Here is a 144179-nt window from a genome sequence, read left to right as displayed (position 1 = left end):
TGCATTCATGTGTGCCTGCGTGGAGATCTGAGGTTGGCTGGTAGGGTGGACCTCTGCGCATAATCACATGTGTGTGCAATCAGAGCCACGTCTGGATTTCTTGGAATGTGGATTGTTTGGGGTGAGTTTATCTCTGGATGTGTGCAAATGTATGTGCATTCATGTGTGCCTGCGTGGAGATCTGAGGTTGGCTGGTAGGGTGGACCTCTGCGCATAATCACATGTGTGTGCAATCAGAGCCACGTCTGGATTTCTTGGAATGTGGATTGTTTGGGGTGAGTTTATCTCTGGATGTGTGCAAATGTATGTGCATTCATGTGTGCCTGCGTGGAGATCTGAGGTTGGCTGGTAGGGTGGACCTCTGCGCATAATCACATGTGTGTGCAATCAGAGCCACGTCTGGATTTCTTGGAATGTGGATTGTTTGGGGTGAGTTTATCTCTGGATGTGTGCAAATGTATGTGCATTCATGTGTGCCTGCGTGGAGATCTGAGGTTGGCTGGTAGGGTGGACCTCTGCGCATAATCACATGTGTGTGCAATCAGAGCCACGTCTGGATTTCTTGGAATGTGGATTGTTTGGGGTGAGTTTATCTCTGGATGTGTGCAAATGTATGTGCATTCATGTGTGCCTGCGTGGAGATCTGAGGTTGGCTGGTAGGGTGGACCTCTGCGCATAATCACATGTGTGTGCAATCAGAGCCACGTCTGGATTTCTTGGAATGTGGATTGTTTGGGGTGAGTTTATCTCTGGATGTGTGCAAATGTATGTGCATTCATGTGTGCCTGCGTGGAGATCTGAGGTTGGCTGGTAGGGTGGACCTCTGCGCATAATCACATGTGTGTGCAATCAGAGCCACGTCTGGATTTCTTGGAATGTGGATTGTTTGGGGTGAGTTTATCTCTGGATGTGTGCAAATGTATGTGCATTCATGTGTGCCTGCGTGGAGATCTGAGGTTGGCTGGTAGGGTGGACCTCTGCGCATAATCACATGTGTGTGCAATCAGATTCACGTCTGGATTTCTTGGAATGTTGATTGTTTGGGGTGAGTTTATCTCTGGATGTGTGCAAATGTATGTGCATTCATGTGTGCCTGCGTGGAGATCTGAGGTTGGCTGGTAGGGTGGACCTCTGCGCATAATCACATGTGTGTGCAATCAGAGCCACGTCTGGATTTCTTGGAATGTGGATTGTTTGGGGTGAGTTTATCTCTGGATGTGTGCAAATGTATGTGCATTCATGTGTGCCTGCGTGGAGATCTGAGGTTGGCTGGTAGGGTGGACCTCTGCGCATAATCACATGTGTGTGCAGCCAGAGCCACGTCTGGATTTCTTGGAATGTGGATTGTTTGGGGTGAGTTTATCTCTGGATGTGTGCAAATGTATGTGCATTCATGTGTGCCTGCGTGGAGATCTGAGGTTGGCTGGTAGGGTGGACCTCTGCGCATAATCACATGTGTGTGCAATCAGAGCCACGTCTGGATTTCTTGGAATGTGGATTGTTTGGGGTGAGTTTATCTCTGGATGTGTGCAAATGTATGTGCATTCATGTGTGCCTGCGTGGAGATCTGAGGTTGGCTGGTAGGGTGGACCTCTGCGCATAATCACATGTGTGTGCAATCAGAGCCACGTCTGGATTTCTTGGAATGTGGATTGTTTGGGGTGAGTTTATCTCTGGATGTGTGCAAATGTATGTGCATTCATGTGTGCCTGCGTGGAGATCTGAGGTTGGCTGGTAGGGTGGACCTCTGCGCATAATCACATGTGTGTGCAATCAGAGCCATGTCTGGATTTCTTGGAATGTTGATTGTTTGGGGTGAGTTTATCTCTGGATGTGTGCAAATGTATGTGCATTCATGTGTGCCTGCGTGGAGATCTGAGGTTGGCTGGTAGGGTGGACCTCTGCGCATAATCACATGTGTGTGCAATCAGAGCCACGTCTGGATTTCTTGGAATGTGGATTGTTTGGGGTGAGTTTATCTCTGGATGTGTGCAAATGTATGTGCATTCATGTGTGCCTGCGTGGAGATCTGAGGTTGGCTGGTAGGGTGGACCTCTGCGCATAATCACATGTGTGTGCAATCAGAGCCACGTCTGGATTTCTTGGAATGTGGATTGTTTGGGGTGAGTTTATCTCTGGATGTGTGCAAATGTATGTGCATTCATGTGTGCCTGCGTGGAGATCTGAGGTTGGCTGGTAGGGTGGACCTCTGCGCATAATCACATGTGTGTGCAATCAGAGCCACGTCTGGATTTCTTGGAATGTGGATTGTTTGGGGTGAGTTTATCTCTGGATGTGTGCAAATGTATGTGCATTCATGTGTGCCTGCGTGGAGATCTGAGGTTGGCTGGTAGGGTGGACCTCTGCGCATAATCACATGTGTGTGCAATCAGAGCCACGTCTGGATTTCTTGGAATGTGGATTGTTTGGGGTGAGTTTATCTCTGGATGTGTGCAAATGTATGTGCATTCATGTGTGCCTGCGTGGAGATCTGAGGTTGGCTGGTAGGGTGGACCTCTGCGCATAATCACATGTGTGTGCAATCAGAGCCACGTCTGGATTTCTTGGAATGTGGATTGTTTGGGGTGAGTTTATCTCTGGATGTGTGCAAATGTATGTGCATTCATGTGTGCCTGCGTGGAGATCTGAGGTTGGCTGGTAGGGTGGACCTCTGCGCATAATCACATGTGTGTGCAATCAGAGCCACGTCTGGATTTCTTGGAATGTGGATTGTTTGGGGTGAGTTTATCTCTGGATGTGTGCAAATGTATGTGCATTCATGTGTGCCTGCGTGGAGATCTGAGGTTGGCTGGTAGGGTGGACCTCTGCGCATAATCACATGTGTGTGCAATCAGATTCACGTCTGGATTTCTTGGAATGTTGATTGTTTGGGGTGAGTTTATCTCTGGATGTGTGCAAATGTATGTGCATTCATGTGTGCCTGCGTGGAGATCTGAGGTTGGCTGGTAGGGTGGACCTCTGCGCATAATCACATGTGTGTGCAATCAGAGCCACGTCTGGATTTCTTGGAATGTGGATTGTTTGGGGTGAGTTTATCTCTGGATGTGTGCAAATGTATGTGCATTCATGTGTGCCTGCGTGGAGATCTGAGGTTGGCTGGTAGGGTGGACCTCTGCGCATAATCACATGTGTGTGCAATCAGAGCCACGTCTGGATTTCTTGGAATGTGGATTGTTTGGGGTGAGTTTATCTCTGGATGTGTGCAAATGTATGTGCATTCATGTGTGCCTGCGTGGAGATCTGAGGTTGGCTGGTAGGGTGGACCTCTGCGCATAATCACATGTGTGTGCAATCAGAGCCACGTCTGGATTTCTTGGAATGTGGATTGTTTGGGGTGAGTTTATCTCTGGATGTGTGCAAATGTATGTGCATTCATGTGTGCCTGCGTGGAGATCTGAGGTTGGCTGGTAGGGTGGACCTCTGCGCATAATCACATGTGTGTGCAATCAGAGCCACGTCTGGATTTCTTGGAATGTGGATTGTTTGGGGTGAGTTTATCTCTGGATGTGTGCAAATGTATGTGCATTCATGTGTGCCTGTGTGGAGATCTGAGGTTGGCTGGTAGGGTGGACCTCTGCGCATAATCACATGTGTGTGCAATCAGAGCCACGTCTGTATTTCTTGGAATGTGGATTGTTTGGGGTGAGTTTATCTCTGGATGTGTGCAAATGTATGTGCATTCATGTGTGCCTGCGTGGAGATCTGAGGTTGGCTGGTAGGGTGGACCTCTGCGCATAATCACGTGTGTGCAATCAGAGCCACGTCTGGATTTCTTGGAATGTGGATTGTTTGGGGTGAGTTTATCTCTGGATGTGTGCAAATGTATGTGCATTCATGTGTGCCTGCGTGGAGATCTGAGGTTGGCTGGTAGGGTGGACCTCTGCGCATAATCACATGTGTGTGCAATCAGAGCCACGTCTGGATTTCTTGGAATGTGGATTGTTTGGGGTGAGTTTATCTCTGGATGTGTGCAAATGTATGTGCATTCATGTGTGCCTGCGTGGAGATCTGAGGTTGGCTGGTAGGGTGGACCTCTGCGCATAATCACATGTGTGTGCAATCAGAGCCATGTCTGGATTTCTTGGAATGTTGATTGTTTGGGGTGAGTTTATCTCTGGATGTGTGCAAATGTATGTGCATTCATGTGTGCCTGTGTGGAGATCTGAGGTTGGCTGGTAGGGTGGACCTCTGCGCATAATCACATGTGTGTGCAATCAGAGCCACGTCTGTATTTCTTGGAATGTGGATTGTTTGGGGTGAGTTTATCTCTGGATGTGTGCAAATGTATGTGCATTCATGTGTGCCTGCGTGGAGATCTGAGGTTGGCTGGTAGGGTGGACCTCTGCGCATAATCACGTGTGTGCAATCAGAGCCACGTCTGGATTTCTTGGAATGTGGATTGTTTGGGGTGAGTTTATCTCTGGATGTGTGCAAATGTATGTGCATTCATGTGTGCCTGCGTGGAGATCTGAGGTTGGCTGGTAGGGTGGACCTCTGCGCATAATCACATGTGTGTGCAATCAGAGCCACGTCTGGATTTCTTGGAATGTGGATTGTTTGGGGTGAGTTTATCTCTGGATGTGTGCAAATGTATGTGCATTCATGTGTGCCTGCGTGGAGATCTGAGGTTGGCTGGTAGGGTGGACCTCTGCGCATAATCACATGTGTGTGCAATCAGATTCACGTCTGGATTTCTTGGAATGTTGATTGTTTGGGGTGAGTTTATCTCTGGATGTGTGCAAATGTATGTGCATTCATGTGTGCCTGCGTGGAGATCTGAGGTTGGCTGGTAGGGTGGACCTCTGCGCATAATCACATGTGTGTGCAATCAGAGCCACGTCTGGATTTCTTGGAATGTGGATTGTTTGGGGTGAGTTTATCTCTGGATGTGTGCAAATGTATGTGCATTCATGTGTGCCTGCGTGGAGATCTGAGGTTGGCTGGTAGGGTGGACCTCTGCGCATAATCACATGTGTGTGCAATCAGAGCCACGTCTGGATTTCTTGGAATGTGGATTGTTTGGGGTGAGTTTATCTCTGGATGTGTGCAAATGTATGTGCATTCATGTGTGCCTGCGTGGAGATCTGAGGTTGGCTGGTAGGGTGGACCTCTGCGCATAATCACATGTGTGTGCAATCAGAGCCACGTCTGGATTTCTTGGAATGTGGATTGTTTGGGGTGAGTTTATCTCTGGATGTGTGCAAATGTATGTGCATTCATGTGTGCCTGCGTGGAGATCTGAGGTTGGCTGGTAGGGTGGACCTCTGCGCATAATCACATGTGTGTGCAATCAGAGCCACGTCTGGATTTCTTGGAATGTGGATTGTTTGGGGTGAGTTTATCTCTGGATGTGTGCAAATGTATGTGCATTCATGTGTGCCTGCGTGGAGATCTGAGGTTGGCTGGTAGGGTGGACCTCTGCGCATAATCACATGTGTGTGCAATCAGAGCCACGTCTGGATTTCTTGGAATGTGGATTGTTTGGGGTGAGTTTATCTCTGGATGTGTGCAAATGTATGTGCATTCATGTGTGCCTGCGTGGAGATCTGAGGTTGGCTGGTAGGGTGGACCTCTGCGCATAATCACATGTGTGTGCAATCAGATTCACGTCTGGATTTCTTGGAATGTTGATTGTTTGGGGTGAGTTTATCTCTGGATGTGTGCAAATGTATGTGCATTCATGTGTGCCTGCGTGGAGATCTGAGGTTGGCTGGTAGGGTGGACCTCTGCGCATAATCACATGTGTGTGCAATCAGAGCCACGTCTGGATTTCTTGGAATGTGGATTGTTTGGGGTGAGTTTATCTCTGGATGTGTGCAAATGTATGTGCATTCATGTGTGCCTGCGTGGAGATCTGAGGTTGGCTGGTAGGGTGGACCTCTGCGCATAATCACATGTGTGTGCAATCAGAGCCACGTCTGGATTTCTTGGAATGTGGATTGTTTGGGGTGAGTTTATCTCTGGATGTGTGCAAATGTATGTGCATTCATGTGTGCCTGCGTGGAGATCTGAGGTTGGCTGGTAGGGTGGACCTCTGCGCATAATCACATGTGTGTGCAATCAGAGCCATGTCTGGATTTCTTGGAATGTTGATTGTTTGGGGTGAGTTTATCTCTGGATGTGTGCAAATGTATGTGCATTCATGTGTGCCTGTGTGGAGATCTGAGGTTGGCTGGTAGGGTGGACCTCTGCGCATAATCACATGTGTGTGCAATCAGAGCCACGTCTGGATTTCTTGGAATGTGGATTGTTTGGGGTGAGTTTATCTCTGGATGTGTGCAAATGTATGTGCATTCATGTGTGCCTGCGTGGAGATCTGAGGTTGGCTGGTAGGGTGGACCTCTGCGCATAATCACATGTGTGTGCAATCAGAGCCACGTCTGGATTTCTTGGAATGTGGATTGTTTGGGGTGAGTTTATCTCTGGATGTGTGCAAATGTATGTGCATTCATGTGTGCCTGCGTGGAGATCTGAGGTTGGCTGGTAGGGTGGACCTCTGCGCATAATCACATGTGTGTGCAATCAGATTCACGTCTGGATTTCTTGGAATGTTGATTGTTTGGGGTGAGTTTATCTCTGGATGTGTGCAAATGTATGTGCATTCATGTGTGCCTGCGTGGAGATCTGAGGTTGGCTGGTAGGGTGGACCTCTGCGCATAATCACATGTGTGTGCAATCAGAGCCACGTCTGGATTTCTTGGAATGTGGATTGTTTGGGGTGAGTTTATCTCTGGATGTGTGCAAATGTATGTGCATTCATGTGTGCCTGCGTGGAGATCTGAGGTTGGCTGGTAGGGTGGACCTCTGCGCATAATCACATGTGTGTGCAATCAGAGCCACGTCTGGATTTCTTGGAATGTGGATTGTTTGGGGTGAGTTTATCTCTGGATGTGTGCAAATGTATGTGCATTCATGTGTGCCTGCGTGGAGATCTGAGGTTGGCTGGTAGGGTGGACCTCTGCGCATAATCACATGTGTGTGCAATCAGAGCCACGTCTGGATTTCTTGGAATGTGGATTGTTTGGGGTGAGTTTATCTCTGGATGTGTGCAAATGTATGTGCATTCATGTGTGCCTGCGTGGAGGTCTGGGGTTGGGTGGTAGGGTGGACCTCTGCGCATAATCACATGTGTGTGCAATCAGAGCCACATCTGGATTTCTTGGAATGTGGATTGTTTGGGGTGAGTTTATCTCTGGATGTGTGCAAATGTATGTGCATTCATGTGTGCCTGCGTGGAGATCTGAGGTTGGCTGGTAGGGTGGACCTCTGCGCATAATCACATGTGTGTGCAATCAGAGCCACGTCTGGATTTCTTGGAATGTGGATTGTTTGGGGTGAGTTTATCTCTGGATGTGTGCAAATGTATGTGCATTCATGTGTGCCTGCGTGGAGATCTGAGGTTGGCTGGTAGGGTGGACCTCTGCGCATAATCACATGTGTGTGCAATCAGAGCCACGTCTGTATTTCTTGGAATGTGGATTGTTTGGGGTGAGTTTATCTCTGGATGTGTGCAAATGTATGTGCATTCATGTGTGCCTGCGTGGAGATCTGAGGTTGGCTGGTAGGGTGGACCTCTGCGCATAATCACATGTGTGTGCAATCAGAGCCACGTCTGGATTTCTTGGAATGTGGATTGTTTGGGGTGAGTTTATCTCTGGATGTGTGCAAATGTATGTGCATTCATGTGTGCCTGCGTGGAGATCTGAGGTTGGCTGGTAGGGTGGACCTCTGCGCATAATCACATGTGTGTGCAATCAGAGCCACGTCTGGATTTCTTGGAATGTGGATTGTTTGGGGTGAGTTTATCTCTGGATGTGTGCAAATGTATGTGCATTCATGTGTGCCTGCGTGGAGGTCTGGGGTTGGGTGGTAGGGTGGACCTCTGCGCATAATCACATGTGTGTGCAATCAGAGCCACGTCTGGATTTCTTGGAATGTGGATTGTTTGGGGTGAGTTTATCTCTGGATGTGTGCAAATGTATGTGCATTCATGTGTGCCTGCGTGGAGATCTGAGGTTGGCTGGTAGGGTGGACCTCTGCGCATAATCACGTGTGTGCAATCAGAGCCACGTCTGTATTTCTTGGAATGTGGATTGTTTGGGGTGAGTTTATCTCTGGATGTGTGCAAATGTATGTGCATTCATGTGTGCCTGCGTGGAGATCTGAGGTTGGCTGGTAGGGTGGACCTCTGCGCATAATCACATGTGTGTGCAATCAGAGCCACGTCTGTATTTCTTGGAATGTGGATTGTTTGGGGTGAGTTTATCTCTGGATGTGTGCAAATGTATGTGCATTCATGTGTGCCTGCGTGGAGATCTGAGGTTGGCTGGTAGGGTGGACCTCTGCGCATAATCACATGTGTGTGCAATCAGAGCCACGTCTGGATTTCTTGGAATGTGGATTGTTTGGGGTGAGTTTATCTCTGGATGTGTGCAAATGTATGTGCATTCATGTGTGCCTGCGTGGAGATCTGAGGTTGGCTGGTAGGGTGGACCTCTGCGCATAATCACATGTGTGTGCAATCAGAGCCACGTCTGGATTTCTTGGAATGTGGATTGTTTGGGGTGAGTTTATCTCTGGATGTGTGCAAATGTATGTGCATTCATGTGTGCCTGCGTGGAGGTCTGGGGTTGGGTGGTAGGGTGGACCTCTGCGCATAATCACATGTGTGTGCAATCAGAGCCACGTCTGGATTTCTTGGAATGTGGATTGTTTGGGGTGAGTTTATCTCTGGATGTGTGCAAATGTATGTGCATTCATGTGTGCCTGCGTGGAGATCTGAGGTTGGCTGGTAGGGTGGACCTCTGCGCATAATCACGTGTGTGCAATCAGAGCCACGTCTGTATTTCTTGGAATGTGGATTGTTTGGGGTGAGTTTATCTCTGGATGTGTGCAAATGTATGTGCATTCATGTGTGCCTGCGTGGAGATCTGAGGTTGGCTGGTAGGGTGGACCTCTGCGCATAATCACATGTGTGTGCAATCAGAGCCACGTCTGTATTTCTTGGAATGTGGATTGTTTGGGGTGAGTTTATCTCTGGATGTGTGCAAATGTATGTGCATTCATGTGTGCCTGCGTGGAGATCTGAGGTTGGCTGGTAGGGTGGACCTCTGCGCATAATCACATGTGTGTGCAATCAGAGCCACGTCTGGATTTCTTGGAATGTGGATTGTTTGGGGTGAGTTTATCTCTGGATGTGTGCAAATGTATGTGCATTCATGTGTGCCTGCGTGGAGATCTGAGGTTGGCTGGTAGGGTGGACCTCTGCGCATAATCACATGTGTGTGCAATCAGAGCCATGTCTGGATTTCTTGGAATGTTGATTGTTTGGGGTGAGTTTATCTCTGGATGTGTGCAAATGTATGTGCATTCATGTGTGCCTGCGTGGAGATCTGAGGTTGGCTGGTAGGGTGGACCTCTGCGCATAATCACATGTGTGTGCAATCAGAGCCACGTCTGGATTTCTTGGAATGTGGATTGTTTGGGGTGAGTTTATCTCTGGATGTGTGCAAATGTATGTGCATTCATGTGTGCCTGCGTGGAGATCTGAGGTTGGCTGGTAGGGTGGACCTCTGCGCATAATCACATGTGTGTGCAATCAGAGCCACGTCTGGATTTCTTGGAATGTGGATTGTTTGGGGTGAGTTTATCTCTGGATGTGTGCAAATGTATGTGCATTCATGTGTGCCTGCGTGGAGATCTGAGGTTGGCTGGTAGGGTGGACCTCTGCGCATAATCACATGTGTGTGCAATCAGAGCCACGTCTGGATTTCTTGGAATGTGGATTGTTTGGGGTGAGTTTATCTCTGGATGTGTGCAAATGTATGTGCATTCATGTGTGCCTGCGTGGAGATCTGAGGTTGGCTGGTAGGGTGGACCTCTGCGCATAATCACATGTGTGTGCAATCAGAGCCACGTCTGGATTTCTTGGAATGTGGATTGTTTGGGGTGAGTTTATCTCTGGATGTGTGCAAATGTATGTGCATTCATGTGTGCCTGCGTGGAGATCTGAGGTTGGCTGGTAGGGTGGACCTCTGCGCATAATCACATGTGTGTGCAATCAGAGCCACGTCTGGATTTCTTGGAATGTGGATTGTTTGGGGTGAGTTTATCTCTGGATGTGTGCAAATGTATGTGCATTCATGTGTGCCTGCGTGGAGATCTGAGGTTGGCTGGTAGGGTGGACCTCTGCGCATAATCACATGTGTGTGCAATCAGAGCCACGTCTGGATTTCTTGGAATGTGGATTGTTTGGGGTGAGTTTATCTCTGGATGTGTGCAAATGTATGTGCATTCATGTGTGCCTGCGTGGAGATCTGAGGTTGGCTGGTAGGGTGGACCTCTGCGCATAATCACATGTGTGTGCAATCAGATTCACGTCTGGATTTCTTGGAATGTTGATTGTTTGGGGTGAGTTTATCTCTGGATGTGTGCAAATGTATGTGCATTCATGTGTGCCTGCGTGGAGATCTGAGGTTGGCTGGTAGGGTGGACCTCTGCGCATAATCACATGTGTGTGCAATCAGAGCCACGTCTGGATTTCTTGGAATGTGGATTGTTTGGGGTGAGTTTATCTCTGGATGTGTGCAAATGTATGTGCATTCATGTGTGCCTGCGTGGAGATCTGAGGTTGGCTGGTAGGGTGGACCTCTGCGCATAATCACATGTGTGTGCAATCAGAGCCACGTCTGGATTTCTTGGAATGTGGATTGTTTGGGGTGAGTTTATCTCTGGATGTGTGCAAATGTATGTGCATTCATGTGTGCCTGCGTGGAGATCTGAGGTTGGCTGGTAGGGTGGACCTCTGCGCATAATCACATGTGTGTGCAATCAGAGCCACGTCTGGATTTCTTGGAATGTGGATTGTTTGGGGTGAGTTTATCTCTGGATGTGTGCAAATGTATGTGCATTCATGTGTGCCTGCGTGGAGATCTGAGGTTGGCTGGTAGGGTGGACCTCTGCGCATAATCACATGTGTGTGCAATCAGAGCCACGTCTGGATTTCTTGGAATGTGGATTGTTTGGGGTGAGTTTATCTCTGGATGTGTGCAAATGTATGTGCATTCATGTGTGCCTGCGTGGAGATCTGAGGTTGGCTGGTAGGGTGGACCTCTGCGCATAATCACATGTGTGTGCAATCAGAGCCACGTCTGGATTTCTTGGAATGTGGATTGTTTGGGGTGAGTTTATCTCTGGATGTGTGCAAATGTATGTGCATTCATGTGTGCCTGCGTGGAGATCTGAGGTTGGCTGGTAGGGTGGACCTCTGCGCATAATCACATGTGTGTGCAATCAGAGCCACGTCTGGATTTCTTGGAATGTGGATTGTTTGGGGTGAGTTTATCTCTGGATGTGTGCAAATGTATGTGCATTCATGTGTGCCTGTGTGGAGATCTGAGGTTGGCTGGTAGGGTGGACCTCTGCGCATAATCACATGTGTGTGCAATCAGAGCCACGTCTGTATTTCTTGGAATGTGGATTGTTTGGGGTGAGTTTATCTCTGGATGTGTGCAAATGTATGTGCATTCATGTGTGCCTGCGTGGAGATCTGAGGTTGGCTGGTAGGGTGGACCTCTGCGCATAATCACGTGTGTGCAATCAGAGCCACGTCTGGATTTCTTGGAATGTGGATTGTTTGGGGTGAGTTTATCTCTGGATGTGTGCAAATGTATGTGCATTCATGTGTGCCTGCGTGGAGATCTGAGGTTGGCTGGTAGGGTGGACCTCTGCGCATAATCACATGTGTGTGCAATCAGAGCCACGTCTGGATTTCTTGGAATGTGGATTGTTTGGGGTGAGTTTATCTCTGGATGTGTGCAAATGTATGTGCATTCATGTGTGCCTGCGTGGAGATCTGAGGTTGGCTGGTAGGGTGGACCTCTGCGCATAATCACATGTGTGTGCAATCAGAGCCATGTCTGGATTTCTTGGAATGTTGATTGTTTGGGGTGAGTTTATCTCTGGATGTGTGCAAATGTATGTGCATTCATGTGTGCCTGTGTGGAGATCTGAGGTTGGCTGGTAGGGTGGACCTCTGCGCATAATCACATGTGTGTGCAATCAGAGCCACGTCTGTATTTCTTGGAATGTGGATTGTTTGGGGTGAGTTTATCTCTGGATGTGTGCAAATGTATGTGCATTCATGTGTGCCTGCGTGGAGATCTGAGGTTGGCTGGTAGGGTGGACCTCTGCGCATAATCACGTGTGTGCAATCAGAGCCACGTCTGGATTTCTTGGAATGTGGATTGTTTGGGGTGAGTTTATCTCTGGATGTGTGCAAATGTATGTGCATTCATGTGTGCCTGCGTGGAGATCTGAGGTTGGCTGGTAGGGTGGACCTCTGCGCATAATCACATGTGTGTGCAATCAGAGCCACGTCTGGATTTCTTGGAATGTGGATTGTTTGGGGTGAGTTTATCTCTGGATGTGTGCAAATGTATGTGCATTCATGTGTGCCTGCGTGGAGATCTGAGGTTGGCTGGTAGGGTGGACCTCTGCGCATAATCACATGTGTGTGCAATCAGATTCACGTCTGGATTTCTTGGAATGTTGATTGTTTGGGGTGAGTTTATCTCTGGATGTGTGCAAATGTATGTGCATTCATGTGTGCCTGCGTGGAGATCTGAGGTTGGCTGGTAGGGTGGACCTCTGCGCATAATCACATGTGTGTGCAATCAGAGCCACGTCTGGATTTCTTGGAATGTGGATTGTTTGGGGTGAGTTTATCTCTGGATGTGTGCAAATGTATGTGCATTCATGTGTGCCTGCGTGGAGATCTGAGGTTGGCTGGTAGGGTGGACCTCTGCGCATAATCACATGTGTGTGCAATCAGAGCCACGTCTGGATTTCTTGGAATGTGGATTGTTTGGGGTGAGTTTATCTCTGGATGTGTGCAAATGTATGTGCATTCATGTGTGCCTGCGTGGAGATCTGAGGTTGGCTGGTAGGGTGGACCTCTGCGCATAATCACATGTGTGTGCAATCAGAGCCACGTCTGGATTTCTTGGAATGTGGATTGTTTGGGGTGAGTTTATCTCTGGATGTGTGCAAATGTATGTGCATTCATGTGTGCCTGCGTGGAGATCTGAGGTTGGCTGGTAGGGTGGACCTCTGCGCATAATCACATGTGTGTGCAATCAGAGCCACGTCTGGATTTCTTGGAATGTGGATTGTTTGGGGTGAGTTTATCTCTGGATGTGTGCAAATGTATGTGCATTCATGTGTGCCTGCGTGGAGATCTGAGGTTGGCTGGTAGGGTGGACCTCTGCGCATAATCACATGTGTGTGCAATCAGAGCCACGTCTGGATTTCTTGGAATGTGGATTGTTTGGGGTGAGTTTATCTCTGGATGTGTGCAAATGTATGTGCATTCATGTGTGCCTGCGTGGAGATCTGAGGTTGGCTGGTAGGGTGGACCTCTGCGCATAATCACATGTGTGTGCAATCAGATTCACGTCTGGATTTCTTGGAATGTTGATTGTTTGGGGTGAGTTTATCTCTGGATGTGTGCAAATGTATGTGCATTCATGTGTGCCTGCGTGGAGATCTGAGGTTGGCTGGTAGGGTGGACCTCTGCGCATAATCACATGTGTGTGCAATCAGAGCCACGTCTGGATTTCTTGGAATGTGGATTGTTTGGGGTGAGTTTATCTCTGGATGTGTGCAAATGTATGTGCATTCATGTGTGCCTGCGTGGAGATCTGAGGTTGGCTGGTAGGGTGGACCTCTGCGCATAATCACATGTGTGTGCAATCAGAGCCACGTCTGGATTTCTTGGAATGTGGATTGTTTGGGGTGAGTTTATCTCTGGATGTGTGCAAATGTATGTGCATTCATGTGTGCCTGCGTGGAGATCTGAGGTTGGCTGGTAGGGTGGACCTCTGCGCATAATCACATGTGTGTGCAATCAGAGCCATGTCTGGATTTCTTGGAATGTTGATTGTTTGGGGTGAGTTTATCTCTGGATGTGTGCAAATGTATGTGCATTCATGTGTGCCTGCGTGGAGATCTGAGGTTGGCTGGTAGGGTGGACCTCTGCGCATAATCACGTGTGTGCAATCAGAGCCACGTCTGGATTTCTTGGAATGTGGATTGTTTGGGGTGAGTTTATCTCTGGATGTGTGCAAATGTATGTGCATTCATGTGTGCCTGCGTGGAGATCTGAGGTTGGCTGGTAGGGTGGACCTCTGCGCATAATCACATGTGTGTGCAATCAGAGCCACGTCTGGATTTCTTGGAATGTGGATTGTTTGGGGTGAGTTTATCTCTGGATGTGTGCAAATGTATGTGCATTCATGTGTGCCTGCGTGGAGATCTGAGGTTGGCTGGTAGGGTGGACCTCTGCGCATAATCACATGTGTGTGCAATCAGATTCACGTCTGGATTTCTTGGAATGTTGATTGTTTGGGGTGAGTTTATCTCTGGATGTGTGCAAATGTATGTGCATTCATGTGTGCCTGCGTGGAGATCTGAGGTTGGCTGGTAGGGTGGACCTCTGCGCATAATCACATGTGTGTGCAATCAGAGCCACGTCTGGATTTCTTGGAATGTGGATTGTTTGGGGTGAGTTTATCTCTGGATGTGTGCAAATGTATGTGCATTCATGTGTGCCTGCGTGGAGATCTGAGGTTGGCTGGTAGGGTGGACCTCTGCGCATAATCACATGTGTGTGCAATCAGAGCCACGTCTGGATTTCTTGGAATGTGGATTGTTTGGGGTGAGTTTATCTCTGGATGTGTGCAAATGTATGTGCATTCATGTGTGCCTGCGTGGAGATCTGAGGTTGGCTGGTAGGGTGGACCTCTGCGCATAATCACATGTGTGTGCAATCAGAGCCACGTCTGGATTTCTTGGAATGTGGATTGTTTGGGGTGAGTTTATCTCTGGATGTGTGCAAATGTATGTGCATTCATGTGTGCCTGCGTGGAGGTCTGGGGTTGGGTGGTAGGGTGGACCTCTGCGCATAATCACATGTGTGTGCAATCAGAGCCACATCTGGATTTCTTGGAATGTGGATTGTTTGGGGTGAGTTTATCTCTGGATGTGTGCAAATGTATGTGCATTCATGTGTGCCTGCGTGGAGATCTGAGGTTGGCTGGTAGGGTGGACCTCTGCGCATAATCACATGTGTGTGCAATCAGAGCCACGTCTGGATTTCTTGGAATGTGGATTGTTTGGGGTGAGTTTATCTCTGGATGTGTGCAAATGTATGTGCATTCATGTGTGCCTGCGTGGAGATCTGAGGTTGGCTGGTAGGGTGGACCTCTGCGCATAATCACATGTGTGTGCAATCAGAGCCACGTCTGTATTTCTTGGAATGTGGATTGTTTGGGGTGAGTTTATCTCTGGATGTGTGCAAATGTATGTGCATTCATGTGTGCCTGCGTGGAGATCTGAGGTTGGCTGGTAGGGTGGACCTCTGCGCATAATCACATGTGTGTGCAATCAGAGCCACGTCTGGATTTCTTGGAATGTGGATTGTTTGGGGTGAGTTTATCTCTGGATGTGTGCAAATGTATGTGCATTCATGTGTGCCTGCGTGGAGATCTGAGGTTGGCTGGTAGGGTGGACCTCTGCGCATAATCACATGTGTGTGCAATCAGAGCCACGTCTGGATTTCTTGGAATGTGGATTGTTTGGGGTGAGTTTATCTCTGGATGTGTGCAAATGTATGTGCATTCATGTGTGCCTGCGTGGAGGTCTGGGGTTGGGTGGTAGGGTGGACCTCTGCGCATAATCACATGTGTGTGCAATCAGAGCCACGTCTGGATTTCTTGGAATGTGGATTGTTTGGGGTGAGTTTATCTCTGGATGTGTGCAAATGTATGTGCATTCATGTGTGCCTGCGTGGAGATCTGAGGTTGGCTGGTAGGGTGGACCTCTGCGCATAATCACGTGTGTGCAATCAGAGCCACGTCTGTATTTCTTGGAATGTGGATTGTTTGGGGTGAGTTTATCTCTGGATGTGTGCAAATGTATGTGCATTCATGTGTGCCTGCGTGGAGATCTGAGGTTGGCTGGTAGGGTGGACCTCTGCGCATAATCACATGTGTGTGCAATCAGAGCCACGTCTGTATTTCTTGGAATGTGGATTGTTTGGGGTGAGTTTATCTCTGGATGTGTGCAAATGTATGTGCATTCATGTGTGCCTGCGTGGAGATCTGAGGTTGGCTGGTAGGGTGGACCTCTGCGCATAATCACATGTGTGTGCAATCAGAGCCACGTCTGGATTTCTTGGAATGTGGATTGTTTGGGGTGAGTTTATCTCTGGATGTGTGCAAATGTATGTGCATTCATGTGTGCCTGCGTGGAGATCTGAGGTTGGCTGGTAGGGTGGACCTCTGCGCATAATCACATGTGTGTGCAATCAGAGCCACGTCTGGATTTCTTGGAATGTGGATTGTTTGGGGTGAGTTTATCTCTGGATGTGTGCAAATGTATGTGCATTCATGTGTGCCTGCGTGGAGGTCTGGGGTTGGGTGGTAGGGTGGACCTCTGCGCATAATCACATGTGTGTGCAATCAGAGCCACGTCTGGATTTCTTGGAATGTGGATTGTTTGGGGTGAGTTTATCTCTGGATGTGTGCAAATGTATGTGCATTCATGTGTGCCTGCGTGGAGATCTGAGGTTGGCTGGTAGGGTGGACCTCTGCGCATAATCACGTGTGTGCAATCAGAGCCACGTCTGTATTTCTTGGAATGTGGATTGTTTGGGGTGAGTTTATCTCTGGATGTGTGCAAATGTATGTGCATTCATGTGTGCCTGCGTGGAGATCTGAGGTTGGCTGGTAGGGTGGACCTCTGCGCATAATCACATGTGTGTGCAATCAGAGCCACGTCTGGATTTCTTGGAATGTGGATTGTTTGGGGTGAGTTTATCTCTGGATGTGTGCAAATGTATGTGCATTCATGTGTGCCTGCGTGGAGATCTGAGGTTGGCTGGTAGGGTGGACCTCTGCGCATAATCACATGTGTGTGCAATCAGAGCCACGTCTGTATTTCTTGGAATGTGGATTGTTTGGGGTGAGTTTATCTCTGGATGTGTGCAAATGTATGTGCATTCATGTGTGCCTGCGTGGAGATCTGAGGTTGGCTGGTAGGGTGGACCTCTGCGCATAATCACATGTGTGTGCAATCAGAGCCACGTCTGGATTTCTTGGAATGTGGATTGTTTGGGGTGAGTTTATCTCTGGATGTGTGCAAATGTATGTGCATTCATGTGTGCCTGCGTGGAGATCTGAGGTTGGCTGGTAGGGTGGACCTCTGCGCATAATCACATGTGTGTGCAGCCAGAGCCACGTCTGGATTTCTTGGAATGTGGATTGTTTGGGGTGAGTTTATCTCTGGATGTGTGCAAATGTATGTGCATTCATGTGTGCCTGCGTGGAGATCTGAGGTTGGCTGGTAGGGTGGACCTCTGCGCATAATCACATGTGTGTGCAATCAGAGCCACGTCTGGATTTCTTGGAATGTGGATTGTTTGGGGTGAGTTTATCTCTGGATGTGTGCAAATGTATGTGCATTCATGTGTGCCTGCGTGGAGATCTGAGGTTGGCTGGTAGGGTGGACCTCTGCGCATAATCACATGTGTGTGCAATCAGAGCCACGTCTGGATTTCTTGGAATGTGGATTGTTTGGGGTGAGTTTATCTCTGGATGTGTGCAAATGTATGTGCATTCATGTGTGCCTGCGTGGAGGTCTGGGGTTGGGTGGTAGGGTGGACCTCTGCGCATAATCACATGTGTGTGCAATCAGAGCCACGTCTGGATTTCTTGGAATGTGGATTGTTTGGGGTGAGTTTATCTCTGGATGTGTGCAAATGTATGTGCATTCATGTGTGCCTGCGTGGAGATCTGAGGTTGGCTGGTAGGGTGGACCTCTGCGCATAATCACATGTGTGTGCAATCAGAGCCACGTCTGGATTTCTTGGAATGTTGATTGTTTGGGGTGAGTTTATCTCTGGATGTGTGCAAATGTATGTGCATTCATGTGTGCCTGCGTGGAGATCTGAGGTTGGCTGGTAGGGTGGACCTCTGCGCATAATCACATGTGTGTGCAATCAGAGCCACGTCTGGATTTCTTGGAATGTGGATTGTTTGGGGTGAGTTTATCTCTGGATGTGTGCAAATGTATGTGCATTCATGTGTGCCTGCGTGGAGATCTGAGGTTGGCTGGTAGGGTGGACCTCTGCGCATAATCACATGTGTGTGCAATCAGAGCCACGTCTGGATTTCTTGGAATGTTGATTGTTTGGGGTGAGTTTATCTCTGGATGTGTGCAAATGTATGTGCATTCATGTGTGCCTGCGTGGAGATCTGAGGTTGGCTGGTAGGGTGGACCTCTGCGCATAATCACGTGTGTGCAATCAGAGCCACGTCTGGATTTCTTGGAATGTGGATTGTTTGGGGTGAGTTTATCTCTGGATGTGTGCAAATGTATGTGCATTCATGTGTGCCTGCGTGGAGATCTGAGGTTGGCTGGTAGGGTGGACCTCTGCGCATAATCACATGTGTGTGCAATCAGAGCCACGTCTGGATTTCTTGGAATGTGGATTGTTTGGGGTGAGTTTATCTCTGGATGTGTGCAAATGTATGTGCATTCATGTGTGCCTGCGTGGAGATCTGAGGTTGGCTGGTAGGGTGGACCTCTGCGCATAATCACATGTGTGTGCAATCAGAGCCACGTCTGGATTTCTTGGAATGTTGATTGTTTGGGGTGAGTTTATCTCTGGATGTGTGCAAATGTATGTGCATTCATGTGTGCCTGCGTGGAGATCTGAGGTTGGCTGGTAGGGTGGACCTCTGCGCATAATCACATGTGTGTGCAATCAGAGCCACGTCTGGATTTCTTGGAATGTGGATTGTTTGGGGTGAGTTTATCTCTGGATGTGTGCAAATGTATGTGCATTCATGTGTGCCTGCGTGGAGATCTGAGGTTGGCTGGTAGGGTGGACCTCTGCGCATAATCACGTGTGTGCAATCAGAGCCACGTCTGGATTTCTTGGAATGTGGATTGTTTGGGGTGAGTTTATCTCTGGATGTGTGCAAATGTATGTGCATTCATGTGTGCCTGCGTGGAGATCTGAGGTTGGCTGGTAGGGTGGACCTCTGCGCATAATCACATGTGTGTGCAATCAGAGCCACGTCTGGATTTCTTGGAATGTGGATTGTTTGGGGTGAGTTTATCTCTGGATGTGTGCAAATGTATGTGCATTCATGTGTGCCTGCGTGGAGGTCTGGGGTTGGGTGGTAGGGTGGACCTCTGCGCATAATCACATGTGTGTGCAATCAGAGCCACGTCTGGATTTCTTGGAATGTGGATTGTTTGGGGTGAGTTTATCTCTGGATGTGTGCAAATGTATGTGCATTCATGTGTGCCTGCGTGGAGATCTGAGGTTGGCTGGTAGGGTGGACCTCTGCGCATAATCACGTGTGTGCAATCAGAGCCACGTCTGTATTTCTTGGAATGTGGATTGTTTGGGGTGAGTTTATCTCTGGATGTGTGCAAATGTATGTGCATTCATGTGTGCCTGCGTGGAGATCTGAGGTTGGCTGGTAGGGTGGACCTCTGCGCATAATCACATGTGTGTGCAATCAGAGCCACGTCTGTATTTCTTGGAATGTGGATTGTTTGGGGTGAGTTTATCTCTGGATGTGTGCAAATGTATGTGCATTCATGTGTGCCTGCGTGGAGATCTGAGGTTGGCTGGTAGGGTGGACCTCTGCGCATAATCACATGTGTGTGCAATCAGAGCCACGTCTGGATTTCTTGGAATGTGGATTGTTTGGGGTGAGTTTATCTCTGGATGTGTGCAAATGTATGTGCATTCATGTGTGCCTGCGTGGAGATCTGAGGTTGGCTGGTAGGGTGGACCTCTGCGCATAATCACATGTGTGTGCAATCAGAGCCACGTCTGTATTTCTTGGAATGTGGATTGTTTGGGGTGAGTTTATCTCTGGATGTGTGCAAATGTATGTGCATTCATGTGTGCCTGCGTGGAGATCTGAGGTTGGCTGGTAGGGTGGACCTCTGCGCATAATCACATGTGTGTGCAATCAGAGCCACGTCTGGATTTCTTGGAATGTGGATTGTTTGGGGTGAGTTTATCTCTGGATGTGTGCAAATGTATGTGCATTCATGTGTGCCTGTGTGGAGATCTGAGGTTGGCTGGTAGGGTGGACCTCTGCGCATAATCACATGTGTGTGCAGCCAGAGCCACGTCTGGATTTCTTGGAATGTGGATTGTTTGGGGTGAGTTTATCTCTGGATGTGTGCAAATGTATGTGCATTCATGTGTGCCTGCGTGGAGATCTGAGGTTGGCTGGTAGGGTGGACCTCTGCGCATAATCACATGTGTGTGCAATCAGAGCCACGTCTGGATTTCTTGGAATGTGGATTGTTTGGGGTGAGTTTATCTCTGGATGTGTGCAAATGTATGTGCATTCATGTGTGCCTGCGTGGAGATCTGAGGTTGGCTGGTAGGGTGGACCTCTGCGCATAATCACATGTGTGTGCAATCAGAGCCACGTCTGGATTTCTTGGAATGTGGATTGTTTGGGGTGAGTTTATCTCTGGATGTGTGCAAATGTATGTGCATTCATGTGTGCCTGCGTGGAGGTCTGGGGTTGGGTGGTAGGGTGGACCTCTGCGCATAATCACATGTGTGTGCAATCAGAGCCACGTCTGGATTTCTTGGAATGTGGATTGTTTGGGGTGAGTTTATCTCTGGATGTGTGCAAATGTATGTGCATTCATGTGTGCCTGCGTGGAGATCTGAGGTTGGCTGGTAGGGTGGACCTCTGCGCATAATCACATGTGTGTGCAATCAGAGCCACGTCTGGATTTCTTGGAATGTTGATTGTTTGGGGTGAGTTTATCTCTGGATGTGTGCAAATGTATGTGCATTCATGTGTGCCTGCGTGGAGATCTGAGGTTGGCTGGTAGGGTGGACCTCTGCGCATAATCACATGTGTGTGCAATCAGAGCCACGTCTGGATTTCTTGGAATGTGGATTGTTTGGGGTGAGTTTATCTCTGGATGTGTGCAAATGTATGTGCATTCATGTGTGCCTGCGTGGAGATCTGAGGTTGGCTGGTAGGGTGGACCTCTGCGCATAATCACATGTGTGTGCAATCAGAGCCACGTCTGGATTTCTTGGAATGTTGATTGTTTGGGGTGAGTTTATCTCTGGATGTGTGCAAATGTATGTGCATTCATGTGTGCCTGCGTGGAGATCTGAGGTTGGCTGGTAGGGTGGACCTCTGCGCATAATCACGTGTGTGCAATCAGAGCCACGTCTGGATTTCTTGGAATGTGGATTGTTTGGGGTGAGTTTATCTCTGGATGTGTGCAAATGTATGTGCATTCATGTGTGCCTGCGTGGAGATCTGAGGTTGGCTGGTAGGGTGGACCTCTGCGCATAATCACATGTGTGTGCAATCAGAGCCACGTCTGGATTTCTTGGAATGTTGATTGTTTGGGGTGAGTTTATCTCTGGATGTGTGCAAATGTATGTGCATTCATGTGTGCCTGCGTGGAGATCTGAGGTTGGCTGGTAGGGTGGACCTCTGCGCATAATCACATGTGTGTGCAATCAGAGCCACGTCTGGATTTCTTGGAATGTGGATTGTTTGGGGTGAGTTTATCTCTGGATGTGTGCAAATGTATGTGCATTCATGTGTGCCTGCGTGGAGATCTGAGGTTGGCTGGTAGGGTGGACCTCTGCGCATAATCACGTGTGTGCAATCAGAGCCACGTCTGGATTTCTTGGAATGTGGATTGTTTGGGGTGAGTTTATCTCTGGATGTGTGCAAATGTATGTGCATTCATGTGTGCCTGCGTGGAGATCTGAGGTTGGCTGGTAGGGTGGACCTCTGCGCATAATCACGTGTGTGCAATCAGAGCCACGTCTGGATTTCTTGGAATGTGGATTGTTTGGGGTGAGTTTATCTCTGGATGTGTGCAAATGTATGTGCATTCATGTGTGCCTGCGTGGAGATCTGAGGTTGGCTGGTAGGGTGGACCTCTGCGCATAATCACATGTGTGTGCAATCAGAGCCACGTCTGGATTTCTTGGAATGTGGATTGTTTGGGGTGAGTTTATCTCTGGATGTGTGCAAATGTATGTGCATTCATGTGTGCCTGCGTGGAGATCTGAGGTTGGCTGGTAGGGTGGACCTCTGCGCATAATCACGTGTGTGCAATCAGAGCCACGTCTGGATTTCTTGGAATGTGGATTTTTTTGGGGTGAGTTTATCTCTGGATGTGTGCAAATGTATGTGCATTCATGTGTGCCTGCGTGGAGATCTGAGGTTGGCTGGTAGGGTGGACCTCTGCGCATAATCACATGTGTGTGCAATCAGAGCCACGTCTGGATTTCTTGGAATGTGGATTGTTTGGGGTGAGTTTATCTCTGGATGTGTGCAAATGTATGTGCATTCATGTGTGCCTGCGTGGAGATCTGAGGTTGGCTGGTAGGGTGGACCTCTGCGCATAATCACATGTGTGTGCAATCAGAGCCACGTCTGGATTTCTTGGAATGTGGATTGTTTGGGGTGAGTTTATCTCTGGATGTGTGCAAATGTATGTGCATTCATGTGTGCCTGCGTGGAGATCTGAGGTTGGCTGGTAGGGTGGACCTCTGCGCATAATCACATGTGTGTGCAATCAGAGCCACGTCTGGATTTCTTGGAATGTGGATTGTTTGGGGTGAGTTTATCTCTGGATGTGTGCAAATGTATGTGCATTCATGTGTGCCTGTGTGGAGATCTGAGGTTGGCTGGTAGGGTGGACCTCTGCGCATAATCACATGTGTGTGCAATCAGAGCCACGTCTGTATTTCTTGGAATGTGGATTGTTTGGGGTGAGTTTATCTCTGGATGTGTGCAAATGTATGTGCATTCATGTGTGCCTGCGTGGAGATCTGAGGTTGGCTGGTAGGGTGGACCTCTGCGCATAATCACGTGTGTGCAATCAGAGCCACGTCTGGATTTCTTGGAATGTGGATTGTTTGGGGTGAGTTTATCTCTGGATGTGTGCAAATGTATGTGCATTCATGTGTGCCTGCGTGGAGATCTGAGGTTGGCTGGTAGGGTGGACCTCTGCGCATAATCACATGTGTGTGCAATCAGAGCCACGTCTGGATTTCTTGGAATGTGGATTGTTTGGGGTGAGTTTATCTCTGGATGTGTGCAAATGTATGTGCATTCATGTGTGCCTGCGTGGAGATCTGAGGTTGGCTGGTAGGGTGGACCTCTGCGCATAATCACATGTGTGTGCAATCAGAGCCACGTCTGGATTTCTTGGAATGTTGATTGTTTGGGGTGAGTTTATCTCTGGATGTGTGCAAATGTATGTGCATTCATGTGTGCCTGCGTGGAGATCTGAGGTTGGCTGGTAGGGTGGACCTCTGCGCATAATCACATGTGTGTGCAATCAGAGCCACGTCTGGATTTCTTGGAATGTGGATTGTTTGGGGTGAGTTTATCTCTGGATGTGTGCAAATGTATGTGCATTCATGTGTGCCTGCGTGGAGATCTGAGGTTGGCTGGTAGGGTGGACCTCTGCGCATAATCACGTGTGTGCAATCAGAGCCACGTCTGGATTTCTTGGAATGTGGATTGTTTGGGGTGAGTTTATCTCTGGATGTGTGCAAATGTATGTGCATTCATGTGTGCCTGCGTGGAGATCTGAGGTTGGCTGGTAGGGTGGACCTCTGCGCATAATCACGTGTGTGCAATCAGAGCCACGTCTGGATTTCTTGGAATGTGGATTGTTTGGGGTGAGTTTATCTCTGGATGTGTGCAAATGTATGTGCATTCATGTGTGCCTGCGTGGAGATCTGAGGTTGGCTGGTAGGGTGGACCTCTGCGCATAATCACATGTGTGTGCAATCAGAGCCACGTCTGGATTTCTTGGAATGTGGATTGTTTGGGGTGAGTTTATCTCTGGATGTGTGCAAATGTATGTGCATTCATGTGTGCCTGCGTGGAGATCTGAGGTTGGCTGGTAGGGTGGACCTCTGCGCATAATCACGTGTGTGCAATCAGAGCCACGTCTGGATTTCTTGGAATGTGGATTTTTTTGGGGTGAGTTTATCTCTGGATGTGTGCAAATGTATGTGCATTCATGTGTGCCTGCGTGGAGATCTGAGGTTGGCTGGTAGGGTGGACCTCTGCGCATAATCACATGTGTGTGCAATCAGAGCCACGTCTGGATTTCTTGGAATGTGGATTGTTTGGGGTGAGTTTATCTCTGGATGTGTGCAAATGTATGTGCATTCATGTGTGCCTGCGTGGAGATCTGAGGTTGGCTGGTAGGGTGGACCTCTGCGCATAATCACATGTGTGTGCAATCAGAGCCACGTCTGGATTTCTTGGAATGTGGATTGTTTGGGGTGAGTTTATCTCTGGATGTGTGCAAATGTATGTGCATTCATGTGTGCCTGCGTGGAGATCTGAGGTTGGCTGGTAGGGTGGACCTCTGCGCATAATCACATGTGTGTGCAATCAGAGCCACGTCTGGATTTCTTGGAATGTGGATTGTTTGGGGTGAGTTTATCTCTGGATGTGTGCAAATGTATGTGCATTCATGTGTGCCTGCGTGGAGATCTGAGGTTGGCTGGTAGGGTGGACCTCTGCGCATAATCACATGTGTGTGCAATCAGAGCCACGTCTGGATTTCTTGGAATGTTGATTGTTTGGGGTGAGTTTATCTCTGGATGTGTGCAAATGTATGTGCATTCATGTGTGCCTGCGTGGAGATCTGAGGTTGGCTGGTAGGGTGGACCTCTGCGCATAATCACGTGTGTGCAATCAGAGCCACGTCTGGATTTCTTGGAATGTGGATTGTTTGGGGTGAGTTTATCTCTGGATGTGTGCAAATGTATGTGCATTCATGTGTGCCTGCGTGGAGATCTGAGGTTGGCTGGTAGGGTGGACCTCTGCGCATAATCACATGTGTGTGCAATCAGAGCCACGTCTGGATTTCTTGGAATGTGGATTGTTTGGGGTGAGTTTATCTCTGGATGTGTGCAAATGTATGTGCATTCATGTGTGCCTGCGTGGAGATCTGAGGTTGGCTGGTAGGGTGGACCTCTGCGCATAATCACATGTGTGTGCAATCAGAGCCACGTCTGGATTTCTTGGAATGTTGATTGTTTGGGGTGAGTTTATCTCTGGATGTGTGCAAATGTATGTGCATTCATGTGTGCCTGCGTGGAGATCTGAGGTTGGCTGGTAGGGTGGACCTCTGCGCATAATCACATGTGTGTGCAATCAGAGCCACGTCTGGATTTCTTGGAATGTGGATTGTTTGGGGTGAGTTTATCTCTGGATGTGTGCAAATGTATGTGCATTCATGTGTGCCTGCGTGGAGATCTGAGGTTGGCTGGTAGGGTGGACCTCTGCGCATAATCACATGTGTGTGCAATCAGAGCCACGTCTGGATTTCTTGGAATGTGGATTGTTTGGGGTGAGTTTATCTCTGGATGTGTGCAAATGTATGTGCATTCATGTGTGCCTGCGTGGAGATCTGAGGTTGGCTGGTAGGGTGGACCTCTGCGCATAATCACGTGTGTGCAATCAGAGCCACGTCTGGATTTCTTGGAATGTGGATTGTTTGGGGTGAGTTTATCTCTGGATGTGTGCAAATGTATGTGCATTCATGTGTGCCTGCGTGGAGATCTGAGGTTGGCTGGTAGGGTGGACCTCTGCGCATAATCACGTGTGTGCAATCAGAGCCACGTCTGGATTTCTTGGAATGTGGATTGTTTGGGGTGAGTTTATCTCTGGATGTGTGCAAATGTATGTGCATTCATGTGTGCCTGCGTGGAGATCTGAGGTTGGCTGGTAGGGTGGACCTCTGCGCATAATCACATGTGTGTGCAATCAGAGCCACGTCTGGATTTCTTGGAATGTGGATTGTTTGGGGTGAGTTTATCTCTGGATGTGTGCAAATGTATGTGCATTCATGTGTGCCTGCGTGGAGATCTGAGGTTGGCTGGTAGGGTGGACCTCTGCGCATAATCACGTGTGTGCAATCAGAGCCACGTCTGGATTTCTTGGAATGTGGATTTTTTTGGGGTGAGTTTATCTCTGGATGTGTGCAAATGTATGTGCATTCATGTGTGCCTGCGTGGAGATCTGAGGTTGGCTGGTAGGGTGGACCTCTGCGCATAATCACATGTGTGTGCAATCAGAGCCACGTCTGGATTTCTTGGAATGTGGATTGTTTGGGGTGAGTTTATCTCTGGATGTGTGCAAATGTATGTGCATTCATGTGTGCCTGCGTGGAGATCTGAGGTTGGCTGGTAGGGTGGACCTCTGCGCATAATCACATGTGTGTGCAATCAGAGCCACGTCTGGATTTCTTGGAATGTGGATTGTTTGGGGTGAGTTTATCTCTGGATGTGTGCAAATGTATGTGCATTCATGTGTGCCTGCGTGGAGATCTGAGGTTGGCTGGTAGGGTGGACCTCTGCGCATAATCACATGTGTGTGCAATCAGAGCCACGTCTGGATTTCTTGGAATGTGGATTGTTTGGGGTGAGTTTATCTCTGGATGTGTGCAAATGTATGTGCATTCATGTGTGCCTGCGTGGAGATCTGAGGTTGGCTGGTAGGGTGGACCTCTGCGCATAATCACATGTGTGTGCAATCAGAGCCACGTCTGGATTTCTTGGAATGTGGATTGTTTGGGGTGAGTTTATCTCTGGATGTGTGCAAATGTATGTGCATTCATGTGTGCCTGCGTGGAGGTCTGGGGTTGGGTGGTAGGGTGGACCTCTGCGCATAATCACATGTGTGTGCAATCAGAGCCACGTCTGGATTTCTTGGAATGTGGATTGTTTGGGGTGAGTTTATCTCTGGATGTGTGCAAATGTATGTGCATTCATGTGTGCCTGCGTGGAGATCTGAGGTTGGCTGGTAGGGTGGACCTCTGCGCATAATCACATGTGTGTGCAATCAGAGCCACGTCTGGATTTCTTGGAATGTGGATTGTTTGGGGTGAGTTTATCTCTGGATGTGTGCAAATGTATGTGCATTCATGTGTGCCTGCGTGGAGATCTGAGGTTGGCTGGTAGGGTGGACCTCTGCGCATAATCACATGTGTGTGCAATCAGAGCCACGTCTGGATTTCTTGGAATGTTGATTGTTTGGGGTGAGTTTATCTCTGGATGTGTGCAAATGTATGTGCATTCATGTGTGCCTGCGTGGAGATCTGAGGTTGGCTGGTAGGGTGGACCTCTGCGCATAATCACGTGTGTGCAATCAGAGCCACGTCTGGATTTCTTGGAATGTGGATTGTTTGGGGTGAGTTTATCTCTGGATGTGTGCAAATGTATGTGCATTCATGTGTGCCTGCGTGGAGATCTGAGGTTGGCTGGTAGGGTGGACCTCTGCGCATAATCACATGTGTGTGCAATCAGAGCCACGTCTGGATTTCTTGGAATGTGGATTGTTTGGGGTGAGTTTATCTCTGGATGTGTGCAAATGTATGTGCATTCATGTGTGCCTGCGTGGAGATCTGAGGTTGGCTGGTAGGGTGGACCTCTGCGCATAATCACATGTGTGTGCAATCAGAGCCACGTCTGGATTTCTTGGAATGTTGATTGTTTGGGGTGAGTTTATCTCTGGATGTGTGCAAATGTATGTGCATTCATGTGTGCCTGCGTGGAGATCTGAGGTTGGCTGGTAGGGTGGACCTCTGCGCATAATCACATGTGTGTGCAATCAGAGCCACGTCTGGATTTCTTGGAATGTTGATTGTTTGGGGTGAGTTTATCTCTGGATGTGTGCAAATGTATGTGCATTCATGTGTGCCTGCGTGGAGATCTGAGGTTGGCTGGTAGGGTGGACCTCTGCGCATAATCACATGTGTGTGCAATCAGAGCCACGTCTGGATTTCTTGGAATGTGGATTGTTTGGGGTGAGTTTATCTCTGGATGTGTGCAAATGTATGTGCATTCATGTGTGCCTGCGTGGAGATCTGAGGTTGGCTGGTAGGGTGGACCTCTGCGCATAATCACATGTGTGTGCAATCAGAGCCACGTCTGGATTTCTTGGAATGTGGATTGTTTGGGGTGAGTTTATCTCTGGATGTGTGCAAATGTATGTGCATTCATGTGTGCCTGCGTGGAGATCTGAGGTTGGCTGGTAGGGTGGACCTCTGCGCATAATCACGTGTGTGCAATCAGAGCCACGTCTGGATTTCTTGGAATGTGGATTGTTTGGGGTGAGTTTATCTCTGGATGTGTGCAAATGTATGTGCATTCATGTGTGCCTGCGTGGAGATCTGAGGTTGGCTGGTAGGGTGGACCTCTGCGCATAATCACGTGTGTGCAATCAGAGCCACGTCTGGATTTCTTGGAATGTGGATTGTTTGGGGTGAGTTTATCTCTGGATGTGTGCAAATGTATGTGCATTCATGTGTGCCTGCGTGGAGATCTGAGGTTGGCTGGTAGGGTGGACCTCTGCGCATAATCACATGTGTGTGCAATCAGAGCCACGTCTGGATTTCTTGGAATGTGGATTGTTTGGGGTGAGTTTATCTCTGGATGTGTGCAAATGTATGTGCATTCATGTGTGCCTGCGTGGAGATCTGAGGTTGGGTGGTAGGGTGGACCTCTGCGCATAATCACGTGTGTGCAATCAGAGCCACGTCTGGATTTCTTGGAATGTGGATTTTTTTGGGGTGAGTTTATCTCTGGATGTGTGCAAATGTATGTGCATTCATGTGTGCCTGCGTGGAGATCTGAGGTTGGCTGGTAGGGTGGACCTCTGCGCATAATCACATGTGTGTGCAATCAGAGCCACGTCTGGATTTCTTGGAATGTGGATTGTTTGGGGTGAGTTTATCTCTGGATGTGTGCAAATGTATGTGCATTCATGTGTGCCTGCGTGGAGATCTGAGGTTGGCTGGTAGGGTGGACCTCTGCGCATAATCACATGTGTGTGCAATCAGAGCCACGTCTGGATTTCTTGGAATGTGGATTGTTTGGGGTGAGTTTATCTCTGGATGTGTGCAAATGTATGTGCATTCATGTGTGCCTGCGTGGAGATCTGAGGTTGGCTGGTAGGGTGGACCTCTGCGCATAATCACATGTGTGTGCAATCAGAGCCACGTCTGGATTTCTTGGAATGTGGATTGTTTGGGGTGAGTTTATCTCTGGATGTGTGCAAATGTATGTGCATTCATGTGTGCCTGCGTGGAGATCTGAGGTTGGCTGGTAGGGTGGACCTCTGCGCATAATCACATGTGTGTGCAATCAGAGCCACGTCTGGATTTCTTGGAATGTGGATTGTTTGGGGTGAGTTTATCTCTGGATGTGTGCAAATGTATGTGCATTCATGTGTGCCTGCGTGGAGGTCTGGGGTTGGGTGGTAGGGTGGACCTCTGCGCATAATCACATGTGTGTGCAATCAGAGCCACGTCTGGATTTCTTGGAATGTGGATTGTTTGGGGTGAGTTTATCTCTGGATGTGTGCAAATGTATGTGCATTCATGTGTGCCTGCGTGGAGATCTGAGGTTGGCTGGTAGGGTGGACCTCTGCGCATAATCACATGTGTGTGCAATCAGAGCCACGTCTGGATTTCTTGGAATGTGGATTGTTTGGGGTGAGTTTATCTCTGGATGTGTGCAAATGTATGTGCATTCATGTGTGCCTGCGTGGAGATCTGAGGTTGGCTGGTAGGGTGGACCTCTGCGCATAATCACATGTGTGTGCAATCAGAGCCACGTCTGGATTTCTTGGAATGTTGATTGTTTGGGGTGAGTTTATCTCTGGATGTGTGCAAATGTATGTGCATTCATGTGTGCCTGCGTGGAGATCTGAGGTTGGCTGGTAGGGTGGACCTCTGCGCATAATCACGTGTGTGCAATCAGAGCCACGTCTGGATTTCTTGGAATGTGGATTGTTTGGGGTGAGTTTATCTCTGGATGTGTGCAAATGTATGTGCATTCATGTGTGCCTGCGTGGAGATCTGAGGTTGGCTGGTAGGGTGGACCTCTGCGCATAATCACATGTGTGTGCAATCAGAGCCACGTCTGGATTTCTTGGAATGTGGATTGTTTGGGGTGAGTTTATCTCTGGATGTGTGCAAATGTATGTGCATTCATGTGTGCCTGCGTGGAGATCTGAGGTTGGCTGGTAGGGTGGACCTCTGCGCATAATCACATGTGTGTGCAATCAGAGCCACGTCTGGATTTCTTGGAATGTTGATTGTTTGGGGTGAGTTTATCTCTGGATGTGTGCAAATGTATGTGCATTCATGTGTGCCTGCGTGGAGATCTGAGGTTGGCTGGTAGGGTGGACCTCTGCGCATAATCACGTGTGTGCAATCAGAGCCACGTCTGGATTTCTTGGAATGTGGATTGTTTGGGGTGAGTTTATCTCTGGATGTGTGCAAATGTATGTGCATTCATGTGTGCCTGCGTGGAGATCTGAGGTTGGCTGGTAGGGTGGACCTCTGCGCATAATCACGTGTGTGCAATCAGAGCCACGTCTGGATTTCTTGGAATGTGGATTGTTTGGGGTGAGTTTATCTCTGGATGTGTGCAAATGTATGTGCATTCATGTGTGCCTGCGTGGAGATCTGAGGTTGGCTGGTAGGGTGGACCTCTGCGCATAATCACATGTGTGTGCAATCAGAGCCACGTCTGGATTTCTTGGAATGTGGATTGTTTGGGGTGAGTTTATCTCTGGATGTGTGCAAATGTATGTGCATTCATGTGTGCCTGCGTGGAGATCTGAGGTTGGCTGGTAGGGTGGACCTCTGCGCATAATCACATGTGTGTGCAATCAGAGCCACGTCTGGATTTCTTGGAATGTGGATTGTTTGGGGTGAGTTTATCTCTGGATGTGTGCAAATGTATGTGCATTCATGTGTGCCTGCGTGGAGGTCTGGGGTTGGGTGGTAGGGTGGACCTCTGCGCATAATCACATGTGTGTGCAATCAGAGCCACGTCTGGATTTCTTGGAATGTGGATTGTTTGGGGTGAGTTTATCTCTGGATGTGTGCAAATGTATGTGCATTCATGTGTGCCTGCGTGGAGATCTGAGGTTGGCTGGTAGGGTGGACCTCTGCGCATAATCACATGTGTGTGCAATCAGAGCCACGTCTGGATTTCTTGGAATGTGGATTGTTTGGGGTGAGTTTATCTCTGGATGTGTGCAAATGTATGTGCATTCATGTGTGCCTGCGTGGAGATCTGAGGTTGGCTGGTAGGGTGGACCTCTGCGCATAATCACATGTGTGTGCAATCAGAGCCACGTCTGGATTTCTTGGAATGTGGATTGTTTGGGGTGAGTTTATCTCTGGATGTGTGCAAATGTATGTGCATTCATGTGTGCCTGCGTGGAGATCTGAGGTTGGCTGGTAGGGTGGACCTCTGCGCATAATCACATGTGTGTGCAATCAGAGCCACGTCTGGATTTCTTGGAATGTGGATTGTTTGGGGTGAGTTTATCTCTGGATGTGTGCAAATGTATGTGCATTCATGTGTGCCTGCGTGGAGATCTGAGGTTGGCTGGTAGGGTGGACCTCTGCGCATAATCACATGTGTGTGCAATCAGAGCCACGTCTGGATTTCTTGGAATGTGGATTGTTTGGGGTGAGTTTATCTCTGGATGTGTGCAAATGTATGTGCATTCATGTGTGCCTGCGTGGAGATCTGAGGTTGGCTGGTAGGGTGGACCTCTGCGCATAATCACATGTGTGTGCAATCAGAGCCACGTCTGGATTTCTTGGAATGTGGATTGTTTGGGGTGAGTTTATCTCTGGATGTGTGCAAATGTATGTGCATTCATGTGTGCCTGCGTGGAGATCTGAGGTTGGCTGGTAGGGTGGACCTCTGCGCATAATCACATGTGTGTGCAATCAGAGCCACGTCTGGATTTCTTGGAATGTTGATTGTTTGGGGTGAGTTTATCTCTGGATGTTTGCAAATGTATGTGCATTCATGTGTGCCTGCGTGGAGATCTGAGGTTGGCTGGTAGGGTGGACCTCTGCGCATAATCACGTGTGTGCAATCAGAGCCACGTCTGGATTTCTTGGAATGTGGATTGTTTGGGGTGAGTTTATCTCTGGATGTGTGCAAATGTATGTGCATTCATGTGTGCCTGCGTGGAGATCTGAGGTTGGCTGGTAGGGTGGACCTCTGCGCATAATCACGTGTGTGCAATCAGAGCCACGTCTGGATTTCTTGGAATGTGGATTGTTTGGGGTGAGTTTATCTCTGGATGTGTGCAAATGTATGTGCATTCATGTGTGCCTGCGTGGAGATCTGAGGTTGGCTGGTAGGGTGGACCTCTGCGCATAATCACATGTGTGTGCAATCAGAGCCACGTCTGGATTTCTTGGAATGTGGATTGTTTGGGGTGAGTTTATCTCTGGATGTGTGCAAATGTATGTGCATTCATGTGTGCTTGCGTGGAGATCTGAGGTTGGCTGGTAGGGTGGACCTCTGCGCATAATCACATGTGTGTGCAATCAGAGCCACGTCTGGATTTCTTGGAATGTGGATTGTTTGGGGTGAGTTTATCTCTGGATGTGTGCAAATGTATGTGCATTCATGTGTGCCTGCGTGGAGATCTGAGGTTGGCTGGTAGGGTGGACCTCTGCGCATAATCACATGTGTGTGCAATCAGAGCCACGTCTGGATTTCTTGGAATGTGGATTGTTTGGGGTGAGTTTATCTCTGGATGTGTGCAAATGTATGTGCATTCATGTGTGCCTGCGTGGAGATCTGAGGTTGGCTGGTAGGGTGGACCTCTGCGCATAATCACATGTGTGTGCAATCAGAGCCACGTCTGGATTTCTTGGAATGTGGATTGTTTGGGGTGAGTTTATCTCTGGATGTGTGCAAATGTATGTGCATTCATGTGTGCCTGCGTGGAGATCTGAGGTTGGCTGGTAGGGTGGACCTCTGCGCATAATCACATGTGTGTGCAATCAGAGCCACGTCTGGATTTCTTGGAATGTGGATTGTTTGGGGTGAGTTTATCTCTGGATGTGTGCAAATGTATGTGCATTCATGTGTGCCTGCGTGGAGATCTGAGGTTGGCTGGTAGGGTGGACCTCTGCGCATAATCACATGTGTGTGCAATCAGAGCCACGTCTGGATTTCTTGGAATGTGGATTGTTTGGGGTGAGTTTATCTCTGGATGTGTGCAAATGTATGTGCATTCATGTGTGCCTGCGTGGAGATCTGAGGTTGGCTGGTAGGGTGGACCTCTGCGCATAATCACATGTGTGTGCAATCAGAGCCACGTCTGGATTTCTTGGAATGTGGATTGTTTGGGGTGAGTTTATCTCTGGATGTGTGCAAATGTATGTGCATTCATGTGTGCCTGCGTGGAGATCTGAGGTTGGCTGGTAGGGTGGACCTCTGCGCATAATCACATGTGTGTGCAATCAGAGCCACGTCTGTATTTCTTGGAATGTGGATTGTTTGGGGTGAGTTTATCTCTGGATGTGTGCAAATGTATGTGCATTCATGTGTGCCTGCATGGAGATCTGAGGTTGGCTGGTAGGGTGGACCTCTGCGCATAATCACGTGTGTGCAATCAGAGCCACGTCTGGATTTCTTGGAATGTGGATTGTTTGGGGTGAGTTTATCTCTGGATGTGTGCAAATGTATGTGCATTCATGTGTGCCTGCGTGGAGATCTGAGGTTGGCTGGTAGGGTGGACCTCTGCGCATAATCACATGTGTGTGCAATCAGAGCCACGTCTGGATTTCTTGGAATGTGGATTGTTTGGGGTGAGTTTATCTCTGGATGTGTGCAAATGTATGTGCATTCATGTGTGCCTGCGTGGAGATCTGAGGTTGGCTGGTAGGGTGGACCTCTGCGCATAATCACATGTGTGTGCAATCAGAGCCATGTCTGGATTTCTTGGAATGTTGATTGTTTGGGGTGAGTTTATCTCTGGATGTGTGCAAATGTATGTGCATTCATGTGTGCCTGTGTGGAGATCTGAGGTTGGCTGGTAGGGTGGACCTCTGCGCATAATCACATGTGTGTGCAATCAGAGCCACGTCTGTATTTCTTGGAATGTGGATTGTTTGGGGTGAGTTTATCTCTGGATGTGTGCAAATGTATGTGCATTCATGTGTGCCTGCGTGGAGATCTGAGGTTGGCTGGTAGGGTGGACCTCTGCGCATAATCACGTGTGTGCAATCAGAGCCACGTCTGGATTTCTTGGAATGTGGATTGTTTGGGGTGAGTTTATCTCTGGATGTGTGCAAATGTATGTGCATTCATGTGTGCCTGCGTGGAGATCTGAGGTTGGCTGGTAGGGTGGACCTCTGCGCATAATCACATGTGTGTGCAATCAGAGCCACGTCTGGATTTCTTGGAATGTGGATTGTTTGGGGTGAGTTTATCTCTGGATGTGTGCAAATGTATGTGCATTCATGTGTGCCTGCGTGGAGATCTGAGGTTGGCTGGTAGGGTGGACCTCTGCGCATAATCACATGTGTGTGCAATCAGAGCCACGTCTGGATTTCTTGGAATGTGGATTGTTTGGGGTGAGTTTATCTCTGGATGTGTGCAAATGTATGTGCATTCATGTGTGCCTGCGTGGAGATCTGAGGTTGGCTGGTAGGGTGGACCAATGCGCATAATCACATGTGTGTGCAATCAGAGCCATGTCTGGATTTCTTGGAATGTTGATTGTTTGGGGTGAGTTTATCTCTGGATGTGTGCAAATGTATGTGCATTCATGTGTGCCTGCGTGGAGATCTGAGGTTGGCTGGTAGGGTGGACCTCTGCGCATAATCACGTGTGTGCAATCAGAGCCACGTCTGGATTTCTTGGAATGTGGATTGTTTGGGGTGAGTTTATCTCTGGATGTGTGCAAATGTATGTGCATTCATGTGTGCCTGCGTGGAGATCTGAGGTTGGCTGGTAGGGTGGACCTCTGCGCATAATCACATGTGTGTGCAATCAGAGCCACGTCTGGATTTCTTGGAATGTGGATTGTTTGGGGTGAGTTTATCTCTGGATGTGTGCAAATGTATGTGCATTCATGTGTGCCTGCGTGGAGATCTGAGGTTGGCTGGTAGGGTGGACCTCTGCGCATAATCACATGTGTGTGCAATCAGATTCACGTCTGGATTTCTTGGAATGTTGATTGTTTGGGGTGAGTTTATCTCTGGATGTGTGCAAATGTATGTGCATTCATGTGTGCCTGCGTGGAGATCTGAGGTTGGCTGGTAGGGTGGACCTCTGCGCATAATCACATGTGTGTGCAATCAGAGCCACGTCTGGATTTCTTGGAATGTGGATTGTTTGGGGTGAGTTTATCTCTGGATGTGTGCAAATGTATGTGCATTCATGTGTGCCTGCGTGGAGATCTGAGGTTGGCTGGTAGGGTGGACCTCTGCGCATAATCACATGTGTGTGCAATCAGAGCCACGTCTGGATTTCTTGGAATGTTGATTGTTTGGGGTGAGTTTATCTCTGGATGTGTGCAAATGTATGTGCATTCATGTGTGCCTGCGTGGAGATCTGAGGTTGGCTGGTAGGGTGGACCTCTGCGCATAATCACGTGTGTGCAATCAGAGCCACGTCTGGATTTCTTGGAATGTGGATTGTTTGGGGTGAGTTTATCTCTGGATGTGTGCAAATGTATGTGCATTCATGTGTGCCTGCGTGGAGATCTGAGGTTGGCTGGTAGGGTGGACCTCTGCGCATAATCACATGTGTGTGCAATCAGAGCCACGTCTGGATTTCTTGGAATGTGGATTGTTTGGGGTGAGTTTATCTCTGGATGTGTGCAAATGTATGTGCATTCATGTGTGCCTGCGTGGAGATCTGAGGTTGGCTGGTAGGGTGGACCTCTGCGCATAATCACATGTGTGTGCAATCAGAGCCACGTCTGGATTTCTTGGAATGTTGATTGTTTGGGGTGAGTTTATCTCTGGATGTGTGCAAATGGATGTGCATTCATGTGTGCCTGCGTGGAGATCTGAGGTTGGCTGGTAGGGTGGACCTCTGCGCATAATCACGTGTGTGCAATCAGAGCCACGTCTGGATTTCTTGGAATGTGGATTGTTTGGGGTGAGTTTATCTCTGGATGTGTGCAAATGTATGTGCATTCATGTGTGCCTGCGTGGAGATCTGAGGTTGGCTGGTAGGGTGGACCTCTGCGCATAATCACGTGTGTGCAATCAGAGCCACGTCTGGATTTCTTGGAATGTGGATTGTTTGGGGTGAGTTTATCTCTGGATGTGTGCAAATGTATGTGCATTCATGTGTGCCTGCGTGGAGATCTGAGGTTGGCTGGTAGGGTGGACCTCTGCGCATAATCACATGTGTGTGCAATCAGAGCCACGTCTGGATTTCTTGGAATGTGGATTGTTTGGGGTGAGTTTATCTCTGGATGTGTGCAAATGTATGTGCATTCATGTGTGCCTGCGTGGAGATCTGAGGTTGGCTGGTAGGGTGGACCTCTGCGCATAATCACATGTGTGTGCAATCAGAGCCACGTCTGGATTTCTTGGAATGTGGATTGTTTGGGGTGAGTTTATCTCTGGATGTGTGCAAATGTATGTGCATTCATGTGTGCCTGCGTGGAGGTCTGGGGTTGGGTGGTAGGGTGGACCTCTGCGCATAATCACATGTGTGTGCAATCAGAGCCACGTCTGGATTTCTTGGAATGTGGATTGTTTGGGGTGAGTTTATCTCTGGATGTGTGCAAATGTATGTGCATTCATGTGTGCCTGCGTGGAGATCTGAGGTTGGCTGGTAGGGTGGACCTCTGCGCATAATCACATGTGTGTGCAATCAGAGCCACGTCTGGATTTCTTGGAATGTGGATTGTTTGGGGTGAGTTTATCTCTGGATGTGTGCAAATGTATGTGCATTCATGTGTGCCTGCGTGGAGATCTGAGGTTGGCTGGTAGGGTGGACCTCTGCGCATAATCACATGTGTGTGCAATCAGAGCCACGTCTGGATTTCTTGGAATGTGGATTGTTTGGGGTGAGTTTATCTCTGGATGTGTGCAAATGTATGTGCATTCATGTGTGCCTGCGTGGAGATCTGAGGTTGGCTGGTAGGGTGGACCTCTGCGCATAATCACATGTGTGTGCAATCAGAGCCACGTCTGGATTTCTTGGAATGTGGATTGTTTGGGGTGAGTTTATCTCTGGATGTGTGCAAATGTATGTGCATTCATGTGTGCCTGCGTGGAGATCTGAGGTTGGCTGGTAGGGTGGACCTCTGCGCATAATCACATGTGTGTGCAATCAGAGCCACGTCTGGATTTCTTGGAATGTTGATTGTTTGGGGTGAGTTTATCTCTGGATGTGTGCAAATGTATGTGCATTCATGTGTGCCTGCGTGGAGATCTGAGGTTGGCTGGTAGGGTGGACCTCTGCGCATAATCACATGTGTGTGCAATCAGAGCCATGTCTGGATTTCTTGGAATGTGGATTGTTTGGGGTGAGTTTATCTCTGGATGTGTGCAAATGTATGTGCATTCATGTGTGCCTGCGTGGAGATCTGAGGTTGGCTGGTAGGGTGGACCTCTGCGCATAATCACGTGTGTGCAATCAGAGCCACGTCTGGATTTCTTGGAATGTGGATTGTTTGGGGTGAGTTTATCTCTGGATGTGTGCAAATGTATGTGCATTCATGTGTGCCTGCGTGGAGATCTGAGGTTGGCTGGTAGGGTGGACCTCTGCGCATAATCACATGTGTGTGCAATCAGAGCCACGTCTGGATTTCTTGGAATGTGGATTGTTTGGGGTGAGTTTATCTCTGGATGTGTGCAAATGTATGTGCATTCATGTGTGCCTGCGTGGAGATCTGAGGTTGGCTGGTAGGGTGGACCTCTGCGCATAATCACATGTGTGTGCAATCAGATTCACGTCTGGATTTCTTGGAATGTTGATTGTTTGGGGTGAGTTTATCTCTGGATGTGTGCAAATGTATGTGCATTCATGTGTGCCTGCGTGGAGATCTGAGGTTGGCTGGTAGGGTGGACCTCTGCGCATAATCACATGTGTGTGCAATCAGAGCCACGTCTGGATTTCTTGGAATGTGGATTGTTTGGGGTGAGTTTATCTCTGGATGTGTGCAAATGTATGTGCATTCATGTGTGCCTGCGTGGAGATCTGAGGTTGGCTGGTAGGGTGGACCTCTGCGCATAATCACATGTGTGTGCAATCAGAGCCACGTCTGGATTTCTTGGAATGTGGATTGTTTGGGGTGAGTTTATCTCTGGATGTGTGCAAATGTATGTGCATTCATGTGTGCCTGCGTGGAGATCTGAGGTTGGCTGGTAGGGTGGACCTCTGCGCATAATCACATGTGTGTGCAATCAGAGCCACGTCTGGATTTCTTGGAATGTGGATTGTTTGGGGTGAGTTTATCTCTGGATGTGTGCAAATGTATGTGCATTCATGTGTGCCTGCGTGGAGATCTGAGGTTGGCTGGTAGGGTGGACCTCTGCGCATAATCACATGTGTGTGCAATCAGAGCCACGTCTGGATTTCTTGGAATGTGGATTGTTTGGGGTGAGTTTATCTCTGGATGTGTGCAAATGTATGTGCATTCATGTGTGCCTGCGTGGAGATCTGAGGTTGGCTGGTAGGGTGGACCTCTGCGCATAATCACATGTGTGTGCAATCAGAGCCACGTCTGGATTTCTTGGAATGTGGATTGTTTGGGGTGAGTTTATCTCTGGATGTGTGCAAATGTATGTGCATTCATGTGTGCCTGCGTGGAGATCTGAGGTTGGCTGGTAGGGTGGACCTCTGCGCATAATCACATGTGTGTGCAATCAGAGCCACGTCTGGATTTCTTGGAATGTGGATTGTTTGGGGTGAGTTTATCTCTGGATGTGTGCAAATGTATGTGCATTCATGTGTGCCTGCGTGGAGATCTGAGGTTGGCTGGTAGGGTGGACCTCTGCGCATAATCACATGTGTGTGCAATCAGAGCCACGTCTGGATTTCTTGGAATGTTGATTGTTTGGGGTGAGTTTATCTCTGGATGTGTGCAAATGTATGTGCATTCATGTGTGCCTGCGTGGAGATCTGAGGTTGGCTGGTAGGGTGGACCTCTGCGCATAATCACGTGTGTGCAATCAGAGCCACGTCTGGATTTCTTGGAATGTGGATTGTTTGGGGTGAGTTTATCTCTGGATGTGTGCAAATGTATGTGCATTCATGTGTGCCTGCGTGGAGATCTGAGGTTGGCTGGTAGGGTGGACCTCTGCGCATAATCACGTGTGTGTGCAATCAGAGCCACGTCTGGATTTCTTGGAATGTGGATTGTTTGGGGTGAGTTTATCTCTGGATGTGTGCAAATGTATGTGCATTCATGTGTGCCTGCGTGGAGGTCTGGGGTTGGGTGGTAGGGTGGACCTCTGCGCATAATCACATGTGTGTGCAATCAGAGCCACGTCTGGATTTCTTGGAATGTGGATTGTTTGGGGTGAGTTTATCTCTGGATGTGTGCAAATGTATGTGCATTCATGTGTGCCTGCGTGGAGATCTGAGGTTGGCTGGTAGGGTGGACCTCTGCGCATAATCACATGTGTGTGCAATCAGAGCCACGTCTGGATTTCTTGGAATGTGGATTGTTTGGGGTGAGTTTATCTCTGGATGTGTGCAAATGTATGTGCATTCATGTGTGCCTGCGTGGAGATCTGAGGTTGGCTGGTAGGGTGGACCTCTGCGCATAATCACGTGTGTGCAATCAGAGCCACGTCTGGATTTCTTGGAATGTGGATTGTTTGGGGTGAGTTTATCTCTGGATGTGTGCAAATGTATGTGCATTCATGTGTGCCTGCGTGGAGATCTGAGGTTGGCTGGTAGGGTGGACCTCTGCGCATAATCACGTGTGTGCAATCAGAGCCACGTCTGGATTTCTTGGAATGTGGATTGTTTGGGGTGAGTTTATCTCTGGATGTGTGCAAATGTATGTGCATTCATGTGTGCCTGCGTGGAGATCTGAGGTTGGCTGGTAGGGTGGACCTCTGCGCATAATCACATGTGTGTGCAATCAGAGCCACGTCTGGATTTCTTGGAATGTGGATTGTTTGGGGTGAGTTTATCTCTGGATGTGTGCAAATGTATGTGCATTCATGTGTGCCTGCGTGGAGATCTGAGGTTGGCTGGTAGGGTGGACCTCTGCGCATAATCACATGTGTGTGCAATCAGAGCCACGTCTGGATTTCTTGGAATGTGGATTGTTTGGGGTGAGTTTATCTCTGGATGTGTGCAAATGTATGTGCATTCATGTGTGCCTGCGTGGAGGTCTGGGGTTGGGTGGTAGGGTGGACCTCTGCGCATAATCACATGTGTGTGCAATCAGAGCCACGTCTGGATTTCTTGGAATGTGGATTGTTTGGGGTGAGTTTATCTCTGGATGTGTGCAAATGTATGTGCATTCATGTGTGCCTGCGTGGAGATCTGAGGTTGGCTGGTAGGGTGGACCTCTGCGCATAATCACATGTGTGTGCAATCAGAGCCACGTCTGGATTTCTTGGAATGTGGATTGTTTGGGGTGAGTTTATCTCTGGATGTGTGCAAATGTATGTGCATTCATGTGTGCCTGCGTGGAGATCTGAGGTTGGCTGGTAGGGTGGACCTCTGCGCATAATCACATGTGTGTGCAATCAGAGCCACGTCTGGATTTCTTGGAATGTGGATTGTTTGGGGTGAGTTTATCTCTGGATGTGTGCAAATGTATGTGCATTCATGTGTGCCTGCGTGGAGATCTGAGGTTGGCTGGTAGGGTGGACCTCTGCGCATAATCACATGTGTGTGCAATCAGAGCCACGTCTGGATTTCTTGGAATGTGGATTGTTTGGGGTGAGTTTATCTCTGGATGTGTGCAAATGTATGTGCATTCATGTGTGCCTGCGTGGAGATCTGAGGTTGGCTGGTAGGGTGGACCTCTGCGCATAATCACATGTGTGTGCAATCAGAGCCACGTCTGGATTTCTTGGAATGTTGATTGTTTGGGGTGAGTTTATCTCTGGATGTGTGCAAATGTATGTGCATTCATGTGTGCCTGCGTGGAGATCTGAGGTTGGCTGGTAGGGTGGACCTCTGCGCATAATCACATGTGTGTGCAATCAGAGCCATGTCTGGATTTCTTGGAATGTGGATTGTTTGGGGTGAGTTTATCTCTGGATGTGTGCAAATGTATGTGCATTCATGTGTGCCTGCGTGGAGATCTGAGGTTGGCTGGTAGGGTGGACCTCTGCGCATAATCACGTGTGTGCAATCAGAGCCACGTCTGGATTTCTTGGAATGTGGATTGTTTGGGGTGAGTTTATCTCTGGATGTGTGCAAATGTATGTGCATTCATGTGTGCCTGCGTGGAGATCTGAGGTTGGCTGGTAGGGTGGACCTCTGCGCATAATCACATGTGTGTGCAATCAGAGCCACGTCTGGATTTCTTGGAATGTGGATTGTTTGGGGTGAGTTTATCTCTGGATGTGTGCAAATGTATGTGCATTCATGTGTGCCTGCGTGGAGATCTGAGGTTGGCTGGTAGGGTGGACCTCTGCGCATAATCACATGTGTGTGCAATCAGATTCACGTCTGGATTTCTTGGAATGTTGATTGTTTGGGGTGAGTTTATCTCTGGATGTGTGCAAATGTATGTGCATTCATGTGTGCCTGCGTGGAGATCTGAGGTTGGCTGGTAGGGTGGACCTCTGCGCATAATCACATGTGTGTGCAATCAGAGCCACGTCTGGATTTCTTGGAATGTGGATTGTTTGGGGTGAGTTTATCTCTGGATGTGTGCAAATGTATGTGCATTCATGTGTGCCTGCGTGGAGATCTGAGGTTGGCTGGTAGGGTGGACCTCTGCGCATAATCACATGTGTGTGCAATCAGAGCCACGTCTGGATTTCTTGGAATGTGGATTGTTTGGGGTGAGTTTATCTCTGGATGTGTGCAAATGTATGTGCATTCATGTGTGCCTGCGTGGAGATCTGAGGTTGGCTGGTAGGGTGGACCTCTGCGCATAATCACATGTGTGTGCAATCAGAGCCACGTCTGGATTTCTTGGAATGTGGATTGTTTGGGGTGAGTTTATCTCTGGATGTGTGCAAATGTATGTGCATTCATGTGTGCCTGCGTGGAGATCTGAGGTTGGCTGGTAGGGTGGACCTCTGCGCATAATCACATGTGTGTGCAATCAGAGCCACGTCTGGATTTCTTGGAATGTTGATTGTTTGGGGTGAGTTTATCTCTGGATGTGTGCAAATGTATGTGCATTCATGTGTGCCTGCGTGGAGATCTGAGGTTGGCTGGTAGGGTGGACCTCTGCGCATAATCACGTGTGTGCAATCAGAGCCACGTCTGGATTTCTTGGAATGTGGATTGTTTGGGGTGAGTTTATCTCTGGATGTGTGCAAATGTATGTGCATTCATGTGTGCCTGCGTGGAGATCTGAGGTTGGCTGGTAGGGTGGACCTCTGCGCATAATCACATGTGTGTGCAATCAGAGCCACGTCTGGATTTCTTGGAATGTGGATTGTTTGGGGTGAGTTTATCTCTGGATGTGTGCAAATGTATGTGCATTCATGTGTGCCTGCGTGGAGATCTGAGGTTGGCTGGTAGGGTGGACCTCTGCGCATAATCACATGTGTGTGCAATCAGAGCCACGTCTGGATTTCTTGGAATGTGGATTGTTTGGGGTGAGTTTATCTCTGGATGTGTGCAAATGTATGTGCATTCATGTGTGCCTGCGTGGAGATCTGAGGTTGGCTGGTAGGGTGGACCTCTGCGCATAATCACATGTGTGTGCAATCAGAGCCACGTCTGGATTTCTTGGAATGTGGATTGTTTGGGGTGAGTTTATCTCTGGATGTGTGCAAATGTATGTGCATTCATGTGTGCCTGCGTGGAGATCTGAGGTTGGCTGGTAGGGTGGACCTCTGCGCATAATCACATGTGTGTGCAATCAGAGCCACGTCTGGATTTCTTGGAATGTTGATTGTTTGGGGTGAGTTTATCTCTGGATGTGTGCAAATGTATGTGCATTCATGTGTGCCTGCGTGGAGATCTGAGGTTGGCTGGTAGGGTGGACCTCTGCGCATAATCACATGTGTGTGCAATCAGAGCCATGTCTGGATTTCTTGGAATGTGGATTGTTTGGGGTGAGTTTATCTCTGGATGTGTGCAAATGTATGTGCATTCATGTGTGCCTGCGTGGAGATCTGAGGTTGGCTGGTAGGGTGGACCTCTGCGCATAATCACGTGTGTGCAATCAGAGCCACGTCTGGATTTCTTGGAATGTGGATTGTTTGGGGTGAGTTTATCTCTGGATGTGTGCAAATGTATGTGCATTCATGTGTGCCTGCGTGGAGATCTGAGGTTGGCTGGTAGGGTGGACCTCTGCGCATAATCACATGTGTGTGCAATCAGAGCCACGTCTGGATTTCTTGGAATGTGGATTGTTTGGGGTGAGTTTATCTCTGGATGTGTGCAAATGTATGTGCATTCATGTGTGCCTGCGTGGAGATCTGAGGTTGGCTGGTAGGGTGGACCTCTGCGCATAATCACATGTGTGTGCAATCAGATTCACGTCTGGATTTCTTGGAATGTGGATTGTTTGGGGTGAGTTTATCTCTGGATGTGTGCAAATGTATGTGCATTCATGTGTGCCTGCGTGGAGATCTGAGGTTGGCTGGTAGGGTGGACCTCTGCGCATAATCACATGTGTGTGCAATCAGAGCCACGTCTGGATTTCTTGGAATGTGGATTGTTTGGGGTGAGTTTATCTCTGGATGTGTGCAAATGTATGTGCATTCATGTGTGCCTGCGTGGAGATCTGAGGTTGGCTGGTAGGGTGGACCTCTGCGCATAATCACATGTGTGTGCAATCAGAGCCACGTCTGGATTTCTTGGAATGTGGATTGTTTGGGGTGAGTTTATCTCTGGATGTGTGCAAATGTATGTGCATTCATGTGTGCCTGCGTGGAGATCTGAGGTTGGCTGGTAGGGTGGACCTCTGCGCATAATCACATGTGTGTGCAATCAGAGCCACGTCTGGATTTCTTGGAATGTGGATTGTTTGGGGTGAGTTTATCTCTGGATGTGTGCAAATGTATGTGCATTCATGTGTGCCTGCGTGGAGATCTGAGGTTGGCTGGTAGGGTGGACCTCTGCGCATAATCACATGTGTGTGCAATCAGAGCCACGTCTGGATTTCTTGGAATGTGGATTGTTTGGGGTGAGTTTATCTCTGGATGTGTGCAAATGTATGTGCATTCATGTGTGCCTGCGTGGAGATCTGAGGTTGGCTGGTAGGGTGGACCTCTGCGCATAATCACATGTGTGTGCAATCAGAGCCACGTCTGGATTTCTTGGAATGTGGATTGTTTGGGGTGAGTTTATCTCTGGATGTGTGCAAATGTATGTGCATTCATGTGTGCCTGCGTGGAGATCTGAGGTTGGCTGGTAGGGTGGACCTCTGCGCATAATCACATGTGTGTGCAATCAGAGCCACGTCTGGATTTCTTGGAATGTGGATTGTTTGGGGTGAGTTTATCTCTGGATGTGTGCAAATGTATGTGCATTCATGTGTGCCTGCGTGGAGATCTGAGGTTGGCTGGTAGGGTGGACCTCTGCGCATAATCACATGTGTGTGCAATCAGAGCCACGTCTGGATTTCTTGGAATGTTGATTGTTTGGGGTGAGTTTATCTCTGGATGTGTGCAAATGTATGTGCATTCATGTGTGCCTGCGTGGAGATCTGAGGTTGGCTGGTAGGGTGGACCTCTGCGCATAATCACGTGTGTGCAATCAGAGCCACGTCTGGATTTCTTGGAATGTGGATTGTTTGGGGTGAGTTTATCTCTGGATGTGTGCAAATGTATGTGCATTCATGTGTGCCTGCGTGGAGATCTGAGGTTGGCTGGTAGGGTGGACCTCTGCGCATAATCACGTGTGTGTGCAATCAGAGCCACGTCTGGATTTCTTGGAATGTGGATTGTTTGGGGTGAGTTTATCTCTGGATGTGTGCAAATGTATGTGCATTCATGTGTGCCTGCGTGGAGGTCTGGGGTTGGGTGGTAGGGTGGACCTCTGCGCATAATCACATGTGTGTGCAATCAGAGCCACGTCTGGATTTCTTGGAATGTGGATTGTTTGGGGTGAGTTTATCTCTGGATGTGTGCAAATGTATGTGCATTCATGTGTGCCTGCGTGGAGATCTGAGGTTGGCTGGTAGGGTGGACCTCTGCGCATAATCACATGTGTGTGCAATCAGAGCCACGTCTGGATTTCTTGGAATGTGGATTGTTTGGGGTGAGTTTATCTCTGGATGTGTGCAAATGTATGTGCATTCATGTGTGCCTGCGTGGAGATCTGAGGTTGGCTGGTAGGGTGGACCTCTGCGCATAATCACATGTGTGTGCAATCAGAGCCACGTCTGGATTTCTTGGAATGTTGATTGTTTGGGGTGAGTTTATCTCTGGATGTGTGCAAATGTATGTGCATTCATGTGTGCCTGCGTGGAGATCTGAGGTTGGCTGGTAGGGTGGACCTCTGCGCATAATCACGTGTGTGCAATCAGAGCCACGTCTGGATTTCTTGGAATGTGGATTGTTTGGGGTGAGTTTATCTCTGGATGTGTGCAAATGTATGTGCATTCATGTGTGCCTGCGTGGAGATCTGAGGTTGGCTGGTAGGGTGGACCTCTGCGCATAATCACATGTGTGTGCAATCAGAGCCACGTCTGGATTTCTTGGAATGTGGATTGTTTGGGGTGAGTTTATCTCTGGATGTGTGCAAATGTATGTGCATTCATGTGTGCCTGCGTGGAGATCTGAGGTTGGCTGGTAGGGTGGACCTCTGCGCATAATCACGTGTGTGCAATCAGAGCCACGTCTGGATTTCTTGGAATGTGGATTTTTTTGGGGTGAGTTTATCTCTGGATGTGTGCAAATGTATGTGCATTCATGTGTGCCTGCGTGGAGATCTGAGGTTGGCTGGTAGGGTGGACCTCTGCGCATAATCACATGTGTGTGCAATCAGAGCCACGTCTGGATTTCTTGGAATGTGGATTGTTTGGGGTGAGTTTATCTCTGGATGTGTGCAAATGTATGTGCATTCATGTGTGCCTGCGTGGAGATCTGAGGTTGGCTGGTAGGGTGGACCTCTGCGCATAATCACATGTGTGTGCAATCAGAGCCACGTCTGGATTTCTTGGAATGTGGATTGTTTGGGGTGAGTTTATCTCTGGATGTGTGCAAATGTATGTGCATTCATGTGTGCCTGCGTGGAGATCTGAGGTTGGCTGGTAGGGTGGACCTCTGCGCATAATCACATGTGTGTGCAATCAGAGCCACGTCTGGATTTCTTGGAATGTTGATTGTTTGGGGTGAGTTTATCTCTGGATGTGTGCAAATGTATGTGCATTCATGTGTGCCTGCGTGGAGATCTGAGGTTGGCTGGTAGGGTGGACCTCTGCGCATAATCACGTGTGTGCAATCAGAGCCACGTCTGGATTTCTTGGAATGTGGATTGTTTGGGGTGAGTTTATCTCTGGATGTGTGCAAATGTATGTGCATTCATGTGTGCCTGCGTGGAGATCTGAGGTTGGCTGGTAGGGTGGACCTCTGCGCATAATCACGTGTGTGTGCAATCAGAGCCACGTCTGGATTTCTTGGAATGTGGATTGTTTGGGGTGAGTTTATCTCTGGATGTGTGCAAATGTATGTGCATTCATGTGTGCCTGCGTGGAGGTCTGGGGTTGGGTGGTAGGGTGGACCTCTGCGCATAATCACATGTGTGTGCAATCAGAGCCACGTCTGGATTTCTTGGAATGTGGATTGTTTGGGGTGAGTTTATCTCTGGATGTGTGCAAATGTATGTGCATTCATGTGTGCCTGCGTGGAGATCTGAGGTTGGCTGGTAGGGTGGACCTCTGCGCATAATCACATGTGTGTGCAATCAGAGCCACGTCTGGATTTCTTGGAATGTGGATTGTTTGGGGTGAGTTTATCTCTGGATGTGTGCAAATGTATGTGCATTCATGTGTGCCTGCGTGGAGATCTGAGGTTGGCTGGTAGGGTGGACCTCTGCGCATAATCACATGTGTGTGCAATCAGAGCCACGTCTGGATTTCTTGGAATGTTGATTGTTTGGGGTGAGTTTATCTCTGGATGTGTGCAAATGTATGTGCATTCATGTGTGCCTGCGTGGAGATCTGAGGTTGGCTGGTAGGGTGGACCTCTGCGCATAATCACGTGTGTGCAATCAGAGCCACGTCTGGATTTCTTGGAATGTGGATTGTTTGGGGTGAGTTTATCTCTGGATGTGTGCAAATGTATGTGCATTCATGTGTGCCTGCGTGGAGATCTGAGGTTGGCTGGTAGGGTGGACCTCTGCGCATAATCACATGTGTGTGCAATCAGAGCCACGTCTGGATTTCTTGGAATGTGGATTGTTTGGGGTGAGTTTATCTCTGGATGTGTGCAAATGTATGTGCATTCATGTGTGCCTGCGTGGAGATCTGAGGTTGGCTGGTAGGGTGGACCTCTGCGCATAATCACATGTGTGTGCAATCAGAGCCACGTCTGGATTTCTTGGAATGTGGATTGTTTGGGGTGAGTTTATCTCTGGATGTGTGCAAATGTATGTGCATTCATGTGTGCCTGCGTGGAGATCTGAGGTTGGCTGGTAGGGTGGACCTCTGCGCATAATCACATGTGTGTGCAATCAGAGCCACGTCTGGATTTCTTGGAATGTTGATTGTTTGGGGTGAGTTTATCTCTGGATGTGTGCAAATGTATGTGCATTCATGTGTGCCTGCGTGGAGATCTGAGGTTGGCTGGTAGGGTGGACCTCTGCGCATAATCACATGTGTGTGCAATCAGAGCCATGTCTGGATTTCTTGGAATGTGGATTGTTTGGGGTGAGTTTATCTCTGGATGTGTGCAAATGTATGTGCATTCATGTGTGCCTGCGTGGAGATCTGAGGTTGGCTGGTAGGGTGGACCTCTGCGCATAATCACGTGTGTGCAATCAGAGCCACGTCTGGATTTCTTGGAATGTGGATTGTTTGGGGTGAGTTTATCTCTGGATGTGTGCAAATGTATGTGCATTCATGTGTGCCTGCGTGGAGATCTGAGGTTGGCTGGTAGGGTGGACCTCTGCGCATAATCACATGTGTGTGCAATCAGAGCCACGTCTGGATTTCTTGGAATGTGGATTGTTTGGGGTGAGTTTATCTCTGGATGTGTGCAAATGTATGTGCATTCATGTGTGCCTGCGTGGAGATCTGAGGTTGGCTGGTAGGGTGGACCTCTGCGCATAATCACATGTGTGTGCAATCAGATTCACGTCTGGATTTCTTGGAATGTTGATTGTTTGGGGTGAGTTTATCTCTGGATGTGTGCAAATGTATGTGCATTCATGTGTGCCTGCGTGGAGATCTGAGGTTGGCTGGTAGGGTGGACCTCTGCGCATAATCACATGTGTGTGCAATCAGAGCCACGTCTGGATTTCTTGGAATGTGGATTGTTTGGGGTGAGTTTATCTCTGGATGTGTGCAAATGTATGTGCATTCATGTGTGCCTGCGTGGAGATCTGAGGTTGGCTGGTAGGGTGGACCTCTGCGCATAATCACATGTGTGTGCAATCAGAGCCACGTCTGGATTTCTTGGAATGTGGATTGTTTGGGGTGAGTTTATCTCTGGATGTGTGCAAATGTATGTGCATTCATGTGTGCCTGCGTGGAGATCTGAGGTTGGCTGGTAGGGTGGACCTCTGCGCATAATCACATGTGTGTGCAATCAGAGCCACGTCTGGATTTCTTGGAATGTGGATTGTTTGGGGTGAGTTTATCTCTGGATGTGTGCAAATGTATGTGCATTCATGTGTGCCTGCGTGGAGATCTGAGGTTGGCTGGTAGGGTGGACCTCTGCGCATAATCACATGTGTGTGCAATCAGAGCCACGTCTGGATTTCTTGGAATGTGGATTGTTTGGGGTGAGTTTATCTCTGGATGTGTGCAAATGTATGTGCATTCATGTGTGCCTGCGTGGAGATCTGAGGTTGGCTGGTAGGGTGGACCTCTGCGCATAATCACATGTGTGTGCAATCAGAGCCACGTCTGGATTTCTTGGAATGTGGATTGTTTGGGGTGAGTTTATCTCTGGATGTGTGCAAATGTATGTGCATTCATGTGTGCCTGCGTGGAGATCTGAGGTTGGCTGGTAGGGTGGACCTCTGCGCATAATCACATGTGTGTGCAATCAGAGCCACGTCTGGATTTCTTGGAATGTGGATTGTTTGGGGTGAGTTTATCTCTGGATGTGTGCAAATGTATGTGCATTCATGTGTGCCTGCGTGGAGATCTGAGGTTGGCTGGTAGGGTGGACCTCTGCGCATAATCACGTGTGTGTGCAATCAGAGCCACGTCTGGATTTCTTGGAATGTGGATTGTTTGGGGTGAGTTTATCTCTGGATGTGTGCAAATGTATGTGCATTCATGTGTGCCTGCGTGGAGGTCTGGGGTTGGGTGGTAGGGTGGACCTCTGCGCATAATCACATGTGTGTGCAATCAGAGCCACGTCTGGATTTCTTGGAATGTGGATTGTTTGGGGTGAGTTTATCTCTGGATGTGTGCAAATGTATGTGCATTCATGTGTGCCTGCGTGGAGATCTGAGGTTGGCTGGTAGGGTGGACCTCTGCGCATAATCACATGTGTGTGCAATCAGAGCCACGTCTGGATTTCTTGGAATGTGGATTGTTTGGGGTGAGTTTATCTCTGGATGTGTGCAAATGTATGTGCATTCATGTGTGCCTGCGTGGAGATCTGAGGTTGGCTGGTAGGGTGGACCTCTGCGCATAATCACATGTGTGTGCAATCAGAGCCACGTCTGGATTTCTTGGAATGTTGATTGTTTGGGGTGAGTTTATCTCTGGATGTGTGCAAATGTATGTGCATTCATGTGTGCCTGCGTGGAGATCTGAGGTTGGCTGGTAGGGTGGACCTCTGCGCATAATCACGTGTGTGCAATCAGAGCCACGTCTGGATTTCTTGGAATGTGGATTGTTTGGGGTGAGTTTATCTCTGGATGTGTGCAAATGTATGTGCATTCATGTGTGCCTGCGTGGAGATCTGAGGTTGGCTGGTAGGGTGGACCTCTGCGCATAATCACATGTGTGTGCAATCAGAGCCACGTCTGGATTTCTTGGAATGTGGATTGTTTGGGGTGAGTTTATCTCTGGATGTGTGCAAATGTATGTGCATTCATGTGTGCCTGCGTGGAGATCTGAGGTTGGCTGGTAGGGTGGACCTCTGCGCATAATCACATGTGTGTGCAATCAGAGCCACGTCTGGATTTCTTGGAATGTGGATTGTTTGGGGTGAGTTTATCTCTGGATGTGTGCAAATGTATGTGCATTCATGTGTGCCTGCGTGGAGATCTGAGGTTGGCTGGTAGGGTGGACCTCTGCGCATAATCACATGTGTGTGCAATCAGAGCCACGTCTGGATTTCTTGGAATGTGGATTGTTTGGGGTGAGTTTATCTCTGGATGTGTGCAAATGTATGTGCATTCATGTGTGCCTGCGTGGAGATCTGAGGTTGGCTGGTAGGGTGGACCTCTGCGCATAATCACATGTGTGTGCAATCAGAGCCACGTCTGGATTTCTTGGAATGTTGATTGTTTGGGGTGAGTTTATCTCTGGATGTGTGCAAATGTATGTGCATTCATGTGTGCCTGCGTGGAGATCTGAGGTTGGCTGGTAGGGTGGACCTCTGCGCATAATCACGTGTGTGCAATCAGAGCCACGTCTGGATTTCTTGGAATGTGGATTGTTTGGGGTGAGTTTATCTCTGGATGTGTGCAAATGTATGTGCATTCATGTGTGCCTGCGTGGAGATCTGAGGTTGGCTGGTAGGGTGGACCTCTGCGCATAATCACATGTGTGTGCAATCAGAGCCACGTCTGGATTTCTTGGAATGTGGATTGTTTGGGGTGAGTTTATCTCTGGATGTGTGCAAATGTATGTGCATTCATGTGTGCCTGCGTGGAGATCTGAGGTTGGCTGGTAGGGTGGACCTCTGCGCATAATCACATGTGTGTGCAATCAGAGCCACGTCTGGATTTCTTGGAATGTGGATTGTTTGGGGTGAGTTTATCTCTGGATGTGTGCAAATGTATGTGCATTCATGTGTGCCTGCGTGGAGATCTGAGGTTGGCTGGTAGGGTGGACCTCTGCGCATAATCACGTGTGTGCAATCAGAGCCACGTCTGGATTTCTTGGAATGTGGATTGTTTGGGGTGAGTTTATCTCTGGATGTGTGCAAATGTATGTGCATTCATGTGTGCCTGCGTGGAGATCTGAGGTTGGCTGGTAGGGTGGACCTCTGCGCATAATCACATGTGTGTGCAATCAGAGCCACGTCTGGATTTCTTGGAATGTGGATTGTTTGGGGTGAGTTTATCTCTGGATGTGTGCAAATGTATGTGCATTCATGTGTGCCTGTGTGGAGATCTGAGGTTGGCTGGTAGGGTGGACCTCTGCGCATAATCACATGTGTGTGCAATCAGAGCCACGTCTGGATTTCTTGGAATGTGGATTGTTTGGGGTGAGTTTATCTCTGGATGTGTGCAAATGTATGTGCATTCATGTGTGCCTGCGTGGAGATCTGAGGTTGGCTGGTAGGGTGGACCTCTGCGCATAATCACATGTGTGTGCAATCAGAGCCACGTCTGGATTTCTTGGAATGTGGATTGTTTGGGGTGAGTTTATCTCTGGATGTGTGCAAATGTATGTGCATTCATGTGTGCCTGCGTGGAGATCTGAGGTTGGCTGGTAGGGTGGACCTCTGCGCATAATCACATGTGTGTGCAATCAGAGCCACGTCTGTATTTCTTGGAATGTGGATTGTTTGGGGTGAGTTTATCTCTGGATGTGTGCAAATGTATGTGCATTCATGTGTGCCTGCGTGGAGATCTGAGGTTGGCTGGTAGGGTGGACCTCTGCGCATAATCACATGTGTGTGCAATCAGAGCCACGTCTGGATTTCTTGGAATGTGGATTGTTTGGGGTGAGTTTATCTCTGGATGTGTGCAAATGTATGTGCATTCATGTGTGCCTGCGTGGAGATCTGAGGTTGGCTGGTAGGGTGGACCTCTGCGCATAATCACATGTGTGTGCAATCAGAGCCACGTCTGGATTTCTTGGAATGTGGATTGTTTGGGGTGAGTTTATCTCTGGATGTGTGCAAATGTATGTGCATTCATGTGTGCCTGCGTGGAGGTCTGGGGTTGGGTGGTAGGGTGGACCTCTGCGCATAATCACATGTGTGTGCAATCAGAGCCACGTCTGGATTTCTTGGAATGTGGATTGTTTGGGGTGAGTTTATCTCTGGATGTGTGCAAATGTATGTGCATTCATGTGTGCCTGCGTGGAGATCTGAGGTTGGCTGGTAGGGTGGACCTCTGCGCATAATCACATGTGTGTGCAATCAGAGCCACGTCTGGATTTCTTGGAATGTGGATTGTTTGGGGTGAGTTTATCTCTGGATGTGTGCAAATGTATGTGCATTCATGTGTGCCTGCGTGGAGATCTGAGGTTGGCTGGTAGGGTGGACCTCTGCGCATAATCACATGTGTGTGCAATCAGAGCCACGTCTGGATTTCTTGGAATGTTGATTGTTTGGGGTGAGTTTATCTCTGGATGTGTGCAAATGTATGTGCATTCATGTGTGCCTGCGTGGAGATCTGAGGTTGGCTGGTAGGGTGGACCTCTGCGCATAATCACGTGTGTGCAATCAGAGCCACGTCTGGATTTCTTGGAATGTGGATTGTTTGGGGTGAGTTTATCTCTGGATGTGTGCAAATGTATGTGCATTCATGTGTGCCTGCGTGGAGATCTGAGGTTGGCTGGTAGGGTGGACCTCTGCGCATAATCACATGTGTGTGCAATCAGAGCCACGTCTGGATTTCTTGGAATGTGGATTGTTTGGGGTGAGTTTATCTCTGGATGTGTGCAAATGTATGTGCATTCATGTGTGCCTGCGTGGAGATCTGAGGTTGGCTGGTAGGGTGGACCTCTGCGCATAATCACATGTGTGTGCAATCAGAGCCACGTCTGGATTTCTTGGAATGTGGATTGTTTGGGGTGAGTTTATCTCTGGATGTGTGCAAATGTATGTGCATTCATGTGTGCCTGCGTGGAGATCTGAGGTTGGCTGGTAGGGTGGACCTCTGCGCATAATCACGTGTGTGCAATCAGAGCCACGTCTGGATTTCTTGGAATGTGGATTGTTTGGGGTGAGTTTATCTCTGGATGTGTGCAAATGTATGTGCATTCATGTGTGCCTGCGTGGAGATCTGAGGTTGGCTGGTAGGGTGGACCTCTGCGCATAATCACATGTGTGTGCAATCAGAGCCACGTCTGGATTTCTTGGAATGTGGATTGTTTGGGGTGAGTTTATCTCTGGATGTGTGCAAATGTATGTGCATTCATGTGTGCCTGTGTGGAGATCTGAGGTTGGCTGGTAGGGTGGACCTCTGCGCATAATCACATGTGTGTGCAATCAGAGCCACGTCTGGATTTCTTGGAATGTGGATTGTTTGGGGTGAGTTTATCTCTGGATGTGTGCAAATGTATGTGCATTCATGTGTGCCTGCGTGGAGATCTGAGGTTGGCTGGTAGGGTGGACCTCTGCGCATAATCACATGTGTGTGCAATCAGAGCCACGTCTGGATTTCTTGGAATGTGGATTGTTTGGGGTGAGTTTATCTCTGGATGTGTGCAAATGTATGTGCATTCATGTGTGCCTGCGTGGAGATCTGAGGTTGGCTGGTAGGGTGGACCTCTGCGCATAATCACATGTGTGTGCAATCAGAGCCACGTCTGGATTTCTTGGAATGTGGATTGTTTGGGGTGAGTTTATCTCTGGATGTGTGCAAATGTATGTGCATTCATGTGTGCCTGCGTGGAGATCTGAGGTTGGCTGGTAGGGTGGACCTCTGCGCATAATCACATGTGTGTGCAATCAGAGCCACGTCTGGATTTCTTGGAATGTGGATTGTTTGGGGTGAGTTTATCTCTGGATGTGTGCAAATGTATGTGCATTCATGTGTGCCTGCGTGGAGATCTGAGGTTGGCTGGTAGGGTGGACCTCTGCGCATAATCACATGTGTGTGCAATCAGAGCCACGTCTGGATTTCTTGGAATGTTGATTGTTTGGGGTGAGTTTATCTCTGGATGTGTGCAAATGTATGTGCATTCATGTGTGCCTGCGTGGAGATCTGAGGTTGGCTGGTAGGGTGGACCTCTGCGCATAATCACATGTGTGTGCAATCAGAGCCACGTCTGGATTTCTTGGAATGTGGATTGTTTGGGGTGAGTTTATCTCTGGATGTGTGCAAATGTATGTGCATTCATGTGTGCCTGCGTGGAGATCTGAGGTTGGCTGGTAGGGTGGACCTCTGCGCATAATCACATGTGTGTGCAATCAGAGCCACGTCTGGATTTCTTGGAATGTGGATTGTTTGGGGTGAGTTTATCTCTGGATGTGTGCAAATGTATGTGCATTCATGTGTGCCTGCGTGGAGATCTGAGGTTGGCTGGTAGGGTGGACCTCTGCGCATAATCACATGTGTGTGCAATCAGAGCCACGTCTGTATTTCTTGGAATGTGGATTGTTTGGGGTGAGTTTATCTCTGGATGTGTGCAAATGTATGTGCATTCATGTGTGCCTGCGTGGAGATCTGAGGTTGGCTGGTAGGGTGGACCTCTGCGCATAATCACATGTGTGTGCAATCAGAGCCACGTCTGGATTTCTTGGAATGTGGATTGTTTGGGGTGAGTTTATCTCTGGATGTGTGCAAATGTATGTGCATTCATGTGTGCCTGCGTGGAGATCTGAGGTTGGCTGGTAGGGTGGACCTCTGCGCATAATCACATGTGTGTGCAATCAGAGCCACGTCTGGATTTCTTGGAATGTGGATTGTTTGGGGTGAGTTTATCTCTGGATGTGTGCAAATGTATGTGCATTCATGTGTGCCTGCGTGGAGGTCTGGGGTTGGGTGGTAGGGTGGACCTCTGCGCATAATCACATGTGTGTGCAATCAGAGCCACGTCTGGATTTCTTGGAATGTGGATTGTTTGGGGTGAGTTTATCTCTGGATGTGTGCAAATGTATGTGCATTCATGTGTGCCTGCGTGGAGATCTGAGGTTGGCTGGTAGGGTGGACCTCTGCGCATAATCACATGTGTGTGCAATCAGAGCCACGTCTGGATTTCTTGGAATGTGGATTGTTTGGGGTGAGTTTATCTCTGGATGTGTGCAAATGTATGTGCATTCATGTGTGCCTGCGTGGAGATCTGAGGTTGGCTGGTAGGGTGGACCTCTGCGCATAATCACATGTGTGTGCAATCAGAGCCACGTCTGGATTTCTTGGAATGTTGATTGTTTGGGGTGAGTTTATCTCTGGATGTGTGCAAATGTATGTGCATTCATGTGTGCCTGCGTGGAGATCTGAGGTTGGCTGGTAGGGTGGACCTCTGCGCATAATCACGTGTGTGCAATCAGAGCCACGTCTGGATTTCTTGGAATGTGGATTGTTTGGGGTGAGTTTATCTCTGGATGTGTGCAAATGTATGTGCATTCATGTGTGCCTGCGTGGAGATCTGAGGTTGGCTGGTAGGGTGGACCTCTGCGCATAATCACATGTGTGTGCAATCAGAGCCACGTCTGGATTTCTTGGAATGTGGATTGTTTGGGGTGAGTTTATCTCTGGATGTGTGCAAATGTATGTGCATTCATGTGTGCCTGCGTGGAGATCTGAGGTTGGCTGGTAGGGTGGACCTCTGCGCATAATCACATGTGTGTGCAATCAGAGCCACGTCTGGATTTCTTGGAATGTGGATTGTTTGGGGTGAGTTTATCTCTGGATGTGTGCAAATGTATGTGCATTCATGTGTGCCTGCGTGGAGATCTGAGGTTGGCTGGTAGGGTGGACCTCTGCGCATAATCACGTGTGTGCAATCAGAGCCACGTCTGGATTTCTTGGAATGTGGATTGTTTGGGGTGAGTTTATCTCTGGATGTGTGCAAATGTATGTGCATTCATGTGTGCCTGCGTGGAGATCTGAGGTTGGCTGGTAGGGTGGACCTCTGCGCATAATCACATGTGTGTGCAATCAGAGCCACGTCTGGATTTCTTGGAATGTGGATTGTTTGGGGTGAGTTTATCTCTGGATGTGTGCAAATGTATGTGCATTCATGTGTGCCTGTGTGGAGATCTGAGGTTGGCTGGTAGGGTGGACCTCTGCGCATAATCACATGTGTGTGCAATCAGAGCCACGTCTGGATTTCTTGGAATGTGGATTGTTTGGGGTGAGTTTATCTCTGGATGTGTGCAAATGTATGTGCATTCATGTGTGCCTGCGTGGAGATCTGAGGTTGGCTGGTAGGGTGGACCTCTGCGCATAATCACATGTGTGTGCAATCAGAGCCACGTCTGGATTTCTTGGAATGTGGATTGTTTGGGGTGAGTTTATCTCTGGATGTGTGCAAATGTATGTGCATTCATGTGTGCCTGCGTGGAGATCTGAGGTTGGCTGGTAGGGTGGACCTCTGCGCATAATCACATGTGTGTGCAATCAGAGCCACGTCTGTATTTCTTGGAATGTGGATTGTTTGGGGTGAGTTTATCTCTGGATGTGTGCAAATGTATGTGCATTCATGTGTGCCTGCGTGGAGATCTGAGGTTGGCTGGTAGGGTGGACCTCTGCGCATAATCACATGTGTGTGCAATCAGAGCCACGTCTGGATTTCTTGGAATGTGGATTGTTTGGGGTGAGTTTATCTCTGGATGTGTGCAAATGTATGTGCATTCATGTGTGCCTGCGTGGAGATCTGAGGTTGGCTGGTAGGGTGGACCTCTGCGCATAATCACATGTGTGTGCAATCAGAGCCACGTCTGGATTTCTTGGAATGTGGATTGTTTGGGGTGAGTTTATCTCTGGATGTGTGCAAATGTATGTGCATTCATGTGTGCCTGCGTGGAGATCTGAGGTTGGCTGGTAGGGTGGACCTCTGCGCATAATCACATGTGTGTGCAATCAGAGCCACGTCTGGATTTCTTGGAATGTGGATTGTTTGGGGTGAGTTTATCTCTGGATGTGTGCAAATGTATGTGCATTCATGTGTGCCTGCGTGGAGATCTGAGGTTGGCTGGTAGGGTGGACCTCTGCGCATAATCACATGTGTGTGCAATCAGAGCCACGTCTGGATTTCTTGGAATGTGGATTGTTTGGGGTGAGTTTATCTCTGGATGTGTGCAAATGTATGTGCATTCATGTGTGCCTGCGTGGAGATCTGAGGTTGGCTGGTAGGGTGGACCTCTGCGCATAATCACATGTGTGTGCAATCAGAGCCACGTCTGGATTTCTTGGAATGTGGATTGTTTGGGGTGAGTTTATCTCTGGATGTGTGCAAATGTATGTGCATTCATGTGTGCCTGCGTGGAGGTCTGGGGTTGGGTGGTAGGGTGGACCTCTGCGCATAATCACATGTGTGTGCAATCAGAGCCACGTCTGGATTTCTTGGAATGTTGATTGTTTGGGGTGAGTTTATCTCTGGATGTGTGCAAATGTATGTGCATTCATGTGTGCCTGCGTGGAGATCTGAGGTTGGCTGGTAGGGTGGACCTCTGCGCATAATCACGTGTGTGCAATCAGAGCCACGTCTGGATTTCTTGGAATGTGGATTGTTTGGGGTGAGTTTATCTCTGGATGTGTGCAAATGTATGTGCATTCATGTGTGCCTGCGTGGAGATCTGAGGTTGGCTGGTAGGGTGGACCTCTGCGCATAATCACATGTGTGTGCAATCAGAGCCACGTCTGTATTTCTTGGAATGTGGATTGTTTGGGGTGAGTTTATCTCTGGATGTGTGCAAATGTATGTGCATTCATGTGTGCCTGCGTGGAGATCTGAGGTTGGCTGGTAGGGTGGACCTCTGCGCATAATCACATGTGTGTGCAATCAGAGCCACGTCTGGATTTCTTGGAATGTTGATTGTTTGGGGTGAGTTTATCTCTGGATGTGTGCAAATGTATGTGCATTCATGTGTGCCTGCGTGGAGATCTGAGGTTGGCTGGTAGGGTGGACCTCTGCGCATAATCACATGTGTGTGCAATCAGAGCCATGTCTGGATTTCTTGGAATGTTGATTGTTTGGGGTGAGTTTATCTCTGGATGTGTGCAAATGTATGTGCATTCATGTGTGCCTGCGTGGAGATCTGAGGTTGGCTGGTAGGGTGGACCTCTGCGCATAATCACGTGTGTGCAATCAGAGCCACGTCTGGATTTCTTGGAATGTGGATTGTTTGGGGTGAGTTTATCTCTGGATGTGTGCAAATGTATGTGCATTCATGTGTGCCTGCGTGGAGATCTGAGGTTGGCTGGTAGGGTGGACCTCTGCGCATAATCACATGTGTGTGCAATCAGAGCCACGTCTGTATTTCTTGGAATGTGGATTGTTTGGGGTGAGTTTATCTCTGGATGTGTGCAAATGTATGTGCATTCATGTGTGCCTGCGTGGAGATCTGAGGTTGGCTGGTAGGGTGGACCTCTGCGCATAATCACATGTGTGTGCAATCAGAGCCACGTCTGGATTTCTTGGAATGTGGATTGTTTGGGGTGAGTTTATCTCTGGATGTGTGCAAATGTATGTGCATTCATGTGTGCCTGCGTGGAGATCTGAGGTTGGCTGGTAGGGTGGACCTCTGCGCATAATCACATGTGTGTGCAATCAGAGCCACGTCTGGATTTCTTGGAATGTGGATTGTTTGGGGTGAGTTTATCTCTGGATGTGTGCAAATGTATGTGCATTCATGTGTGCCTGCGTGGAGGTCTGGGGTTGGGTGGTAGGGTGGACCTCTGCGCATAATCACATGTGTGTGCAATCAGAGCCACGTCTGGATTTCTTGGAATGTGGATTGTTTGGGGTGAGTTTATCTCTGGATGTGTGCAAATGTATGTGCATTCATGTGTGCCTGCGTGGAGATCTGAGGTTGGCTGGTAGGGTGGACCTCTGCGCATAATCACATGTGTGTGCAATCAGAGCCACGTCTGGATTTCTTGGAATGTGGATTGTTTGGGGTGAGTTTATCTCTGGATGTGTGCAAATGTATGTGCATTCATGTGTGCCTGCGTGGAGATCTGAGGTTGGCTGGTAGGGTGGACCTCTGCGCATAATCACATGTGTGTGCAATCAGAGCCACGTCTGGATTTCTTGGAATGTTGATTGTTTGGGGTGAGTTTATCTCTGGATGTGTGCAAATGTATGTGCATTCATGTGTGCCTGCGTGGAGATCTGAGGTTGGCTGGTAGGGTGGACCTCTGCGCATAATCACGTGTGTGCAATCAGAGCCACGTCTGGATTTCTTGGAATGTGGATTGTTTGGGGTGAGTTTATCTCTGGATGTGTGCAAATGTATGTGCATTCATGTGTGCCTGCGTGGAGATCTGAGGTTGGCTGGTAGGGTGGACCTCTGCGCATAATCACATGTGTGTGCAATCAGAGCCACGTCTGGATTTCTTGGAATGTGGATTGTTTGGGGTGAGTTTATCTCTGGATGTGTGCAAATGTATGTGCATTCATGTGTGCCTGCGTGGAGATCTGAGGTTGGCTGGTAGGGTGGACCTCTGCGCATAATCACATGTGTGTGCAATCAGAGCCACGTCTGGATTTCTTGGAATGTGGATTGTTTGGGGTGAGTTTATCTCTGGATGTGTGCAAATGTATGTGCATTCATGTGTGCCTGCGTGGAGATCTGAGGTTGGCTGGTAGGGTGGACCTCTGCGCATAATCACGTGTGTGCAATCAGAGCCACGTCTGGATTTCTTGGAATGTGGATTGTTTGGGGTGAGTTTATCTCTGGATGTGTGCAAATGTATGTGCATTCATGTGTGCCTGCGTGGAGATCTGAGGTTGGCTGGTAGGGTGGACCTCTGCGCATAATCACATGTGTGTGCAATCAGAGCCACGTCTGGATTTCTTGGAATGTGGATTGTTTGGGGTGAGTTTATCTCTGGATGTGTGCAAATGTATGTGCATTCATGTGTGCCTGTGTGGAGATCTGAGGTTGGCTGGTAGGGTGGACCTCTGCGCATAATCACATGTGTGTGCAATCAGAGCCACGTCTGGATTTCTTGGAATGTGGATTGTTTGGGGTGAGTTTATCTCTGGATGTGTGCAAATGTATGTGCATTCATGTGTGCCTGCGTGGAGATCTGAGGTTGGCTGGTAGGGTGGACCTCTGCGCATAATCACATGTGTGTGCAATCAGAGCCACGTCTGGATTTCTTGGAATGTGGATTGTTTGGGGTGAGTTTATCTCTGGATGTGTGCAAATGTATGTGCATTCATGTGTGCCTGCGTGGAGATCTGAGGTTGGCTGGTAGGGTGGACCTCTGCGCATAATCACATGTGTGTGCAATCAGAGCCACGTCTGTATTTCTTGGAATGTGGATTGTTTGGGGTGAGTTTATCTCTGGATGTGTGCAAATGTATGTGCATTCATGTGTGCCTGCGTGGAGATCTGAGGTTGGCTGGTAGGGTGGACCTCTGCGCATAATCACATGTGTGTGCAATCAGAGCCACGTCTGGATTTCTTGGAATGTGGATTGTTTGGGGTGAGTTTATCTCTGGATGTGTGCAAATGTATGTGCATTCATGTGTGCCTGCGTGGAGATCTGAGGTTGGCTGGTAGGGTGGACCTCTGCGCATAATCACATGTGTGTGCAATCAGAGCCACGTCTGGATTTCTTGGAATGTGGATTGTTTGGGGTGAGTTTATCTCTGGATGTGTGCAAATGTATGTGCATTCATGTGTGCCTGCGTGGAGATCTGAGGTTGGCTGGTAGGGTGGACCTCTGCGCATAATCACATGTGTGTGCAATCAGAGCCACGTCTGGATTTCTTGGAATGTGGATTGTTTGGGGTGAGTTTATCTCTGGATGTGTGCAAATGTATGTGCATTCATGTGTGCCTGCGTGGAGATCTGAGGTTGGCTGGTAGGGTGGACCTCTGCGCATAATCACATGTGTGTGCAATCAGAGCCACGTCTGGATTTCTTGGAATGTGGATTGTTTGGGGTGAGTTTATCTCTGGATGTGTGCAAATGTATGTGCATTCATGTGTGCCTGCGTGGAGATCTGAGGTTGGCTGGTAGGGTGGACCTCTGCGCATAATCACATGTGTGTGCAATCAGAGCCACGTCTGGATTTCTTGGAATGTGGATTGTTTGGGGTGAGTTTATCTCTGGATGTGTGCAAATGTATGTGCATTCATGTGTGCCTGCGTGGAGGTCTGGGGTTGGGTGGTAGGGTGGACCTCTGCGCATAATCACATGTGTGTGCAATCAGAGCCACGTCTGGATTTCTTGGAATGTGGATTGTTTGGGGTGAGTTTATCTCTGGATGTGTGCAAATGTATGTGCATTCATGTGTGCCTGCGTGGAGGTCTGGGGTTGGGTGGTAGGGTGGACCTCTGCGCATAATCACATGTGTGTGCAATCAGAGCCACGTCTGGATTTCTTGGAATGTGGATTGTTTGGGGTGAGTTTATCTCTGGATGTGTGCAAATGTATGTGCATTCATGTGTGCCTGCGTGGAGATCTGAGGTTGGCTGGTAGGGTGGACCTCTGCGCATAATCACATGTGTGTGCAATCAGAGCCACGTCTGGATTTCTTGGAATGTGGATTGTTTGGGGTGAGTTTATCTCTGGATGTGTGCAAATGTATGTGCATTCATGTGTGCCTGCGTGGAGGTCTGGGGTTGGGTGGTAGGGTGGACCTCTGCGCATAATCACATGTGTGTGCAATCAGAGCCACGTCTGGATTTCTTGGAATGTGGATTGTTTGGGGTGAGTTTATCTCTGGATGTGTGCAAATGTATGTGCATTCATGTGTGCCTGCGTGGAGATCTGAGGTTGGGTGGTAGGGTGGACCTCTGCGCATAATCACATGTGTGTGCAATCAGAGCCACGTCTGGATTTCTTGGAATGTGGATTGTTTGGGGTGAGTTTATCTCTGGATGTGTGCAAATGTATGTGCATTCATGTGTGCCTGCGTGGAGATCTGAGGTTGGCTGGTAGGGTGGACCTCTGCGCATAATCACATGTGTGTGCAATCAGAGCCACGTCTGGATTTCTTGGAATGTTGATTGTTTGGGGTGAGTTTATCTCTGGATGTGTGCAAATGTATGTGCATTCATGTGTGCCTGCGTGGAGATCTGAGGTTGGCTGGTAGGGTGGACCTCTGCGCATAATCACATGTGTGTGCAATCAGAGCCATGTCTGGATTTCTTGGAATGTTGATTGTTTGGGGTGAGTTTATCTCTGGATGTGTGCAAATGTATGTGCATTCATGTGTGCCTGCGTGGAGATCTGAGGTTGGCTGGTAGGGTGGACCTCTGCGCATAATCACGTGTGTGCAATCAGAGCCACGTCTGGATTTCTTGGAATGTGGATTGTTTGGGGTGAGTTTATCTCTGGATGTGTGCAAATGTATGTGCATTCATGTGTGCCTGCGTGGAGATCTGAGGTTGGCTGGTAGGGTGGACCTCTGCGCATAATCACATGTGTGTGCAATCAGAGCCACGTCTGGATTTCTTGGAATGTGGATTGTTTGGGGTGAGTTTATCTCTGGATGTGTGCAAATGTATGTGCATTCATGTGTGCCTGCGTGGAGATCTGAGGTTGGCTGGTAGGGTGGACCTCTGCGCATAATCACATGTGTGTGCAATCAGATTCACGTCTGGATTTCTTGGAATGTTGATTGTTTGGGGTGAGTTTATCTCTGGATGTGTGCAAATGTATGTGCATTCATGTGTGCCTGCGTGGAGATCTGAGGTTGGCTGGTAGGGTGGACCTCTGCGCATAATCACATGTGTGTGCAATCAGAGCCACGTCTGTATTTCTTGGAATGTGGATTGTTTGGGGTGAGTTTATCTCTGGATGTGTGCAAATGTATGTGCATTCATGTGTGCCTGCGTGGAGATCTGAGGTTGGCTGGTAGGGTGGACCTCTGCGCATAATCACATGTGTGTGCAATCAGAGCCACGTCTGGATTTCTTGGAATGTGGATTGTTTGGGGTGAGTTTATCTCTGGATGTGTGCAAATGTATGTGCATTCATGTGTGCCTGCGTGGAGATCTGAGGTTGGCTGGTAGGGTGGACCTCTGCGCATAATCACATGTGTGTGCAGCCAGAGCCACGTCTGGATTTCTTGGAATGTGGATTGTTTGGGGTGAGTTTATCTCTGGATGTGTGCAAATGTATGTGCATTCATGTGTGCCTGCGTGGAGATCTGAGGTTGGCTGGTAGGGTGGACCTCTGCGCATAATCACATGTGTGTGCAGCCAGAGCCACGTCTGGATTTCTTGGAATGTGGATTGTTTGGGGTGAGTTTATCTCTGGATGTGTGCAAATGTATGTGCATTCATGTGTGCCTGTGTGGAGATCTGAGGTTGGCTGGTAGGGTGGACCTCTGCGCATAATCACATGTGTGTGCAATCAGAGCCACGTCTGGATTTCTTGGAATGTGGATTGTTTGGGGTGAGTTTATCTCTGGATGTGTGCAAATGTATGTGCATTCATGTGTGCCTGTGTGGAGATCTGAGGTTGGCTGGTAGGGTGGACCTCTGCGCATAATCACATGTGTGTGCAATCAGAGCCACGTCTGGATTTCTTGGAATGTGGATTGTTTGGGGTGAGTTTATCTCTGGATGTGTGCAAATGTATGTGCATTCATGTGTGCCTGCGTGGAGATCTGAGGTTGGCTGGTAGGGTGGACCTCTGCGCATAATCACATGTGTGTGCAATCAGAGCCACGTCTGGATTTCTTGGAATGTGGATTGTTTGGGGTGAGTTTATCTCTGGATGTGTGCAAATGTATGTGCATTCATGTGTGCCTGCGTGGAGATCTGAGGTTGGCTGGTAGGGTGGACCTCTGCGCATAATCACATGTGTGTGCAATCAGAGCCACGTCTGGATTTCTTGGAATGTGGATTGTTTGGGGTGAGTTTATCTCTGGATGTGTGCAAATGTATGTGCATTCATGTGTGCCTGCGTGGAGATCTGAGGTTGGCTGGTAGGGTGGACCTCTGCGCATAATCACATGTGTGTGCAATCAGAGCCACGTCTGGATTTCTTGGAATGTGGATTGTTTGGGGTGAGTTTATCTCTGGATGTGTGCAAATGTATGTGCATTCATGTGTGCCTGCGTGGAGATCTGAGGTTGGCTGGTAGGGTGGACCTCTGCGCATAATCACATGTGTGTGCAATCAGAGCCACGTCTGGATTTCTTGGAATGTTGATTGTTTGGGGTGAGTTTATCTCTGGATGTGTGCAAATGTATGTGCATTCATGTGTGCCTGCGTGGAGATCTGAGGTTGGCTGGTAGGGTGGACCTCTGCGCATAATCACATGTGTGTGCAATCAGAGCCACGTCTGGATTTCTTGGAATGTGGATTGTTTGGGGTGAGTTTATCTCTGGATGTGTGCAAATGTATGTGCATTCATGTGTGCCTGCGTGGAGATCTGAGGTTGGCTGGTAGGGTGGACCTCTGCGCATAATCACATGTGTGTGCAATCAGAGCCACGTCTGGATTTCTTGGAATGTGGATTGTTTGGGGTGAGTTTATCTCTGGATGTGTGCAAATGTATGTGCATTCATGTGTGCCTGCGTGGAGATCTGAGGTTGGCTGGTAGGGTGGACCTCTGCGCATAATCACATGTGTGTGCAATCAGAGCCACGTCTGTATTTCTTGGAATGTGGATTGTTTGGGGTGAGTTTATCTCTGGATGTGTGCAAATGTATGTGCATTCATGTGTGCCTGCGTGGAGATCTGAGGTTGGCTGGTAGGGTGGACCTCTGCGCATAATCACATGTGTGTGCAATCAGAGCCACGTCTGGATTTCTTGGAATGTGGATTGTTTGGGGTGAGTTTATCTCTGGATGTGTGCAAATGTATGTGCATTCATGTGTGCCTGCGTGGAGATCTGAGGTTGGCTGGTAGGGTGGACCTCTGCGCATAATCACATGTGTGTGCAATCAGAGCCACGTCTGGATTTCTTGGAATGTGGATTGTTTGGGGTGAGTTTATCTCTGGATGTGTGCAAATGTATGTGCATTCATGTGTGCCTGCGTGGAGGTCTGGGGTTGGGTGGTAGGGTGGACCTCTGCGCATAATCACATGTGTGTGCAATCAGAGCCACGTCTGGATTTCTTGGAATGTGGATTGTTTGGGGTGAGTTTATCTCTGGATGTGTGCAAATGTATGTGCATTCATGTGTGCCTGCGTGGAGATCTGAGGTTGGCTGGTAGGGTGGACCTCTGCGCATAATCACATGTGTGTGCAATCAGAGCCACGTCTGGATTTCTTGGAATGTGGATTGTTTGGGGTGAGTTTATCTCTGGATGTGTGCAAATGTATGTGCATTCATGTGTGCCTGCGTGGAGATCTGAGGTTGGCTGGTAGGGTGGACCTCTGCGCATAATCACATGTGTGTGCAATCAGAGCCACGTCTGGATTTCTTGGAATGTTGATTGTTTGGGGTGAGTTTATCTCTGGATGTGTGCAAATGTATGTGCATTCATGTGTGCCTGCGTGGAGATCTGAGGTTGGCTGGTAGGGTGGACCTCTGCGCATAATCACGTGTGTGCAATCAGAGCCACGTCTGGATTTCTTGGAATGTGGATTGTTTGGGGTGAGTTTATCTCTGGATGTGTGCAAATGTATGTGCATTCATGTGTGCCTGCGTGGAGATCTGAGGTTGGCTGGTAGGGTGGACCTCTGCGCATAATCACATGTGTGTGCAATCAGAGCCACGTCTGGATTTCTTGGAATGTGGATTGTTTGGGGTGAGTTTATCTCTGGATGTGTGCAAATGTATGTGCATTCATGTGTGCCTGCGTGGAGATCTGAGGTTGGCTGGTAGGGTGGACCTCTGCGCATAATCACATGTGTGTGCAATCAGAGCCACGTCTGGATTTCTTGGAATGTGGATTGTTTGGGGTGAGTTTATCTCTGGATGTGTGCAAATGTATGTGCATTCATGTGTGCCTGCGTGGAGATCTGAGGTTGGCTGGTAGGGTGGACCTCTGCGCATAATCACGTGTGTGCAATCAGAGCCACGTCTGGATTTCTTGGAATGTGGATTGTTTGGGGTGAGTTTATCTCTGGATGTGTGCAAATGTATGTGCATTCATGTGTGCCTGCGTGGAGATCTGAGGTTGGCTGGTAGGGTGGACCTCTGCGCATAATCACATGTGTGTGCAATCAGAGCCACGTCTGGATTTCTTGGAATGTGGATTGTTTGGGGTGAGTTTATCTCTGGATGTGTGCAAATGTATGTGCATTCATGTGTGCCTGTGTGGAGATCTGAGGTTGGCTGGTAGGGTGGACCTCTGCGCATAATCACATGTGTGTGCAATCAGAGCCACGTCTGGATTTCTTGGAATGTGGATTGTTTGGGGTGAGTTTATCTCTGGATGTGTGCAAATGTATGTGCATTCATGTGTGCCTGCGTGGAGATCTGAGGTTGGCTGGTAGGGTGGACCTCTGCGCATAATCACATGTGTGTGCAATCAGAGCCACGTCTGGATTTCTTGGAATGTGGATTGTTTGGGGTGAGTTTATCTCTGGATGTGTGCAAATGTATGTGCATTCATGTGTGCCTGCGTGGAGATCTGAGGTTGGCTGGTAGGGTGGACCTCTGCGCATAATCACATGTGTGTGCAATCAGAGCCACGTCTGTATTTCTTGGAATGTGGATTGTTTGGGGTGAGTTTATCTCTGGATGTGTGCAAATGTATGTGCATTCATGTGTGCCTGCGTGGAGATCTGAGGTTGGCTGGTAGGGTGGACCTCTGCGCATAATCACATGTGTGTGCAATCAGAGCCACGTCTGGATTTCTTGGAATGTGGATTGTTTGGGGTGAGTTTATCTCTGGATGTGTGCAAATGTATGTGCATTCATGTGTGCCTGCGTGGAGATCTGAGGTTGGCTGGTAGGGTGGACCTCTGCGCATAATCACATGTGTGTGCAATCAGAGCCACGTCTGGATTTCTTGGAATGTGGATTGTTTGGGGTGAGTTTATCTCTGGATGTGTGCAAATGTATGTGCATTCATGTGTGCCTGCGTGGAGATCTGAGGTTGGCTGGTAGGGTGGACCTCTGCGCATAATCACATGTGTGTGCAATCAGAGCCACGTCTGGATTTCTTGGAATGTGGATTGTTTGGGGTGAGTTTATCTCTGGATGTGTGCAAATGTATGTGCATTCATGTGTGCCTGCGTGGAGATCTGAGGTTGGCTGGTAGGGTGGACCTCTGCGCATAATCACATGTGTGTGCAATCAGAGCCACGTCTGGATTTCTTGGAATGTGGATTGTTTGGGGTGAGTTTATCTCTGGATGTGTGCAAATGTATGTGCATTCATGTGTGCCTGCGTGGAGATCTGAGGTTGGCTGGTAGGGTGGACCTCTGCGCATAATCACATGTGTGTGCAATCAGAGCCACGTCTGGATTTCTTGGAATGTGGATTGTTTGGGGTGAGTTTATCTCTGGATGTGTGCAAATGTATGTGCATTCATGTGTGCCTGCGTGGAGGTCTGGGGTTGGGTGGTAGGGTGGACCTCTGCGCATAATCACATGTGTGTGCAATCAGAGCCACGTCTGGATTTCTTGGAATGTTGATTGTTTGGGGTGAGTTTATCTCTGGATGTGTGCAAATGTATGTGCATTCATGTGTGCCTGCGTGGAGATCTGAGGTTGGCTGGTAGGGTGGACCTCTGCGCATAATCACGTGTGTGCAATCAGAGCCACGTCTGGATTTCTTGGAATGTGGATTGTTTGGGGTGAGTTTATCTCTGGATGTGTGCAAATGTATGTGCATTCATGTGTGCCTGCGTGGAGATCTGAGGTTGGCTGGTAGGGTGGACCTCTGCGCATAATCACATGTGTGTGCAATCAGAGCCACGTCTGTATTTCTTGGAATGTGGATTGTTTGGGGTGAGTTTATCTCTGGATGTGTGCAAATGTATGTGCATTCATGTGTGCCTGCGTGGAGATCTGAGGTTGGCTGGTAGGGTGGACCTCTGCGCATAATCACATGTGTGTGCAATCAGAGCCACGTCTGGATTTCTTGGAATGTTGATTGTTTGGGGTGAGTTTATCTCTGGATGTGTGCAAATGTATGTGCATTCATGTGTGCCTGCGTGGAGATCTGAGGTTGGCTGGTAGGGTGGACCTCTGCGCATAATCACATGTGTGTGCAATCAGAGCCATGTCTGGATTTCTTGGAATGTTGATTGTTTGGGGTGAGTTTATCTCTGGATGTGTGCAAATGTATGTGCATTCATGTGTGCCTGCGTGGAGATCTGAGGTTGGCTGGTAGGGTGGACCTCTGCGCATAATCACGTGTGTGCAATCAGAGCCACGTCTGGATTTCTTGGAATGTGGATTGTTTGGGGTGAGTTTATCTCTGGATGTGTGCAAATGTATGTGCATTCATGTGTGCCTGCGTGGAGATCTGAGGTTGGCTGGTAGGGTGGACCTCTGCGCATAATCACATGTGTGTGCAATCAGAGCCACGTCTGTATTTCTTGGAATGTGGATTGTTTGGGGTGAGTTTATCTCTGGATGTGTGCAAATGTATGTGCATTCATGTGTGCCTGCGTGGAGATCTGAGGTTGGCTGGTAGGGTGGACCTCTGCGCATAATCACATGTGTGTGCAATCAGAGCCACGTCTGGATTTCTTGGAATGTGGATTGTTTGGGGTGAGTTTATCTCTGGATGTGTGCAAATGTATGTGCATTCATGTGTGCCTGCGTGGAGATCTGAGGTTGGCTGGTAGGGTGGACCTCTGCGCATAATCACATGTGTGTGCAATCAGAGCCACGTCTGGATTTCTTGGAATGTGGATTGTTTGGGGTGAGTTTATCTCTGGATGTGTGCAAATGTATGTGCATTCATGTGTGCCTGCGTGGAGGTCTGGGGTTGGGTGGTAGGGTGGACCTCTGCGCATAATCACATGTGTGTGCAATCAGAGCCACGTCTGGATTTCTTGGAATGTGGATTGTTTGGGGTGAGTTTATCTCTGGATGTGTGCAAATGTATGTGCATTCATGTGTGCCTGCGTGGAGATCTGAGGTTGGCTGGTAGGGTGGACCTCTGCGCATAATCACATGTGTGTGCAATCAGAGCCACGTCTGGATTTCTTGGAATGTGGATTGTTTGGGGTGAGTTTATCTCTGGATGTGTGCAAATGTATGTGCATTCATGTGTGCCTGCGTGGAGATCTGAGGTTGGCTGGTAGGGTGGACCTCTGCGCATAATCACATGTGTGTGCAATCAGAGCCACGTCTGGATTTCTTGGAATGTTGATTGTTTGGGGTGAGTTTATCTCTGGATGTGTGCAAATGTATGTGCATTCATGTGTGCCTGCGTGGAGATCTGAGGTTGGCTGGTAGGGTGGACCTCTGCGCATAATCACGTGTGTGCAATCAGAGCCACGTCTGGATTTCTTGGAATGTGGATTGTTTGGGGTGAGTTTATCTCTGGATGTGTGCAAATGTATGTGCATTCATGTGTGCCTGCGTGGAGATCTGAGGTTGGCTGGTAGGGTGGACCTCTGCGCATAATCACATGTGTGTGCAATCAGAGCCACGTCTGGATTTCTTGGAATGTGGATTGTTTGGGGTGAGTTTATCTCTGGATGTGTGCAAATGTATGTGCATTCATGTGTGCCTGCGTGGAGATCTGAGGTTGGCTGGTAGGGTGGACCTCTGCGCATAATCACATGTGTGTGCAATCAGAGCCACGTCTGGATTTCTTGGAATGTGGATTGTTTGGGGTGAGTTTATCTCTGGATGTGTGCAAATGTATGTGCATTCATGTGTGCCTGCGTGGAGATCTGAGGTTGGCTGGTAGGGTGGACCTCTGCGCATAATCACGTGTGTGCAATCAGAGCCACGTCTGGATTTCTTGGAATGTGGATTGTTTGGGGTGAGTTTATCTCTGGATGTGTGCAAATGTATGTGCATTCATGTGTGCCTGCGTGGAGATCTGAGGTTGGCTGGTAGGGTGGACCTCTGCGCATAATCACATGTGTGTGCAATCAGAGCCACGTCTGGATTTCTTGGAATGTGGATTGTTTGGGGTGAGTTTATCTCTGGATGTGTGCAAATGTATGTGCATTCATGTGTGCCTGTGTGGAGATCTGAGGTTGGCTGGTAGGGTGGACCTCTGCGCATAATCACATGTGTGTGCAATCAGAGCCACGTCTGGATTTCTTGGAATGTGGATTGTTTGGGGTGAGTTTATCTCTGGATGTGTGCAAATGTATGTGCATTCATGTGTGCCTGCGTGGAGATCTGAGGTTGGCTGGTAGGGTGGACCTCTGCGCATAATCACATGTGTGTGCAATCAGAGCCACGTCTGGATTTCTTGGAATGTGGATTGTTTGGGGTGAGTTTATCTCTGGATGTGTGCAAATGTATGTGCATTCATGTGTGCCTGCGTGGAGATCTGAGGTTGGCTGGTAGGGTGGACCTCTGCGCATAATCACATGTGTGTGCAATCAGAGCCACGTCTGTATTTCTTGGAATGTGGATTGTTTGGGGTGAGTTTATCTCTGGATGTGTGCAAATGTATGTGCATTCATGTGTGCCTGCGTGGAGATCTGAGGTTGGCTGGTAGGGTGGACCTCTGCGCATAATCACATGTGTGTGCAATCAGAGCCACGTCTGGATTTCTTGGAATGTGGATTGTTTGGGGTGAGTTTATCTCTGGATGTGTGCAAATGTATGTGCATTCATGTGTGCCTGCGTGGAGATCTGAGGTTGGCTGGTAGGGTGGACCTCTGCGCATAATCACATGTGTGTGCAATCAGAGCCACGTCTGGATTTCTTGGAATGTGGATTGTTTGGGGTGAGTTTATCTCTGGATGTGTGCAAATGTATGTGCATTCATGTGTGCCTGCGTGGAGATCTGAGGTTGGCTGGTAGGGTGGACCTCTGCGCATAATCACATGTGTGTGCAATCAGAGCCACGTCTGGATTTCTTGGAATGTGGATTGTTTGGGGTGAGTTTATCTCTGGATGTGTGCAAATGTATGTGCATTCATGTGTGCCTGCGTGGAGATCTGAGGTTGGCTGGTAGGGTGGACCTCTGCGCATAATCACATGTGTGTGCAATCAGAGCCACGTCTGGATTTCTTGGAATGTGGATTGTTTGGGGTGAGTTTATCTCTGGATGTGTGCAAATGTATGTGCATTCATGTGTGCCTGCGTGGAGATCTGAGGTTGGCTGGTAGGGTGGACCTCTGCGCATAATCACATGTGTGTGCAATCAGAGCCACGTCTGGATTTCTTGGAATGTGGATTGTTTGGGGTGAGTTTATCTCTGGATGTGTGCAAATGTATGTGCATTCATGTGTGCCTGCGTGGAGGTCTGGGGTTGGGTGGTAGGGTGGACCTCTGCGCATAATCACATGTGTGTGCAATCAGAGCCACGTCTGGATTTCTTGGAATGTGGATTGTTTGGGGTGAGTTTATCTCTGGATGTGTGCAAATGTATGTGCATTCATGTGTGCCTGCGTGGAGGTCTGGGGTTGGGTGGTAGGGTGGACCTCTGCGCATAATCACATGTGTGTGCAATCAGAGCCACGTCTGGATTTCTTGGAATGTGGATTGTTTGGGGTGAGTTTATCTCTGGATGTGTGCAAATGTATGTGCATTCATGTGTGCCTGCGTGGAGATCTGAGGTTGGCTGGTAGGGTGGACCTCTGCGCATAATCACATGTGTGTGCAATCAGAGCCACGTCTGGATTTCTTGGAATGTGGATTGTTTGGGGTGAGTTTATCTCTGGATGTGTGCAAATGTATGTGCATTCATGTGTGCCTGCGTGGAGGTCTGGGGTTGGGTGGTAGGGTGGACCTCTGCGCATAATCACATGTGTGTGCAATCAGAGCCACGTCTGGATTTCTTGGAATGTGGATTGTTTGGGGTGAGTTTATCTCTGGATGTGTGCAAATGTATGTGCATTCATGTGTGCCTGCGTGGAGATCTGAGGTTGGGTGGTAGGGTGGACCTCTGCGCATAATCACATGTGTGTGCAATCAGAGCCACGTCTGGATTTCTTGGAATGTGGATTGTTTGGGGTGAGTTTATCTCTGGATGTGTGCAAATGTATGTGCATTCATGTGTGCCTGCGTGGAGATCTGAGGTTGGCTGGTAGGGTGGACCTCTGCGCATAATCACATGTGTGTGCAATCAGAGCCACGTCTGGATTTCTTGGAATGTTGATTGTTTGGGGTGAGTTTATCTCTGGATGTGTGCAAATGTATGTGCATTCATGTGTGCCTGCGTGGAGATCTGAGGTTGGCTGGTAGGGTGGACCTCTGCGCATAATCACATGTGTGTGCAATCAGAGCCATGTCTGGATTTCTTGGAATGTTGATTGTTTGGGGTGAGTTTATCTCTGGATGTGTGCAAATGTATGTGCATTCATGTGTGCCTGCGTGGAGATCTGAGGTTGGCTGGTAGGGTGGACCTCTGCGCATAATCACGTGTGTGCAATCAGAGCCACGTCTGGATTTCTTGGAATGTGGATTGTTTGGGGTGAGTTTATCTCTGGATGTGTGCAAATGTATGTGCATTCATGTGTGCCTGCGTGGAGATCTGAGGTTGGCTGGTAGGGTGGACCTCTGCGCATAATCACATGTGTGTGCAATCAGAGCCACGTCTGGATTTCTTGGAATGTGGATTGTTTGGGGTGAGTTTATCTCTGGATGTGTGCAAATGTATGTGCATTCATGTGTGCCTGCGTGGAGATCTGAGGTTGGCTGGTAGGGTGGACCTCTGCGCATAATCACATGTGTGTGCAATCAGATTCACGTCTGGATTTCTTGGAATGTTGATTGTTTGGGGTGAGTTTATCTCTGGATGTGTGCAAATGTATGTGCATTCATGTGTGCCTGCGTGGAGATCTGAGGTTGGCTGGTAGGGTGGACCTCTGCGCATAATCACATGTGTGTGCAATCAGAGCCACGTCTGTATTTCTTGGAATGTGGATTGTTTGGGGTGAGTTTATCTCTGGATGTGTGCAAATGTATGTGCATTCATGTGTGCCTGCGTGGAGATCTGAGGTTGGCTGGTAGGGTGGACCTCTGCGCATAATCACATGTGTGTGCAATCAGAGCCACGTCTGGATTTCTTGGAATGTGGATTGTTTGGGGTGAGTTTATCTCTGGATGTGTGCAAATGTATGTGCATTCATGTGTGCCTGCGTGGAGATCTGAGGTTGGCTGGTAGGGTGGACCTCTGCGCATAATCACATGTGTGTGCAGCCAGAGCCACGTCTGGATTTCTTGGAATGTGGATTGTTTGGGGTGAGTTTATCTCTGGATGTGTGCAAATGTATGTGCATTCATGTGTGCCTGCGTGGAGATCTGAGGTTGGCTGGTAGGGTGGACCTCTGCGCATAATCACATGTGTGTGCAGCCAGAGCCACGTCTGGATTTCTTGGAATGTGGATTGTTTGGGGTGAGTTTATCTCTGGATGTGTGCAAATGTATGTGCATTCATGTGTGCCTGTGTGGAGATCTGAGGTTGGCTGGTAGGGTGGACCTCTGCGCATAATCACATGTGTGTGCAATCAGAGCCACGTCTGGATTTCTTGGAATGTGGATTGTTTGGGGTGAGTTTATCTCTGGATGTGTGCAAATGTATGTGCATTCATGTGTGCCTGCGTGGAGATCTGAGGTTGGCTGGTAAGGTGGACCTCTGCGCATAATCACATGTGTGTGCAATCAGAGCCACGTCTGGATTTCTTGGAATGTGGATTGTTTGGGGTGAGTTTATCTCTGGATGTGTGCAAATGTATGTGCATTCATGTGTGCCTGTGTGGAGATCTGAGGTTGGCTGGTAGGGTGGACCTCTGCGCATAATCACATGTGTGTGCAATCAGAGCCACGTCTGTATTTCTTGGAATGTGGATTGTTTGGGGTGAGTTTATCTCTGGTTGTGTGCAAATGTATGTGCATTCATGTGTGCCTGCGTGGAGATCTGAGGTTGGCTGGTAGGGTGGACCTCTGCGCATAATCACATGTGTGTGCAATCAGAGCCACGTCTGGATTTCTTGGAATGTGGATTGTTTGGGGTGAGTTTATCTCTGGATGTGTGCAAATGTATGTGCATTCATGTGTGCCTGCGTGGAGATCTGAGGTTGGCTGGTAGGGTGGACCTCTGCGCATAATCACATGTGTGTGCAATCAGAGCCACGTCTGGATTTCTTGGAATGTGGATTGTTTGGGGTGAGTTTATCTCTGGATGTGTGCAAATGTATGTGCATTCATGTGTGCCTGCGTGGAGATCTGAGGTTGGCTGGTAGGGTGGACCTCTGCGCATAATCACATGTGTGTGCAATCAGAGCCACGTCTGGATTTCTTGGAATGTGGATTGTTTGGGGTGAGTTTATCTCTGGATGTGTGCAAATGTATGTGCATTCATGTGTGCCTGCGTGGAGGTCTGGGGTTGGGTGGTAGGGTGGACCTCTGCGCATAATCACATGTGTGTGCAATCAGAGCCACGTCTGGATTTCTTGGAATGTGGATTGTTTGGGGTGAGTTTATCTCTGGATGTGTGCAAATGTATGTGCATTCATGTGTGCCTGCGTGGAGATCTGAGGTTGGCTGGTAGGGTGGACCTCTGCGCATAATCACATGTGTGTGCAATCAGAGCCACGTCTAGATTTCTTGGAATGTTGATTGTTTGGGGTGAGTTTATCTCTGGATGTGTGCAAATGTATGTGCATTCATGTGTGCCTGCGTGGAGATCTGAGGTTGGCTGGTAGGGTGGACCTCTGCGCATAATCACATGTGTGTGCAATCAGAGCCATGTCTGGATTTCTTGGAATGTTGATTGTTTGGGGTGAGTTTATCTCTGGATGTGTGCAAATGTATGTGCATTCATGTGTGCCTGCGTGGAGATCTGAGGTTGGCTGGTAGGGTGGACCTCTGCGCATAATCACGTGTGTGCAATCAGAGCCACGTCTGGATTTCTTGGAATGTGGATTGTTTGGGGTGAGTTTATCTCTGGATGTGTGCAAATGTATGTGCATTCATGTGTGCCTGCGTGGAGATCTGAGGTTGGCTGGTAGGGTGGACCTCTGCGCATAATCACATGTGTGTGCAATCAGATTCACGTCTGGATTTCTTGGAATGTTGATTGTTTGGGGTGAGTTTATCTCTGGATGTGTGCAAATGTATGTGCATTCATGTGTGCCTGCGTGGAGATCTGAGGTTGGCTGGTAGGGTGGACCTCTGCGCATAATCACATGTGTGTGCAATCAGAGCCACGTCTGGATTTCTTGGAATGTGGATTGTTTGGGGTGAGTTTATCTCTGGATGTGTGCAAATGTATGTGCATTCATGTGTGCCTGCGTGGAGATCTGAGGTTGGCTGGTAGGGTGGACCTCTGCGCATAATCACATGTGTGTGCAATCAGAGCCACGTCTGGATTTCTTGGAATGTGGATTGTTTGGGGTGAGTTTATCTCTGGATGTGTGCAAATGTATGTGCATTCATGTGTGCCTGCGTGGAGATCTGAGGTTGGCTGGTAGGGTGGACCTCTGCGCATAATCACATGTGTGTGCAATCAGAGCCACGTCTGGATTTCTTGGAATGTTGATTGTTTGGGGTGAGTTTATCTCTGGATGTGTGCAAATGTATGTGCATTCATGTGTGCCTGCGTGGAGATCTGAGGTTGGCTGGTAGGGTGGACCTCTGCGCATAATCACGTGTGTGCAATCCGAGCCACGTCTGGATTTCTTGGAATGTGGATTGTTTGGGGTGAGTTTATCTCTGGATGTGTGCAAATGTATGTGCATTCATGTGTGCCTGCGTGGAGATCTGAGGTTGGCTGGTAGGGTGGACCTCTGCGCATAATCACATGTGTGTGCAATCAGAGCCACGTCTGGATTTCTTGGAATGTGGATTGTTTGGGGTGAGTTTATCTCTGGATGTGTGCAAATGTATGTGCATTCATGTGTGCCTGCGTGGAGATCTGAGGTTGGCTGGTAGGGTGGACCTCTGCGCATAATCACATGTGTGTGCAATCAGAGCCACGTCTGGATTTCTTGGAATGTGGATTGTTTGGGGTGAGTTTATCTCTGGATGTGTGCAAATGTATGTGCATTCATGTGTGCCTGCGTGGAGATCTGAGGTTGGCTGGTAGGGTGGACCTCTGCGCATAATCACATGTGTGTGCAATCAGAGCCACGTCTGGATTTCTTGGAATGTGGATTGTTTGGGGTGAGTTTATCTCTGGATGTGTGCAAATGTATGTGCATTCATGTGTGCCTGCGTGGAGATCTGAGGTTGGCTGGTAGGGTGGACCTCTGCGCATAATCACGTGTGTGCAATCAGAGCCACGTCTGGATTTCTTGGAATGTGGATTGTTTGGGGTGAGTTTATCTCTGGATGTGTGCAAATGTATGTGCATTCATGTGTGCCTGCGTGGAGATCTGAGGTTGGCTGGTAGGGTGGACCTCTGCGCATAATCACGTGTGTGCAATCAGAGCCACGTCTGGATTTCTTGGAATGTGGATTGTTTGGGGTGAGTTTATCTCTGGATGTGTGCAAATGTATGTGCATTCATGTGTGCCTGCGTGGAGATCTGAGGTTGGCTGGTAGGGTGGACCTCTGCGCATAATCACATGTGTGTGCAATCAGAGCCACGTCTGGATTTCTTGGAATGTGGATTGTTTGGGGTGAGTTTATCTCTGGATGTGTGCAAATGTATGTGCATTCATGTGTGCCTGCGTGGAGATCTGAGGTTGGCTGGTAGGGTGGACCTCTGCGCATAATCACATGTGTGTGCAATCAGAGCCACGTCTGGATTTCTTGGAATGTGGATTGTTTGGGGTGAGTTTATCTCTGGATGTGTGCAAATGTATGTGCATTCATGTGTGCCTGCGTGGAGATCTGAGGTTGGCTGGTAGGGTGGACCTCTGCGCATAATCACATGTGTGTGCAATCAGAGCCACGTCTGGATTTCTTGGAATGTGGATTGTTTGGGGTGAGTTTATCTCTGGATGTGTGCAAATGTATGTGCATTCATGTGTGCCTGCGTGGAGATCTGAGGTTGGCTGGTAGGGTGGACCTCTGCGCATAATCACGTGTGTGCAATCAGAGCCACGTCTGGATTTCTTGGAATGTGGATTGTTTGGGGTGAGTTTATCTCTGGATGTGTGCAAATGTATGTGCATTCATGTGTGCCTGCGTGGAGATCTGAGGTTGGCTGGTAGGGTGGACCTCTGCGCATAATCACATGTGTGTGCAATCAGAGCCACGTCTGGATTTCTTGGAATGTGGATTGTTTGGGGTGAGTTTATCTCTGGATGTGTGCAAATGTATGTGCATTCATGTGTGCCTGTGTGGAGATCTGAGGTTGGCTGGTAGGGTGGACCTCTGCGCATAATCACATGTGTGTGCAATCAGAGCCACGTCTGGATTTCTTGGAATGTGGATTGTTTGGGGTGAGTTTATCTCTGGATGTGTGCAAATGTATGTGCATTCATGTGTGCCTGCGTGGAGATCTGAGGTTGGCTGGTAGGGTGGACCTCTGCGCATAATCACATGTGTGTGCAATCAGAGCCACGTCTGGATTTCTTGGAATGTGGATTGTTTGGGGTGAGTTTATCTCTGGATGTGTGCAAATGTATGTGCATTCATGTGTGCCTGCGTGGAGATCTGAGGTTGGCTGGTAGGGTGGACCTCTGCGCATAATCACATGTGTGTGCAATCAGAGCCACGTCTGGATTTCTTGGAATGTGGATTGTTTGGGGTGAGTTTATCTCTGGATGTGTGCAAATGTATGTGCATTCATGTGTGCCTGCGTGGAGATCTGAGGTTGGCTGGTAGGGTGGACCTCTGCGCATAATCACATGTGTGTGCAATCAGAGCCACGTCTGGATTTCTTGGAATGTGGATTGTTTGGGGTGAGTTTATCTCTGGATGTGTGCAAATGTATGTGCATTCATGTGTGCCTGCGTGGAGATCTGAGGTTGGCTGGTAGGGTGGACCTCTGCGCATAATCACGTGTGTGCAATCAGAGCCACGTCTGGATTTCTTGGAATGTGGATTGTTTGGGGTGAGTTTATCTCTGGATGTGTGCAAATGTATGTGCATTCATGTGTGCCTGCGTGGAGATCTGAGGTTGGCTGGTAGGGTGGACCTCTGCGCATAATCACATGTGTGTGCAATCAGAGCCACGTCTGGATTTCTTGGAATGTGGATTGTTTGGGGTGAGTTTATCTCTGGATGTGTGCAAATGTATGTGCATTCATGTGTGCCTGTGTGGAGATCTGAGGTTGGCTGGTAGGGTGGACCTCTGCGCATAATCACATGTGTGTGCAATCAGAGCCACGTCTGGATTTCTTGGAATGTGGATTGTTTGGGGTGAGTTTATCTCTGGATGTGTGCAAATGTATGTGCATTCATGTGTGCCTGCGTGGAGATCTGAGGTTGGCTGGTAGGGTGGACCTCTGCGCATAATCACATGTGTGTGCAATCAGAGCCACGTCTGGATTTCTTGGAATGTGGATTGTTTGGGGTGAGTTTATCTCTGGATGTGTGCAAATGTATGTGCATTCATGTGTGCCTGTGTGGAGATCTGAGGTTGGCTGGTAGGGTGGACCTCTGCGCATAATCACATGTGTGTGCAATCAGAGCCACGTCTGGATTTCTTGGAATGTGGATTGTTTGGGGTGAGTTTATCTCTGGATGTGTGCAAATGTATGTGCATTCATGTGTGCCTGCGTGGAGATCTGAGGTTGGCTGGTAGGGTGGACCTCTGCGCATAATCACATGTGTGTGCAATCAGAGCCACGTCTGGATTTCTTGGAATGTGGATTGTTTGGGGTGAGTTTATCTCTGGATGTGTGCAAATGTATGTGCATTCATGTGTGCCTGCGTGGAGATCTGAGGTTGGCTGGTAGGGTGGACCTCTGCGCATAATCACATGTGTGTGCAATCAGAGCCACGTCTGGATTTCTTGGAATGTGGATTGTTTGGGGTGAGTTTATCTCTGGATGTGTGCAAATGTATGTGCATTCATGTGTGCCTGCGTGGAGGTCTGGGGTTGGGTGGTAGGGTGGACCTCTGCGCATAATCACATGTGTGTGCAATCAGAGCCACGTCTGGATTTCTTGGAATGTGGATTGTTTGGGGTGAGTTTATCTCTGGATGTGTGCAAATGTATGTGCATTCATGTGTGCCTGCGTGGAGATCTGAGGTTGGCTGGTAGGGTGGACCTCTGCGCATAATCACATGTGTGTGCAATCAGAGCCACGTCTGGATTTCTTGGAATGTGGATTGTTTGGGGTGAGTTTATCTCTGGATGTGTGCAAATGTATGTGCATTCATGTGTGCCTGCGTGGAGATCTGAGGTTGGCTGGTAGGGTGGACCTCTGCGCATAATCACGTGTGTGCAATCAGAGCCACGTCTGGATTTCTTGGAATGTGGATTGTTTGGGGTGAGTTTATCTCTGGATGTGTGCAAATGTATGTGCATTCATGTGTGCCTGCGTGGAGATCTGAGGTTGGCTGGTAGGGTGGACCTCTGCGCATAATCACATGTGTGTGCAATCAGAGCCACGTCTGGATTTCTTGGAATGTGGATTGTTTGGGGTGAGTTTATCTCTGGATGTGTGCAAATGTATGTGCATTCATGTGTGCCTGTGTGGAGATCTGAGGTTGGCTGGTAGGGTGGACCTCTGCGCATAATCACATGTGTGTGCAATCAGAGCCACGTCTGGATTTCTTGGAATGTGGATTGTTTGGGGTGAGTTTATCTCTGGATGTGTGCAAATGTATGTGCATTCATGTGTGCCTGCGTGGAGATCTGAGGTTGGCTGGTAGGGTGGACCTCTGCGCATAATCACATGTGTGTGCAATCAGAGCCACGTCTGGATTTCTTGGAATGTGGATTGTTTGGGGTGAGTTTATCTCTGGATGTGTGCAAATGTATGTGCATTCATGTGTGCCTGCGTGGAGATCTGAGGTTGGCTGGTAGGGTGGACCTCTGCGCATAATCACATGTGTGTGCAATCAGAGCCACGTCTGGATTTCTTGGAATGTGGATTGTTTGGGGTGAGTTTATCTCTGGATGTGTGCAAATGTATGTGCATTCATGTGTGCCTGCGTGGAGATCTGAGGTTGGCTGGTAGGGTGGACCTCTGCGCATAATCACATGTGTGTGCAATCAGAGCCACGTCTGGATTTCTTGGAATGTGGATTGTTTGGGGTGAGTTTATCTCTGGATGTGTGCAAATGTATGTGCATTCATGTGTGCCTGCGTGGAGATCTGAGGTTGGCTGGTAGGGTGGACCTCTGCGCATAATCACGTGTGTGCAATCAGAGCCACGTCTGGATTTCTTGGAATGTGGATTGTTTGGGGTGAGTTTATCTCTGGATGTGTGCAAATGTATGTGCATTCATGTGTGCCTGCGTGGAGATCTGAGGTTGGCTGGTAGGGTGGACCTCTGCGCATAATCACATGTGTGTGCAATCAGAGCCACGTCTGGATTTCTTGGAATGTGGATTGTTTGGGGTGAGTTTATCTCTGGATGTGTGCAAATGTATGTGCATTCATGTGTGCCTGTGTGGAGATCTGAGGTTGGCTGGTAGGGTGGACCTCTGCGCATAATCACATGTGTGTGCAATCAGAGCCACGTCTGGATTTCTTGGAATGTGGATTGTTTGGGGTGAGTTTATCTCTGGATGTGTGCAAATGTATGTGCATTCATGTGTGCCTGCGTGGAGATCTGAGGTTGGCTGGTAGGGTGGACCTCTGCGCATAATCACATGTGTGTGCAATCAGAGCCACGTCTGGATTTCTTGGAATGTGGATTGTTTGGGGTGAGTTTATCTCTGGATGTGTGCAAATGTATGTGCATTCATGTGTGCCTGTGTGGAGATCTGAGGTTGGCTGGTAGGGTGGACCTCTGCGCATAATCACATGTGTGTGCAATCAGAGCCACGTCTGGATTTCTTGGAATGTGGATTGTTTGGGGTGAGTTTATCTCTGGATGTGTGCAAATGTATGTGCATTCATGTGTGCCTGCGTGGAGATCTGAGGTTGGCTGGTAGGGTGGACCTCTGCGCATAATCACATGTGTGTGCAATCAGAGCCACGTCTGGATTTCTTGGAATGTGGATTGTTTGGGGTGAGTTTATCTCTGGATGTGTGCAAATGTATGTGCATTCATGTGTGCCTGCGTGGAGATCTGAGGTTGGCTGGTAGGGTGGACCTCTGCGCATAATCACATGTGTGTGCAATCAGAGCCACGTCTGGATTTCTTGGAATGTGGATTGTTTGGGGTGAGTTTATCTCTGGATGTGTGCAAATGTATGTGCATTCATGTGTGCCTGTGTGGAGGTCTGGGGTTGGGTGGTAGGGTGGACCTCTGCGCATAATCACATGTGTGTGCAATCAGAGCCACGTCTGGATTTCTTGGAATGTGGATTGTTTGGGGTGAGTTTATCTCTGGATGTGTGCAAATGTATGTGCATTCATGTGTGCCTGCGTGGAGGTCTGGGGTTGGGTGGTAGGGTGGACCTCTGCGCATAATCACATGTGTGTGCAATCAGAGCCACGTCTGGATTTCTTGGAATGTGGATTGTTTGGGGTGAGTTTATCTCTGGATGTGTGCAAATGTATGTGCATTCATGTGTGCCTGCGTGGAGATCTGAGGTTGGCTGGTAGGGTGGACCTCTGCGCATAATCACATGTGTGTGCAATCAGAGCCACGTCTGGATTTCTTGGAATGTGGATTGTTTGGGGTGAGTTTATCTCTGGATGTGTGCAAATGTATGTGCATTCATGTGTGCCTGCGTGGAGGTCTGGGGTTGGGTGGTAGGGTGGACCTCTGCGCATAATCACATGTGTGTGCAATCAGAGCCACGTCTGGATTTCTTGGAATGTGGATTGTTTGGGGTGAGTTTATCTCTGGATGTGTGCAAATGTATGTGCATTCATGTGTGCCTGCGTGGAGATCTGAGGTTGGGTGGTAGGGTGGACCTCTGCGCATAATCACATGTGTGTGCAATCAGAGCCACGTCTGGATTTCTTGGAATGTGGATTGTTTGGGGTGAGTTTATCTCTGGATGTGTGCAAATGTATGTGCATTCATGTGTGCCTGCGTGGAGATCTGAGGTTGGCTGGTAGGGTGGACCTCTGCGCATAATCACATGTGTGTGCAATCAGAGCCACGTCTGGATTTCTTGGAATGTTGATTGTTTGGGGTGAGTTTATCTCTGGATGTGTGCAAATGTATGTGCATTCATGTGTGCCTGCGTGGAGATCTGAGGTTGGCTGGTAGGGTGGACCTCTGCGCATAATCACATGTGTGTGCAATCAGAGCCATGTCTGGATTTCTTGGAATGTTGATTGTTTGGGGTGAGTTTATCTCTGGATGTGTGCAAATGTATGTGCATTCATGTGTGCCTGCGTGGAGATCTGAGGTTGGCTGGTAGGGTGGACCTCTGCGCATAATCACGTGTGTGCAATCAGAGCCACGTCTGGATTTCTTGGAATGTGGATTGTTTGGGGTGAGTTTATCTCTGGATGTGTGCAAATGTATGTGCATTCATGTGTGCCTGCGTGGAGATCTGAGGTTGGCTGGTAGGGTGGACCTCTGCGCATAATCACATGTGTGTGCAATCAGAGCCACGTCTGGATTTCTTGGAATGTGGATTGTTTGGGGTGAGTTTATCTCTGGATGTGTGCAAATGTATGTGCATTCATGTGTGCCTGCGTGGAGATCTGAGGTTGGCTGGTAGGGTGGACCTCTGCGCATAATCACATGTGTGTGCAATCAGATTCACGTCTGGATTTCTTGGAATGTTGATTGTTTGGGGTGAGTTTATCTCTGGATGTGTGCAAATGTATGTGCATTCATGTGTGCCTGCGTGGAGATCTGAGGTTGGCTGGTAGGGTGGACCTCTGCGCATAATCACATGTGTGTGCAATCAGAGCCACGTCTGGATTTCTTGGAATGTGGATTGTTTGGGGTGAGTTTATCTCTGGATGTGTGCAAATGTATGTGCATTCATGTGTGCCTGCGTGGAGATCTGAGGTTGGCTGGTAGGGTGGACCTCTGCGCATAATCACATGTGTGTGCAATCAGAGCCACGTCTGGATTTCTTGGAATGTGGATTGTTTGGGGTGAGTTTATCTCTGGATGTGTGCAAATGTATGTGCATTCATGTGTGCCTGCGTGGAGATCTGAGGTTGGCTGGTAGGGTGGACCTCTGCGCATAATCACATGTGTGTGCAATCAGAGCCACGTCTGGATTTCTTGGAATGTGGATTGTTTGGGGTGAGTTTATCTCTGGATGTGTGCAAATGTATGTGCATTCATGTGTGCCTGCGTGGAGATCTGAGGTTGGCTGGTAGGGTGGACCTCTGCGCATAATCACATGTGTGTGCAATCAGAGCCACGTCTGGATTTCTTGGAATGTGGATTGTTTGGGGTGAGTTTATCTCTGGATGTGTGCAAATGTATGTGCATTCATGTGTGCCTGCGTGGAGATCTGAGGTTGGCTGGTAGGGTGGACCTCTGCGCATAATCACATGTGTGTGCAGCCAGAGCCACGTCTGGATTTCTTGGAATGTGGATTGTTTGGGGTGAGTTTATCTCTGGATGTGTGCAAATGTATGTGCATTCATGTGTGCCTGCGTGGAGATCTGAGGTTGGCTGGTAGGGTGGACCTCTGCGCATAATCACATGTGTGTGCAGCCAGAGCCACGTCTGGATTTCTTGGAATGTGGATTGTTTGGGGTGAGTTTATCTCTGGATGTGTGCAAATGTATGTGCATTCATGTGTGCCTGTGTGGAGATCTGAGGTTGGCTGGTAGGGTGGACCTCTGCGCATAATCACATGTGTGTGCAATCAGAGCCACGTCTGGATTTCTTGGAATGTGGATTGTTTGGGGTGAGTTTATCTCTGGATGTGTGCAAATGTATGTGCATTCATGTGTGCCTGCGTGGAGATCTGAGGTTGGCTGGTAAGGTGGACCTCTGCGCATAATCACATGTGTGTGCAATCAGAGCCACGTCTGGATTTCTTGGAATGTGGATTGTTTGGGGTGAGTTTATCTCTGGATGTGTGCAAATGTATGTGCATTCATGTGTGCCTGTGTGGAGATCTGAGGTTGGCTGGTAGGGTGGACCTCTGCGCATAATCACATGTGTGTGCAATCAGAGCCACGTCTGTATTTCTTGGAATGTTGATTGTTTGGGGTGAGTTTATCTCTGGATGTGTGCAAATGTATGTGCATTCATGTGTGCCTGCGTGGAGATCTGAGGTTGGCTGGTAGGGTGGACCTCTGCGCATAATCACATGTGTGTGCAATCAGAGCCATGTCTGGATTTCTTGGAATGTTGATTGTTTGGGGTGAGTTTATCTCTGGATGTGTGCAAATGTATGTGCATTCATGTGTGCCTGCGTGGAGATCTGAGGTTGGCTGGTAGGGTGGACCTCTGCGCATAATCACGTGTGTGCAATCAGAGCCACGTCTGGATTTCTTGGAATGTGGATTGTTTGGGGTGAGTTTATCTCTGGATGTGTGCAAATGTATGTGCATTCATGTGTGCCTGCGTGGAGATCTGAGGTTGGCTGGTAGGGTGGACCTCTGCGCATAATCACATGTGTGTGCAATCAGAGCCACGTCTGGATTTCTTGGAATGTGGATTGTTTGGGGTGAGTTTATCTCTGGATGTGTGCAAATGTATGTGCATTCATGTGTGCCTGCGTGGAGGTCTGGGGTTGGGTGGTAGGGTGGACCTCTGCGCATAATCACATGTGTGTGCAATCAGAGCCACGTCTGGATTTCTTGGAATGTGGATTGTTTGGGGTGAGTTTATCTCTGGATGTGTGCAAATGTATGTGCATTCATGTGTGCCTGCGTGGAGATCTGAGGTTGGCTGGTAGGGTGGACCTCTGCGCATAATCACATGTGTGTGCAATCAGAGCCACGTCTAGATTTCTTGGAATGTTGATTGTTTGGGGTGAGTTTATCTCTGGATGTGTGCAAATGTATGTGCATTCATGTGTGCCTGCGTGGAGATCTGAGGTTGGCTGGTAGGGTGGACCTCTGCGCATAATCACATGTGTGTGCAATCAGAGCCATGTCTGGATTTCTTGGAATGTTGATTGTTTGGGGTGAGTTTATCTCTGGATGTGTGCAAATGTATGTGCATTCATGTGTGCCTGCGTGGAGATCTGAGGTTGGCTGGTAGGGTGGACCTCTGCGCATAATCACGTGTGTGCAATCAGAGCCACGTCTGGATTTCTTGGAATGTGGATTGTTTGGGGTGAGTTTATCTCTGGATGTGTGCAAATGTATGTGCATTCATGTGTGCCTGCGTGGAGATCTGAGGTTGGCTGGTAGGGTGGACCTCTGCGCATAATCACATGTGTGTGCAATCAGAGCCATGTCTGGATTTCTTGGAATGTTGATTGTTTGGGGTGAGTTTATCTCTGGATGTGTGCAAATGTATGTGCATTCATGTGTGCCTGCGTGGAGATCTGAGGTTGGCTGGTAGGGTGGACCTCTGCGCATAATCACGTGTGTGCAATCAGAGCCACGTCTGGATTTCTTGGAATGTGGATTGTTTGGGGTGAGTTTATCTCTGGATGTGTGCAAATGTATGTGCATTCATGTGTGCCTGCGTGGAGATCTGAGGTTGGCTGGTAGGGTGGACCTCTGCGCATAATCACATGTGTGTGCAATCAGAGCCACGTCTGGATTTCTTGGAATGTGGATTGTTTGGGGTGAGTTTATCTCTGGATGTGTGCAAATGTATGTGCATTCATGTGTGCCTGCGTGGAGATCTGAGGTTGGCTGGTAGGGTGGACCTCTGCGCATAATCACATGTGTGTGCAATCAGAGCCACGTCTGGATTTCTTGGAATGTGGATTGTTTGGGGTGAGTTTATCTCTGGATGTGTGCAAATGTATGTGCATTCATGTGTGCCTGCGTGGAGATCTGAGGTTGGCTGGTAGGGTGGACCTCTGCGCATAATCACATGTGTGTGCAATCAGAGCCACGTCTGGATTTCTTGGAATGTGGATTGTTTGGGGTGAGTTTATCTCTGGATGTGTGCAAATGTATGTGCATTCATGTGTGCCTGCGTGGAGATCTGAGGTTGGCTGGTAGGGTGGACCTCTGCGCATAATCACATGTGTGTGCAATCAGAGCCACGTCTGGATTTCTTGGAATGTGGATTGTTTGGGGTGAGTTTATCTCTGGATGTGTGCAAATGTATGTGCATTCATGTGTGCCTGCGTGGAGATCTGAGGTTGGCTGGTAGGGTGGACCTCTGCGCATAATCACATGTGTGTGCAGCCAGAGCCACGTCTGGATTTCTTGGAATGTGGATTGTTTGGGGTGAGTTTATCTCTGGATGTGTGCAAATGTATGTGCATTCATGTGTGCCTGCGTGGAGATCTGAGGTTGGCTGGTAGGGTGGACCTCTGCGCATAATCACATGTGTGTGCAATCAGAGCCACGTCTGGATTTCTTGGAATGTGGATTGTTTGGGGTGAGTTTATCTCTGGATGTGTGCAAATGTATGTGCATTCATGTGTGCCTGCGTGGAGATCTGAGGTTGGCTGGTAGGGTGGACCTCTGCGCATAATCACATGTGTGTGCAATCAGAGCCACGTCTGGATTTCTTGGAATGTGGATTGTTTGGGGTGAGTTTATCTCTGGATGTGTGCAAATGTATGTGCATTCATGTGTGCCTGTGTGGAGATCTGAGGTTGGCTGGTAGGGTGGACCTCTGCGCATAATCACATGTGTGTGCAATCAGAGCCACGTCTGTATTTCTTGGAATGTGGATTGTTTGGGGTGAGTTTATCTCTGGATGTGTGCAAATGTATGTGCATTCATGTGTGCCTGCGTGGAGATCTGAGGTTGGCTGGTAGGGTGGACCTCTGCGCATAATCACATGTGTGTGCAATCAGAGCCACGTCTGGATTTCTTGGAATGTGGATTGTTTGGGGTGAGTTTATCTCTGGATGTGTGCAAATGTATGTGCATTCATGTGTGCCTGCGTGGAGATCTGAGGTTGGCTGGTAGGGTGGACCTCTGCGCATAATCACATGTGTGTGCAATCAGAGCCACGTCTGGATTTCTTGGAATGTTGATTGTTTGGGGTGAGTTTATCTCTGGATGTGTGCAAATGTATGTGCATTCATGTGTGCCTGCGTGGAGATCTGAGGTTGGCTGGTAGGGTGGACCTCTGCGCATAATCACATGTGTGTGCAATCAGAGCCACGTCTGGATTTCTTGGAATGTGGATTGTTTGGGGTGAGTTTATCTCTGGATGTGTGCAAATGTATGTGCATTCATGTGTGCCTGCGTGGAGATCTGAGGTTGGCTGGTAGGGTGGACCTCTGCGCATAATCACATGTGTGTGCAATCAGAGCCACGTCTGGATTTCTTGGAATGTGGATTGTTTGGGGTGAGTTTATCTCTGGATGTGTGCAAATGTATGTGCATTCATGTGTGCCTGCGTGGAGATCTGAGGTTGGCTGGTAGGGTGGACCTCTGCGCATAATCACATGTGTGTGCAATCAGAGCCACGTCTGGATTTCTTGGAATGTGGATTGTTTGGGGTGAGTTTATCTCTGGATGTGTGCAAATGTATGTGCATTCATGTGTGCCTGCGTGGAGATCTGAGGTTGGCTGGTAGGGTGGACCTCTGCGCATAATCACATGTGTGTGCAATCAGAGCCACGTCTGGATTTCTTGGAATGTGGATTGTTTGGGGTGAGTTTATCTCTGGATGTGTGCAAATGTATGTGCATTCATGTGTGCCTGCGTGGAGATCTGAGGTTGGCTGGTAGGGTGGACCTCTGCGCATAATCACATGTGTGTGCAATCAGAGCCACGTCTGGATTTCTTGGAATGTGGATTGTTTGGGGTGAGTTTATCTCTGGATGTGTGCAAATGTATGTGCATTCATGTGTGCCTGCGTGGAGATCTGAGGTTGGCTGGTAGGGTGGACCTCTGCGCATAATCACATGTGTGTGCAATCAGAGCCACGTCTGGATTTCTTGGAATGTGGATTGTTTGGGGTGAGTTTATCTCTGGATGTGTGCAAATGTATGTGCATTCATGTGTGCCTGCGTGGAGATCTGAGGTTGGCTGGTAGGGTGGACCTCTGCGCATAATCACATGTGTGTGCAATCAGAGCCACGTCTGGATTTCTTGGAATGTGGATTGTTTGGGGTGAGTTTATCTCTGGATGTGTGCAAATGTATGTGCATTCATGTGTGCCTGCGTGGAGATCTGAGGTTGGCTGGTAGGGTGGACCTCTGCGCATAATCACATGTGTGTGCAATCAGAGCCACGTCTGGATTTCTTGGAATGTGGATTGTTTGGGGTGAGTTTATCTCTGGATGTGTGCAAATGTATGTGCATTCATGTGTGCCTGCGTGGAGATCTGAGGTTGGCTGGTAGGGTGGACCTCTGCGCATAATCACATGTGTGTGCAATCAGAGCCACGTCTGGATTTCTTGGAATGTGGATTGTTTGGGGTGAGTTTATCTCTGGATGTGTGCAAATGTATGTGCATTCATGTGTGCCTGCGTGGAGATCTGAGGTTGGCTGGTAGGGTGGACCTCTGCGCATAATCACATGTGTGTGCAATCAGAGCCACGTCTGGATTTCTTGGAATGTGGATTGTTTGGGGTGAGTTTATCTCTGGATGTGTGCAAATGTATGTGCATTCATGTGTGCCTGCGTGGAGATCTGAGGTTGGCTGGTAGGGTGGACCTCTGCGCATAATCACATGTGTGTGCAATCAGAGCCACGTCTGGATTTCTTGGAATGTGGATTGTTTGGGGTGAGTTTATCTCTGGATGTGTGCAAATGTATGTGCATTCATGTGTGCCTGCGTGGAGATCTGAGGTTGGCTGGTAGGGTGGACCTCTGCGCATAATCACATGTGTGTGCAATCAGAGCCACGTCTGGATTTCTTGGAATGTGGATTGTTTGGGGTGAGTTTATCTCTGGATGTGTGCAAATGTATGTGCATTCATGTGTGCCTGCGTGGAGATCTGAGGTTGGCTGGTAGGGTGGACCTCTGCGCATAATCACATGTGTGTGCAGCCAGAGCCACGTCTGGATTTCTTGGAATGTGGATTGTTTGGGGTGAGTTTATCTCTGGATGTGTGCAAATGTATGTGCATTCATGTGTGCCTGCGTGGAGATCTGAGGTTGGCTGGTAGGGTGGACCTCTGCGCATAATCACATGTGTGTGCAATCAGAGCCACGTCTGTATTTCTTGGAATGTGGATTGTTTGGGGTGAGTTTATCTCTGGATGTGTGCAAATGTATGTGCATTCATGTGTGCCTGCGTGGAGATCTGAGGTTGGCTGGTAGGGTGGACCTCTGCGCATAATCACATGTGTGTGCAATCAGAGCCACGTCTGGATTTCTTGGAATGTGGATTGTTTGGGGTGAGTTTATCTCTGGATGTGTGCAAATGTATGTGCATTCATGTGTGCCTGCGTGGAGATCTGAGGTTGGCTGGTAGGGTGGACCTCTGCGCATAATCACATGTGTGTGCAATCAGAGCCACGTCTGGATTTCTTGGAATGTGGATTGTTTGGGGTGAGTTTATCTCTGGATGTGTGCAAATGTATGTGCATTCATGTGTGCCTGCGTGGAGATCTGAGGTTGGCTGGTAGGGTGGACCTCTGCGCATAATCACATGTGTGTGCAATCAGAGCCACGTCTGTATTTCTTGGAATGTGGATTGTTTGGGGTGAGTTTATCTCTGGATGTGTGCAAATGTATGTGCATTCATGTGTGCCTGCGTGGAGATCTGAGGTTGGCTGGTAGGGTGGACCTCTGCGCATAATCACATGTGTGTGCAATCAGAGCCACGTCTGGATTTCTTGGAATGTGGATTGTTTGGGGTGAGTTTATCTCTGGATGTGTGCAAATGTATGTGCATTCATGTGTGCCTGCGTGGAGATCTGAGGTTGGCTGGTAGGGTGGACCTCTGCGCATAATCACATGTGTGTGCAATCAGAGCCACGTCTGTATTTCTTGGAATGTGGATTGTTTGGGGTGAGTTTATCTCTGGATGTGTGCAAATGTATGTGCATTCATGTGTGCCTGCGTGGAGATCTGAGGTTGGCTGGTAGGGTGGACCTCTGCGCATAATCACATGTGTGTGCAATCAGAGCCACGTCTGGATTTCTTGGAATGTGGATTGTTTGGGGTGAGTTTATCTCTGGATGTGTGCAAATGTATGTGCATTCATGTGTGCCTGCGTGGAGATCTGAGGTTGGCTGGTAGGGTGGACCTCTGCGCATAATCACATGTGTGTGCAATCAGAGCCACGTCTGGATTTCTTGGAATGTGGATTGTTTGGGGTGAGTTTATCTCTGGATGTGTGCAAATGTATGTGCATTCATGTGTGCCTGCGTGGAGATCTGAGGTTGGCTGGTAGGGTGGACCTCTGCGCATAATCACATGTGTGTGCAATCAGAGCCACGTCTGGATTTCTTGGAATGTGGATTGTTTGGGGTGAGTTTATCTCTGGATGTGTGCAAATGTATGTGCATTCATGTGTGCCTGCGTGGAGGTCTGGGGTTGGGTGGTAGGGTGGACCTCTGCGCATAATCACATGTGTGTGCAATCAGAGCCACGTCTGGATTTCTTGGAATGTGGATTGTTTGGGGTGAGTTTATCTCTGGATGTGTGCAAATGTATGTGCATTCATGTGTGCCTGCGTGGAGATCTGAGGTTGGCTGGTAGGGTGGACCTCTGCGCATAATCACATGTGTGTGCAATCAGAGCCACGTCTGGATTTCTTGGAATGTGGATTGTTTGGGGTGAGTTTATCTCTGGATGTGTGCAAATGTATGTGCATTCATGTGTGCCTGCGTGGAGATCTGAGGTTGGCTGGTAGGGTGGACCTCTGCGCATAATCACATGTGTGTGCAATCAGAGCCACGTCTGGATTTCTTGGAATGTTGATTGTTTGGGGTGAGTTTATCTCTGGATGTGTGCAAATGTATGTGCATTCATGTGTGCCTGCGTGGAGATCTGAGGTTGGCTGGTAGGGTGGACCTCTGCGCATAATCACGTGTGTGCAATCAGAGCCACGTCTGGATTTCTTGGAATGTGGATTGTTTGGGGTGAGTTTATCTCTGGATGTGTGCAAATGTATGTGCATTCATGTGTGCCTGCGTGGAGATCTGAGGTTGGCTGGTAGGGTGGACCTCTGCGCATAATCACATGTGTGTGCAATCAGAGCCACGTCTGGATTTCTTGGAATGTGGATTGTTTGGGGTGAGTTTATCTCTGGATGTGTGCAAATGTATGTGCATTCATGTGTGCCTGCGTGGAGATCTGAGGTTGGCTGGTAGGGTGGACCTCTGCGCATAATCACATGTGTGTGCAATCAGAGCCACGTCTGGATTTCTTGGAATGTTGATTGTTTGGGGTGAGTTTATCTCTGGATGTGTGCAAATGTATGTGCATTCATGTGTGCCTGCGTGGAGATCTGAGGTTGGCTGGTAGGGTGGACCTCTGCGCATAATCACGTGTGTGCAATCAGAGCCACGTCTGGATTTCTTGGAATGTGGATTGTTTGGGGTGAGTTTATCTCTGGATGTGTGCAAATGTATGTGCATTCATGTGTGCCTGCGTGGAGATCTGAGGTTGGCTGGTAGGGTGGACCTCTGCGCATAATCACATGTGTGTGCAATCAGAGCCACGTCTGGATTTCTTGGAATGTGGATTGTTTGGGGTGAGTTTATCTCTGGATGTGTGCAAATGTATGTGCATTCATGTGTGCCTGCGTGGAGATCTGAGGTTGGCTGGTAGGGTGGACCTCTGCGCATAATCACATGTGTGTGCAATCAGAGCCACGTCTGGATTTCTTGGAATGTGGATTGTTTGGGGTGAGTTTATCTCTGGATGTGTGCAAATGTATGTGCATTCATGTGTGCCTGCGTGGAGATCTGAGGTTGGCTGGTAGGGTGGACCTCTGCGCATAATCACATGTGTGTGCAATCAGAGCCACGTCTGGATTTCTTGGAATGTTGATTGTTTGGGGTGAGTTTATCTCTGGATGTGTGCAAATGTATGTGCATTCATGTGTGCCTGCGTGGAGATCTGAGGTTGGCTGGTAGGGTGGACCTCTGCGCATAATCACGTGTGTGCAATCAGAGCCACGTCTGGATTTCTTGGAATGTGGATTGTTTGGGGTGAGTTTATCTCTGGATGTGTGCAAATGTATGTGCATTCATGTGTGCCTGCGTGGAGATCTGAGGTTGGCTGGTAGGGTGGACCTCTGCGCATAATCACATGTGTGTGCAATCAGAGCCACGTCTGGATTTCTTGGAATGTGGATTGTTTGGGGTGAGTTTATCTCTGGATGTGTGCAAATGTATGTGCATTCATGTGTGCCTGCGTGGAGATCTGAGGTTGGCTGGTAGGGTGGACCTCTGCGCATAATCACATGTGTGTGCAATCAGAGCCACGTCTGGATTTCTTGGAATGTGGATTGTTTGGGGTGAGTTTATCTCTGGATGTGTGCAAATGTATGTGCATTCATGTGTGCCTGCGTGGAGATCTGAGGTTGGCTGGTAGGGTGGACCTCTGCGCATAATCACATGTGTGTGCAATCAGAGCCACGTCTGGATTTCTTGGAATGTGGATTGTTTGGGGTGAGTTTATCTCTGGATGTGTGCAAATGTATGTGCATTCATGTGTGCCTGCGTGGAGGTCTGGGGTTGGGTGGTAGGGTGGACCTCTGCGCATAATCACATGTGTGTGCAATCAGAGCCACGTCTGGATTTCTTGGAATGTGGATTGTTTGGGGTGAGTTTATCTCTGGATGTGTGCAAATGTATGTGCATTCATGTGTGCCTGCGTGGAGATCTGAGGTTGGCTGGTAGGGTGGACCTCTGCGCATAATCACATGTGTGTGCAATCAGAGCCACGTCTGGATTTCTTGGAATGTGGATTGTTTGGGGTGAGTTTATCTCTGGATGTGTGCAAATGTATGTGCATTCATGTGTGCCTGCGTGGAGATCTGAGGTTGGCTGGTAGGGTGGACCTCTGCGCATAATCACATGTGTGTGCAATCAGAGCCACGTCTGGATTTCTTGGAATGTTGATTGTTTGGGGTGAGTTTATCTCTGGATGTGTGCAAATGTATGTGCATTCATGTGTGCCTGCGTGGAGATCTGAGGTTGGCTGGTAGGGTGGACCTCTGCGCATAATCACGTGTGTGCAATCAGAGCCACGTCTGGATTTCTTGGAATGTGGATTGTTTGGGGTGAGTTTATCTCTGGATGTGTGCAAATGTATGTGCATTCATGTGTGCCTGCGTGGAGATCTGAGGTTGGCTGGTAGGGTGGACCTCTGCGCATAATCACATGTGTGTGCAATCAGAGCCACGTCTGGATTTCTTGGAATGTGGATTGTTTGGGGTGAGTTTATCTCTGGATGTGTGCAAATGTATGTGCATTCATGTGTGCCTGCGTGGAGATCTGAGGTTGGCTGGTAGGGTGGACCTCTGCGCATAATCACATGTGTGTGCAATCAGAGCCACGTCTGGATTTCTTGGAATGTTGATTGTTTGGGGTGAGTTTATCTCTGGATGTGTGCAAATGTATGTGCATTCATGTGTGCCTGCGTGGAGATCTGAGGTTGGCTGGTAGGGTGGACCTCTGCGCATAATCACGTGTGTGCAATCAGAGCCACGTCTGGATTTCTTGGAATGTGGATTGTTTGGGGTGAGTTTATCTCTGGATGTGTGCAAATGTATGTGCATTCATGTGTGCCTGCGTGGAGATCTGAGGTTGGCTGGTAGGGTGGACCTCTGCGCATAATCACGTGTGTGTGCAATCAGAGCCACGTCTGGATTTCTTGGAATGTGGATTGTTTGGGGTGAGTTTATCTCTGGATGTGTGCAAATGTATGTGCATTCATGTGTGCCTGCGTGGAGATCTGAGGTTGGCTGGTAGGGTGGACCTCTGCGCATAATCACATGTGTGTGCAATCAGAGCCACGTCTGGATTTCTTGGAATGTGGATTGTTTGGGGTGAGTTTATCTCTGGATGTGTGCAAATGTATGTGCATTCATGTGTGCCTGCGTGGAGATCTGAGGTTGGCTGGTAGGGTGGACCTCTGCGCATAATCACATGTGTGTGCAATCAGAGCCACGTCTGGATTTCTTGGAATGTGGATTGTTTGGGGTGAGTTTATCTCTGGATGTGTGCAAATGTATGTGCATTCATGTGTGCCTGCGTGGAGATCTGAGGTTGGCTGGTAGGGTGGACCTCTGCGCATAATCACATGTGTGTGCAATCAGAGCCACGTCTGGATTTCTTGGAATGTGGATTGTTTGGGGTGAGTTTATCTCTGGATGTGTGCAAATGTATGTGCATTCATGTGTGCCTGCGTGGAGATCTGAGGTTGGCTGGTAGGGTGGACCTCTGCGCATAATCACATGTGTGTGCAATCAGAGCCACGTCTGGATTTCTTGGAATGTTGATTGTTTGGGGTGAGTTTATCTCTGGATGTGTGCAAATGTATGTGCATTCATGTGTGCCTGCGTGGAGATCTGAGGTTGGCTGGTAGGGTGGACCTCTGCGCATAATCACGTGTGTGCAATCAGAGCCACGTCTGGATTTCTTGGAATGTGGATTGTTTGGGGTGAGTTTATCTCTGGATGTGTGCAAATGTATGTGCATTCATGTGTGCCTGCGTGGAGATCTGAGGTTGGCTGGTAGGGTGGACCTCTGCGCATAATCACATGTGTGTGCAATCAGAGCCACGTCTGGATTTCTTGGAATGTGGATTGTTTGGGGTGAGTTTATCTCTGGATGTGTGCAAATGTATGTGCATTCATGTGTGCCTGCGTGGAGATCTGAGGTTGGCTGGTAGGGTGGACCTCTGCGCATAATCACATGTGTGTGCAATCAGAGCCACGTCTGGATTTCTTGGAATGTTGATTGTTTGGGGTGAGTTTATCTCTGGATGTGTGCAAATGTATGTGCATTCATGTGTGCCTGCGTGGAGATCTGAGGTTGGCTGGTAGGGTGGACCTCTGCGCATAATCACGTGTGTGCAATCAGAGCCACGTCTGGATTTCTTGGAATGTGGATTGTTTGGGGTGAGTTTATCTCTGGATGTGTGCAAATGTATGTGCATTCATGTGTGCCTGCGTGGAGATCTGAGGTTGGCTGGTAGGGTGGACCTCTGCGCATAATCACATGTGTGTGCAATCAGAGCCACGTCTGGATTTCTTGGAATGTGGATTGTTTGGGGTGAGTTTATCTCTGGATGTGTGCAAATGTATGTGCATTCATGTGTGCCTGCGTGGAGATCTGAGGTTGGCTGGTAGGGTGGACCTCTGCGCATAATCACATGTGTGTGCAATCAGAGCCACGTCTGGATTTCTTGGAATGTTGATTGTTTGGGGTGAGTTTATCTCTGGATGTGTGCAAATGTATGTGCATTCATGTGTGCCTGCGTGGAGATCTGAGGTTGGCTGGTAGGGTGGACCTCTGCGCATAATCACGTGTGTGCAATCAGAGCCACGTCTGGATTTCTTGGAATGTGGATTGTTTGGGGTGAGTTTATCTCTGGATGTGTGCAAATGTATGTGCATTCATGTGTGCCTGCGTGGAGATCTGAGGTTGGCTGGTAGGGTGGACCTCTGCGCATAATCACGTGTGTGTGCAATCAGAGCCACGTCTGGATTTCTTGGAATGTGGATTGTTTGGGGTGAGTTTATCTCTGGATGTGTGCAAATGTATGTGCATTCATGTGTGCCTGCGTGGAGATCTGAGGTTGGCTGGTAGGGTGGACCTCTGCGCATAATCACATGTGTGTGCAATCAGAGCCACGTCTGGATTTCTTGGAATGTGGATTGTTTGGGGTGAGTTTATCTCTGGATGTGTGCAAATGTATGTGCATTCATGTGTGCCTGCGTGGAGATCTGAGGTTGGCTGGTAGGGTGGACCTCTGCGCATAATCACATGTGTGTGCAATCAGAGCCACGTCTGGATTTCTTGGAATGTGGATTGTTTGGGGTGAGTTTATCTCTGGATGTGTGCAAATGTATGTGCATTCATGTGTGCCTGCGTGGAGATCTGAGGTTGGCTGGTAGGGTGGACCTCTGCGCATAATCACATGTGTGTGCAATCAGAGCCACGTCTGGATTTCTTGGAATGTGGATTGTTTGGGGTGAGTTTATCTCTGGATGTGTGCAAATGTATGTGCATTCATGTGTGCCTGCGTGGAGATCTGAGGTTGGCTGGTAGGGTGGACCTCTGCGCATAATCACATGTGTGTGCAATCAGAGCCACGTCTGGATTTCTTGGAATGTTGATTGTTTGGGGTGAGTTTATCTCTGGATGTGTGCAAATGTATGTGCATTCATGTGTGCCTGCGTGGAGATCTGAGGTTGGCTGGTAGGGTGGACCTCTGCGCATAATCACGTGTGTGCAATCAGAGCCACGTCTGGATTTCTTGGAATGTGGATTGTTTGGGGTGAGTTTATCTCTGGATGTGTGCAAATGTATGTGCATTCATGTGTGCCTGCGTGGAGATCTGAGGTTGGCTGGTAGGGTGGACCTCTGCGCATAATCACATGTGTGTGCAATCAGAGCCACGTCTGGATTTCTTGGAATGTGGATTGTTTGGGGTGAGTTTATCTCTGGATGTGTGCAAATGTATGTGCATTCATGTGTGCCTGCGTGGAGATCTGAGGTTGGCTGGTAGGGTGGACCTCTGCGCATAATCACATGTGTGTGCAATCAGAGCCACGTCTGGATTTCTTGGAATGTGGATTGTTTGGGGTGAGTTTATCTCTGGATGTGTGCAAATGTATGTGCATTCATGTGTGCCTGCGTGGAGATCTGAGGTTGGCTGGTAGGGTGGACCTCTGCGCATAATCACATGTGTGTGCAATCAGAGCCACGTCTGGATTTCTTGGAATGTGGATTGTTTGGGGTGAGTTTATCTCTGGATGTGTGCAAATGTATGTGCATTCATGTGTGCCTGCGTGGAGATCTGAGGTTGGCTGGTAGGGTGGACCTCTGCGCATAATCACATGTGTGTGCAATCAGAGCCACGTCTGGATTTCTTGGAATGTGGATTGTTTGGGGTGAGTTTATCTCTGGATGTGTGCAAATGTATGTGCATTCATGTGTGCCTGCGTGGAGATCTGAGGTTGGCTGGTAGGGTGGACCTCTGCGCATAATCACATGTGTGTGCAATCAGAGCCACGTCTGGATTTCTTGGAATGTGGATTGTTTGGGGTGAGTTTATCTCTGGATGTGTGCAAATGTATGTGCATTCATGTGTGCCTGCGTGGAGGTCTGGGGTTGGGTGGTAGGGTGGACCTCTGCGCATAATCACATGTGTGTGCAATCAGAGCCACGTCTGGATTTCTTGGAATGTGGATTGTTTGGGGTGAGTTTATCTCTGGATGTGTGCAAATGTATGTGCATTCATGTGTGCCTGCGTGGAGATCTGAGGTTGGCTGGTAGGGTGGACCTCTGCGCATAATCACATGTGTGTGCAATCAGAGCCACGTCTGGATTTCTTGGAATGTGGATTGTTTGGGGTGAGTTTATCTCTGGATGTGTGCAAATGTATGTGCATTCATGTGTGCCTGCGTGGAGATCTGAGGTTGGCTGGTAGGGTGGACCTCTGCGCATAATCACATGTGTGTGCAATCAGAGCCACGTCTGGATTTCTTGGAATGTTGATTGTTTGGGGTGAGTTTATCTCTGGATGTGTGCAAATGTATGTGCATTCATGTGTGCCTGCGTGGAGATCTGAGGTTGGCTGGTAGGGTGGACCTCTGCGCATAATCACGTGTGTGCAATCAGAGCCACGTCTGGATTTCTTGGAATGTGGATTGTTTGGGGTGAGTTTATCTCTGGATGTGTGCAAATGTATGTGCATTCATGTGTGCCTGCGTGGAGATCTGAGGTTGGCTGGTAGGGTGGACCTCTGCGCATAATCACATGTGTGTGCAATCAGAGCCACGTCTGGATTTCTTGGAATGTGGATTGTTTGGGGTGAGTTTATCTCTGGATGTGTGCAAATGTATGTGCATTCATGTGTGCCTGCGTGGAGATCTGAGGTTGGCTGGTAGGGTGGACCTCTGCGCATAATCACATGTGTGTGCAATCAGAGCCACGTCTGGATTTCTTGGAATGTTGATTGTTTGGGGTGAGTTTATCTCTGGATGTGTGCAAATGTATGTGCATTCATGTGTGCCTGCGTGGAGATCTGAGGTTGGCTGGTAGGGTGGACCTCTGCGCATAATCACGTGTGTGCAATCAGAGCCACGTCTGGATTTCTTGGAATGTGGATTGTTTGGGGTGAGTTTATCTCTGGATGTGTGCAAATGTATGTGCATTCATGTGTGCCTGCGTGGAGATCTGAGGTTGGCTGGTAGGGTGGACCTCTGCGCATAATCACATGTGTGTGCAATCAGAGCCACGTCTGGATTTCTTGGAATGTGGATTGTTTGGGGTGAGTTTATCTCTGGATGTGTGCAAATGTATGTGCATTCATGTGTGCCTGCGTGGAGATCTGAGGTTGGCTGGTAGGGTGGACCTCTGCGCATAATCACATGTGTGTGCAATCAGAGCCACGTCTGGATTTCTTGGAATGTGGATTGTTTGGGGTGAGTTTATCTCTGGATGTGTGCAAATGTATGTGCATTCATGTGTGCCTGCGTGGAGATCTGAGGTTGGCTGGTAGGGTGGACCTCTGCGCATAATCACATGTGTGTGCAATCAGAGCCACGTCTGGATTTCTTGGAATGTTGATTGTTTGGGGTGAGTTTATCTCTGGATGTGTGCAAATGTATGTGCATTCATGTGTGCCTGCGTGGAGATCTGAGGTTGGCTGGTAGGGTGGACCTCTGCGCATAATCACGTGTGTGCAATCAGAGCCACGTCTGGATTTCTTGGAATGTGGATTGTTTGGGGTGAGTTTATCTCTGGATGTGTGCAAATGTATGTGCATTCATGTGTGCCTGCGTGGAGATCTGAGGTTGGCTGGTAGGGTGGACCTCTGCGCATAATCACATGTGTGTGCAATCAGAGCCACGTCTGGATTTCTTGGAATGTGGATTGTTTGGGGTGAGTTTATCTCTGGATGTGTGCAAATGTATGTGCATTCATGTGTGCCTGCGTGGAGATCTGAGGTTGGCTGGTAGGGTGGACCTCTGCGCATAATCACATGTGTGTGCAATCAGAGCCACGTCTGGATTTCTTGGAATGTGGATTGTTTGGGGTGAGTTTATCTCTGGATGTGTGCAAATGTATGTGCATTCATGTGTGCCTGCGTGGAGATCTGAGGTTGGCTGGTAGGGTGGACCTCTGCGCATAATCACATGTGTGTGCAATCAGAGCCACGTCTGGATTTCTTGGAATGTGGATTGTTTGGGGTGAGTTTATCTCTGGATGTGTGCAAATGTATGTGCATTCATGTGTGCCTGCGTGGAGGTCTGGGGTTGGGTGGTAGGGTGGACCTCTGCGCATAATCACATGTGTGTGCAATCAGAGCCACGTCTGGATTTCTTGGAATGTGGATTGTTTGGGGTGAGTTTATCTCTGGATGTGTGCAAATGTATGTGCATTCATGTGTGCCTGCGTGGAGATCTGAGGTTGGCTGGTAGGGTGGACCTCTGCGCATAATCACATGTGTGTGCAATCAGAGCCACGTCTGGATTTCTTGGAATGTGGATTGTTTGGGGTGAGTTTATCTCTGGATGTGTGCAAATGTATGTGCATTCATGTGTGCCTGCGTGGAGATCTGAGGTTGGCTGGTAGGGTGGACCTCTGCGCATAATCACATGTGTGTGCAATCAGAGCCACGTCTGGATTTCTTGGAATGTTGATTGTTTGGGGTGAGTTTATCTCTGGATGTGTGCAAATGTATGTGCATTCATGTGTGCCTGCGTGGAGATCTGAGGTTGGCTGGTAGGGTGGACCTCTGCGCATAATCACGTGTGTGCAATCAGAGCCACGTCTGGATTTCTTGGAATGTGGATTGTTTGGGGTGAGTTTATCTCTGGATGTGTGCAAATGTATGTGCATTCATGTGTGCCTGCGTGGAGATCTGAGGTTGGCTGGTAGGGTGGACCTCTGCGCATAATCACATGTGTGTGCAATCAGAGCCACGTCTGGATTTCTTGGAATGTGGATTGTTTGGGGTGAGTTTATCTCTGGATGTGTGCAAATGTATGTGCATTCATGTGTGCCTGCGTGGAGATCTGAGGTTGGCTGGTAGGGTGGACCTCTGCGCATAATCACATGTGTGTGCAATCAGAGCCACGTCTGGATTTCTTGGAATGTTGATTGTTTGGGGTGAGTTTATCTCTGGATGTGTGCAAATGTATGTGCATTCATGTGTGCCTGCGTGGAGATCTGAGGTTGGCTGGTAGGGTGGACCTCTGCGCATAATCACGTGTGTGCAATCAGAGCCACGTCTGGATTTCTTGGAATGTGGATTGTTTGGGGTGAGTTTATCTCTGGATGTGTGCAAATGTATGTGCATTCATGTGTGCCTGCGTGGAGATCTGAGGTTGGCTGGTAGGGTGGACCTCTGCGCATAATCACGTGTGTGTGCAATCAGAGCCACGTCTGGATTTCTTGGAATGTGGATTGTTTGGGGTGAGTTTATCTCTGGATGTGTGCAAATGTATGTGCATTCATGTGTGCCTGCGTGGAGATCTGAGGTTGGCTGGTAGGGTGGACCTCTGCGCATAATCACATGTGTGTGCAATCAGAGCCACGTCTGTATTTCTTGGAATGTGGATTGTTTGGGGTGAGTTTATCTCTGGATGTGTGCAAATGTATGTGCATTCATGTGTGCCTGCGTGGAGATCTGAGGTTGGCTGGTAGGGTGGACCTCTGCGCATAATCACATGTGTGTGCAATCAGAGCCACGTCTGGATTTCTTGGAATGTGGATTGTTTGGGGTGAGTTTATCTCTGGATGTGTGCAAATGTATGTGCATTCATGTGTGCCTGCGTGGAGATCTGAGGTTGGCTGGTAGGGTGGACCTCTGCGCATAATCACATGTGTGTGCAATCAGAGCCACGTCTGGATTTCTTGGAATGTGGATTGTTTGGGGTGAGTTTATCTCTGGATGTGTGCAAATGTATGTGCATTCATGTGTGCCTGCGTGGAGATCTGAGGTTGGCTGGTAGGGTGGACCTCTGCGCATAATCACATGTGTGTGCAATCAGAGCCACGTCTGGATTTCTTGGAATGTTGATTGTTTGGGGTGAGTTTATCTCTGGATGTGTGCAAATGTATGTGCATTCATGTGTGCCTGCGTGGAGATCTGAGGTTGGCTGGTAGGGTGGACCTCTGCGCATAATCACGTGTGTGCAATCAGAGCCACGTCTGGATTTCTTGGAATGTGGATTGTTTGGGGTGAGTTTATCTCTGGATGTGTGCAAATGTATGTGCATTCATGTGTGCCTGCGTGGAGATCTGAGGTTGGCTGGTAGGGTGGACCTCTGCGCATAATCACATGTGTGTGCAATCAGAGCCACGTCTGGATTTCTTGGAATGTGGATTGTTTGGGGTGAGTTTATCTCTGGATGTGTGCAAATGTATGTGCATTCATGTGTGCCTGCGTGGAGATCTGAGGTTGGCTGGTAGGGTGGACCTCTGCGCATAATCACATGTGTGTGCAATCAGAGCCACGTCTGGATTTCTTGGAATGTGGATTGTTTGGGGTGAGTTTATCTCTGGATGTGTGCAAATGTATGTGCATTCATGTGTGCCTGCGTGGAGATCTGAGGTTGGCTGGTAGGGTGGACCTCTGCGCATAATCACATGTGTGTGCAATCAGAGCCACGTCTGGATTTCTTGGAATGTGGATTGTTTGGGGTGAGTTTATCTCTGGATGTGTGCAAATGTATGTGCATTCATGTGTGCCTGCGTGGAGGTCTGGGGTTGGGTGGTAGGGTGGACCTCTGCGCATAATCACATGTGTGTGCAATCAGAGCCACGTCTGGATTTCTTGGAATGTGGATTGTTTGGGGTGAGTTTATCTCTGGATGTGTGCAAATGTATGTGCATTCATGTGTGCCTGCGTGGAGATCTGAGGTTGGCTGGTAGGGTGGACCTCTGCGCATAATCACATGTGTGTGCAATCAGAGCCACGTCTGGATTTCTTGGAATGTGGATTGTTTGGGGTGAGTTTATCTCTGGATGTGTGCAAATGTATGTGCATTCATGTGTGCCTGCGTGGAGATCTGAGGTTGGCTGGTAGGGTGGACCTCTGCGCATAATCACATGTGTGTGCAATCAGAGCCACGTCTGGATTTCTTGGAATGTTGATTGTTTGGGGTGAGTTTATCTCTGGATGTGTGCAAATGTATGTGCATTCATGTGTGCCTGCGTGGAGATCTGAGGTTGGCTGGTAGGGTGGACCTCTGCGCATAATCACGTGTGTGCAATCAGAGCCACGTCTGGATTTCTTGGAATGTGGATTGTTTGGGGTGAGTTTATCTCTGGATGTGTGCAAATGTATGTGCATTCATGTGTGCCTGCGTGGAGATCTGAGGTTGGCTGGTAGGGTGGACCTCTGCGCATAATCACATGTGTGTGCAATCAGAGCCACGTCTGGATTTCTTGGAATGTGGATTGTTTGGGGTGAGTTTATCTCTGGATGTGTGCAAATGTATGTGCATTCATGTGTGCCTGCGTGGAGATCTGAGGTTGGCTGGTAGGGTGGACCTCTGCGCATAATCACATGTGTGTGCAATCAGAGCCACGTCTGGATTTCTTGGAATGTGGATTGTTTGGGGTGAGTTTATCTCTGGATGTGTGCAAATGTATGTGCATTCATGTGTGCCTGCGTGGAGGTCTGGGGTTGGGTGGTAGGGTGGATCTCTGCGCATAATCACATGTGTGTGCAATCAGAGCCACGTCTGGATTTCTTGGAATGTGGATTGTTTGGGGTGAGTTTATCTCTGGATGTGTGCAAATGTATGTGCATTCATGTGTGCCTGCGTGGAGATCTGAGGTTGGCTGGTAGGGTGGACCTCTGCGCATAATCACATGTGTGTGCAATCAGAGCCACGTCTGGATTTCTTGGAATGTGGATTGTTTGGGGTGAGTTTATCTCTGGATGTGTGCAAATGTATGTGCATTCATGTGTGCCTGCGTGGAGATCTGAGGTTGGCTGGTAGGGTGGACCTCTGCGCATAATCACATGTGTGTGCAATCAGAGCCACGTCTGGATTTCTTGGAATGTTGATTGTTTGGGGTGAGTTTATCTCTGGATGTGTGCAAATGTATGTGCATTCATGTGTGCCTGCGTGGAGATCTGAGGTTGGGTGGTAGGGTGGACCTCTGCGCATAATCACATGTGTGTGCAATCAGAGCCACGTCTGGATTTCTTGGAATGTGGATTGTTTGGGGTGAGTTTATCTCTGGATGTGTGCAAATGTATGTGCATTCATGTGTGCCTGCGTGGAGATCTGAGGTTGGCTGGTAGGGTGGACCTCTGCGCATAATCACATGTGTGTGCAATCAGAGCCACGTCTGGATTTCTTGTGTTACACCCCGGCCTAGGCAACCGGGGTGCAACGCAGAAAAATAAAAATAAGGAAAAACAAACAAACAAAAAAAAAAAACCACTAAGGTACTCCACCAAAAATCCCAAAAACGAAAGTACCGACAACTATTTACATCAAAGCAAAATAGGACATTTATTTACATCACCAAACACAAGACGTCAAACTATTTACAACGAGGGGGAAGATCGCGACCATGACATACTGAAACACAAGGCTTAAATACATAGAAGGAGCAATTAGGGAATGGACCACAGGAGGGAAACACAGCTGGGGCAAATTAGAACTGACGAGACAGGGAAAATGTAAACTGAACACACTAAGATAACAACAGACCTTCAAAGTAAAACAGGAAACACATGACAGTCACGCAAAAACAAAACACTGACACACCGAAACGTAACATTTCCCCCTACCCAAAAATCAAACATGTAACCCCAAGTGAAATGTTTGATCAAAACCGGATGAAGGCTGGCGGAAGCTGGAGCGGTCCCACGGACCCTCCAGCAGACGACGAAGGCTGGAGCGGTCCCCCGGACCCTCCAGCGAAGGCAGACGAAGGCTGGAGCGGTGCCTCGGACCCTCCAGCGAAGACAAACGAAGACTGAAGCGGTGCCCCGGACCCTCCAACAAAGGCAGACGAAGGCTGGAGCGGTGCCTCGGACCCTCCAGGGAAGGCGGACGAAGGCTGAAGCGGTCCCTCCAACGGACCCTCCAGCGAAGACGGACGAAGGCTGATGAAGGCTGGAGTGGTCCCACCGACCCTCCAGCAGACGACGAAGGCTGGAGCGGTCCCACGGACCCTCCAGCGAAGGCGGAGGAAGGCTGGAGCGGTCCCACCGACCCTCCAGCGAAGGCGGATGAAGGCTGGAGCGGTCCCACGGACCCTCCAGCGACGACAAAGGCTGGGGCGGTCCCACGGACCCTCCAGCAGACGACGAAGGCTGGGGCGGTCCCTCGGACCCTCCAGCGAAGGCGGATGAAGGCTGGACCGGCCCTCGGACCCTCCAGCGAAGACAGACGACTGAAGCGGTCCCTCCCTCGGACCCTCCAGCGAAGGCGGATGAAGGCTGGAGCAGTCCCTCGGACCCTCCAGCAGACGACGAAGGCTGGGGCGGTCCCTCGGACCCTCCAGCGAAGGCGGATCAAGGCTGGACCGGCCCTCGGACCCTCCAGCGAAGACAGACGGCTGAAGCGGTCCCTCCCTCGGACCCTCCAGCGACGGCGGACGGCCGAAGCGGTCCTCGGACCCCTCAGCGATTGGACGAGCCCCCATATGTTACACCCCGGCCTAGGCAACCGGGGTGCAACGCAGAAAAATAAAAATAAGGAAAAACAAACAAACAAAAAAAAAAAACCACTAAGGTACTCCACCAAAAATCCCAAAAACGAAAGTACCGACAACTATTTACATCAAAGCAAAATAGGACATTTATTTACATCACCAAACACAAGACGTCAAACTATTTACAACGAGGGGGAAGATCGCGACCATGACACACTGAAACACAAGGCTTAAATACATAGAAGGAGCAATTAGGGAATGGACCACAGGAGGGAAACACAGCTGGGGCAAATTAGAACTGACGAGACAGGGAAAATGTAAACTGAACACACTAAGATAACAACAGACCTTCAAAGTAAAACAGGAAACACATGACAGTCACGCAAAAACAAAACACTGACACACCGAAACGTAACACTTGGAATGTGGATTGTTTGGGGTGAGTTTATCTCTGGATGTGTGCAAATGTATGTGCATTCATGTGTGCCTGCGTGGAGATCTGAGGTTGGCTGGTAGGGTGGACCTCTGCGCATAATCACATGTGTGTGCAATCAGAGCCACGTCTGGATTTCTTGGAATGTGGATTGTTTGGGGTGAGTTTATCTCTGGATGTGTGCAAATGTATGTGCATTCATGTGTGCCTGCGTGGAGATCTGAGGTTGGCTGGTAGGGTGGACCTCTGCGCATAATCACATGTGTGTGCAATCAGAGCCACGTCTGGATTTCTTGGAATGTTGATTGTTTGGGGTGAGTTTATCTCTGGATGTGTGCAAATGTATGTGCATTCATGTGTGCCTGCGTGGAGATCTGAGGTTGGCTGGTAGGGTGGACCTCTGCGCATAATCACGTGTGTGCAATCAGAGCCACGTCTGGATTTCTTGGAATGTGGATTGTTTGGGGTGAGTTTATCTCTGGATGTGTGCAAATGTATGTGCATTCATGTGTGCCTGCGTGGAGATCTGAGGTTGGCTGGTAGGGTGGACCTCTGCGCATAATCACATGTGTGTGCAATCAGAGCCACGTCTGGATTTCTTGGAATGTGGATTGTTTGGGGTGAGTTTATCTCTGGATGTGTGCAAATGTATGTGCATTCATGTGTGCCTGCGTGGAGATCTGAGGTTGGCTGGTAGGGTGGACCTCTGCGCATAATCACATGTGTGTGCAATCAGAGCCACGTCTGGATTTCTTGGAATGTTGATTGTTTGGGGTGAGTTTATCTCTGGATGTGTGCAAATGTATGTGCATTCATGTGTGCCTGCGTGGAGATCTGAGGTTGGCTGGTAGGGTGGACCTCTGCGCATAATCACATGTGTGTGCAATCAGAGCCACGTCTGGATTTCTTGGAATGTTGATTGTTTGGGGTGAGTTTATCTCTGGATGTGTGCAAATGTATGTGCATTCATGTGTGCCTGCGTGGAGATCTGAGGTTGGCTGGTAGGGTGGACCTCTGCGCATAATCACATGTGTGCAATCAGAGCCACGTCTGGATTTCTTGGAATGTGGATTGTTTGGGGTGAGTTTATCTCTGGATGTGTGCAAATGTATGTGCATTCATGTGTGCCTGCGTGGAGATCTGAGGTTGGCTGGTAGGGTGGACCTCTGCGCATAATCACGTGTGTGCAATCAGAGCCACGTCTGGATTTCTTGGAATGTGGATTGTTTGGGGTGAGTTTATCTCTGGATGTGTGCAAATGTATGTGCATTCATGTGTGCCTGCGTGGAGATCTGAGGTTGGCTGGTAGGGTGGACCTCTGCGCATAATCACATGTGTGTGCAATCAGAGCCACGTCTGGATTTCTTGGAATGTGGATTGTTTGGGGTGAGTTTATCTCTGGATGTGTGCAAATGTATGTGCATTCATGTGTGCCTGCGTGGAGATCTGAGGTTGGCTGGTAGGGTGGACCTCTGCGCATAATCACATGTGTGTGCAATCAGAGCCACGTCTGGATTTCTTGGAATGTTGATTGTTTGGGGTGAGTTTATCTCTGGATGTGTGCAAATGTATGTGCATTCATGTGTGCCTGCGTGGAGATCTGAGGTTGGCTGGTAGGGTGGACCTCTGCGCATAATCACGTGTGTGCAATCAGAGCCACGTCTGGATTTCTTGGAATGTGGATTGTTTGGGGTGAGTTTATCTCTAGATGTGTGCAAATGTATGTGCATTCATGTGTGCCTGCGTGGAGATCTGAGGTTGGCTGGTAGGGTGGACCTCTGCGCATAATCACGTGTGTGTGCAATCAGAGCCACGTCTGGATTTCTTGGAATGTGGATTGTTTGGGGTGAGTTTATCTCTGGATGTGTGCAAATGTATGTGCATTCATGTGTGCCTGCGTGGAGATCTGAGGTTGGCTGGTAGGGTGGACCTCTGCGCATAATCACATGTGTGTGCAATCAGAGCCACGTCTGTATTTCTTGGAATGTGGATTGTTTGGGGTGAGTTTATCTCTGGATGTGTGCAAATGTATGTGCATTCATGTGTGCCTGCGTGGAGATCTGAGGTTGGCTGGTAGGGTGGACCTCTGCGCATAATCACATGTGTGTGCAATCAGAGCCACGTCTGGATTTCTTGGAATGTGGATTGTTTGGGGTGAGTTTATCTCTGGATGTGTGCAAATGTATGTGCATTCATGTGTGCCTGCGTGGAGATCTGAGGTTGGCTGGTAGGGTGGACCTCTGCGCATAATCACATGTGTGTGCAATCAGAGCCACGTCTGGATTTCTTGGAATGTGGATTGTTTGGGGTGAGTTTATCTCTGGATGTGTGCAAATGTATGTGCATTCATGTGTGCCTGCGTGGAGATCTGAGGTTGGCTGGTAGGGTGGACCTCTGCGCATAATCACATGTGTGTGCAATCAGAGCCACGTCTGGATTTCTTGGAATGTTGATTGTTTGGGGTGAGTTTATCTCTGGATGTGTGCAAATGTATGTGCATTCATGTGTGCCTGCGTGGAGATCTGAGGTTGGCTGGTAGGGTTGACCTCTGCGCATAATCACGTGTGTGCAATCAGAGCCACGTCTGGATTTCTTGGAATGTGGATTGTTTGGGGTGAGTTTATCTCTGGATGTGTGCAAATGTATGTGCATTCATGTGTGCCTGCGTGGAGATCTGAGGTTGGCTGGTAGGGTGGACCTCTGCGCATAATCACATGTGTGTGCAATCAGAGCCACGTCTGGATTTCTTGGAATGTGGATTGTTTGGGGTGAGTTTATCTCTGGATGTGTGCAAATGTATGTGCATTCATGTGTGCCTGCGTGGAGATCTGAGGTTGGCTGGTAGGGTGGACCTCTGCGCATAATCACATGTGTGTGCAATCAGAGCCACGTCTGGATTTCTTGGAATGTGGATTGTTTGGGGTGAGTTTATCTCTGGATGTGTGCAAATGTATGTGCATTCATGTGTGCCTGCGTGGAGATCTGAGGTTGGCTGGTAGGGTGGACCTCTGCGCATAATCACATGTGTGTGCAATCAGAGCCACGTCTGGATTTCTTGGAATGTGGATTGTTTGGGGTGAGTTTATCTCTGGATGTGTGCAAATGTATGTGCATTCATGTGTGCCTGCGTGGAGGTCTGGGGTTGGGTGGTAGGGTGGACCTCTGCGCATAATCACATGTGTGTGCAATCAGAGCCACGTCTGGATTTCTTGGAATGTGGATTGTTTGGGGTGAGTTTATCTCTGGATGTGTGCAAATGTATGTGCATTCATGTGTGCCTGCGTGGAGATCTGAGGTTGGCTGGTAGGGTGGACCTCTGCGCATAATCACATGTGTGTGCAATCAGAGCCACGTCTGGATTTCTTGGAATGTGGATTGTTTGGGGTGAGTTTATCTCTGGATGTGTGCAAATGTATGTTCATTCATGTGTGCCTGCGTGGAGATCTGAGGTTGGCTGGTAGGGTGGACCTCTGCGCATAATCACATGTGTGTGCAATCAGAGCCACGTCTGGATTTCTTGGAATGTTGATTGTTTGGGGTGAGTTTATCTCTGGATGTGTGCAAATGTATGTGCATTCATGTGTGCCTGCGTGGAGATCTGAGGTTGGCTGGTAGGGTGGACCTCTGCGCATAATCACGTGTGTGCAATCAGAGCCACGTCTGGATTTCTTGGAATGTGGATTGTTTGGGGTGAGTTTATCTCTGGATGTGTGCAAATGTATGTGCATTCATGTGTGCCTGCGTGGAGATCTGAGGTTGGCTGGTAGGGTGGACCTCTGCGCATAATCACATGTGTGTGCAATCAGAGCCACGTCTGGATTTCTTGGAATGTGGATTGTTTGGGGTGAGTTTATCTCTGGATGTGTGCAAATGTATGTGCATTCATGTGTGCCTGCGTGGAGATCTGAGGTTGGCTGGTAGGGTGGACCTCTGCGCATAATCACGTGTGTGCAATCAGAGCCACGTCTGGATTTCTTGGAATGTGGATTGTTTGGGGTGAGTTTATCTCTGGATGTGTGCAAATGTATGTGCATTCATGTGTGCCTGCGTGGAGATCTGAGGTTGGCTGGTAGGGTGGACCTCTGCGCATAATCACATGTGTGTGCAATCAGAGCCACGTCTGGATTTCTTGGAATGTGGATTGTTTGGGGTGAGTTTATCTCTGGATGTGTGCAAATGTATGTGCATTCATGTGTGCCTGCGTGGAGATCTGAGGTTGGCTGGTAGGGTGGACCTCTGCGCATAATCACATGTGTGTGCAATCAGAGCCACGTCTGGATTTCTTGGAATGTGGATTGTTTGGGGTGAGTTTATCTCTGGATGTGTGCAAATGTATGTGCATTCATGTGTGCCTGCGTGGAGATCTGAGGTTGGCTGGTAGGGTGGACCTCTGCGCATAATCACATGTGTGTGCAATCAGAGCCACGTCTGGATTTCTTGGAATGTGGATTGTTTGGGGTGAGTTTATCTCTGGATGTGTGCAAATGTATGTGCATTCATGTGTGCCTGCGTGGAGGTCTGGGGTTGGGTGGTAGGGTGGACCTCTGCGCATAATCACATGTGTGTGCAATCAGAGCCACGTCTGGATTTCTTGGAATGTGGATTGTTTGGGGTGAGTTTATCTCTGGATGTGTGCAAATGTATGTGCATTCATGTGTGCCTGCGTGGAGATCTGAGGTTGGCTGGTAGGGTGGACCTCTGCGCATAATCACATGTGTGTGCAATCAGAGCCACGTCTGGATTTCTTGGAATGTGGATTGTTTGGGGTGAGTTTATCTCTGGATGTGTGCAAATGTATGTTCATTCATGTGTGCCTGCGTGGAGATCTGAGGTTGGCTGGTAGGGTGGACCTCTGCGCATAATCACATGTGTGTGCAATCAGAGCCACGTCTGGATTTCTTGGAATGTTGATTGTTTGGGGTGAGTTTATCTCTGGATGTGTGCAAATGTATGTGCATTCATGTGTGCCTGCGTGGAGATCTGAGGTTGGCTGGTAGGGTGGACCTCTGCGCATAATCACGTGTGTGCAATCAGAGCCACGTCTGGATTTCTTGGAATGTGGATTGTTTGGGGTGAGTTTATCTCTGGATGTGTGCAAATGTATGTGCATTCATGTGTGCCTGCGTGGAGATCTGAGGTTGGCTGGTAGGGTGGACCTCTGCGCATAATCACATGTGTGTGCAATCAGAGCCACGTCTGGATTTCTTGGAATGTGGATTGTTTGGGGTGAGTTTATCTCTGGATGTGTGCAAATGTATGTGCATTCATGTGTGCCTGCGTGGAGATCTGAGGTTGGCTGGTAGGGTGGACCTCTGCGCATAATCACATGTGTGTGCAATCAGAGCCACGTCTGGATTTCTTGGAATGTGGATTGTTTGGGGTGAGTTTATCTCTGGATGTGTGCAAATGTATGTGCATTCATGTGTGCCTGCGTGGAGGTCTGGGGTTGGGTGGTAGGGTGGATCTCTGCGCATAATCACATGTGTGTGCAATCAGAGCCACGTCTGGATTTCTTGGAATGTGGATTGTTTGGGGTGAGTTTATCTCTGGATGTGTGCAAATGTATGTGCATTCATGTGTGCCTGCGTGGAGATCTGAGGTTGGCTGGTAGGGTGGACCTCTGCGCATAATCACATGTGTGTGCAATCAGAGCCACGTCTGGATTTCTTGGAATGTGGATTGTTTGGGGTGAGTTTATCTCTGGATGTGTGCAAATGTATGTGCATTCATGTGTGCCTGCGTGGAGATCTGAGGTTGGCTGGTAGGGTGGACCTCTGCGCATAATCACATGTGTGTGCAATCAGAGCCACGTCTGGATTTCTTGGAATGTGGATTGTTTGGGGTGAGTTTATCTCTGGATGTGTGCAAATGTATGTGCATTCATGTGTGCCTGCGTGGAGATCTGAGGTTGGCTGGTAGGGTGGACCTCTGCGCATAATCACGTGTGTGCAATCAGAGCCACGTCTGGATTTCTTGGAATGTGGATTGTTTGGGGTGAGTTTATCTCTGGATGTGTGCAAATGTATGTGCATTCATGTGTGCCTGCGTGGAGATCTGAGGTTGGCTGGTAGGGTGGACCTCTGCGCATAATCACATGTGTGTGCAATCAGAGCCACGTCTGTATTTCTTGGAATGTGGATTGTTTGGGGTGAGTTTATCTCTGGATGTGTGCAAATGTATGTGCATTCATGTGTGCCTGCGTGGAGGTCTGGGGTTGGGTGGTAGGGTGGACCTCTGCGCATAATCACATGTGTGTGCAATCAGAGCCACGTCTGGATTTCTTGGAATGTGGATTGTTTGGGGTGAGTTTATCTCTGGATGTGTGCAAATGTATGTGCATTCATGTGTGCCTGCGTGGAGATCTGAGGTTGGCTGGTAGGGTGGACCTCTGCGCATAATCACATGTGTGTGCAATCAGAGCCACGTCTGGATTTCTTGGAATGTGGATTGTTTGGGGTGAGTTTATCTCTGGATGTGTGCAAATGTATGTGCATTCATGTGTGCCTGCGTGGAGATCTGAGGTTGGCTGGTAGGGTGGACCTCTGCGCATAATCACATGTGTGTGCAATCAGAGCCACGTCTGGATTTCTTGGAATGTGGATTGTTTGGGGTGAGTTTATCTCTGGATGTGTGCAAATGTATGTGCATTCATGTGTGCCTGCGTGGAGATCTGAGGTTGGCTGGTAGGGTGGACCTCTGCGCATAATCACGTGTGTGCAATCAGAGCCACGTCTGGATTTCTTGGAATGTGGATTGTTTGGGGTGAGTTTATCTCTGGATGTGTGCAAATGTATGTGCATTCATGTGTGCCTGCGTGGAGATCTGAGGTTGGCTGGTAGGGTGGACCTCTGCGCATAATCACATGTGTGTGCAATCAGAGCCACGTCTGGATTTCTTGGAATGTGGATTGTTTGGGGTGAGTTTATCTCTGGATGTGTGCAAATGTATGTGCATTCATGTGTGCCTGCGTGGAGATCTGAGGTTGGCTGGTAGGGTGGACCTCTGCGCATAATCACATGTGTGTGCAATCAGAGCCACGTCTGGATTTCTTGGAATGTTGATTGTTTGGGGTGAGTTTATCTCTGGATGTGTGCAAATGTATGTGCATTCATGTGTGCCTGCGTGGAGATCTGAGGTTGGCTGGTAGGGTGGACCTCTGCGCATAATCACGTGTGTGCAATCAGAGCCACGTCTGGATTTCTTGGAATGTGGATTGTTTGGGGTGAGTTTATCTCTGGATGTGTGCAAATGTATGTGCATTCATGTGTGCCTGCGTGGAGATCTGAGGTTGGCTGGTAGGGTGGACCTCTGCGCATAATCACATGTGTGTGCAATCAGAGCCACGTCTGGATTTCTTGGAATGTGGATTGTTTGGGGTGAGTTTATCTCTGGATGTGTGCAAATGTATGTGCATTCATGTGTGCCTGCGTGGAGATCTGAGGTTGGCTGGTAGGGTGGACCTCTGCGCATAATCACATGTGTGTGCAATCAGAGCCACGTCTGGATTTCTTGGAATGTGGATTGTTTGGGGTGAGTTTATCTCTGGATGTGTGCAAATGTATGTGCATTCATGTGTGCCTGCGTGGAGATCTGAGGTTGGCTGGTAGGGTGGACCTCTGCGCATAATCACGTGTGTGCAATCAGAGCCACGTCTGGATTTCTTGGAATGTGGATTGTTTGGGGTGAGTTTATCTCTGGATGTGTGCAAATGTATGTGCATTCATGTGTGCCTGCGTGGAGATCTGAGGTTGGCTGGTAGGGTGGACCTCTGCGCATAATCACGTGTGTGCAATCAGAGCCACGTCTGGATTTCTTGGAATGTGGATTGTTTGGGGTGAGTTTATCTCTGGATGTGTGCAAATGTATGTGCATTCATGTGTGCCTGTGTGGAGATCTGAGGTTGGCTGGTAGGGTGGACCTCTGCGCATAATCACGTGTGTGCAATCAGAGCCACGTCTGGATTTCTTGGAATGTGGATTGTTTGGGGTGAGTTTATCTCTGGATGTGTGCAAATGTATGTGCATTCATGTGTGCCTGCGTGGAGATCTGAGGTTGGCTGGTAGGGTGGACCTCTGCGCATAATCACGTGTGTGCAATCAGAGCCACGTCTGGATTTCTTGGAATGTGGATTGTTTGGGGTGAGTTTATCTCTGGATGTGTGCAAATGTATGTGCATTCATGTGTGCCTGCGTGGAGATCTGAGGTTGGCTGGTAGGGTGGACCTCTGCGCATAATCACATGTGTGTGCAATCAGAGCCACGTCTGGATTTCTTGGAATGTTGATTGTTTGGGGTGAGTTTATCTCTGGATGTGTGCAAATGTATGTGCATTCATGTGTGCCTGCGTGGAGATCTGAGGTTGGCTGGTAGGGTGGACCTCTGCGCATAATCACATGTGTGTGCAATCAGAGCCACGTCTGGATTTCTTGGAATGTTGATTGTTTGGGGTGAGTTTATCTCTGGATGTGTGCAAATGTATGTGCATTCATGTGTGCCTGCGTGGAGATCTGAGGTTGGCTGGTAGGGTGGACCTCTGCGCATAATCACGTGTGTGCAATCAGAGCCACGTCTGTATTTCTTGGAATGTGGATTGTTTGGGGTGAGTTTATCTCTGGATGTGTGCAAATGTATGTGCATTCATGTGTGCCTGCGTGGAGATCTGAGGTTGGCTGGTAGGGTGGACCTCTGCGCATAATCACATGTGTGTGCAATCAGAGCCACGTCTGGATTTCTTGGAATGTGGATTGTTTGGGGTGAGTTTATCTCTGGATGTGTGCAAATGTATGTGCATTCATGTGTGCCTGCGTGGAGATCTGAGGTTGGCTGGTAGGGTGGACCTCTGCGCATAATCACATGTGTGTGCAATCAGAGCCACGTCTGGATTTCTTGGAATGTGGATTGTTTGGGGTGAGTTTATCTCTGGATGTGTGCAAATGTATGTGCATTCATGTGTGCCTGCGTGGAGATCTGAGGTTGGCTGGTAGGGTGGACCTCTGCGCATAATCACGTGTGTGCAATCAGAGCCACGTCTGGATTTCTTGGAATGTGGATTGTTTGGGGTGAGTTTATCTCTGGATGTGTGCAAATGTATGTGCATTCATGTGTGCCTGCGTGGAGATCTGAGGTTGGCTGGTAGGGTGGACCTCTGCGCATAATCACGTGTGTGCAATCAGAGCCACGTCTGGATTTCTTGGAATGTGGATTGTTTGGGGTGAGTTTATCTCTGGATGTGTGCAAATGTATGTGCATTCATGTGTGCCTGCGTGGAGATCTGAGGTTGGCTGGTAGGGTGGACCTCTGCGCATAATCACGTGTGTGCAATCAGAGCCACGTCTGGATTTCTTGGAATGTGGATTGTTTGGGGTGAGTTTATCTCTGGATGTGTGCAAATGTATGTGCATTCATGTGTGCCTGCGTGGAGATCTGAGGTTGGCTGGTAGGGTGGACCTCTGCGCATAATCACGTGTGTGCAATCAGAGCCACGTCTGGATTTCTTGGAATGTGGATTGTTTGGGGTGAGTTTATCTCTGGATGTGTGCAAATGTATGTGCATTCATGTGTGCCTGCGTGGAGATCTGAGGTTGGCTGGTAGGGTGGACCTCTGCGCATAATCACATGTGTGTGCAATCAGAGCCACGTCTGGATTTCTTGGAATGTTGATTGTTTGGGGTGAGTTTATCTCTGGATGTGTGCAAATGTATGTGCATTCATGTGTGCCTGCGTGGAGATCTGAGGTTGGCTGGTAGGGTGGACCTCTGCGCATAATCACGTGTGTGCAATCAGAGCCACGTCTGGATTTCTTGGAATGTGGATTGTTTGGGGTGAGTTTATCTCTGGATGTGTGCAAATGTATGTGCATTCATGTGTGCCTGCGTGGAGATCTGAGGTTGGCTGGTAGGGTGGACCTCTGCGCATAATCACATGTGTGTGCAATCAGAGCCACGTCTGGATTTCTTGGAATGTGGATTGTTTGGGGTGAGTTTATCTCTGGATGTGTGCAAATGTATGTGCATTCATGTGTGCCTGCGTGGAGATCTGAGGTTGGCTGGTAGGGTGGACCTCTGCGCATAATCACATGTGTGTGCAATCAGAGCCACGTCTGGATTTCTTGGAATGTTGATTGTTTGGGGTGAGTTTATCTCTGGATGTGTGCAAATGTATGTGCATTCATGTGTGCCTGCGTGGAGATCTGAGGTTGGCTGGTAGGGTGGACCTCTGCGCATAATCACGTGTGTGCAATCAGAGCCACGTCTGGATTTCTTGGAATGTGGATTGTTTGGGGTGAGTTTATCTCTGGATGTGTGCAAATGTATGTGCATTCATGTGTGCCTGCGTGGAGGTCTGGGGTTGGGTGGTAGGGTGGACCTCTGCGCATAATCACATGTGTGTGCAATCAGAGCCACGTCTGGATTTCTTGGAATGTGGATTGTTTGGGGTGAGTTTATCTCTGGATGTGTGCAAATGTATGTGCATTCATGTGTGCCTGCGTGGAGATCTGAGGTTGGCTGGTAGGGTGGACCTCTGCGCATAATCACATGTGTGTGCAATCAGAGCCACGTCTGGATTTCTTGGAATGTGGATTGTTTGGGGTGAGTTTATCTCTGGATGTGTGCAAATGTATGTGCATTCATGTGTGCCTGCGTGGAGGTCTGGGGTTGGGTGGTAGGGTGGACCTCTGCGCATAATCACATGTGTGTGCAATCAGAGCCACGTCTGGATTTCTTGGAATGTGGATTGTTTGGGGTGAGTTTATCTCTGGATGTGTGCAAATGTATGTGCATTCATGTGTGCCTGCGTGGAGATCTGAGGTTGGCTGGTAGGGTGGACCTCTGCGCATAATCACATGTGTGTGCAATCAGAGCCACGTCTGGATTTCTTGGAATGTGGATTGTTTGGGGTGAGTTTATCTCTGGATGTGTGCAAATGTATGTGCATTCATGTGTGCCTGCGTGGAGATCTGAGGTTGGCTGGTAGGGTGGACCTCTGCGCATAATCACATGTGTGTGCAATCAGAGCCACGTCTGGATTTCTTGGAATGTTGATTGTTTGGGGTGAGTTTATCTCTGGATGTGTGCAAATGTATGTGCATTCATGTGTGCCTGCGTGGAGATCTGAGGTTGGCTGGTAGGGTGGACCTCTGCGCATAATCACATGTGTGTGCAATCAGAGCCATGTCTGGATTTCTTGGAATGTGGATTGTTTGGGGTGAGTTTATCTCTGGATGTGTGCAAATGTATGTGCATTCATGTGTGCCTGCGTGGAGATCTGAGGTTGGCTGGTAGGGTGGACCTCTGCGCATAATCACATGTGTGTGCAATCAGAGCCACGTCTGGATTTCTTGGAATGTGGATTGTTTGGGGTGAGTTTATCTCTGGATGTGTGCAAATGTATGTGCATTCATGTGTGCCTGCGTGGAGATCTGAGGTTGGCTGGTAGGGTGGACCTCTGCGCATAATCACATGTGTGTGCAATCAGAGCCACATCTGGATTTCTTGGAATGTGGATTGTTTGGGGTGAGTTTATCTCTGGATGTGTGCAAATGTATGTGCATTCATGTGTGCCTGCGTGGAGATCTGAGGTTGGCTGGTAGGGTGGACCTCTGCGCATAATCACGTGTGTGCAATCAGAGCCACGTCTGTATTTCTTGGAATGTGGATTGTTTGGGGTGAGTTTATCTCTGGATGTGTGCAAATGTATGTGCATTCATGTGTGCCTGCGTGGAGATCTGAGGTTGGCTGGTAGGGTGGACCTCTGCGCATAATCACATGTGTGTGCAATCAGAGCCACGTCTGGATTTCTTGGAATGTGGATTGTTTGGGGTGAGTTTATCTCTGGATGTGTGCAAATGTATGTGCATTCATGTGTGCCTGCGTGGAGATCTGAGGTTGGCTGGTAGGGTGGACCTCTGCGCATAATCACATGTGTGTGCAATCAGAGCCACGTCTGGATTTCTTGGAATGTTGATTGTTTGGGGTGAGTTTATCTCTGGATGTGTGCAAATGTATGTGCATTCATGTGTGCCTGCGTGGAGATCTGAGGTTGGCTGGTAGGGTGGACCTCTGCGCATAATCACGTGTGTGCAATCAGAGCCACGTCTGGATTTCTTGGAATGTGGATTGTTTGGGGTGAGTTTATCTCTGGATGTGTGCAAATGTATGTGCATTCATGTGTGCCTGCGTGGAGATCTGAGGTTGGCTGGTAGGGTGGACCTCTGCGCATAATCACATGTGTGTGCAATCAGAGCCACGTCTGGATTTCTTGGAATGTGGATTGTTTGGGGTGAGTTTATCTCTGGATGTGTGCAAATGTATGTGCATTCATGTGTGCCTGCGTGGAGATCTGAGGTTGGCTGGTAGGGTGGACCTCTGCGCATAATCACATGTGTGTGCAATCAGAGCCACGTCTGGATTTCTTGGAATGTTGATTGTTTGGGGTGAGTTTATCTCTGGATGTGTGCAAATGTATGTGCATTCATGTGTGCCTGCGTGGAGATCTGAGGTTGGCTGGTAGGGTGGACCTCTGCGCATAATCACGTGTGTGCAATCAGAGCCACGTCTGGATTTCTTGGAATGTGGATTGTTTGGGGTGAGTTTATCTCTGGATGTGTGCAAATGTATGTGCATTCATGTGTGCCTGCGTGGAGATCTGAGGTTGGCTGGTAGGGTGGACCTCTGCGCATAATCACATGTGTGTGCAATCAGAGCCACGTCTGGATTTCTTGGAATGTGGATTGTTTGGGGTGAGTTTATCTCTGGATGTGTGCAAATGTATGTGCATTCATGTGTGCCTGCGTGGAGATCTGAGGTTGGCTGGTAGGGTGGACCTCTGCGCATAATCACATGTGTGTGCAATCAGAGCCACGTCTGGATTTCTTGGAATGTTGATTGTTTGGGGTGAGTTTATCTCTGGATGTGTGCAAATGTATGTGCATTCATGTGTGCCTGCGTGGAGATCTGAGGTTGGCTGGTAGGGTGGACCTCTGCGCATAATCACATGTGTGTGCAATCAGAGCCACGTCTGGATTTCTTGGAATGTGGATTGTTTGGGGTGAGTTTATCTCTGGTTGTGTGCAAATGTATGTGCATTCATGTGTGCCTGCGTGGAGATCTGAGGTTGGCTGGTAGGGTGGACCTCTGCGCATAATCACATGTGTGTGCAATCAGAGCCACGTCTGGATTTCTTGGAATGTGGATTGTTTGGGGTGAGTTTATCTCTGGATGTGTGCAAATGTATGTGCATTCATGTGTGCCTGCGTGGAGATCTGAGGTTGGCTGGTAGGGTGGACCTCTGCGCATAATCACATGTGTGTGCAATCAGAGCCACGTCTGGATTTCTTGGAATGTTGATTGTTTGGGGTGAGTTTATCTCTGGATGTGTGCAAATGTATGTGCATTCATGTGTGCCTGCGTGGAGGTCTGGGGTTGGGTGGTAGGGTGGACCTCTGCGCATAATCACATGTGTGTGCAATCAGAGCCACGTCTGTATTTCTTGGAATGTGGATTGTTTGGGGTGAGTTTATCTCTGGATGTGTGCAAATGTATGTGCATTCATGTGTGCCTGCGTGGAGATCTGAGGTTGGCTGGTAGGGTGGACCTCTGCGCATAATCACATGTGTGTGCAATCAGAGCCACGTCTGGATTTCTTGGAATGTGGATTGTTTGGGGTGAGTTTATCTCTGGATGTGTGCAAATGTATGTGCATTCATGTGTGCCTGCGTGGAGATCTGAGGTTGGCTGGTAGGGTGGACCTCTGCGCATAATCACGTGTGTGCAATCAGAGCCACGTCTGGATTTCTTGGAATGTGGATTGTTTGGGGTGAGTTTATCTCTGGATGTGTGCAAATGTATGTGCATTCATGTGTGCCTGCGTGGAGATCTGAGGTTGGCTGGTAGGGTGGACCTCTGCGCATAATCACGTGTGTGCAATCAGAGCCACGTCTGGATTTCTTGGAATGTGGATTGTTTGGGGTGAGTTTATCTCTGGATGTGTGCAAATGTATGTGCATTCATGTGTGCCTGCGTGGAGATCTGAGGTTGGCTGGTAGGGTGGACCTCTGCGCATAATCACATGTGTGTGCAATCAGAGCCACGTCTGGATTTCTTGGAATGTGGATTGTTTGGGGTGAGTTTATCTCTGGATGTGTGCAAATGTATGTGCATTCATGTGTGCCTGCGTGGAGATCTGAGGTTGGCTGGTAGGGTGGACCTCTGCGCATAATCACATGTGTGTGCAATCAGAGCCACGTCTGGATTTCTTGGAATGTGGATTGTTTGGGGTGAGTTTATCTCTGGATGTGTGCAAATGTATGTGCATTCATGTGTGCCTGCGTGGAGATCTGAGGTTGGCTGGTAGGGTGGACCTCTGCGCATAATCACATGTGTGTGCAATCAGAGCCACGTCTGGATTTCTTGGAATGTGGATTGTTTGGGGTGAGTTTATCTCTGGATGTGTGCAAATGTATGTGCATTCATGTGTGCCTGCGTGGAGATCTGAGGTTGGCTGGTAGGGTGGACCTCTGCGCATAATCACATGTGTGTGCAATCAGAGCCACGTCTGGATTTCTTGGAATGTGGATTGTTTGGGGTGAGTTTATCTCTGGATGTGTGCAAATGTATGTGCATTCATGTGTGCCTGCGTGGAGATCTGAGGTTGGCTGGTAGGGTGGACCTCTGCGCATAATCACATGTGTGTGCAATCAGAGCCACGTCTGGATTTCTTGGAATGTGGATTGTTTGGGGTGAGTTTATCTCTGGATGTGTGCAAATGTATGTGCATTCATGTGTGCCTGCGTGGAGATCTGAGGTTGGCTGGTAGGGTGGACCTCTGCGCATAATCACATGTGTGTGCAATCAGAGCCACGTCTGGATTTCTTGGAATGTGGATTGTTTGGGGTGAGTTTATCTCTGGATGTGTGCAAATGTATGTGCATTCATGTGTGCCTGCGTGGAGATCTGAGGTTGGCTGGTAGGGTGGACCTCTGCGCATAATCACATGTGTGTGCAATCAGAGCCACGTCTGGATTTCTTGGAATGTTGATTGTTTGGGGTGAGTTTATCTCTGGATGTGTGCAAATGTATGTGCATTCATGTGTGCCTGCGTGGAGATCTGAGGTTGGCTGGTAGGGTGGACCTCTGCGCATAATCACGTGTGTGCAATCAGAGCCACGTCTGTATTTCTTGGAATGTGGATTGTTTGGGGTGAGTTTATCTCTGGATGTGTGCAAATGTATGTGCATTCATGTGTGCCTGCGTGGAGATCTGAGGTTGGCTGGTAGGGTGGACCTCTGCGCATAATCACATGTGTGTGCAATCAGAGCCACGTCTGGATTTCTTGGAATGTGGATTGTTTGGGGTGAGTTTATCTCTGGATGTGTGCAAATGTATGTGCATTCATGTGTGCCTGCGTGGAGATCTGAGGTTGGCTGGTAGGGTGGACCTCTGCGCATAATCACGTGTGTGCAATCAGAGCCACGTCTGGATTTCTTGGAATGTGGATTGTTTGGGGTGAGTTTATCTCTGGATGTGTGCAAATGTATGTGCATTCATGTGTGCCTGCGTGGAGATCTGAGGTTGGCTGGTAGGGTGGACCTCTGCGCATAATCACGTGTGTGCAATCAGAGCCACGTCTGGATTTCTTGGAATGTGGATTGTTTGGGGTGAGTTTATCTCTGGATGTGTGCAAATGTATGTGCATTCATGTGTGCCTGCGTGGAGATCTGAGGTTGGCTGGTAGGGTGGACCTCTGCGCATAATCACATGTGTGTGCAATCAGAGCCACGTCTGGATTTCTTGGAATGTGGATTGTTTGGGGTGAGTTTATCTCTGGATGTGTGCAAATGTATGTGCATTCATGTGTGCCTGCGTGGAGATCTGAGGTTGGCTGGTAGGGTGGACCTCTGCGCATAATCACATGTGTGTGCAATCAGAGCCACGTCTGGATTTCTTGGAATGTGGATTGTTTGGGGTGAGTTTATCTCTGGATGTGTGCAAATGTATGTGCATTCATGTGTGCCTGCGTGGAGATCTGAGGTTGGCTGGTAGGGTGGACCTCTGCGCATAATCACATGTGTGTGCAATCAGAGCCACGTCTGGATTTCTTGGAATGTGGATTGTTTGGGGTGAGTTTATCTCTGGATGTGTGCAAATGTATGTGCATTCATGTGTGCCTGCGTGGAGATCTGAGGTTGGCTGGTAGGGTGGACCTCTGCGCATAATCACATGTGTGTGCAATCAGAGCCACGTCTGGATTTCTTGGAATGTGGATTGTTTGGGGTGAGTTTATCTCTGGATGTGTGCAAATGTATGTGCATTCATGTGTGCCTGCGTGGAGATCTGAGGTTGGCTGGTAGGGTGGACCTCTGCGCATAATCACATGTGTGTGCAATCAGAGCCACGTCTGGATTTCTTGGAATGTTGATTGTTTGGGGTGAGTTTATCTCTGGATGTGTGCAAATGTATGTGCATTCATGTGTGCCTGCGTGGAGATCTGAGGTTGGCTGGTAGGGTGGACCTCTGCGCATAATCACGTGTGTGCAATCAGAGCCACGTCTGTATTTCTTGGAATGTGGATTGTTTGGGGTGAGTTTATCTCTGGATGTGTGCAAATGTATGTGCATTCATGTGTGCCTGCGTGGAGATCTGAGGTTGGCTGGTAGGGTGGACCTCTGCGCATAATCACATGTGTGTGCAATCAGAGCCACGTCTGGATTTCTTGGAATGTGGATTGTTTGGGGTGAGTTTATCTCTGGATGTGTGCAAATGTATGTGCATTCATGTGTGCCTGCGTGGAGATCTGAGGTTGGCTGGTAGGGTGGACCTCTGCGCATAATCACGTGTGTGCAATCAGAGCCACGTCTGGATTTCTTGGAATGTTGATTGTTTGGGGTGAGTTTATCTCTGGATGTGTGCAAATGTATGTGCATTCATGTGTGCCTGCGTGGAGATCTGAGGTTGGCTGGTAGGGTGGACCTCTGCGCATAATCACGTGTGTGCAATCAGAGCCACGTCTGGATTTCTTGGAATGTGGATTGTTTGGGGTGAGTTTATCTCTGGATGTGTGCAAATGTATGTGCATTCATGTGTGCCTGCGTGGAGATCTGAGGTTGGCTGGTAGGGTGGACCTCTGCGCATAATCACATGTGTGTGCAATCAGAGCCACGTCTGGATTTCTTGGAATGTGGATTGTTTGGGGTGAGTTTATCTCTGGATGTGTGCAAATGTATGTGCATTCATGTGTGCCTGCGTGGAGATCTGAGGTTGGCTGGTAGGGTGGACCTCTGCGCATAATCACGTGTGTGCAATCAGAGCCACGTCTGGATTTCTTGGAATGTGGATTGTTTGGGGTGAGTTTATCTCTGGATGTGTGCAAATGTATGTGCATTCATGTGTGCCTGCGTGGAGATCTGAGGTTGGCTGGTAGGGTGGACCTCTGCGCATAATCACGTGTGTGCAATCAGAGCCACGTCTGGATTTCTTGGAATGTGGATTGTTTGGGGTGAGTTTATCTCTGGATGTGTGCAAATGTATGTGCATTCATGTGTGCCTGCGTGGAGATCTGAGGTTGGCTGGTAGGGTGGACCTCTGCGCATAATCACATGTGTGTGCAATCAGAGCCATGTCTGGATTTCTTGGAATGTGGATTGTTTGGGGTGAGTTTATCTCTGGATGTGTGCAAATGTATGTGCATTCATGTGTGCCTGCGTGGAGATCTGAGGTTGGCTGGTAGGGTGGACCTCTGCGCATAATCACATGTGTGTGCAATCAGAGCCACGTCTGGATTTCTTGGAATGTGGATTGTTTGGGGTGAGTTTATCTCTGGATGTGTGCAAATGTATGTGCATTCATGTGTGCCTGCGTGGAGATCTGAGGTTGGCTGGTAGGGTGGACCTCTGCGCATAATCACGTGTGTGCAATCAGAGCCACGTCTGGATTTCTTGGAATGTGGATTGTTTGGGGTGAGTTTATCTCTGGATGTGTGCAAATGTATGTGCATTCATGTGTGCCTGCGTGGAGATCTGAGGTTGGCTGGAAGGGTGGACCTCTGCGCATAATCACGTGTGTGCAATCAGAGCCACGTCTGGATTTCTTGGAATGTGGATTGTTTGGGGTGAGTTTATCTCTGGATGTGTGCAAATGTATGTGCATTCATGTGTGCCTGCGTGGAGATCTGAGGTTGGCTGGTAGGGTGGACCTCTGCGCATAATCACATGTGTGTGCAATCAGAGCCACGTCTGGATTTCTTGGAATGTGGATTGTTTGGGGTGAGTTTATCTCTGGATGTGTGCAAATGTATGTGCATTCATGTGTGCCTGCGTGGAGATCTGAGGTTGGCTGGTAGGGTGGACCTCTGCGCATAATCACATGTGTGTGCAATCAGAGCCACGTCTGGATTTCTTGGAATGTTGATTGTTTGGGGTGAGTTTATCTCTGGATGTGTGCAAATGTATGTGCATTCATGTGTGCCTGCGTGGAGATCTGAGGTTGGCTGGTAGGGTGGACCTCTGCGCATAATCACGTGTGTGCAATCAGAGCCACGTCTGTATTTCTTGGAATGTGGATTGTTTGGGGTGAGTTTATCTCTGGATGTGTGCAAATGTATGTGCATTCATGTGTGCCTGCGTGGAGATCTGAGGTTGGCTGGTAGGGTGGACCTCTGCGCATAATCACATGTGTGTGCAATCAGAGCCACGTCTGGATTTCTTGGAATGTGGATTGTTTGGGGTGAGTTTATCTCTGGATGTGTGCAAATGTATGTGCATTCATGTGTGCCTGCGTGGAGATCTGAGGTTGGCTGGTAGGGTGGACCTCTGCGCATAATCACGTGTGTGCAATCAGAGCCACGTCTGGATTTCTTGGAATGTTGATTGTTTGGGGTGAGTTTATCTCTGGATGTGTGCAAATGTATGTGCATTCATGTGTGCCTGCGTGGAGATCTGAGGTTGGCTGGTAGGGTGGACCTCTGCGCATAATCACGTGTGTGCAATCAGAGCCACGTCTGGATTTCTTGGAATGTGGATTGTTTGGGGTGAGTTTATCTCTGGATGTGTGCAAATGTATGTGCATTCATGTGTGCCTGCGTGGAGATCTGAGGTTGGCTGGTAGGGTGGACCTCTGCGCATAATCACATGTGTGTGCAATCAGAGCCACGTCTGGATTTCTTGGAATGTGGATTGTTTGGGGTGAGTTTATCTCTGGATGTGTGCAAATGTATGTGCATTCATGTGTGCCTGCGTGGAGATCTGAGGTTGGCTGGTAGGGTGGACCTCTGCGCATAATCACGTGTGTGCAATCAGAGCCACGTCTGGATTTCTTGGAATGTGGATTGTTTGGGGTGAGTTTATCTCTGGATGTGTGCAAATGTATGTGCATTCATGTGTGCCTGCGTGGAGATCTGAGGTTGGCTGGTAGGGTGGACCTCTGCGCATAATCACGTGTGTGCAATCAGAGCCACGTCTGGATTTCTTGGAATGTGGATTGTTTGGGGTGAGTTTATCTCTGGATGTGTGCAAATGTATGTGCATTCATGTGTGCCTGCGTGGAGATCTGAGGTTGGCTGGTAGGGTGGACCTCTGCGCATAATCACATGTGTGTGCAATCAGAGCCACGTCTGGATTTCTTGGAATGTGGATTGTTTGGGGTGAGTTTATCTCTGGATGTGTGCAAATGTATGTGCATTCATGTGTGCCTGCGTGGAGATCTGAGGTTGGCTGGTAGGGTGGACCTCTGCGCATAATCACATGTGTGTGCAATCAGAGCCACGTCTGGATTTCTTGGAATGTGGATTGTTTGGGGTGAGTTTATCTCTGGATGTGTGCAAATGTATGTGCATTCATGTGTGCCTGCGTGGAGATCTGAGGTTGGCTGGTAGGGTGGACCTCTGCGCATAATCACGTGTGTGCAATCAGAGCCACGTCTGGATTTCTTGGAATGTGGATTGTTTGGGGTGAGTTTATCTCTGGATGTGTGCAAATGTATGTGCATTCATGTGTGCCTGCGTGGAGATCTGAGGTTGGCTGGTAGGGTGGACCTCTGCGCATAATCACGTGTGTGCAATCAGAGCCACGTCTGGATTTCTTGGAATGTGGATTGTTTGGGGTGAGTTTATCTCTGGATGTGTGCAAATGTATGTGCATTCATGTGTGCCTGCGTGGAGATCTGAGGTTGGCTGGTAGGGTGGACCTCTGCGCATAATCACATGTGTGTGCAATCAGAGCCACGTCTGGATTTCTTGGAATGTGGATTGTTTGGGGTGAGTTTATCTCTGGATGTGTGCAAATGTATGTGCATTCATGTGTGCCTGCGTGGAGATCTGAGGTTGGCTGGTAGGGTGGACCTCTGCGCATAATCACATGTGTGTGCAATCAGAGCCACGTCTGGATTTCTTGGAATGTGGATTGTTTGGGGTGAGTTTATCTCTGGATGTGTGCAAATGTATGTGCATTCATGTGTGCCTGCGTGGAGATCTGAGGTTGGCTGGTAGGGTGGACCTCTGCGCATAATCACGTGTGTGCAATCAGAGCCACGTCTGGATTTCTTGGAATGTGGATTTTTTTGGGGTGAGTTTATCTCTGGATGTGTGCAAATGTATGTGCATTCATGTGTGCCTGCGTGGAGATCTGAGGTTGGCTGGTAGGGTGGACCTCTGCGCATAATCACATGTGTGTGCAATCAGAGCCACGTCTGGATTTCTTGGAATGTGGATTGTTTGGGGTGAGTTTATCTCTGGATGTGTGCAAATGTATGTGCATTCATGTGTGCCTGCGTGGAGATCTGAGGTTGGCTGGTAGGGTGGACCTCTGCGCATAATCACATGTGTGTGCAATCAGAGCCACGTCTGGATTTCTTGGAATGTGGATTGTTTGGGGTGAGTTTATCTCTGGATGTGTGCAAATGTATGTGCATTCATGTGTGCCTGCGTGGAGATCTGAGGTTGGCTGGTAGGGTGGACCTCTGCGCATAATCACATGTGTGTGCAATCAGAGCCACGTCTGGATTTCTTGGAATGTTGATTGTTTGGGGTGAGTTTATCTCTGGATGTGTGCAAATGTATGTGCATTCATGTGTGCCTGCGTGGAGATCTGAGGTTGGCTGGTAGGGTGGACCTCTGCGCATAATCACATGTGTGTGCAATCAGAGCCACGTCTGGATTTCTTGGAATGTGGATTGTTTGGGGTGAGTTTATCTCTGGATGTGTGCAAATGTATGTGCATTCATGTGTGCCTGCGTGGAGATCTGAGGTTGGCTGGTAGGGTGGACCTCTGCGCATAATCACGTGTGTGCAATCAGAGCCACGTCTGGATTTCTTGGAATGTGGATTTTTTTGGGGTGAGTTTATCTCTGGATGTGTGCAAATGTATGTGCATTCATGTGTGCCTGCGTGGAGATCTGAGGTTGGCTGGTAGGGTGGACCTCTGCGCATAATCACGTGTGTGCAATCAGAGCCACGTCTGGATTTCTTGGAATGTGGATTGTTTGGGGTGAGTTTATCTCTGGATGTGTGCAAATGTATGTGCATTCATGTGTGCCTGCGTGGAGATCTGAGGTTGGCTGGTAGGGTGGACCTCTGCGCATAATCACATGTGTGTGCAATCAGAGCCACGTCTGGATTTCTTGGAATGTGGATTTTTTTGGGGTGAGTTTATCTCTGGATGTGTGCAAATGTATGTGCATTCATGTGTGCCTGCGTGGAGATCTGAGGTTGGCTGGTAGGGTGGACCTCTGCGCATAATCACATGTGTGTGCAATCAGAGCCACGTCTGGATTTCTTGGAATGTGGATTGTTTGGGGTGAGTTTATCTCTGGATGTGTGCAAATGTATGTGCATTCATGTGTGCCTGCGTGGAGATCTGAGGTTGGCTGGTAGGGTGGACCTCTGCGCATAATCACATGTGTGTGCAATCAGAGCCACGTCTGGATTTCTTGGAATGTGGATTGTTTGGGGTGAGTTTATCTCTGGATGTGTGCAAATGTATGTGCATTCATGTGTGCCTGCGTGGAGATCTGAGGTTGGCTGGTAGGGTGGACCTCTGCGCATAATCACGTGTGTGCAATCAGAGCCACGTCTGGATTTCTTGGAATGTGGATTTTTTTGGGGTGAGTTTATCTCTGGATGTGTGCAAATGTATGTGCATTCATGTGTGCCTGCGTGGAGATCTGAGGTTGGCTGGTAGGGTGGACCTCTGCGCATAATCACATGTGTGTGCAATCAGAGCCACGTCTGGATTTCTTGGAATGTGGATTGTTTGGGGTGAGTTTATCTCTGGATGTGTGCAAATGTATGTGCATTCATGTGTGCCTGCGTGGAGATCTGAGGTTGGCTGGTAGGGTGGACCTCTGCGCATAATCACATGTGTGTGCAATCAGAGCCACGTCTGGATTTCTTGGAATGTTGATTGTTTGGGGTGAGTTTATCTCTGGATGTGTGCAAATGTATGTGCATTCATGTGTGCCTGCGTGGAGATCTGAGGTTGGCTGGTAGGGTGGACCTCTGCGCATAATCACATGTGTGTGCAATCAGAGCCACGTCTGGATTTCTTGGAATGTGGATTGTTTGGGGTGAGTTTATCTCTGGATGTGTGCAAATGTATGTGCATTCATGTGTGCCTGCGTGGAGATCTGAGGTTGGCTGGTAGGGTGGACCTCTGCGCATAATCACATGTGTGTGCAATCAGAGCCATGTCTGGATTTCTTGGAATGTGGATTGTTTGGGGTGAGTTTATCTCTGGATGTGTGCAAATGTATGTGCATTCATGTGTGCCTGCGTGGAGATCTGAGGTTGGCTGGTAGGGTGGACCTCTGCGCATAATCACATGTGTGTGCAATCAGAGCCACGTCTGGATTTCTTGGAATGTGGATTGTTTGGGGTGAGTTTATCTCTGGATGTGTGCAAATGTATGTGCATTCATGTGTGCCTGCGTGGAGATCTGAGGTTGGCTGGTAGGGTGGACCTCTGCGCATAATCACATGTGTGTGCAATCAGAGCCACGTCTGGATTTCTTGGAATGTTGATTGTTTGGGGTGAGTTTATCTCTGGATGTGTGCAAATGTATGTGCATTCATGTGTGCCTGCGTGGAGATCTGAGGTTGGCTGGTAGGGTGGACCTCTGCGCATAATCACATGTGTGTGCAATCAGAGCCACGTCTGGATTTCTTGGAATGTGGATTGTTTGGGGTGAGTTTATCTCTGGATGTGTGCAAATGTATGTGCATTCATGTGTGCCTGCGTGGAGATCTGAGGTTGGCTGGTAGGGTGGACCTCTGCGCATAATCACATGTGTGTGCAATCAGAGCCACGTCTGGATTTCTTGGAATGTTGATTGTTTGGGGTGAGTTTATCTCTGGATGTGTGCAAATGTATGTGCATTCATGTGTGCCTGCGTGGAGATCTGAGGTTGGCTGGTAGGGTGGACCTCTGCGCATAATCACGTGTGTGCAATCAGAGCCACGTCTGGATTTCTTGGAATGTGGATTGTTTGGGGTGAGTTTATCTCTGGATGTGTGCAAATGTATGTGCATTCATGTGTGCCTGCGTGGAGATCTGAGGTTGGCTGGTAGGGTGGACCTCTGCGCATAATCACATGTGTGTGCAATCAGAGCCACATCTGGATTTCTTGGAATGTGGATTGTTTGGGGTGAGTTTATCTCTGGATGTGTGCAAATGTATGTGCATTCATGTGTGCCTGCGTGGAGATCTGAGGTTGGCTGGTAGGGTGGACCTCTGCGCATAATCACGTGTGTGCAATCAGAGCCACGTCTGGATTTCTTGGAATGTGGATTGTTTGGGGTGAGTTTATCTCTGGATGTGTGCAAATGTATGTGCATTCATGTGTGCCTGCGTGGAGATCTGAGGTTGGCTGGTAGGGTGGACCTCTGCGCATAATCACATGTGTGTGCAATCAGAGCCACGTCTGGATTTCTTGGAATGTGGATTGTTTGGGGTGAGTTTATCTCTGGATGTGTGCAAATGTATGTGCATTCATGTGTGCCTGCGTGGAGATCTGAGGTTGGCTGGTAGGGTGGACCTCTGCGCATAATCACATGTGTGTGCAATCAGAGCCACGTCTGGATTTCTTGGAATGTGGATTGTTTGGGGTGAGTTTATCTCTGGATGTGTGCAAATGTATGTGCATTCATGTGTGCCTGCGTGGAGATCTGAGGTTGGCTGGTAGGGTGGACCTCTGCGCATAATCACGTGTGTGCAATCAGAGCCACGTCTGGATTTCTTGGAATGTGGATTGTTTGGGGTGAGTTTATCTCTGGATGTGTGCAAATGTATGTGCATTCATGTGTGCCTGCGTGGAGATCTGAGGTTGGCTGGTAGGGTGGACCTCTGCGCATAATCACATGTGTGTGCAATCAGAGCCACGTCTGGATTTCTTGGAATGTGGATTGTTTGGGGTGAGTTTATCTCTGGATGTGTGCAAATGTATGTGCATTCATGTGTGCCTGCGTGGAGATCTGAGGTTGGCTGGTAGGGTGGACCTCTGCGCATAATCACATGTGTGTGCAATCAGAGCCACGTCTGGATTTCTTGGAATGTGGATTGTTTGGGGTGAGTTTATCTCTGGATGTGTGCAAATGTATGTGCATTCATGTGTGCCTGCGTGGAGATCTGAGGTTGGCTGGTAGGGTGGACCTCTGCGCATAATCACGTGTGTGCAATCAGAGCCACGTCTGGATTTCTTGGAATGTGGATTGTTTGGGGTGAGTTTATCTCTGGATGTGTGCAAATGTATGTGCATTCATGTGTGCCTGCGTGGAGATCTGAGGTTGGCTGGTAGGGTGGACCTCTGCGCATAATCACATGTGTGTGCAATCAGAGCCACGTCTGGATTTCTTGGAATGTGGATTGTTTGGGGTGAGTTTATCTCTGGATGTGTGCAAATGTATGTGCATTCATGTGTGCCTGCGTGGAGATCTGAGGTTGGCTGGTAGGGTGGACCTCTGCGCATAATCACGTGTGTGCAATCAGAGCCACGTCTGGATTTCTTGGAATGTGGATTTTTTTGGGGTGAGTTTATCTCTGGATGTGTGCAAATGTATGTGCATTCATGTGTGCCTGCGTGGAGATCTGAGGTTGGCTGGTAGGGTGGACCTCTGCGCATAATCACATGTGTGTGCAATCAGAGCCACGTCTGGATTTCTTGGAATGTGGATTGTTTGGGGTGAGTTTATCTCTGGATGTGTGCAAATGTATGTGCATTCATGTGTGCCTGCGTGGAGATCTGAGGTTGGCTGGTAGGGTGGACCTCTGCGCATAATCACATGTGTGTGCAATCAGAGCCACGTCTGGATTTCTTGGAATGTGGATTGTTTGGGGTGAGTTTATCTCTGGATGTGTGCAAATGTATGTGCATTCATGTGTGCCTGCGTGGAGATCTGAGGTTGGCTGGTAGGGTGGACCTCTGCGCATAATCACATGTGTGTGCAATCAGAGCCACGTCTGGATTTCTTGGAATGTTGATTGTTTGGGGTGAGTTTATCTCTGGATGTGTGCAAATGTATGTGCATTCATGTGTGCCTGCGTGGAGATCTGAGGTTGGCTGGTAGGGTGGACCTCTGCGCATAATCACATGTGTGTGCAATCAGAGCCACGTCTGGATTTCTTGGAATGTGGATTGTTTGGGGTGAGTTTATCTCTGGATGTGTGCAAATGTATGTGCATTCATGTGTGCCTGCGTGGAGATCTGAGGTTGGCTGGTAGGGTGGACCTCTGCGCATAATCACGTGTGTGCAATCAGAGCCACGTCTGGATTTCTTGGAATGTGGATTTTTTTGGGGTGAGTTTATCTCTGGATGTGTGCAAATGTATGTGCATTCATGTGTGCCTGCGTGGAGATCTGAGGTTGGCTGGTAGGGTGGACCTCTGCGCATAATCACGTGTGTGCAATCAGAGCCACGTCTGGATTTCTTGGAATGTGGATTGTTTGGGGTGAGTTTATCTCTGGATGTGTGCAAATGTATGTGCATTCATGTGTGCCTGCGTGGAGATCTGAGGTTGGCTGGTAGGGTGGACCTCTGCGCATAATCACATGTGTGTGCAATCAGAGCCACGTCTGGATTTCTTGGAATGTGGATTTTTTTGGGGTGAGTTTATCTCTGGATGTGTGCAAATGTATGTGCATTCATGTGTGCCTGCGTGGAGATCTGAGGTTGGCTGGTAGGGTGGACCTCTGCGCATAATCACATGTGTGTGCAATCAGAGCCACGTCTGGATTTCTTGGAATGTGGATTGTTTGGGGTGAGTTTATCTCTGGATGTGTGCAAATGTATGTGCATTCATGTGTGCCTGCGTGGAGATCTGAGGTTGGCTGGTAGGGTGGACCTCTGCGCATAATCACATGTGTGTGCAATCAGAGCCACGTCTGGATTTCTTGGAATGTGGATTGTTTGGGGTGAGTTTATCTCTGGATGTGTGCAAATGTATGTGCATTCATGTGTGCCTGCGTGGAGATCTGAGGTTGGCTGGTAGGGTGGACCTCTGCGCATAATCACGTGTGTGCAATCAGAGCCACGTCTGGATTTCTTGGAATGTGGATTTTTTTGGGGTGAGTTTATCTCTGGATGTGTGCAAATGTATGTGCATTCATGTGTGCCTGCGTGGAGATCTGAGGTTGGCTGGTAGGGTGGACCTCTGCGCATAATCACATGTGTGTGCAATCAGAGCCACGTCTGGATTTCTTGGAATGTGGATTGTTTGGGGTGAGTTTATCTCTGGATGTGTGCAAATGTATGTGCATTCATGTGTGCCTGCGTGGAGATCTGAGGTTGGCTGGTAGGGTGGACCTCTGCGCATAATCACATGTGTGTGCAATCAGAGCCACGTCTGGATTTCTTGGAATGTTGATTGTTTGGGGTGAGTTTATCTCTGGATGTGTGCAAATGTATGTGCATTCATGTGTGCCTGCGTGGAGATCTGAGGTTGGCTGGTAGGGTGGACCTCTGCGCATAATCACATGTGTGTGCAATCAGAGCCACGTCTGGATTTCTTGGAATGTGGATTGTTTGGGGTGAGTTTATCTCTGGATGTGTGCAAATGTATGTGCATTCATGTGTGCCTGCGTGGAGATCTGAGGTTGGCTGGTAGGGTGGACCTCTGCGCATAATCACATGTGTGTGCAATCAGAGCCATGTCTGGATTTCTTGGAATGTGGATTGTTTGGGGTGAGTTTATCTCTGGATGTGTGCAAATGTATGTGCATTCATGTGTGCCTGCGTGGAGATCTGAGGTTGGCTGGTAGGGTGGACCTCTGCGCATAATCACATGTGTGTGCAATCAGAGCCACGTCTGGATTTCTTGGAATGTGGATTGTTTGGGGTGAGTTTATCTCTGGATGTGTGCAAATGTATGTGCATTCATGTGTGCCTGCGTGGAGATCTGAGGTTGGCTGGTAGGGTGGACCTCTGCGCATAATCACATGTGTGTGCAATCAGAGCCACGTCTGGATTTCTTGGAATGTTGATTGTTTGGGGTGAGTTTATCTCTGGATGTGTGCAAATGTATGTGCATTCATGTGTGCCTGCGTGGAGATCTGAGGTTGGCTGGTAGGGTGGACCTCTGCGCATAATCACGTGTGTGCAATCAGAGCCACGTCTGGATTTCTTGGAATGTGGATTGTTTGGGGTGAGTTTATCTCTGGATGTGTGCAAATGTATGTGCATTCATGTGTGCCTGCGTGGAGATCTGAGGTTGGCTGGTAGGGTGGACCTCTGCGCATAATCACATGTGTGTGCAATCAGAGCCACGTCTGGATTTCTTGGAATGTGGATTGTTTGGGGTGAGTTTATCTCTGGATGTGTGCAAATGTATGTGCATTCATGTGTGCCTGCGTGGAGATCTGAGGTTGGCTGGTAGGGTGGACCTCTGCGCATAATCACATGTGTGTGCAATCAGAGCCACGTCTGGATTTCTTGGAATGTTGATTGTTTGGGGTGAGTTTATCTCTGGATGTGTGCAAATGTATGTGCATTCATGTGTGCCTGCGTGGAGATCTGAGGTTGGCTGGTAGGGTGGACCTCTGCGCATAATCACGTGTGTGCAATCAGAGCCACGTCTGGATTTCTTGGAATGTGGATTGTTTGGGGTGAGTTTATCTCTGGATGTGTGCAAATGTATGTGCATTCATGTGTGCCTGCGTGGAGATCTGAGGTTGGCTGGTAGGGTGGACCTCTGCGCATAATCACATGTGTGTGCAATCAGAGCCACATCTGGATTTCTTGGAATGTGGATTGTTTGGGGTGAGTTTATCTCTGGATGTGTGCAAATGTATGTGCATTCATGTGTGCCTGCGTGGAGATCTGAGGTTGGCTGGTAGGGTGGACCTCTGCGCATAATCACGTGTGTGCAATCAGAGCCACGTCTGGATTTCTTGGAATGTGGATTGTTTGGGGTGAGTTTATCTCTGGATGTGTGCAAATGTATGTGCATTCATGTGTGCCTGCGTGGAGATCTGAGGTTGGCTGGTAGGGTGGACCTCTGCGCATAATCACATGTGTGTGCAATCAGAGCCACGTCTGGATTTCTTGGAATGTGGATTGTTTGGGGTGAGTTTATCTCTGGATGTGTGCAAATGTATGTGCATTCATGTGTGCCTGCGTGGAGATCTGAGGTTGGCTGGTAGGGTGGACCTCTGCGCATAATCACATGTGTGTGCAATCAGAGCCACGTCTGGATTTCTTGGAATGTGGATTGTTTGGGGTGAGTTTATCTCTGGATGTGTGCAAATGTATGTGCATTCATGTGTGCCTGCGTGGAGATCTGAGGTTGGCTGGTAGGGTGGACCTCTGCGCATAATCACATGTGTGTGCAATCAGAGCCACGTCTGGATTTCTTGGAATGTGGATTGTTTGGGGTGAGTTTATCTCTGGATGTGTGCAAATGTATGTGCATTCATGTGTGCCTGCGTGGAGATCTGAGGTTGGCTGGTAGGGTGGACCTCTGCGCATAATCACGTGTGTGCAATCAGAGCCACGTCTGGATTTCTTGGAATGTGGATTGTTTGGGGTGAGTTTATCTCTGGATGTGTGCAAATGTATGTGCATTCATGTGTGCCTGCGTGGAGATCTGAGGTTGGCTGGTAGGGTGGACCTCTGCGCATAATCACGTGTGTGCAATCAGAGCCACGTCTGGATTTCTTGGAATGTGGATTGTTTGGGGTGAGTTTATCTCTGGATGTGTGCAAATGTATGTGCATTCATGTGTGCCTGCGTGGAGATCTGAGGTTGGCTGGTAGGGTGGACCTCTGCGCATAATCACATGTGTGTGCAATCAGAGCCACGTCTGGATTTCTTGGAATGTGGATTGTTTGGGGTGAGTTTATCTCTGGATGTGTGCAAATGTATGTGCATTCATGTGTGCCTGCGTGGAGATCTGAGGTTGGCTGGTAGGGTGGACCTCTGCGCATAATCACATGTGTGTGCAATCAGAGCCACGTCTGGATTTCTTGGAATGTGGATTGTTTGGGGTGAGTTTATCTCTGGATGTGTGCAAATGTATGTGCATTCATGTGTGCCTGCGTGGAGATCTGAGGTTGGCTGGTAGGGTGGACCTCTGCGCATAATCACGTGTGTGCAATCAGAGCCACGTCTGGATTTCTTGGAATGTGGATTGTTTGGGGTGAGTTTATCTCTGGATGTGTGCAAATGTATGTGCATTCATGTGTGCCTGCGTGGAGATCTGAGGTTGGCTGGTAGGGTGGACCTCTGCGCATAATCACGTGTGTGCAATCAGAGCCACGTCTGGATTTCTTGGAATGTGGATTGTTTGGGGTGAGTTTATCTCTGGATGTGTGCAAATGTATGTGCATTCATGTGTGCCTGCGTGGAGATCTGAGGTTGGCTGGTAGGGTGGACCTCTGCGCATAATCACATGTGTGTGCAATCAGAGCCACGTCTGGATTTCTTGGAATGTGGATTGTTTGGGGTGAGTTTATCTCTGGATGTGTGCAAATGTATGTGCATTCATGTGTGCCTGCGTGGAGATCTGAGGTTGGCTGGTAGGGTGGACCTCTGCGCATAATCACATGTGTGTGCAATCAGAGCCACGTCTGGATTTCTTGGAATGTTGATTGTTTGGGGTGAGTTTATCTCTGGATGTGTGCAAATGTATGTGCATTCATGTGTGCCTGCGTGGAGATCTGAGGTTGGCTGGTAGGGTGGACCTCTGCGCATAATCACGTGTGTGCAATCAGAGCCACGTCTGGATTTCTTGGAATGTGGATTGTTTGGGGTGAGTTTATCTCTGGATGTGTGCAAATGTATGTGCATTCATGTGTGCCTGCGTGGAGATCTGAGGTTGGCTGGTAGGGTGGACCTCTGCGCATAATCACATGTGTGTGCAATCAGAGCCACGTCTGGATTTCTTGGAATGTGGATTGTTTGGGGTGAGTTTATCTCTGGATGTGTGCAAATGTATGTGCATTCATGTGTGCCTGCGTGGAGATCTGAGGTTGGCTGGTAGGGTGGACCTCTGCGCATAATCACGTGTGTGCAATCAGAGCCACGTCTGGATTTCTTGGAATGTGGATTGTTTGGGGTGAGTTTATCTCTGGATGTGTGCAAATGTATGTGCATTCATGTGTGCCTGCGTGGAGATCTGAGGTTGGCTGGTAGGGTGGACCTCTGCGCATAATCACGTGTGTGCAATCAGAGCCACGTCTGGATTTCTTGGAATGTGGATTGTTTGGGGTGAGTTTATCTCTGGATGTGTGCAAATGTATGTGCATTCATGTGTGCCTGCGTGGAGATCTGAGGTTGGCTGGTAGGGTGGACCTCTGCGCATAATCACATGTGTGTGCAATCAGAGCCACGTCTGGATTTCTTGGAATGTGGATTGTTTGGGGTGAGTTTATCTCTGGATGTGTGCAAATGTATGTGCATTCATGTGTGCCTGCGTGGAGATCTGAGGTTGGCTGGTAGGGTGGACCTCTGCGCATAATCACATGTGTGTGCAATCAGAGCCACGTCTGGATTTCTTGGAATGTGGATTGTTTGGGGTGAGTTTATCTCTGGATGTGTGCAAATGTATGTGCATTCATGTGTGCCTGCGTGGAGATCTGAGGTTGGCTGGTAGGGTGGACCTCTGCGCATAATCACGTGTGTGCAATCAGAGCCACGTCTGGATTTCTTGGAATGTGGATTGTTTGGGGTGAGTTTATCTCTGGATGTGTGCAAATGTATGTGCATTCATGTGTGCCTGCGTGGAGATCTGAGGTTGGCTGGTAGGGTGGACCTCTGCGCATAATCACGTGTGTGCAATCAGAGCCACGTCTGGATTTCTTGGAATGTGGATTGTTTGGGGTGAGTTTATCTCTGGATGTGTGCAAATGTATGTGCATTCATGTGTGCCTGCGTGGAGATCTGAGGTTGGCTGGTAGGGTGGACCTCTGCGCATAATCACATGTGTGTGCAATCAGAGCCACGTCTGGATTTCTTGGAATGTGGATTGTTTGGGGTGAGTTTATCTCTGGATGTGTGCAAATGTATGTGCATTCATGTGTGCCTGCGTGGAGATCTGAGGTTGGCTGGTAGGGTGGACCTCTGCGCATAATCACATGTGTGTGCAATCAGAGCCACGTCTGGATTTCTTGGAATGTGGATTGTTTGGGGTGAGTTTATCTCTGGATGTGTGCAAATGTATGTGCATTCATGTGTGCCTGCGTGGAGATCTGAGGTTGGCTGGTAGGGTGGACCTCTGCGCATAATCACATGTGTGTGCAATCAGAGCCACGTCTGGATTTCTTGGAATGTGGATTGTTTGGGGTGAGTTTATCTCTGGATGTGTGCAAATGTATGTGCATTCATGTGTGCCTGCGTGGAGATCTGAGGTTGGCTGGTAGGGTGGACCTCTGCGCATAATCACGTGTGTGCAATCAGAGCCACATCTGGATTTCTTGGAATGTGGATTTTTTTGGGGTGAGTTTATCTCTGGATGTGTGCAAATGTATGTGCATTCATGTGTGCCTGCGTGGAGATCTGAGGTTGGCTGGTAGGGTGGACCTCTGCGCATAATCACATGTGTGTGCAATCAGAGCCACGTCTGGATTTCTTGGAATGTGGATTGTTTGGGGTGAGTTTATCTCTGGATGTGTGCAAATGTATGTGCATTCATGTGTGCCTGCGTGGAGAGCTGAGGTTGGCTGGTAGGGTGGACCTCTGCGCATAATCACATGTGTGTGCAATCAGAGCCACGTCTGGATTTCTTGGAATGTGGATTGTTTGGGGTGAGTTTATCTCTGGATGTGTGCAAATGTATGTGCATTCATGTGTGCCTGCGTGGAGATCTGAGGTTGGCTGGTAGGGTGGACCTCTGCGCATAATCACATGTGTGTGCAATCAGAGCCACGTCTGGATTTCTTGGAATGTGGATTGTTTGGGGTGAGTTTATCTCTGGATGTGTGCAAATGTATGTGCATTCATGTGTGCCTGCGTGGAGATCTGAGGTTGGCTGGTAGGGTGGACCTCTGCGCATAATCACATGTGTGTGCAATCAGAGCCACGTCTGGATTTCTTGGAATGTTGATTGTTTGGGGTGAGTTTATCTCTGGATGTGTGCAAATGTATGTGCATTCATGTGTGCCTGCGTGGAGATCTGAGGTTGGCTGGTAGGGTGGACCTCTGCGCATAATCACGTGTGTGCAATCAGAGCCACGTCTGGATTTCTTGGAATGTGGATTGTTTGGGGTGAGTTTATCTCTGGATGTGTGCAAATGTATGTGCATTCATGTGTGCCTGCGTGGAGATCTGAGGTTGGCTGGTAGGGTGGACCTCTGCGCATAATCACATGTGTGTGCAATCAGAGCCACGTCTGGATTTCTTGGAATGTGGATTGTTTGGGGTGAGTTTATCTCTGGATGTGTGCAAATGTATGTGCATTCATGTGTGCCTGCGTGGAGATCTGAGGTTGGCTGGTAGGGTGGACCTCTGCGCATAATCACGTGTGTGCAATCAGAGCCACGTCTGGATTTCTTGGAATGTGGATTGTTTGGGGTGAGTTTATCTCTGGATGTGTGCAAATGTATGTGCATTCATGTGTGCCTGCGTGGAGATCTGAGGTTGGCTGGTAGGGTGGACCTCTGCGCATAATCACATGTGTGTGCAATCAGAGCCACGTCTGGATTTCTTGGAATGTGGATTGTTTGGGGTGAGTTTATCTCTGGATGTGTGCAAATGTATGTGCATTCATGTGTGCCTGCGTGGAGATCTGAGGTTGGCTGGTAGGGTGGACCTCTGCGCATAATCACATGTGTGTGCAATCAGAGCCACGTCTGGATTTCTTGGAATGTTGATTGTTTGGGGTGAGTTTATCTCTGGATGTGTGCAAATGTATGTGCATTCATGTGTGCCTGCGTGGAGATCTGAGGTTGGCTGGTAGGGTGGACCTCTGCGCATAATCACGTGTGTGCAATCAGAGCCACGTCTGGATTTCTTGGAATGTGGATTGTTTGGGGTGAGTTTATCTCTGGATGTGTGCAAATGTATGTGCATTCATGTGTGCCTGCGTGGAGATCTGAGGTTGGCTGGTAGGGTGGACCTCTGCGCATAATCACATGTGTGTGCAATCAGAGCCACGTCTGGATTTCTTGGAATGTGGATTGTTTGGGGTGAGTTTATCTCTGGATGTGTGCAAATGTATGTGCATTCATGTGTGCCTGCGTGGAGATCTGAGGTTGGCTGGTAGGGTGGACCTCTGCGCATAATCACGTGTGTGCAATCAGAGCCACGTCTGGATTTCTTGGAATGTGGATTGTTTGGGGTGAGTTTATCTCTGGATGTGTGCAAATGTATGTGCATTCATGTGTGCCTGCGTGGAGATCTGAGGTTGGCTGGTAGGGTGGACCTCTGCGCATAATCACGTGTGTGCAATCAGAGCCACGTCTGGATTTCTTGGAATGTGGATTGTTTGGGGTGAGTTTATCTCTGGATGTGTGCAAATGTATGTGCATTCATGTGTGCCTGCGTGGAGATCTGAGGTTGGCTGGTAGGGTGGACCTCTGCGCATAATCACATGTGTGTGCAATCAGAGCCACGTCTGGATTTCTTGGAATGTGGATTGTTTGGGGTGAGTTTATCTCTGGATGTGTGCAAATGTATGTGCATTCATGTGTGCCTGCGTGGAGATCTGAGGTTGGCTGGTAGGGTGGACCTCTGCGCATAATCACATGTGTGTGCAATCAGAGCCACGTCTGGATTTCTTGGAATGTGGATTGTTTGGGGTGAGTTTATCTCTGGATGTGTGCAAATGTATGTGCATTCATGTGTGCCTGCGTGGAGATCTGAGGTTGGCTGGTAGGGTGGACCTCTGCGCATAATCACGTGTGTGCAATCAGAGCCACGTCTGGATTTCTTGGAATGTGGATTGTTTGGGGTGAGTTTATCTCTGGATGTGTGCAAATGTATGTGCATTCATGTGTGCCTGCGTGGAGATCTGAGGTTGGCTGGTAGGGTGGACCTCTGCGCATAATCACGTGTGTGCAATCAGAGCCACGTCTGGATTTCTTGGAATGTGGATTGTTTGGGGTGAGTTTATCTCTGGATGTGTGCAAATGTATGTGCATTCATGTGTGCCTGCGTGGAGATCTGAGGTTGGCTGGTAGGGTGGACCTCTGCGCATAATCACATGTGTGTGCAATCAGAGCCACGTCTGGATTTCTTGGAATGTGGATTGTTTGGGGTGAGTTTATCTCTGGATGTGTGCAAATGTATGTGCATTCATGTGTGCCTGCGTGGAGATCTGAGGTTGGCTGGTAGGGTGGACCTCTGCGCATAATCACATGTGTGTGCAATCAGAGCCACGTCTGGATTTCTTGGAATGTGGATTGTTTGGGGTGAGTTTATCTCTGGATGTGTGCAAATGTATGTGCATTCATGTGTGCCTGCGTGGAGATCTGAGGTTGGCTGGTAGGGTGGACCTCTGCGCATAATCACATGTGTGTGCAATCAGAGCCACGTCTGGATTTCTTGGAATGTGGATTGTTTGGGGTGAGTTTATCTCTGGATGTGTGCAAATGTATGTGCATTCATGTGTGCCTGCGTGGAGATCTGAGGTTGGCTGGTAGGGTGGACCTCTGCGCATAATCACGTGTGTGCAATCAGAGCCACGTCTGGATTTCTTGGAATGTGGATTTTTTTGGGGTGAGTTTATCTCTGGATGTGTGCAAATGTATGTGCATTCATGTGTGCCTGCGTGGAGATCTGAGGTTGGCTGGTAGGGTGGACCTCTGCGCATAATCACATGTGTGTGCAATCAGAGCCACGTCTGGATTTCTTGGAATGTGGATTGTTTGGGGTGAGTTTATCTCTGGATGTGTGCAAATGTATGTGCATTCATGTGTGCCTGCGTGGAGAGCTGAGGTTGGCTGGTAGGGTGGACCTCTGCGCATAATCACATGTGTGTGCAATCAGAGCCACGTCTGGATTTCTTGGAATGTGGATTGTTTGGGGTGAGTTTATCTCTGGATGTGTGCAAATGTATGTGCATTCATGTGTGCCTGCGTGGAGATCTGAGGTTGGCTGGTAGGGTGGACCTCTGCGCATAATCACATGTGTGTGCAATCAGAGCCACGTCTGGATTTCTTGGAATGTGGATTGTTTGGGGTGAGTTTATCTCTGGATGTGTGCAAATGTATGTGCATTCATGTGTGCCTGCGTGGAGATCTGAGGTTGGCTGGTAGGGTGGACCTCTGCGCATAATCACATGTGTGTGCAATCAGAGCCACGTCTGGATTTCTTGGAATGTGGATTGTTTGGGGTGAGTTTATCTCTGGATGTGTGCAAATGTATGTGCATTCATGTGTGCCTGCGTGGAGATCTGAGGTTGGCTGGTAGGGTGGACCTCTGCGCATAATCACGTGTGTGCAATCAGAGCCACGTCTGTATTTCTTGGAATGTGGATTGTTTGGGGTGAGTTTATCTCTGGATGTGTGCAAATGTATGTGCATTCATGTGTGCCTGCGTGGAGATCTGAGGTTGGCTGGTAGGGTGGACCTCTGCGCATAATCACGTGTGTGCAATCAGAGCCACGTCTGGATTTCTTGGAATGTGGATTGTTTGGGGTGAGTTTATCTCTGGATGTGTGCAAATGTATGTGCATTCATGTGTGCCTGCGTGGAGATCTGAGGTTGGCTGGTAGGGTGGACCTCTGCGCATAATCACATGTGTGTGCAATCAGAGCCACGTCTGGATTTCTTGGAATGTGGATTGTTTGGGGTGAGTTTATCTCTGGATGTGTGCAAATGTATGTGCATTCATGTGTGCCTGCGTGGAGATCTGAGGTTGGCTGGTAGGGTGGACCTCTGCGCATAATCACATGTGTGTGCAATCAGAGCCACGTCTGGATTTCTTGGAATGTGGATTGTTTGGGGTGAGTTTATCTCTGGATGTGTGCAAATGTATGTGCATTCATGTGTGCCTGCGTGGAGATCTGAGGTTGGCTGGTAGGGTGGACCTCTGCGCATAATCACATGTGTGTGCAATCAGAGCCACGTCTGGATTTCTTGGAATGTGGATTGTTTGGGGTGAGTTTATCTCTGGATGTGTGCAAATGTATGTGCATTCATGTGTGCCTGCGTGGAGATCTGAGGTTGGCTGGTAGGGTGGACCTCTGCGCATAATCACATGTGTGTGCAATCAGAGCCACGTCTGGATTTCTTGGAATGTGGATTGTTTGGGGTGAGTTTATCTCTGGATGTGTGCAAATGTATGTGCATTCATGTGTGCCTGCGTGGAGATCTGAGGTTGGCTGGTAGGGTGGACCTCTGCGCATAATCACATGTGTGTGCAATCAGAGCCATGTCTGGATTTCTTGGAATGTGGATTGTTTGGGGTGAGTTTATCTCTGGATGTGTGCAAATGTATGTGCATTCATGTGTGCCTGCGTGGAGATCTGAGGTTGGCTGGTAGGGTGGACCTCTGCGCATAATCACATGTGTGTGCAATCAGAGCCACGTCTGGATTTCTTGGAATGTGGATTGTTTGGGGTGAGTTTATCTCTGGATGTGTGCAAATGTATGTGCATTCATGTGTGCCTGCGTGGAGGTCTGGGGTTGGGTGGTAGGGTGGACCTCTGCGCATAATCACATGTGTGTGCAATCAGAGCCACGTCTGGATTTCTTGGAATGTGGATTGTTTGGGGTGAGTTTATCTCTGGATGTGTGCAAATGTATGTGCATTCATGTGTGCCTGCGTGGAGATCTGAGGTTGGCTGGTAGGGTGGACCTCTGCGCATAATCACATGTGTGTGCAATCAGAGCCACGTCTGGATTTCTTGGAATGTTGATTGTTTGGGGTGAGTTTATCTCTGGATGTGTGCAAATGTATGTGCATTCATGTGTGCCTGCGTGGAGATCTGAGGTTGGCTGGTAGGGTGGACCTCTGCGCATAATCACATGTGTGTGCAATCAGAGCCACGTCTGGATTTCTTGGAATGTGGATTGTTTGGGGTGAGTTTATCTCTGGATGTGTGCAAATGTATGTGCATTCATGTGTGCCTGCGTGGAGATCTGAGGTTGGCTGGTAGGGTGGACCTCTGCGCATAATCACATGTGTGTGCAATCAGAGCCACGTCTGGATTTCTTGGAATGTGGATTGTTTGGGGTGAGTTTATCTCTGGATGTGTGCAAATGTATGTGCATTCATGTGTGCCTGCGTGGAGATCTGAGGTTGGCTGGTAGGGTGGACCTCTGCGCATAATCACATGTGTGTGCAATCAGAGCCACGTCTGGATTTCTTGGAATGTGGATTGTTTGGGGTGAGTTTATCTCTGGATGTGTGCAAATGTATGTGCATTCATGTGTGCCTGCGTGGAGATCTGAGGTTGGCTGGTAGGGTGGACCTCTGCGCATAATCACATGTGTGTGCAATCAGAGCCACGTCTGGATTTCTTGGAATGTTGATTGTTTGGGGTGAGTTTATCTCTGGATGTGTGCAAATGTATGTGCATTCATGTGTGCCTGCGTGGAGATCTGAGGTTGGCTGGTAGGGTGGACCTCTGCGCATAATCACGTGTGTGCAATCAGAGCCACGTCTGGATTTCTTGGAATGTGGATTTTTTTGGGGTGAGTTTATCTCTGGATGTGTGCAAATGTATGTGCATTCATGTGTGCCTGCGTGGAGATCTGAGGTTGGCTGGTAGGGTGGACCTCTGCGCATAATCACATGTGTGTGCAATCAGAGCCACGTCTGGATTTCTTGGAATGTGGATTGTTTGGGGTGAGTTTATCTCTGGATGTGTGCAAATGTATGTGCATTCATGTGTGCCTGCGTGGAGATCTGAGGTTGGCTGGTAGGGTGGACCTCTGCGCATAATCACATGTGTGTGCAATCAGAGCCACGTCTGGATTTCTTGGAATGTGGATTGTTTGGGGTGAGTTTATCTCTGGATGTGTGCAAATGTATGTGCATTCATGTGTGCCTGCGTGGAGATCTGAGGTTGGCTGGTAGGGTGGACCTCTGCGCATAATCACATGTGTGTGCAATCAGAGCCACGTCTGGATTTCTTGGAATGTGGATTGTTTGGGGTGAGTTTATCTCTGGATGTGTGCAAATGTATGTGCATTCATGTGTGCCTGCGTGGAGATCTGAGGTTGGCTGGTAGGGTGGACCTCTGCGCATAATCACATGTGTGTGCAATCAGAGCCACGTCTGGATTTCTTGGAATGTGGATTGTTTGGGGTGAGTTTATCTCTGGATGTGTGCAAATGTATGTGCATTCATGTGTGCCTGCGTGGAGATCTGAGGTTGG

This window comes from Diplotaxodon limnothrissa, linkage group LG8, assembly GCF_057381915.1.
Source record: "Diplotaxodon limnothrissa isolate DT_005_m linkage group LG8, D_limnothrissa_male_GT1.1, whole genome shotgun sequence".
Classification (NCBI taxonomy): Eukaryota; Metazoa; Chordata; class Actinopteri; order Cichliformes; family Cichlidae; genus Diplotaxodon; species Diplotaxodon limnothrissa.
This window is presented reverse-complemented; position numbering follows the sequence as displayed.